Source organism: Equus przewalskii, chromosome 3 (genome assembly GCF_037783145.1).
Source record: "Equus przewalskii isolate Varuska chromosome 3, EquPr2, whole genome shotgun sequence".
In the NCBI taxonomy this organism is placed as follows: Eukaryota; Metazoa; Chordata; class Mammalia; order Perissodactyla; family Equidae; genus Equus; species Equus przewalskii.
The window spans coordinates 79,315,964-79,460,142 of NC_091833.1; the positions used below are offsets into that span (position 1 = coordinate 79,315,964).

Here is a 144,179-nt window from a genome sequence, read left to right on the forward strand (position 1 = left end):
CGAAAAGTCGGACGTAGTCACCTCTATCCCTTGCCTTCTCTCCTCGCCAAGAAATAAACCCCCGGGGCGCGGGAGACAGGCGGCAAGAAGGAAGAGAAAGTGAAGACCGAGAGCGGCCCCGGCGCCCGCCTCCCCAGGCCGCGCTCTGCCGCGGGTGGGCGCTGCACGCCGGGAGCGGCCGCGGGCTCCCCGGAGGCGCCCCGGGCCCCCAGGCGGTCGCCGGCGCTCGGGGTCTGCGCGGGGGGCGGCGGGGCGGCTGCGGCAGCCGCGCGAGCGAAGGCCTGGCCCCGCATGCCGGCCCAGCAGAGAGCAGCAGGAAAGACAACGGAAAGGAGAAGGCCGAGCCGGCGGCGCGGGCGGGCGGGCAAGGGTGGAGGGGCCGCCCAGGCTGCGGCCGGGGCCGGAGCCGGGGCCGGGGCCGGGGCCGGGGGCGGGCGCGCAGCAGAGCGCTCTGGGCGCGGGGCGCGGGCTGCACGCGGCGCGCTCGGGCCGCCCCTCCTCCCGGCGCCGCCGGCCGCGGCCCAGGCTCCCTCGCTCCGCCACTCCCCGCCCTCCGCTCTCCCGCCCGCCCTCCCCGCGTCCCCGCCCTCCCGCCTCCGCCTCCTCCCTCCCGGCCTCCCTCTCTCGGCCAAACTGCCAGCCGGACCCCAGGCCGCCTCCCCGCCGCCGCCGCCGCCGCCGCCGCCGCCGCTGGCCTCCGCGCGAGCGCTCCACCATGGACAGTCCTGTTTTCACCTTATAAAGATGGCGGTGCGGGATCGCTGCAACCTTTAGACTAATGACTGTCCGAAACATCGCCTCCATCTGTAATATGGTGAGTGGCCGCCGCCGCTGCAGGGGTCGCGCCCGAGGCGGGCGAGGCGAAGAAAGGGAAACCCGAGCCGCACACATGCCCGGCGCGGGGCGGGGGCGCGGGCGAGGGGGCGGCTGGCCGTGCGGGCGGGCAGAAGTTCCCGGCCCCCGGCTGGGCGGGCCGGCCGCAGCCCCAGCAGCCGGGGGAGGGTCTCCGTGCTCCCCGCCCCCCGCCCCCGCTCAGCCCCGGACCCCGGGCCGCACAGCTCTGCTCCGCCCTCGGGTGGCGGTGGGAGCGTGTTGGGGGGAGGGGGAGGCCGAACCCGGACGTCCCGGGGGAGGGGGCTGGGAGATAAGCTGGCGCGGGGAGCACCCATCCTGTGCTTGCGGGAGATAAAGCCCTGCCGGATGCTCTGACCGCCCTCATCTCATTTTGAGTTCACTCCTTAAACTGTCTTTAAAATTCACTTTGCAAAGGCAATCGGTGTATCTGGAGAAATTTGAAATGTACTAAAGCTCTAAAAAAGTGCAAAATCGTGGTTACAGAAGTGAACTTCTACCAGGTTTGGGAAAGCAGGGTAATTTGTTTTCGATGCCTCAGTTTCCCCATGTGTGAAAGAGGCACAAGGTTATATGGCAGTCACATTTGGAGACCCGAAGGGCAGGCTGGCTGTGGGCGTGGAGGAGGCTTCCAGGGTTATCCTGCCTGGTCCATTGTAGACCCGGCTGAGGCTGGTGGGCGTGGACACAGCAAGGGGACATCGCTGGGCTCTGATGGGGGACTGGGTCATGACGTGGTGGTCACTTGGGTTTCTCCCATTGCATTCTCTTCCTTTTTAGTTTCTGCAGGAACAGCCTCCAGCCCTTGGGTCCCCAGGGTGCACCCTGCTGGCACCCACACTTATCAGAGCCTTGGGGAGCACAGCTTACCTCCTGGAGTAAGGCACTGCCCTCCTGTGCAGGGTGAGAGCAAATGTGCTTTGCCTTAGCTCTCCAGGGTCAGCCCCTCTATAGCTTCCCTCCTCCCAGCTGGAGTATGTGCTGTGCTCGTTAATGCCAGTTTGGGGGAACCTCCCTTGAAGCTAATAATACAGGCCCCTCCAGGGAATCCGAAGAGGCCTGATTGACAAGCCTGGGGGTAAGGTGATCTTCTGGGTGCCCTTCCCCCACCAGACAGCTTTTTAAATCTTTCCCACATTCTGTTGCAAGATTAACACATGGCAAAGGAGCCTTAAGGAGCCATGTGTTAGCTCAGGGGTGGGAGAGAAGCCCACCGGTGCTGGCTTCAGTTTTCAGCACTATGAGACGTGGCCACTGCTGTGGGGGTTTTCCCAGAGTAGTGATAGCTGCAAAGATATTGGCACAGGACCACTTAGATGTGGTGGGTAGCTCCTGGAGCGTTTCCATTTCCTCTCTTTTCCTTCCTTCTCTAGGCAGAGTGGCGTCTCCTGCCCCTGCCTGTCGAGTGGCATTAATGTTGCTAGGTGCAGTGAAAAGGGGATGCCTTTCCTCTCGGTTTCTCTCTCTGGTGTGACCAACTCCTGAGGGGAACTGGGAAACCACAGCAGCTCTCATTCTTTCTTGCCTGCTGGGGTGGCCTCAGGCTTACAGGGCCGTGAAGCATGGTTCCAGCCCTTGGTGCCAGCCCTTGGTGTCGTTCCTGTCCTCCTTGTGTGTGGTGACACCTCTCTGGATTGAAGCAGGCTGGAAACCTGAGAGCCAGCGTGTCCCAGGAGGAAGTCAGCCTCCAGGTTTTTTTCCCCTGCCCTCAGTGCAGCCGGGGCTTCTCGGTACACCTGGCAGAATGTCACAACCTGTTTCCAGTAAAACTCAGCCAGGGAGGCAGGCTGCAGGGAGCATGTGAGAAGAGCAGGCCAATACTGTGTCTGGAGAGTTGACTCCTCATTTGGAATCTCTAAAAAGGTACCAAATTTAGGATCATCACCCGGGTGAGATGAGGAACTAGTCATTCGTAAGTAGAGAGTTTTGTGTTGCTATTGGGACCACTGTGTCTTGAGCAAGTGATGAAGGGTTTGGGCTCTAAAGTCAGACTTCCTGGGTTCAAGTCCTGGTTCTAGCATATACTAGCTTTTTGTCCTTGAACAGGTTTCTCTCTTCCCTTATCTATGAAAGGGAGATGATAATAGTTCCCACCTCCTAGGACTGCTATATTAAATGAGTTATTGAGCCTAGTACTTAGCAAGTACTCAGTGAGTGTTAGCTGTTATCAACATCATCTTTCTCATTATTATGTCACTTTCAGTTGTTTAAAGGACAATGGAGGTTATACCTTCTTGGATCTGACGGAAGCAGCCACTGATATAAACAACCCACATGTTCCATTATGCAAACCATGCCCAAGGGCAGTATACAAAGGGTGGGATGGGAAGTCTTAACCCCGCCCCTTTTAAAAGCAGCTCAGGTCATCCCTGTCCCTCCCAGTCTCACTTCCCAAGTGAAAAGGCTTGGTAATGAGGAGACAGCAGTCTTTTCACCTGATCATACGTAAGTTTTCATTGGACGTCTCTTTAGACTCTTCGCTCGATGATGAATTGTTTCCAGGTAGGTCTTCTGCAGGTCTCTCCTTACTGTTTAGCATCTCTCTGAGGCTCTGATTGATCCTTCCCACTCCTAACTCCATTTGATCCCAACTGGTTCGAGTAGTTGTAAGAGCAAGTGGTGATTGCATGTTTTTTTTAAGCAGGTCAACTGGCATATTTTAAACAGGCTGATGTGAGTCCAGAAAGGGTCTTACAAGATATCGTTCTTATAGGTAAGACTTGAACAAACCAAGACCTAGCATTGAAAAGTGGATTTGTTTCTTCTACCAGACAAGAAAGGACCCAACAGAGCAGAAATGAAACTTGTAGCAAATCCTTCATGTGATTGAGAACTAAACACTTTCTCTTTCCTTCACACTTCTTGTGCTGGTTTTACATATAGAGGGTCTTGGAAAATAAATACTCAATCCCCTCACTTGTCTCCTTCCCCACTGAAGTTTTATCGCCCATTGAAAGTTTAATGCTAGTTCCCATTTGTTTTAATTTTACTTCCATGTAAATTTCTGCCATAGTGAATCTTGATCAACTCGCCCAGGGCATGTCACCTTAGCCATACATCATGTCTAGTTCAGAGATAGTAAAGCTTGTTTGGCTGGTGTGTTGTAATTTTTAAAATGCACTTGCTACCAAGCACGAGGAAATGTACCTTGTTGATAATCTTCTGATTTTTGTCCAGAACAATGGATTAAACTTCCTGCATATTTTTATGGCCCTACAAATGGAAGGGTTCTTTTTGGGTAAGTTTTCTGTTTAAAGAGCTTGAGGAATTTTCTAAAGAGGAAGCATCTGTTAGGAGAAACCAAGTGTACCCTCTAGAAATGTGACTTGTAGCAATGCAAATTGTTCTAAATTATCTAATCTTAAGTTCATTTGTTAATAGTGCTGTAAGATGTACCACAGAGGAAATGCCGTGTGTCAAATAGATTACATTTTAGTTCCCATAAATGGCCATCTGTTGAGGACCTGTTATGTTAGTGTTGGCACATTCTATGTGCAGGTGCTTCATAAATGAATGAGGTGGGTCCATATCCCCAAGGAGCTCAGTGGTTTCTTATCTTGTGGGCATAACATTGGTAAAGATGAAACAATTTCAATACAGTGTGCAGTGTGCTGTCTACACGGAAACAGGTTGAACAGAATTGCAGGTACAGTGGGAAGATGGATGAACGCAGCAGGACATTAATATAATTTGTGTTTGACCGAAGGGTGGCTATTTTTTATTTTATATGAGACTATGATTATAGTCAGTGTAACTTAGAACTGGAATCTGTACCATTGGGCGTCTCTCCAGTTAAGCATGAGTCTAATGGTACCTTTTTGATAAATTGTTGTATTTCTTGGGACCTTAGTTTTTCTCAACTTGTAAAACCGATATATATTTTTTGGTCGTAGAAAGCTTCTTAGTAGTATTTCTTAGAGTATTTATAAAAATCTATACCTGTTAATTGGGTAGCAAGGATTTGATTACCTATCTTATTTCCAACTGTGCCTAACGTACATTTTAGTATCCACTGAACAACCCCAGGTATCACCAGACAGCATTGTGAGTGCTGGCTTTGAATCCTTTTCAATAAATGAGGTCACCTTGATATGAAGGGAAGAAAAGTTAGTAAACATTTGAAACAAAGCTGGAGGATTTTCATATGGATCATTTTATCTTGGTAAGTCAATTACTTACCTGAGGCAAGTATTTTGAGAATAATTGGAAGATTTTTAAAAAAATTATTAGACAATATGCACATCTCATAATTTCGAGGGAGCGATAATTTGCCTCTCCTCTATCACTGTTACTCATGCTTCTCCTTCACAAATAATTGGAGCCTGTGCGTTTAGTTTAGCGTATCAGCTGGGAGAAGTTACAGTCACCTGTGAGGGTCTGCCCTGATCATTGTCCGATTTCAGAAATTGCAGCCTGAGGTGCGGTGGTGGGTTAATGTTTAAAGGAAAATTCTGTTCTTTGGGCCTGTCAGGTCTAATATGTAGGAGTTTGTTTGGGGTCAGGACCTGACAATTAGGTCTGCAGATTCTTCTCTGTTTTTCTTGGAATCCTAGGGGAACACAAAGTTGAATGCTAAAATGTAGTTAGAATTAAAGATTGTAATACCATTTTCTGGATAGCAACTTTACGTGTTCCGGTTCACCCATACAATAAAACGTATTTATTTATTTTTTGCTAATGTGGAGTTTTGGTATGTTTGGGTTGTAATGGAAAGCGATTTTCAGTTTTGATTCTCGTAGCAATTAAGAGAAATTTCTCTGGTTCACATGTCTCTCTTTTTTTCTCCAGCTTGGTCTGTCTGGTTAATTTGAATGGGTTGAGGTTTTATGATGGTGTTGAGTTCTGCAATATCATCAGAAAGATATCTCTTGGCACTTTTATCTCTGGCCTACCCGTGGAGCCAGCCCAAAGTAAACTGACTGGAAGAGTTGTAAAAGATGATGTCTTTTAGTCTAGTTAACTCTTCTGGCCTAAATATTTTTAAGCAACTTCTTATAATAAACTCTCAATTGTGGTGAAACCAAATGCTAGTCTAAGGGTTTGAAAGGTCTTACTGATCTTTTGAGAGAAAAAGACTGCCAGAACGTGAACCGACGAACACTGTCTTGAGACAAATCAATTCTGGATCAGCAACCAAGCCTGGCACTAAAGGCTTTTTGGGAATGTTTCAGTTCCGGGATTGTTGGTTAGAATTTTAGGGATGTCGTAAATCCTCTACGTGGAATTTTACCACAATTCTGAGAATGACTATTTGCTATGGGTGGTTTTAAGAGGGTGGGTGTGGGAAACCCTGTTGGTTTGGGAAGCTTCACTCTTCTGCTTGTAGGGCCAGGCTTCCTCCTGCCCGTCTAATATATTGCCAGATTGCTCTCCAAAACAGCTGTGCCAGTTTGCATTCCAGCCAGCAGCGTCTGGAGTTCTAGTTGCTCCACATGCTCACAGATGCCTGATATTGTTAGACTTGATGTTTTACCAATCAGATGGGTGTGAAATGGTATCTTTGTGGTTTAAAATTTGCACTTTCTTATTTGCTAGTGAGGATGAACATCTTCTTTTTTTTTTTTGCAGGGGAAGAGTCACCCTAAGCTAACATCTGTTGCCAATATCTCCCCCCCCCCCCCCCCCCCCCCCCCCCCCCGCAAAGCCCCAGTACATAGTTGCATATAGTTGTAAGTTCTTCTGGTTCTTCTGTGTGAGCTGCCACCGCAACATGGCTACTGACAAGCGAGTGAGGTGGTTTTGTGCCCAGGAACTGAACCTGGGCCACCAAAGCAGAGTGTGCTGAACTTTATCTAGGCCATCAGGGCTGGCTCCTGAACATCTTTTCATGTGTTTATTGTGCTGGGTTTTTATTCAGGGGCTCTGGAGCCATTTTCCAGGGCTTGAAAGTCAGGATTGCAGTGGTTTTGTCTGGAAATAGAGAAAAGGACAATGAAGGGGAAAATCAGGGAGACCAAAGAAAAAGTCAAGAAAGATGAGGATGGAATGGAAGATATAGGATGAAGAAATGATAAGGTGAAACAAATCAAGACTTGGGGCAAAAAGATTATAGACTGGAATCGGGAAGATATCTTGAGTGTTGAGAGTAAATTTAGGATGTATTACTGTGCTAGGCAGGCAACTTGCATTGTTCCAGCTTTGCTTAATTGAACTTGGCTTTGGTGAAAATCATGTCTGGGGCCTCTTCCAGTGAGAACAGCAACAAGGCTGGACTTGTGGAGTTTTCCTGTTTACCCAGTTGCTTTTTGAAGTTCTTGTAGAAAGGCAATGTGAAATTATGTTGTTCTTCCTAAAATACATTCCTTTGTCCTTCGGGTTAGATACAGTATGCAGGAAACCAGTTTTTGTCAGGATCTGCTTGAATGTACTTGTAGAATTTCTATCTCAAATATTTAGAAAACATTCCCAGCACTTTAATTTTCAGAGTAGGACGAATGTCACCTTATTGAACACAGACATGTATGGTTTTAAAAATGTAACTTAAAAAATATGTTATACTTTAGTGGTTTTTCAGTGTACCAAAGAATTGTGCCCACATGTGCATTCTCTTATTAAAAATTCAGATTCTGAGGTTCTGCCCCCAGAAATTTTGATTAAGTAGGTTTAAGGTGGGGCCCTGGAATCTGCATTTTAATAAGTACTCCTTCCTCCTTCCCACTCCCTCCTCATTGTGTTACAGGTGACCTGAGGACCACACTTTGAGAAATATTGCTTTCCTTGGGTAATAACCTTGGCCTCCTAAAAAAATATTGCTTACAGAAATTATCTGCCCTATGAAAGTTTTTTAAAATCTATGTAAAATTATTTAAGGTAGTAATTTAACTTCAAGAGCTATAGATCATTGCCATTCTGTAGATGTGTTTCTTGATGTTAAGTAGCTAGTTTTTTATTACTTTATTCTCCCAGAACAGGGATTGCCAACCCTGGCTATATATCATATCACCTGTGAAGCTTTTAAAAGAAATTTAAAAAAATAATTAAATCTGGGGGCTGGCCCAGTGGCTCAGTGGTTAAATGCGCACATTCCTCTTTGGCAGCCCCGGGTTTGCTGGTTCGGATCTCGGGTATGGACATGGCACCGCTTGGCACACCATGCTGTGGTAGGCGTCCCACATATAAAGTGCAGGAAGATGGGCACGGATGTTAGCTCAGGGCCAGTCTTCCTCAGCAAAAAGAGGAGGATTGGCAGCAGATGTTAGCTCAGGGCTGATCTTCCTCAAAAAAAAATAAATAATAAAACATTAATATCCAAAAAAGTTTGGAAGGAAGAATGTAATTTAGTATATGCTATATACCCAAATGCTTACCCTTCAGATTTAACAGATAATTAAAATTTAGTCATATTTGGTTAAGATCTCTTTTTAGACATAATACCTTAAAAAACCACTAACCACCCCTGTCTTTTTCCTCTCCCCTCCTCCCAGAATCAGCCATTTTCCTGAAGTTGGTATGGTGTTTACGTGCATATTTATATCCATAAGTAGTATATCACTGTTTCTGTGTGTGTACAAATATGTAGCCTTTTGCAACTATCTTTTTTTACTCAACAATTATACCTGAGAATATCTTGACACATAGAGACCTAGTTGACTTATTCTAACTGTTCTTGAACAGAATTTTTTGACTTAACCATTGTTTACCTATTCATTCCCTTATTTAGGGACAATTAGGTAGTTTCCAGTTGGGAAATTGTGTTGCAGTGAATGCTCTTGTTCCTGTTGTCTTTGCACACGTGCCTCCATTTCTCCGGGAGCTACTCCTGGAACCTGAAGTGCTGATCTTAGGCTGTGCCTGTTTGCAGCTTTACTAGGTATTGTCAGATTGCTCTCCAAAGTGGTTGCATGAATTGGAGCTTTTTTGATATGCAGCTTCTAAGGCCCCAGTCTCAGAGTTTCTGACTGTGCGGCGGGGTGGGTATAGGTAGGTCTGGAGTGGGTTTTGTGCACCTGCAATTTTTTTTTTTTTTTTAATTCCTGCAGCTGATTCCGATGAGCATCCAAGGTTGAGAAACCACCGTGTTAGACTGGCAACTCGGTGAGGGCAGGTGCTATAGTTACCTCATCCTCTGTTGATTTCCCAGCATTCAGCACAGTGCCTGGCACACATTTGCTGGATGCTCAGTAGATGATTATGAGATAAATGAATGAAGAGATGTAGCTTGGTAGAATGGAAGAATTGCCTTGCAGGAAAGCAGTGCCCCTCACATTTTCATGTCCACAGGAATTATCTGGGGATCTGGCAGATTCTGATTCCCATAGGTCTGGAGTGGGGCTGAGATTTTGCATTTTTAGCAACCTCTTAGGTGACCAGATGCTCCTGGTTTGGGGAGCGCACTTAGAGGAGCAAGGCCCTAGGGGAAAAAGGAAAACAATTTCTTTCTTCCATACAGCTCGAAAGCAGTGGGGTTTGGGATTTGGAATCCTGCGTGGTAAATCTCAGCCTGGTTCCTCATCTCTTTGCAACACAGGAAGGCAGACGACGAAATACCTTCCTCACAGCTTTTTTTGGGAGAATCAAAGGACATCCTGCCTACGGGAAGCATTTTGTGAGCTGTGATGCTCTCATGCATGTTACTTTTCATAGTTATTTTCACACTTTTAGTGAATTAATATTTTCCTTCAGTTTGCTCAAAGCACAGAGCTTTTGGTATTACAAGATGCAGTGGAATTCTGCTTTCATTTTGACCTGCTCTCTGCATTTCGTGGGCGTCTTGGGAGGAGTGGGATTGGGGAAGGAGGTTGGGCAAGAGTGAGGCAGAATTCCCTTCATGCTGTGGTTCTGACTGCAGGTGCTGGGGAAGTGGGGGGTCCCTTCTCACTGTTTCTGTCGTGTGGGGAGGAACAGGGCTAGAGAGAGGCCCACAACTCACTCCCAATCAGCTTTGCATTAGAGCTGGTGGCAGGTTAGCGGGGAGCCTCCAATTTATTTCCCAAGTCAGACACTTCTTAAAGTGAGAGGGGGATTCTCAAAATAATTATTCAGCATTAATTGATCCACTATAGGTGCAGTTGGAGCTATTCAGCGTAAACTGGGCTTGTAGTCAACTGAAGGTTAAGCCAGCACAGGAGGCTGCCATTTAAATGCAAGGTTTCAGGATGCTTTAGTAACTGGGGTCCTGCCTCATTCTCTGAGAGAGGCAGTGTGGTGTGAAGAGGGGAGGGCAGATAAAACTAAAATAAGTAAAAATAAAGTGACATTCAAAACGAGTGTGTATTGTATGCTGGGGGGTGGGGGGGTTGGATATCTGTTTTTCCCAAGCTTTTCTTCCTCTAGAGAAAAACCATGGAATGGATCCAGTTCCTTAGACCAGTGATCTCAAATATCAGTTTGTTGTCCTTTATGATTTTCATTATATCTGTGAACCACCTGAACTTATTTATTTAGTAGCTTTTTTAAGATCTGTTCACCTTCTTTTAACTTGGCCTCATTCCGTGCTAAGATGTCTGTGAAGTAATGGGTTTGATGAGCTAGTTATATGCTTTTCTTTGTTGTGAGTGCTGTTGAGTGAGTTCCGACTCCTGGTGACCCTGTGTACAGCAGAGCGGAACCCTGCCCCGTCTTTCTGCGCCATCCTCTCCCCTTCTGGGCTGTATCAGACAATGCTCTGCTGCTATTCGGGCGATTTTCATGCCATTTTTTTCTGGAGGTGGGTGGCCAGGTCCCTCTCCCTTCCTAGTCAGTCTAGTCTGCAGGCTGCACTGAAACCTGTCTCCCATGGGTGACCCTTCTGGTATTGGAAATACTGGAGCAGAGCTTTCAGCATCACGGCAACATGCAGCCCACCACAGTATGACAGCTGACAGATGGGTGGTGTGGTTCCCTGACTGGGAAGCAAACCCAGGCCATGGAGGTGAGAGCACCAAATCTTAACCACTAGACCACCAGGGCTGGCTCTGTGCTTTTCTAATATATTTCAAAAACATAGTAGCTAACGTTAAAAATGTTCATCCTTGTGCTGCCTAAGATTATTGCGCCTCCTTCCAGGATTCACGGCACGTAGTTTGGGAGACGTGGTCTCAGATAAGAGATTTCTTATGGTGGTTCAAATAACTGGCTACTGGTTTGCAGATTACGGGTTGGTGAGCTTCCCTGGGAGGTGGGTAGCCTGTGGATGTGATCTGGTTGGAGTGTCCACTCTGCTGTTGGTTGGGTGTGAGAGCTTGACATTATCGACCTTCTCAGAGACTCTGCTTCTCATCCATAACGTGGGTGACAAGAGAACTTACCTTCCCGAGGCCGTGTGTGGCTTCCCTGGGATCATTTTATTTGTAGTGCTTAGCCCAGTGCCTGGCCATTTTATTACTGTTTTCTTCTAGTGTGCCTGTTTTTCCCAGTAGCAAAGGAGTCCAAACGATGTAGTGGAAAGAGCCCTGAGCTAGGGATCCGAGGTCCCGGGTTCCAGTCCTGACCCTGCCACTTTGTAGCTCTCGTGACATTGGGCAGGTGACTTCGGCCTCTCTGGGTGTCTAAGATGTTAAGAACCATTCCTGTGGTGAGTGCTCAGGAGATGAGCAAGCACGTTGTAATCTAGCTGTGGCTTCCAATTAGAGCCAGGACCAGGGAGGTGACATGCATGGAGCAGACAAAAGGAGAAAGAAGCTGTGATTTCCCACCGAGATGACATTGAAAGACGCAGTGCTGATGATGCTAGGCTGTGCTTTCATAATCATCAGTCGGAATACAGCAATTTTCCTTTTCCTGATAATGAGGGCGCCTCATGTGGTAAAAGAATTTTAGTCATCTAATAAGCATGCAACATACCCTTTTGTTTTATTGGTTTACACAGTTAGGTATTCCTAACTGAGAAATACACCAAGTAGCTAAGTTCAGTTTCTTTTCTTTTTTTAAAAAAAATTTTTAAGTAAAGTTTTTGAAAAGGTAATGTGAGTTCACATGGTAGAAATTTCAAATAGTACAAAAGGATGTATGTTGAAAATATACCCACCATCCAATTCTTGTCAATATTTGCAGTTTCTTTTGCTCCCATTCAGAGGTATCTTTGCATATACAAGCGAACATGTTTATATTTCTCCCCTAGTTTTTAAAAACACAAATAGTACATATACTAATCTGTCCTGATCTGCCCCTTGCTTTTTGTCTCTTGGAGGTTGGTCTGTGCTAGTATCTGAAGAGCATCCTCCTCCTTTTTTTATGGCTGCAGAGTATTCAGTTGCTTGAATGTATTGAATTCACTTAACCAGGCCCCCACTGTTGGGTGTGAAGGTAGTTTTTCAGTCCTTGGTTTTTACAAACAAGGCTGCAGGAAACAATTTTGTCCATACGTCATTTTGCATGTGTGGGAGTATATCTGGCCACTGACTTCCTAGAAATGGATTTGCATTTGTAACTTTAATGGGTTTTGCCTAATTGCCCTCCACCCACAATATATGCAACTCTTGTTGCCCACAGCCTTGCCAAAGCAGTATGCTATCCAAAAACCTTTTGATCTTTGCCAGTCAGGGGAAAAATGGTGTCTTAGTATATTTTTAGTTTGCATTTCTCTTATTAGGAGTGAGCTGGAGCAGCTATTCACACATTTAAGAAAACAAGCTCAATTTCATTTAACTGTTTTGCTGTTGGCACTTATGTTCAAAGTCTGTAGGGAAGAACCAGTTTTATTTTTATTTTCAATCTGTCGCAGACAGATATTTTTGTAAAATCAATAAAAAAGAATTATTAGCAAAATGGAATAAAAACCCCAAAGATACATAAAATGCAAACTCCAATTTTTTATTACCAAATGACAGAAAATTACTCTATCCATTCGTTATGCACGTTTACGGTTTCTGAACCAAGCTCGTGGCAGTGTTAACACTTTGAGTAATATTGTTCTAAAGACCTCCTTGCTCCAGCTCTCTTCTCCCATTGCCATCCAGTTTGGGGATGGGAGAAGACAGCACAGACTTTTATACTTTATACATTACAATCAGTATATTACAGGATGTTTTCGTTACATTAGAATAAAATATCTCTGGTGGTGCGATACAGTCACGTGCTGCATGATGTTTCGGTCAACGACGGGCCCTGTGTATCTTGGGGGCCATAAGATTAGTACCATAGAGCCTAGGCGTGTAGTAGGCTATACCGTTCAGGTTTGTGTAAGTACACTCTTAAGATGTTTGCACAGTGATGAAATTACCTATGGACACATTTCTCAAAACGGACCTCTGTTGTTAAGCGGCGCACAACTGTACTGATTCTGAAAGGCTTGCTTCCGAAGGGCAGGGATGCCACACAAACCCACGCAGGCAGTTCTCCCACGCTGTTAGGAGGGGATACTGGTGTCCTGGATTTCTACTGATGAAGACGACCTCAAGCTTGAACTAGAGAGAGGGGATGAGGGGAATGCTTGAAATCGCCCTATTAGTCAAATTTGCAGAGTTGGTCTTTTTGACCTGAGGCTTTGCCAGGATCCCGTGCTCCCCGTGCTGCTTTTCAGAGAAGTGATGGGAGGGGTACTTTTGGGCAAAGTAGGAGCTTAAGAGATCTCATAATCGAGGAGGCATTTGGTGGCTTTGCAAAACATTGGATTGGGAATGATGTTCCTCTAGCTCACTGAGTTTACTGACTGTGGGTGAATATTTCCTCCTTCTCCACTGTCAGCCAGAAGACAGACACAGGCCCAGTATTCTTTGTTCTGCTTTTGAGTTGAAATTTTATCTTCGTGTGAGGACTTTGTTATACTGTCTCTAGACGTGGGGAGAGTTGTTTTACGAGCCACAGTCTCTCACTGTTCTTTACACCCATTAGATATCCCAGGGTCGTCTTTCTTCAGTAGCAGACATTGTTACTTCTATGTTATGATCATTAAATGAAGTCCTGTTGAGGTTTTTTCCAGTTATTTCTTCCTACCCAATATCATACCAGGCATGGAAATGACATGCTCTCATGGTGCAGAATGCAAGTGCCCTTCAACTGCCTTCCTTGGGTGGCTGGCACTGTGGAAGCCTGGAGAGGCCTGGGAGGTGGGTGAGCACTCTTGGACCGGCAGTTGGGGTTGTAGTGTAATAGTATTAAAATCGTGAGTTCACAGCTGACCTCTGCCTCATAGAACCCTTGACCTTGGCAAGTTTCCTAATCTCCGTTCACCTCATTTCTCTCACCTATAAAATGGGGGTAGAAAGTCCCCGTTAGTGATTTACCCTGGAGGGAGAGTTTTGCTCATCGTTGCTCTGTGGGCCTGGGTGACCTGTCTGCTGTCTAAGCAGCGCTGGCATCCACAACCACTCTGAGTATTGTGCGCCCAGTGGTTGGGTAACTTGTGACAGCCAGCAGCCAACGAAGGCATGCTCAGAAACAGTCCTGGCTCCCTGCCCAGTCCCTATGTCTACAGCGAAGGAATTTCTAAAAGTATGAATGAAAAGCTCATCTCCTCTGACTTGTGGTCAGGAGCTCAGACTCTGGAACAGAATGGCCTGGGTTTGAGTTGTGGCTCTGCCTTTACTGGCTGAGTGAGTTTGGGCAGCTTCCCTCCATGTCTTCATAAGGAGAATGGGGATAATGAGTATAATCTGCCTTGGATTAGTGGACAAGATTAAATGAGTATATAGACGTAAAGTTCTCTGAACAACAAGTGGCACACACCGCTTACCCTGCCCATGCTTCCCAAGTTAGTCAGTCAGCAAATTTAAGTGCCTTTTATATGCCAGATGCTCTGCTAGGTCCTGGCAGACCAATCAGATGTAATCCCTGTCTTTATAGAGTTCATGGTCTAGGGGAGGCATTGGCAAACTTTTTAAGTAAAGGGCTAGATTGTAAATATTTTAGGCTTTGTGGACTGTGACAAGTACTCCATGCTGGTATTGTCTTGTGAAAGTAGCTACAATAAGTGAATGATTGTGGCTGTATTGCAATAAAACTTTATTTATGAAAACAGTTGGTGGGCCGGATTTGGCCCGTAGACTGTCATTCGCCAACCTGTAGTTCAGTGTTCAGAAAACATGTTTAATAATCACAAATAAGTGTGTTATTGCAAATTGTGATAGATTTTATAAAGCTGCATACAGGATTCTGTGGGAGGGAAGGGTCAGGAAAGGTAGCTTTGAAGAAGTGACGTTGAAGCCAGACGGTGAGGAGGCGGGAACCAGAGGAGCCGAGGGGGAAGAGGAACAGAGAACTGGCTACACTAGTTCTGAGTCAGGAGGCTCAGAATTGCAATCTGCATTTCTGTCTTTTGGAGGTGTAAGAGAGATTTTGCAGCTGTCTTTGGATGAAAAGTATTGGTAATTTTTTTCCTGATGTATAATTTATGACCATTCGCCTGTGTCCCTTCCCCTGCCGTAATCGCAACACTGAGAGATGAGCTGTGTTAATATATTAACACATATCGTTTTGCATACTTCTGGTGGGCTCTCTCTCTGTTCCCTTGTTTTTGTTATATTATTGTCAGTATCCAAAACTTTAGAAGTCAAGGGAGTAAGATTATACGTCATTCCCTTATTAGGTGTAAAATGGTTTACTCCTTAGAGCTCATTTTTGCTTTTCAATGCTGTTTTTCTGCCTTTGTAAACAATATTATTTTCTTTTCCTATTTGGCTAAGTAAAGATTCACAACCCTTGAAACCATTTTGGAAAAAATCTCTTTTCCTCATGACTACATCTCAAGTTTCTCCTGACTTCCAACTTCAATTTTACATTTTCTTTAAGTAGGTGGAGCATTCTGTGGAGATTTTACAGGAAAGGGTATGTGTGTTCCTCAGTCTAGAATATTTCAGGGGCCCCTCACAGGTATTCGTTCACCTGTACAACTCTGTGACTCCTTCAGTCTCTTCAGTTCTTGAATTCCTGCAATTCTGAGATTCTGAGGGGACTCTGCATCCTTGAGAGTCACTATTGTGTAGTGGCTGGGAGCACACACTCTAGAGCCAGCTCATGTGAGTTCAAACCCAGTTCCACTACTTAGTAGCTGTGTCAACTTGGATAAAGTTATTTACCTTCTCTGTGTCTCAGTTGTCTCATCTTTAAAATGGGGACAATAATGGTATCCACCTCGTGGGGTTATTATGAGGGTGAAAATGAGTAAAATACACATCAAGTATTAGAGCAGGGACTGGACACAGTAATTGCTATTTATGTGTTATCTATTATTATGATTACTACCGATGATGTCTGGGGAACCACTGGCCTTAATTCCTCCTTAACCATCCTTGAGTTCTGGCAAGCGGCTCCTGACTCATCCTGAGATCTTGGGCTGCATCTCTTCATTTTGCTTCACTCTCTCTGTAAGGCTGTAGGGATGACCGTTTGTCATCAGAAGTCTAGCAATACTAGTCCTTTTGAAAACTAGCCCTTTATGTCCTTTTGTACTTTGAAAACACTTGATAAGTAAGATAGCCTTTTGAACACAGACCTAAAAATGTGGTTTTAGTAACAACATTCACCTCTGCTGTCATATATTTTAATTCCTGGTTTATAATTAATGACTGATTGTCTGGGTACTTAGAAATCCTTACATGTTATTTTTGGCCTTTCCTGTGTCCCTTCTCTACTTTGTATAAACTTGAAAGAGAGGCTGCCTGTCCTAGGATGCAGAAAAATGGGCCGCCTTGGGGTGATCTTGGGCAGGTAAGTGTACTTCTCCGCGCCTTGGTGTTTTCATCTGTGAAATGGTCCAGCTGATCTCCAAGGACCCTTCCTGGTCTCTGGGTTTTTTGTTTAGGCTCCCCCATATTATTGTAATGTTCTCATTGGTTTTTATAGACTTTGCAATGCCATCGTTCTGATTATATCATCCCCCTGAGCCAAGATCTGTCTCCTTCTCACTCTTCAAAGGAAGAAATTCTAACATGTTTTCCTTATAAATTGCTTTTAAAATTGCTTTAAAAAGAAATGCCTTTCTATTCCCATCTTATGCATTTATGATGCATCCTTGCCGACTTGTTGTTGTTTGTTTTGTGTTTTTGTAGCACCCCCTCGGCAGTCACAGGATTGCTCTCGAAAGTGCTTTGGAGAGCTAGCATTACAGTCTTCTTGTTGGAACTTGTCCCAGCCCAGATTCTACTTTTAATAAAGTGGTGCATTGTTTTTCAAAGGTTACCAAATTTTTTACTGATGGCAATAAGAACTCTATGTTTCCTATACCTCCAGACCCTGTGATTTGCCGCCATAGGTAACTTTTGTTCAGCATCTGGTCATGGAACGATTATTTTCAGTCCCTCCCTTTCGCCCTTTGTGTCACTGTGCTGGGCCTAGCAGTCAAAGCGCAGGCTCTCGGGATTGTAATGCACCTTGCAGTTGACAGCGTGCAGGTCCTGTTCCCTGTTTTGCTTGATTCTTTGCCACCCTGAGCGATAGGCAGGCTGGATGTCGGCAACCCCACCTCTCAGCCAGGAAACTAAGGCCAGGAGAGGGGAAGGGACCAGAATCAAAGGGAGGTCATACTGGGGGGAAAAAAAATGGCCAATACAGCGCTGAGGTGTGTACTGTGGGCCTTTGATAACTGGTCTACAGGATGTTAGTTTGCTAACTTTTTATTAAACTTTTAATGACAAAAATAATATATACTCATAGTAAAAAATTCTAACAGTTGAGAAGAGAAAATGAAAAGCCCCTCAGTGACCTCCTTATCTTCCAGCCCTACTCCTAGACATTGGTGACTAGTGTCAATAATTTCTCATTCTGAAAGGGGTCTCCATTAAAATGTAGGCATTGAATGCGGGCCTGGTCTGCTCTGTTCACCTTGTGTCCCTCAGATGTAAGTAGTGCTGGGCACAAAGCAGGGCTCAGTGGCTGTTGATTGAATGAATGACGGTTCCAATATTGTCCTGCACATTGGTACTCTCTAACATGTGTTTCCTTCTCACTGTATCTTGGACAAGTGTTCATAGCAGTAGCTATAGAGCAACTTTACTTTTTTAAATAGCTACATGGTATTCCATCATATGGATTCCTGTAATTATTTAACCAGTTCAAGTTATTTCTGCTTTTTTCTGTTACAAACTTTGTTGTGAGGACCATCTGAGACATTGACTGCTAGATGTTCCCTCATATCCTTCCATTTCTAGTTTTAGCTGATGCTGGCTGCTCAGGTAAATACCACATTTGCCAAGCTTCTTTGCAGCTAGGTATAGAGGCCATAGAGATGCTGTGAGTGGGGAGTAGAGGTTATGTGTTCTGTGGGTGTATCAGTTTCCTGTTGCTGTTGTAAAAAATTGCCACAAGCTTAGTGGCTTAAAATGATGCAAATTTGTTCTCTTTGAGCCCTGGAGTGTCAGTAGTCCTAAAATCCAGGTGTCGGCAGGGCTGCGCAGCTTTCCAGGGGCTCGGGGAGAGAATGTGTTTCCTTGCCTTTTCCAGTTTCTAGCAGCTGCCTGTATTCCTTGGCTCACGGCCCCTTCTTTCATTCAAAGCCAGCAGTGTAGCATCTTCAAATCTCTCTGAACTCTGCTTCTGTCGTCCCATCTCCTCACTGACTCTGATACTCTTGCCTCCCTCTCATGAGGACCCGTGTGATGACACTGGGCCCACCCAGATATTACAGGATAATCTTTCCAAGTCAAGATCCTTAAGTTAATCATACCTGTAAAGTCCCTTTCACCACGTAAGGTGACATATTCATAAGTTTCAGGAATTAGGGTGTGGACATCTTTGAGGGGCCCCTTCTGTCACAAGGACTTCCTGAGTGTAGGGGTGGTCAGTGATGAGTTCCTGGAGAAGGCCGCTAGGGTACAGCCAGGGGAAGCAGTGGGGGAGGAGCGTTCAGGTGATGGGTGGGAGGGAACTTGAGGTATTTGGGGACTAGAACAAAGGCCATTGTGAAGGCCAAGTGTAGGAGGGAATGAGTGGCCAGGGGTGATGTTGGAGACAGTACTGGAAACCACTGGAGGATTTAAAGCAAATTCATATTTAGAAAGAACACTTTTGCTGCTGTGTTGACAGTGAGGTTAGAGGTGGGGTAGGTGGATGTTGGAGGCCACTTAGGAGGCTGTTGTAATTCAGATGTGAGATGCTGGTGGCCTGGCCTCCCTGGTGGTAGGAGATGAAAGAGAAGCAAATGGACTTGAGAGATTTACGGAGACTGGATCCATAGGATGCTGTGATGGATGGGTGTGGAGCGCAGAGGGGGATGTTGGGCGTGAGACGAGAGGAGGGTGGCAGTCCTTTACTAAGTGGGGAAACATTAGGAAAAGATTGGATTTGAGGGGAAGGGAAAGTCTAGTTTTGAGCAGATTGATTTTGAGGGCCTATGAGACAAGCAGGTGGGAATGTAGGCCCTCATCCAGGCTGAGTGAGCTCAGAAGTGAGGTTTCTGGGATGAAGGTAAAGAGTTGGCAATGGTTGGCACATAGCTGCTGATTGAAGCCATGTGAATGGTTATTGCCTGGAGCCAACAGAGAGGGAGGAGTGCCCCGAGAAAGCTAACAGCTAGAAGCGCCCCCTGGAGTTGGCAGTGTTGGGGCTCATCAGGGATGAAGTGGAGTAGAATCCAGAAGGGTCTGTTTTGGGGAGAGATTGGAGGTGAAGAAGTCGAGACAAATCTTAAAGGATATTATGGAAAACTTCAAACGGATCGTGTTAGTTTCCTATTGCTGCTGTAATAAATTACCATTAATTTAGTAGCTTAAACAATACAAATTTATTATCTTACAGTTCTGGAGGTCAGAAATCAGAAATGGGTCTCCCTGGGCTGAAATGAAGGCGGCGCAGGGCTGCGTTCTCCCTGGAGGCTCTAGCGGAGAGTCTGTTTTGCCTTTTAAGTTTCTACAGGCTGCCCGTGTTCGTTGGCTCCTGGCCCCTTCCTCCATCTTCAAAGTTAGCAAAGGCGAGTTGAGTCCTTCCCGCATTGCATCACTCTGATCTATGGTTCTGCTTCTATCTCCCGCTCTTAAGGATGCTGGTGATTACATTGGGCCCAACTGGATAATCCAAGGCAACCCCCCTATTTTAAGGTCAGCTGATTAGCAAATTCAGTCTATCTACAACCTGAGTTTCCCTTTGCCATGTAAGGTGATATAGTCACAAGTTCTGGGGATTAAGGACCTGGACATCTTTGGGAGACTGTTATTCTGCCTGTACATTACACATATAGTCATGTACCATATAACAACGTTTCAGTCAATGATGGACCGCATATACAATGGTGGTCTCATAAGATTGGTACCATAGAGTCTAGGTGTGTAGTAGGCTGCATCATCTAGGTTTGTATAAGTACACTCTGTGATCACACAGCAATGAAATTGCCTAACAGTGCATTTCTCAGACCATATCCCCATCATTAAGCGACACATGAGCATATGTAAAAATATAAACAGAATAGTATAATGAGCCCCACATACCCCTCATTCAGCTTCAACTACACAATTTTGTCCCCAGCCCCCACTTCTCCCCTCTAGATTATTTGAAACAAATCTTAGAAATTATCAGATTCATTTGTAAGTATTTCAGAATAGGCAGTTGTTTAAAGAAGCTTAGCTGTGAAGAGAAGATGATAAACAGGCTGATAACTGGGGAGACGTGTGGGAGAGTGTGTATGTATGTATTTTTTTTTTAAGATTTTTTTATTTTTTTCCTTTTTCTCTCCAAAGCCCCCCGGTACATAGTTGTATATTCTTCATTGTGGGTTCCTCTAGTTGTGGCATGTGGGACGCTGCCTCAGCATGGTTTGATGAGCAGTGCCATGTCCGCGCCCAGGATTCGAACTAACGAAACACTGGGCCGCCTGCAGCAGAGCACGCGAACTTAACCACTCGGCCATGGGGCCAGCCCCTATTATGTATTTTTAATATGAGAGACACTTAAGCCTGTTAAATTCTGATGGGAAGGATATAGCAGTGGAGGGGACACTGGCCTTGGACCAGAGAGAGATCTCCATCTTTAGCCCAGGGAGGCACATAGGTTTGAAGGTTTGGGAGTGCAAAATTAAGGGAGTCCCTCTCTGCTAGTTTAATTTTTCTTTTCTCTGTTGAGTGGGAAAAGCAAGAGGGGCAAAGATGTTGAAATTTTGAGGAGCTTGGGGAAAGTTGGAAATTGTCACTGTGGCGTGCAGAATGAATGCAGTACAGAATTGTTGTTGGAATGTGGGACGTGTTGAAGGCCACTTGAAGTTGGTGAATTGTAGTGAATCCAGTCAGCTTGGTTGTGACTTTTTTCCCACCAGCATTTCACATCTGTCTGGATGTATGTTCAGAGAAGGTGAATAATTTGGTTCCTACTGGGTTAGTTTTTTGCCATGCGGCATGACAAAAGGACAGGGTAAAGGGTGTTTATAAGAGCAATTGGAGTCATGATCCATAGACTCTAAACTGAATAAGAAGGTAGAGGAGTGAGAGGTTCCTGCGAGGTTTAAGTGTAGCTGTGATGCTTAAGAAGCAGCAGGCAGAGCCGAGCCTGGGTGGATTGTAGGGTCTTGACCAGATCCAGCATATATCTTTGGGAGTGAATAGCTGAAGTGGGGTGGAATATAACAAAGTGGAGTGGAATAAAAAACAGTTGGAAAAGAGGACATCGAGTTGCTGAGAGGGCAGGGTGGGAGAAGGCTCCTCCACATGGGTATTGAAACCACCCAGGATGATGGCAGGAGATGGGGTATAAAGGTAGCCCTTCTGTGAATGGGGGGTCAGCCAAGACGAGGAGAAAGGAAGGGGTATGTACAGCGCTAGGAGGCACGGGCTCAGAATGGCAGGTGTTTTGTCAAGAGGGTGAAGGGGCGGTGGTCTGGAAGCAGCACTGAGGACCAGGGACTGGCTGACCTCCCCTCCTGACCCTCGCAGACCCTGTGTGTATGCAGGTGTTATGCAAGAGAACGAGCAAGCTTGACCTGAAGGCTGGCGAGGAAGCATTGATCTCAAGGAAGCCAGATCTCACAGAAGACACTGTTAGCTCACTTTCTTCTTTCTCCGTGCTGCATTGTCGGTGCTCCCCTCATACTGCCTCCAGGGTCCCTGTGTCCAGGGTGTTTCTCTTAATCACTGCTGCCTGGGTCGCTGTCCTTAGTATGAATCCACCCCCCGCCCTATCCCCGCCAACTCCCCCTCCAATGGGAAAATATTAAGACAGGTAGAAAAAAGCAGACTCAATGCAAGAATACCCAAATAGCAAAAATCATGGATTAACTTGCATATATGGCTACCTCATAAAGAAAGATTTAATGAGATCTGTCTCCATGTGCTATACTTTTATATCTGACATTCCTCCTGGGCACTAAGCCATATATTCTAATGTTGCTTCAGAAATGGCTATGAGTATATTTAATACACATTATTTATGTTGATTTATGATTAAGATGTAGCTTTATTGAAAAATTTTAGTGATTTTTGTCTATATCTTAAAATACTGCTATAGTATAAGTATTATTTAAAAAATTCAGCCTTGTACACAAGGGTCGCATTATTGTGAAGGCAATGAACCCCTCCCCGACCCCCCCCAAAGATAACGAAACTGTTGTACACACAGACGACCAATGAACTCAGTCCCAGGTGATGGGTAAAGGAATTTCGATTGGTGGAACAGGGTAATGGCTTATATTATATTGTGATAAGGGGATGGAACGTGCTGTTTCTTCTGTGGTTCTGTTTGCTTAGAATTGGGTTATTTTGCATTTAATGTTTGCTCATTGACACAAGACCATTTTGACTGGTTCTCAGCCTACTTTTTGGCCATTTCTTCCTGAGACAAATGCTAATTATAGGAGTCCAGAATAAGTAGCAGCAGCAGATTTATTTTTTATAAAACGTAACGGGTTCTTTTTCTTTTTAAAATACCTGTCTCCCAAATCTTTGAGATTCCGTGAGCTGTGAGTCTTCCACAACGGCCTGAGATCACGAGATGGTTGTAGAATGATGGTGGAGCTGCGGGTACACGTGGGGCCGGATCCTACCCACCCCAAAACTGCTTACCTTGTCGGACTGAACTTTGGGCACTTTTCCTAATCCCAGCAGACTCGGCCAGGCCTTGGGGAGGAATGGTAATCAGTGTGCTGTTGCCTGTGAGCACTTGGCCCTTAGCGGGGCTCAGTAAATGGTTTTGTTTGACTGACTGCTCCGCATAGCATTTGGTTAAGACCTTGGGCTCCTGAGTCTGACTCCTGGGTCCGAGTCCCACCTCTGCCACTTACTGACTGTGGTCCTTGGGCAGATTCTTAACCCTTCTGAGCCTTCAACTCCTGTCTGTTAAATGGGGATTATAACAGTACTTACCTTATAGGACAGCTGTGAGAATAAATAGCATGGTCCCTGGCACATAGTAGGAGTACCCAGTAACTGTTACTGTTATTACCACGTTGGAGTGTTAAACTTGGGTTCGTGTGGCTTACTCATTTGATGCCTTTGAGAATTGTTAGGTTTTAGATTGTATTTCTTTGTTATTCACAGTATCCCTTGGACATTGCACTTTCTCAGTAAAGCTGTGGCTGTCTACCCTCTGCCCCTCCCCCATGCCTCTCCTCCAGCCCCTACTCGCTAGAGTCCTCACTCTCATTTCCTACTCTGTTTTTCTCCACCACACTTGTCACCTTCTGTCCTTGCTGTTTCTTTCAGGCTGTCTTCGTCCACTGACGTGTGAACTCCGCAAGAGCAGGGATTCACGTCTGTTTTGTCTACTGTTCTATCGTCAGAGCATAGAACAGTGCCTGGCACATAGTGGGCACACAATAAATCTTTATCAGAATTAAGAAAGTGACTTGGAAAGTGGTGATTGATTCTGTACGCCACCAAGTGTTCTAAACGCTGTTGCAACTGTCTGAACTTAAAATGTTTTATTCAGGAGTTCTTGGTGCTGGTTTGCTCATTTGCCTATCTCAAACCTCCTTTCCTGAGGGGAGGTGATTGAACCCAGATAGAACAGGTTTGAGGGGATGAGTAAGTTGGCTGAGGAGAGGAATAAGGCTGACACTGTTCACTCATCTGCTGGTTTGGTTCTGACGCCTGCTCGTCCAGCACAACCATCACCAAACACCTTGGCGATCAGGGGAGTTGCTTGTCACTATAGTGGACTTTTTCAAGTTATCATTCCACTTTCTTGTCTCTGTTACACGCAACAAAATTTGTGTGTGTGTTTTTTTTTTTTTCTCTTTTAGGGCACCAATGCCTCTGCTCTGGAAAAAGACATTGGTCCAGAGCAGTTTCCGATCAATGAACACTACTTTGGATTGGTCAACGTAAGTATTTCAAAATGTATTACTTTTATCCAATGTGTTAGAATGCTTGAAGCACCTCCGCTGCCGTTTTCATCATTTCCAATTTTTAAAGAATTGTTCATGCTCCTGAGTTACTGGAAGTGGCAGATGTTGGGGAGGGGCAAGTGTAGGCCAGTTTCTGAAAGTCTGAGTTGTCCCAGATAAAAGGATACAATGACTGCATTATTGGGTCAGGCTCTCATTTTTTAGCCCCGTGCTTTAAGGGATTTCCTTTGCACACAGAACTTTCAGTGGTTGTATTAGCCTTTGTGGCCAGATCTGCTTTTGTAAGTTCTCCCTTGGTCATCTCGCTGAGCTCCTCAGGCAGTCTTTGTTTCAGTATGCATCAGTGCACCCGGAGTTCTGAAAGTGTTACCAGCTCATCACCAGGACCTGTTTAATGGTATAACTCGGTGCTGGGACCTGAAGCAGGAGCAGGGTGTCAGGGAAATACTGAGACCAGTTTATCTCAGAGTTCCTTGGCCTCATTTCACCTGTGCTTAGCAATGGCTCGCTTGTATACGGCCAGACTTAGGGCTCTGCATCCTGGATAAGTTGATATGAGCAAGGAGTAAGGCAGTGTTCCTCACCGGCCTCCTGAGCTTTCCTTCCTTACCTGATCTTCTCTCTCTGGGCTGGAGGTTGTTTTTGTCTTTTGTTTTTTTGGTCAGGAAGATTGGTCCTAAACCAACATCTGTTGTCAGTCTTCCTCTTTTTGCTTGAAGAAGATTGTCCCTGAGCTAACACCTGTGCCGGTCTTCCTTGAGTTTGTAATGGGATGCTGCCACAGTGTGGCTTGATGAGCGATGTGTAGGTCCACGCCTAGGATCCCAACCCATGAATCCTGGACTGCTGAAGCAGAGCATGCAAACCTAACCACTGTGCCACCCGGTGGCCTCTGGAGTGGAGGTTTTAAGTGACTTCAAATGTTAACTCACAGGCACCTGGTTTTCTGGAACAACTGAGTATAGTCCGTCAGTGCCCAGGTATGATAGGTGGTAATTTCCACTGGAGAAGCTGGAAAAATTCTCTGTGAGTGAATGCCATCTGTGGTATTGGAAAGAACACTGGATTCCACGTAATCAGACCTAAGTCTGAGTTCTGCCTGTGCTGTTCACTAGCTGTGTGACCTCCTGACCTCTCTGAGCCTCCATTTCCTCCTCTGTAAAATGGAGATCATAAGGGTTTCTTTCTCTTGGGTTACAGTGAGGAATCAGTGAGAGCTCCTATTTGAAGACCCTGGTACGAGGCTGAGGTACATGGTGGACACTCAGTGAATGTCAGTTACTTTTCTTTCCCAGGAATTGCCCACTGGATCAGGGCCAAGTGTTAATGAAGGGTGGCTGGGTAAAGTGAGACGTTGAGTAAAAGAGAAAAGAATGGAAGAAGGAAGGCCAGAGTACTGGATTGTGGAGCATTGTGTTGATGAGATTCTGACTTCTAATTTCAATACAATTTTTTTTAGCCATTGTGCACAGGCCTCTGCTTAAGCTTGATGAAGACAGTTATTCAAGTCATGGAAATTCTGCCCTGGCTAGGAAAAATACAAATGCAGACCATGGAGGAAAAGAATTAGGCCATTTCCTAGTTTGTAGAAGGATTATGAGATGTAAATTTATTAATAGCTTCATTTATGTTTACTTTGAATGATAATTCATGAAAGCTCCAGCTTCTCTGTAAAAGGTTTGTCTCCTATTACATAATTGTGTCAAAGTAGATGAAAATATGTAAAAATAGGAAATGTTCTATCTTAGCATACGTGGAAATGTCATGTTAAGGATGGCAGAGCATCTGTCTCGCTCTTGGATGCAGGACACACCAGCCAACAGCCAATCCTGAGAGGATGTACATGTTCTATTTTAATCCTACATGGCGTTTTGTAATCTTTGCTGTTAATCTTGTTATTTCCTTAGATTCTTTTCCTTTTCCTTTTACTGTGTAAGAAAAATTCTAAAGTGATAGTCTCAGCTGTGTTTTTCCACGGAGTAGGTTTTATAGTCAGTTGAAAACCAGCGAGATGATGATGTTTGCCCTCTTTACTCAAATCTGAGTACTCATGGTTTCTGAGAGGTACGAAATATTACTGTTGGGCCCTGATCTGATTGTAGGAGACCAGGAACTGCGTGGTCTTGTGTTGGGACAATTGCCACGCTGGCAGAAACAAGATTGAGGGTAATTTAGGAGTTAGGAGGCTGGTGGGATGACCTCAGGCGGTGCCTCTTGCCTCCATTGCTCTGGAGTCAGCGAGGAGATGTGGTCTGAAGCCAGTGGGCAGGGGCACTAGAATCCTGAAAGAGAAAAATGAAAACAAGGCCCCATTCAGTTATGGCTGTTTCTGCTGAGCATGGGATTCCTAGTTCCTGGATTTCTTTCTGATTTGGATTTTTATTTTTCCTGTCCTAGGAGTTCTGATGTGTTGCAATGTGGTGTCTTTTATTTCGCCAGCTGATTTTCTGGGCCTCCATATTATGTCAATTTCTTTCTTCTCTCTCTTTTTTAAGCACCAGAAGGCCTCAATAGGTTTTTTTTGTCAAGGCAGAGTGCTTATTATCATTTTAGAGACTTTATGGGTTAGAGGGGCCCCCAGCTCAGGTAAACTTGTCTTCATTTCCCTGTTGATCGATAGTCACTGGTGTTTAGAGTGGTGTGCTAGTTTTCTGACGTGTGCTAGTTTCTGATTGATAGAGTGGAATTGGGGCCGGTTCCTGGAGAATGGCCTTCTCCCTCTCCCCACCCGTTCCAGAGGTGGCGTGTCCCCGGACCGTGATTTGAACCATCCCTGTTGTCCTTTGGCAGTTCGGAAACACTTGCTACTGTAACTCCGTGCTTCAGGCCTTGTACTTCTGCCGGCCGTTCCGGGAGAATGTGTTGGCATATAAAGCCCAGCAAAAAAAGAAGGAAAACTTGTTGACGTGCCTGGCAGACCTTTTCCACAGCATTGCCACGCAGAAGAAGAAGGTTGGCGTGATCCCACCAAAGAAGTTCATTTCGAGGCTGAGGAAAGAGAATGGTGAGTAGGGTGGAGATAATGTGTATAAGGGTCTGAAATAAGGAGAATTGAGAGTTCTGTTTATCCTCAAAATGAATCTTTTTTTTTTTTTTGAAAGGAAAATAGTATGGCCAACTACTGAAATAACATTTTCTTTTAAAAGAAAAGATATTTCTCTTTTTCCACCCAGTGTGCATAAAACAAAACTGGATTACAAATATGCTTAAAAATTCAGATTTATCATACCATTTTGGAATGATCTTTTTGTTTGCTCCACATTAGGAGGAGTATTTTTCTGGGTGGGATCATTGTAAGAGGAAAATTGCCCAAGACAGCCTTCTGAGCAGGACACTGATAGGAATAACTAGGTTGATGCAATAATTGAATAAAATAGTGCTATCTTATAAACAGGTCATAAGTGATTAAAGTAAATGCATGTTATCTAATCAGAGCATCTGCTGTTTTAAAAATAATACCTCTGATTTTTATTTGCCTAAGACAATTAAAGGATATTAAATTGATATCTTCATATGTTAAAAATGTCCTGCTGTCACCTGATTTTTTTCTGGTGTTTTGATCTTTTTGGGGGAAGTGATGGCAGAGACTAGGTTATTCCAGAAGTTCTGCATTGGTAATTTTTATGACTACAGAAATATTTGATATGGCACCTTGTGTTCCCCTGGATTGCAGACTTGCAGTTAATCAGATGTTTGTTTTATAAAGTCTCGTTTAATTTGATTGCTGTCTTTTAACGTGGTTGTAGTTTATACATACCAGAATAAAAACCCTCTGAGAAGAACGCAGAGCACTCCCAAGTCTCGTTGTGAACGTGATTAATAATGAAGTTTCACTGTTGCATTCGTGTCTTGACTGTCTGTCCTCATGGCAGGGAACAGCAACAGGCTCTGGAATCACGTGTATTTGGTTTCAGAACACTATCAGATAGATACGTTCTCACATAGATCTCCCATCTCCTTTATGTGTTCCATTCCAGCTGTTTTGAGGCTGGTCCAGGGTTTCATATGATCTTTGGGAAGAGACCCAGTTGCTCTGGATAAATTACAAAATGAATAATTGATCATCGGTGGTCACTATTAAATATTGATATTTTATCAGGGAACTTATCAAGTAATTTCTGTTATTTTTCTCTTTTTTTTTTGTGGAACAAATAAAAAATTTTGGTAGCTTTTTATTAGCCATGATGACTTTAGGGAGATATGGCAAATTTAGTCCTTGATGGGTGGTAGGAAATAGAAATGAACAAAAATTCTTTTAAAACTTACCTACTGAAGATGAATATTTTCCATACCTGCCCACTCTTTCAATATAAAAATTGAAGTGTGGCATGTAAAATTAAGCATTTTCATTTGCTTTTCAGGAATCAGAGATTGAAATAATGACCTTCTCCTTTCCAGATCTCTTTGATAACTACATGCAGCAGGATGCTCACGAATTTTTAAATTATTTGCTAAACACTATTGCGGACATCCTGCAGGAAGAGAAGAAACAGGAAAAACAAAACGGAAAATTAAAAAATGGCAACATGAACGAAACTGCGGAGAATAATAAGCCAGAACTCACCTGGGTCCATGAGATATTTCAGGGAACGCTCACCAATGAAACTCGGTGCTTGAACTGTGAAACTGTAAGCATTCGGAGGGCGTTCGTGGAACGTGCTTGTGCATGTTTGTACAGGCTGTGTTGTGAGGGAGTGCGCTGTGGTGTTACGGCACCTAGCAGTTGTCCAGATCTGCAGACAATTCTATTTGTGTATACGAACCTTTCATTTAAACTTTCGGAAGCATGTTTCCATCCAAGATGTCTCAGCTGGCTAAAGTAGAGTGATGAGGGCAAATCTCAAAAGCTGGAGTGCTTTGCACCATGGGCACACGTAGAGTCCACAAGTAGACCGTTGAGCTGGACCTCCACCAGTCATCTTGAAAAGATTTTGGTCACAAGGAGATCATGTGCAACTTAGAACAGACCATCACCCCAACTTCAAGGGAATCAGCTGTGGTAGGGTGAACTTGAAGTCAGGAGACAGGTTTGATGTCTGATGCTACAGCAGTTAGCTGGGTGTTTGGGCAAGTCCTTTACAGCGCTGTTGTGAGGGTTGGGCAAGCCTGTGTGTTTGGATGAGTTCAGCAAGTGAAGGTAGACATGTTAGTTCACTTTGAAGGCATGTTCTCCAGAGCACGATTCAGGACGTCACATGTGCTTGGTATGTTTGATTTAACTCTATGAGGGGCCTCATAAAGTGGTGCTTAAAAGCCCTGTTCTTTACCCAGGCTGCTGGGTTTGTATGCTGACTCACTCAGTCAGGAGCTGTGGGACCTTGTGCAGATTATCCAGCCTCTCTGTCCTCATGCTCCTCATCTGTAAATTGGCGATGATCAGAGCGCCTCTCTCATAGCGTCCTAGGAGGATTAAATGAGTTAACACCTGGAAAGCACTTGGAACCATACTTGGCACACAGCGAGTAAGCAATAACTGTCACCTCTTATTATTTATTATAACTGCTAACAACATAGAAGGTCTATGGGTTCATCAGGGGTCTCCGAGTTTCTTGACAGTGTGTGAAAAATTTTGTTGGGGTTGTGCATTTTTCTGGGGAGAGAGACGGTAGCTTTCATCAGGTTCTGCAAAGGGAGGGGGACCCAGAAATGGTTAAGAAATGTGGATTTAAGTGGGAGGTTTTTGTTTTTTTGGCAGTCTTTGTCCTTTTAAACAATTTTTGGATCAAAATTCTCGTTTCTTTCGTTGTAGAAACAATTAGAGAACATAACTAAGCTAAAAGAGACTAAAAGTTACCAATAATCTCCCTACCCAGAGATGATAAATTTGTAACATTTTCTAAAACTTGTGATTATGTTGGCTCAGCGATAACCACTTGAACATTTTGAAACATATCCTGCCCAAACGTTTTCTACGCATACTTATCTATCTAGAGATCTCTCCTCCCTCCCTTTCTCCTTCTGTCCCTTTATATATATATATATATATATATATATATTTTTTTTTTTTTTAGAAGATTGGCACCTGAGCTAACATCTTTTACCAATCTTCTTTTTTTTGTCCTCCTCCTTCTTCTTCTCCCCAAAGCCCCCCAGTATGTAGTTATATATTCTAGTTGTGATCCTTCTGGTTGTGCTGTGTGGGATGCTGCCTCAGCATGGTTTGATGAGCGACGCTAGGTCCACGTCCAGGATCTGAACCAGAGAAACCCTGGGTCGCTGAAGTGGAGCCTATGAACTTAACCACTCGACCACAGGGCTGGCCCCTCCCTTTATATTTTACATTCCAGGAAAATTCAAGTGAATGCAGAAGTAGAGAGAATAGTATAATAAATCCCATATGTGTATTACTTGGGATCAATGACTGTTAACACATTGGCCCATCTTGATCATTTCTGATTCCATGCCCTCTCCCCACCTCACCAAACTAGTCTATTTTTAAGCAAACCCCAGATAACATCATTTCATTTGTTGTTTCTTCAGTACCTTGTTATATATCTGTAAGTGGTAAGACATCTTTTTTTTTTGAAAACATAAGTACAATACCATTGGTAAATAAAAACATAAATACAATACCATTATCAGACCTAAAAATAATTCCTTTGAATCATTATTCACTTTGTGTTCAGGTTTCTCTGATTACGTCATATATTTTTTAGCAGTTAGTTAATTCAAACTGGGATCCAAACATGGTCCGTACATTGCATTTGGTCAGTCTCTGCCTTCATCTACAGGCTACCATCTGTCTCGTTTTTTCCTTGCAATTTAGTTGTTGAAGAAATTAGGTTGTTTGTCTTGTAGAATTTCCCACATTTCTGGAAACATCCTCTCGTGGTTACCGCGTATAGTAAACGACAGTGTGTTTCTACCATCCTACATCCTACTCTTTGTTTTTCTCTAACCCACCTATTTTATATTCCTTTTTCACTCTTGCCTTCTTTTGTATCAACAAAATCTTTCTTTTCTTTCTTTTTTTTTGTACCTTTATACTGTTACTTTCTAATCCTTTCAGAGGTTGCTCTAGAGACTACAATGGGCATCCTTGACTTAATTCATTTTTTACCACTTTCCTGACAATGCCAGAACCTGTAGGACACTCTCTCTTCGGTTCCTTCTTTTGTGTTAGTGTTTTCTGATGAACTCATATGAGTTTTAAAATTTTACGTGTTTTAACCCATTGCAGTTTTTTAATTCTTTTTGATACTGCATTTATTTTTAGAATAACTGTGTACTTTCAAACATCAAAATTAGGACTATATTGTAAATATTATAATTTGCAGATTTGCGGTCTTTCTTTTTCTCTCTCTTTTTTAATTAATTTATTTCTTCCGTTTTTTTTCTTTTGTGAGGAAGATTGTCACTGAGCTAACATCTGTTGCCAATCTTCCTCTTTTGGCTTGAGGAAGATTGTTGCTGAGCTAACATCTGTGCCAATCTTTCTCTTTTTTGTATGTGGGGTGCTGCCACAGCATGACTTGGTGATTGGTGTGTAGGTCTGCACTGGTGATCCAAACCTGTGACTCCTGGGGCACTGAAGCGGAGCGTGTAAACTTAACCACTATGCCACCAGACCGGCCCCCCCTTTCTCTCTTTTAATAAGGGAATATTTTGTGACACCCTCCTCACCTTTTCTCTTGCATCTGTTCCATCACCAAGTCCTGTCTGTTGTCTCTCTCTTTAATCCATTTACCTGTCTAGGTCCCCACTGCTCCCACCCAGCTCAGGTCGCCTGTCAGCTCTTGATTGACAGTCTCACCTACGCTATTGCAAGAACTTCCTTCTGGATTGTCTTCTTTTCCTCTTGCCCTCCTCCATGTTACTCTCTTGCTAAAAAGTATGGTAGTAGCCTCCAATTTCTTTCTTTTCTTTGGAAGAGATTGTATAAGTTTTGATCTATCTATTCTTTGAATGTTTGGTAGAACTTGCCACCAATCTTTGTATCCCTAAAATATATAGTTCATTTTGGCATGTTTTTGGTCTTTGTATAATGGAATCATACAGTAGGTATTCTTTTATGTTCTCTTTTGCTAAAGATCCCTTGTGAGAGTCACTTGTGTAACAAGTGCCTGATGCTTTACTTTGTTCGTTTTCATTGCTGTATAGTATTCCATTGCATGAATATACCACAAATCACTAATCCGTTGTACTGTTGGATATTTGATTGTTTCCAGTTTTGGGCAACTATGAACAATGATGCTGTGAACATTTTAATACATATAATCTAGTGTACATAAATCTGGTTTCTGTAGGATATATACATACAAGTAGGTTTGTTAGGCCATATGGTATGCTATCATTAACTTCATTGGAAAATATCAAATTCTCAAAGTGATTATACCATTTTACACACCCTCTGTATGAACATTCTCATGTCTCCACGTTCTTGTCTATACCCACTGTTCTCAGATGTCTTCACTTCAGGTAATACAGTGGCTGTATGGATGAGTATTTTATTCAATAAATATGGGGTTTTTTTCCCCACATTCACTACGTAAAGATATACACAGTGAGAGCCTTGCCTTTCTACATGGAAGACAGATATTAGTAACGAAATGAATAGTTTTGTAATTATGACAGCAAAATGCTGGGAAGGAGAAGTACAGAGTACTCTGTGAGCTTATGATACCCGAACCAGAACAGTGGGGCATCCCATTTTGACATTTAGCCGAGAAATTTGCTCTAAACGGTACAGCTGGTCTAATCCTTTTGGTTATCTTTGAAATTAACACGCTTACCCAGTCTATCTTGCGGTACTCTGTGTGGGTTTTCAGGAGGGCTCAGAGGATAGGCTCAGTCACATTTGTAGTTCCTTTTTTGTCTGTGAAGAAGTCAGTGGATCCTAACAAATGCCGGTATTGCATCCTCAGGTATTTGTATTGCAGAAGCTGTTCGCTAGTCTGTTATTTCCTGGAGGGTTACCATGGGTGGGAAGCCTGTGCCTAAAGATTCCTGCAAAGCTGCTGGATGATACAATAGAGTTTGTTATAGTGGGATTCCAACTGTTTATACTTGGTGTGTGGAAGTGAATGAGAGTGTGTGGATGTGTCTTTATGGAGAATGGTGCAGTCTGAAAAACCTACTTTTTTTAATCCTCTGAGGCAGGAATGTTTTTCTCTGGAGTTACTTGGATAATCACCTCCATTTCCTTAGATCCTTTGGCTGGACAGGGTCCTAGGAGTCATCTAATCCTTTCCCTACAGTGCCCAAGTCCCTTCTGTGATGTCCTAGCCAGCTGGTCACCAGCATCTGCTGGACCCCGTCCAGAGATGGGGAACTCAATCTCCCGAGGTGATGCATTCCATTTTTAGAAAGCTCTAATTGTTAGAAAGCCCTCTACTTTCTAAGAAAATAAATAGCCTGCAGCCTTTTTTTTGTTACAGTAAAATATTGGGGGCTTAGTGTAAACAAAGACCTCATGTTAAAGGTTTTTTTTACAGGATGAGAAATATGGGACCCCCTTTGAGTAACGTCCTCTGCCCAGGGCAAGAAGCCTTTAGATAGTGCTTCCCTCGGAATTGCCAAGACTTACCTTTATGAGATCTCACAGTGGGGTTAAACTGCACTAGATCCTGAGCGGCAAATTAGCCCCTGGGGGAGCCTTGCCATTGTAGACGCCTCAGCTGCCAGTTCCTCCAATTGTGCAAAACTCTTTGTGGCAGCCTTCATGCTTTCAGAAAACAATGATTTTTTTTCTGGGTCTCAGCCTTTGTAAGTATTGTTTGTGATCGCAGCGCAAATGTCAACTGAGGGATTTACGGAGACAAACAGTTTCATTCTGCAACAGACGTGGAGAGACTATTTTAAGGGTAATTCAGGGCTGACTTTCCCAGATAACCTTCATCAAGGCACTTTAGAATTGAGGCGTCAAGATTTTCCAGTCTAGTCTCAGCGCTCCTTGCTTGTTCTTTGCTTAGTTCATAAGATTTGCTGGGCCATTTGGAGCTTAATTTTGTTGTTGTTGTTGGTTTTCCCCCTTTCCATCTAAACTGAGTTTTTACTCTGCAAACCTGTGGTTTTCAGTGCTTCTCAATGGCTCTAAGACACCTTTGTCTCTGTTTGATTGTCTACAGAATTGATTTGTTAAGTGTCAGTTGTATGGCTCCTTGCTTTGTCTGCAGAGGTTAAAATTGGTTCAGCAGAGCTTCTGAGCCCTTCACAGGAGAGGAGTTGGGATGGGGGGGTGTGACCAGTTGGGATCACCCGCTCAGCAGGGGGAGACTCTGAGTCCCGGGCATTCAGGTGGGCTGCAGTTGCCACTCTGCTCAGCCCCGCATTTTGGCACTGCTCTAAGTCAGCACATTTTCAGTTCCTGGCTGAGCAGCGTGGAGCTACCACCTGGTCACTGTTTCTACTAAGCCTGGGAAAGAAGTGTGGGGATTTAGAAGCATGTTTGAATAGGATTTTAATTACTGAAGACTTAGCAAAGCTCATGATTTATCTGTATGCCCCATATATCAATGTTCTATTAATAGATTTTTAATTAATTGCTTTAAAAAGAAGAGCAAGTAGAATCTCTTCTACCTTTTTAAACTGGGGTTTTCGGGAGACTCCATGGCCAGAACTGGGGGAGAAGAGAGGAGAAGATATAGCCTGTTCTTGCTGAGAGTATTGGGAGTCTTAGTGATATATACGTTTCCTTGGAGACAAGCTGTATTTTCACTTAGAACAGAATGAGGTCCTGTGTGGGGGAAGAAAATGGTTTTATTTTCTGGCAGCTTTCTGGGAAGAGAGAAAGAAAAGAAGAAAAAAAAATTGCTTGATCATTCATTGCTTTTGACTGTGTCAGTCTGAGGCAGGGGGAGAGAAAAATCCACATGGAAGGGTCTGATGTGTGTTTTGATATCCCCGGCAGGGTGGATGCACCCCAGCAGTGCTTTCTCACACTCTTAATTCTGAAAGCAATGTGTGTTGGGAATTGAGAAAGCTACAGTAGCTTTCTTCAGTTAGTTAATTAGATCAACTAATTGTTTCGCTGAAACAATTAAGTAGAAAAGAAGATTTGCATCCAACAGGACACAATGTTTCTTTGTTTTTGCCCCTTCAAGTATAAGAGCTTGGGTAGAACCCGATCCTAGCTATCTAAATTATGCATCGTTTCAGTTGACTATAATCCTTTTGTTTTCTCCCAGAGAAGGGATGTTTAAGTATACAAAAAAAGTTTTGCTGGGGCCAGCCCAGTGGTTAGTAGGAAATTCACCTGCTTCGCTTTAGTGGCCCGGGGTTCACAGGTTTGGATCCTAGAGTGGACCTACACAGTACTCATCAAGCTGTGCTGTGGCAGCATCCCACATACAAAATAGAGGAAGATTGGCACGGATGTTAGCTCAGGGCCAATCTTCCTCACCAAAAAAAAAAAAAAAAAAAAAAAAAACCCACACATTTTACTAATTAAAAAATATAATACCTGTGGATTGTTTTTTAAAAAATCAGACACAGAAATGTATAAAAAGAAAATCATTCATAAATTCTGACACCCAGATGCCACTATTGGCATTTAGCCGTCTTTCCATTTGTTTAGTCTTCTCTTCAGTTATTTATTCATTCATTTAGTAAATATTTATTGGATACCTACTCAATGCTGGACATTATTTTAGGTACTAGGAACATAGCAGTTAAAACAGAAAAAGATAGGGACTCCCCCATGGCTGAGTGGTTAAGTTTGCGTGCACCACTTTGGCAGCCCAGGGTTTTGCAGGTTCAGATCCTGGGCCGGACCTAGCACTGCTCATCAAACCATGCTGAGGCAGCATCCCACACAGCACAACCAGATGGGCCTACAGCTAGAATATACAACTATGTACTGGGGGGCTTTGGGGAGAAGAAGAAGAAGAAGAAGAAGAAGAAGAAGAAGAAGAAGAAGAAAAAGGTTTGGCAAGAGTTGTTAACTCAGGTGCCAATCTTTAAAAAAAACCCAACAAAACAGAAAAGATAATCCCTGCCCTTTTATTTACTAATATATACATTTAAAGCTATAAAGTTCCCTTTAAGCACTGCTTTAGCTGCATTCCACAAATTATGATATGTTTTCTTTTTCATTAGTTCAAAGTATTTTCTAATTTTTCTTGTAATTTTTTTCTTTTGATCCATATGTTACTTAGAAGTATGCTGTTTAATTTTCAAATATTTGGGATTTTCCAAGTAGATATCTTAATATTACTGACTTTGAATTTTGTTGTGATTAGGGGATGTATTCTGTATGATTTCAATCTTTCTGAATTTATTGTGACATATTTTGTGTCCTAACACATACATGGTCTAACCTGGTAAATGTATTTGAAAACAGGGTCTCTCAACCTTGGAACTATTAACATTTAGGATCAGATAATTCTTTGTTGCGGGGTGCTACTCTCTGCAGTATAGGATGTTTAGTGGCATCCTTGACTTCTACCTGTTAGATGCCAGTAGCATACCCCAAGATGTGAGAAAGAAAAATGTCACCAGACATTGCCAGATGTCCTTGGAAGGCAAAATTTCCCTTGCTGAGAACCTCTGAGTTGAAAAGAAGGTATATTTTGCAGTTGTTGGGTGCAGTATTCTGTAATTGTCAGAAGGTCATGGTGGTTGATATAGTTAGTCAGATCTTCTGTGTCTTTGATTTTTTTCCATTGTTTTTTAATCAGTTGCCAAGAAAGGGATGTTAAAATATCCAACTGTGTAGAATTGTCTTATTTCCCTCTAATTCTGTCAGTTTTTGCTCCGTGAGTTTTTCACTTTTAAAAACTAGCTTTGGAGAGGTATAATTTATATACCATGAAATTCATCCATTCAGTGATTTTTTTTTTTTTTTTTTTTGTAATTTGCTGAGTTGTGCAACTATCATCATAACCTAGTTTTAAGACATTTCCATCACACTAGTAGGATACCTTGGATCCAGCAGTTAATCCCTGGTACAAGCCCTGGGCCACTATTAATCTACTTTCTGTCTTTAGATATTTGCCTTTTCTGGACATTTCATATAAATCGGATCATGGAACATGTGGTCTTTTGTGTCTGATTTCTTTCACTTACATACTGTTTTTGGTGTTCGTTTGTGTTGTAGTATGTATCAGTAGTTCATTCTTTTTTATTGGTGAATAGTGTTCTAGCTTCATCTGTTTTGGGGGCTCTGTTATGATGGCCTTCCATATTTTTTATTGTTATGTTTTTCTGGTACATTGACCCAATTATTAGGAAATACACTTTTTATGTCTCATAATTCCATCTTAAAATCTATTTTATCTGATATTAATATAGCTCACTACATACTTACGTTAACTCCTTGCACGGTATATCTTTTTCCATCCATTTGCTTTCAACATATCTGTGTCTTTATATTTAAAGTTTAGCTATTGTGGACAGCATATAGCTGGTCTTGCTTTTTTAAAAATTCATTCTGCAATTTGTCTTATTTGAAGTATTTATTCCATTAATGTTTAATGTACTTATTGATATGGTTAGGTTTGGGGCTCTCATTTTGTTTTCTGTTTATTCCCTTTTCAGTTTTTTGTTCCTCTGTTCCTCCTTTTCTGCTTTTTGTTTGGATTGTGTGTGTGTGTGTATATATATATATTTATTAATTTACAATTCCATTTCAATTTTCCTCTTAGTGTATCTTTGTGTGTCTGTTGTTTTTTCGTGGTTGATCTAGAGATTACAATATGCATTCTTTACTTTCACAGTCTACTAACAGTTAATGATGGCACTATTTCACATTACATAGAGGAAGCTTATACCTGCTTAGGTGACTGTTCCTCCCCCCACACCTTACTTTGTCCTTTAAGCTATAGTTGTTATATGTATTACATTTATGTATATTATACACCCCACAGGACAGTGTCATGATTACCATTCTTGATGCTCTTCATTCTTTCTTGAAGATCTCCATTTCCATCAGGTATCATCTCCCTTTGGCTTGAAGAACTTCCTTTAACCTTTCTTGCAGTGCCAGTCCGTTAATAATGAATTGTCTTTATTTTGCCTTCCTTCCCGAAAGATAAATTTATGGCATATAAGAATTCCATGTTGATACTTTTTTTCTTTTAGCACATTAAAGGTGTTCCACTGTCTTCTGGCCTTGCTAGTTTTTGAAGACAGGTCAGCTTCCAACTGAATCATTCTGTTGTATTGAATGTGTCATTTTTCTCTATAAATTAGGATCTGATTTTTACCTATGGCTTTAAAAAAAATTATTTTATTGAGGTCATAATGGTTTATAACATTTTGTAATTTTGGGTTTACATTATTGTATATCAGTTTCTGTATAGACTACATCATGCTCATCACCAGTAGTCTAGGTTTCATCCATTGCCATACGTATGCGCCCCTTTACCCCTTTTGCCCACCCCACCACCCCCTTCCCTCTGGTAACCACTAATCTGTCCTCTCTATCCATGTGTTTATCTGTCTTCCACATATGAGTGAAATCATATGGTAGTTTTCTCTGTTGGGCTTATTTCACTTAACATCATACCCTCAGAGTCCATCCATGTTGTTGCAAATGGGACGATTTTGTCTTTTTTTATAGCTGAGTAGTATTCCATTGTATGTATATACCACATCATCTTTATCCAATCATCAGTTGATGGGCACTTGGGTTGCTTCTACATCTTGGCTATTGTGAATAATGCTGCAGTGAACATAGGGCTGCATAAATCTCTTTGTATTTTTGATTTCATGTTCTTCAGATAAATACCCAGTAGTGGGATAGCAAGATCATATGGTATTTCTATTTTTAGTTTTTTGAGAAATCTCTGTACTCTTTTTCATAGTGGCTGCACCAGTTTGCATTCCTGCCAGCAGTGTATTTCTCCACATCCTCTCCCACATTTGTTATTTTTTTGTCTTGTTCTTTATAGCCATTCTGACAGGTGTAAGATGATATCTCATTGTAGTTTTGATTTGCATTTCCCTAATAATTAGTGATGTTGAACATTTTTCATGTGTCTGTTGGCTATCTGTATATCTTCTTTGGAAAAATGTCCATATCCTTTGCCCATTTTTTGATTGGCTTTTTTGTTTTTTTGTTGTTGAGTTATATGTATTCTTTATATATTTTGGAAATTAACCCCTTGTCAGATATGTGATTTGCAAATGTTTACTCTCAGTTGGTGGGTTGTCTTTTCATATTGTTCGTGGTTTCCTTTGCCTTGCAGAACCATTTTAGTCTGATACAGTCCCATTTGTTAATTTTTTCCTTTCTTTCCCTTCCTTGACTAGACATGGTATTTGGAAAGATGCTGCTAAGACCAGTATCAAAGAATGTACTGCCTATAGTTTCTTCTAGGAGTTTTATGGTTTCAGGTCTTACATTCGAGTCTTTAATTCATTTTGAGTTAATTTTTGTGTATGGTGTAAGATAACAGTCTATGTTCATTCTTTTGCATGTGGCTGTCCAGTTTTCCCAACACCATTTATTGAAGAGACTTTCTTTTCTCCATTGTATGTTCTTGGCTCCTTTGTTGAAGATTAGTTGTCTGTAGATGTGTGGTTTTATTTCTGGGCTTTCAATTCTGTTCCGTGGATGTGTGTGTCCACAGAACACCGTTTTTGTGCCAGTACCATGCTGTTGTGATTACTGTAGCTTTGTAGTATATTTTGAAGTCAGGGATTGTGATGCCTCCAGTTTCACTGTTTTTTCTCAGGATTGCTTTAGCTATTTAGGGTCTTTTGTTGATAAATTTTAGGATTCTTCTGTTTCTGTGAAGAATGTCATTGGGATTCTGATTGGGATTGCATTGAATCTGTAGATTGCTTTAGGTAATATGGACGTTTTAATTATGTTTATTCTTGCAATCCATGAGCATAGAATATCTTTCCATTTTTTTTATGTCTTCTTCGATTTCTTTCAAAAATGTTGTATAGTTTTTGTTGTGTAGGTCTTTCACCTCCTTGGTTAAATTTATTCCTGGATATTTTATTTTTTTTGTTGCAATTGTAAATGGGATTTTTTTGTTTTTTGAAGATTGGCTCTGAGCTAACATCTGTTGTCAGTCTTTTTTTTTTTTAATTTCTTCTCCCCAAAGCCCTCCGGTACAGAGTTGTATATTCTAGTTGTAGGTCCTTCTGGGTCTGCCATGTGCGATGCCACCTCAGCATGGCTTGATGACTGGTGCTAGGTCCGCACCCAGGATCCGAACTGGTGAAACCCTGGGCTGCTGAAGTGGAGCATGTGAACTTAACCACTCAGCCACAGGGCCTGCCCAGGATTGTATTCTTGACTTCTCTTTCTGCTAGTTCATTATTAGTGTATAGAAAAGCAACTCATTTTTTTTTGGTAAGGAAGATTTGCCCTGAGCTAACATCCATTGCCAAGTTTCCTCTTTTTGCTTGAGGAAGATTTGCCCTGAGCTAACATCTGTGCCAATCTTCCTCTAATTTGTTTGGGCTGCTGCCACAGCATGGCTTGATGAGCGGTGTGTAGGTGTGTGCCCAGGATCCGAACCTCTGAACTCTGGGCTGCTGAAGCAGAGCATGCAGACTCAACCACTGTGCCACTGGGCCGGCCCCAAGCAATTGACTTTTGTAGGTTGATTTTGTACCCTGAAACTTTGCTATAGGTATCGATTATTTCTAATAATTTTCTGGTGGATTTAGGGTTTTCTGTATATAGAATCATGTCATTTTCAAACAGCGAGAGTTTTACTTCTTCCTTTTCAGTTTGGATGCCTTCTATTTCTTTTTCTTGCCTAATTGCTCTGACCAAAACCTCCAGTACTATGTTGGATAGGAAAGGTCAGATTGGGCACCACTGTGTTGTTCCTGTTCTCAGAGGGATGGCTTTCTGTTAAGTATGATGTTGGCTGTGAGTTTGTCATATATGGTCTGTATTATGTTGAGGTACTTTCCTTCTATTCCCATTTTATTGAGGGTTTTTATCATAAATACATGTTGGATCTTGTCAAATGCTTTTTGTGCCTCTATTGAGAGGATCATGTGATTTTTATTCCTCATTTTGTTAATGTGGTGTATCACATTGATTGATTTGCAAATGTTGAACCACCCCTGTATCCCTCGTATAAATCCCACTTGATCATAATGTATGATCCTTTTAATGTATTGCTGTATTTGATTTGGCAATATTTTGTTGAGGATTTTTGTATCTATGTTCCTTAGCAATATTGGCCTGTAATTTTCCTTCTTTGGTTTATCCTTGTCTGGCTTTGGGATCAGAGCGATGTTGGCCTCATAGAATGAATTAGGAAGCATTCTATCTTATTGAGTTTTTTGGAATAGTTTGAGAAGGATAAGTTATTAACTCTTCTTTGAATGTTTGGTAGAATTCTCCAAAGAAGCCATCTGGTCCTGGACTTTCTGTCTCTTTGCTTGTGATTGGTCTATTCAGATTCCCTGTTTCTTCTTGATTCAGTTTTTGGAGGTTGTATGAACCTAAGAAGGTATCCATTTCTTCTAGGTTATCCAATTTGTTGGCATATAGTTTTTCATAGTTTTCTCTTATAATCCTTTGTATTTCTGTGATATCCATTGTAATTGCTCCTCTATCATTTTTAATTTTATTTATTTGCACCTTCTCTCTTCTTTTCTTAGTGAGTCAGTCTAAGGGTTTGTCATTTTTGTTTAACTTCTCAAAGAACCAGCTCTTAGTTTCATTGATCCTGTTTTTTTTAAAATCTCTTATTTATTTTTGCTCTGATTTTAATTATTTACCTCCTTCTGCTGACTTTCGGCTTTGTTTGTTCTTCTTTTTATAATTCTGTTAGGTGTAGTTTAAGATTGTTTATTTGAGACTTTTCTTGTTTGTTGGGATAGTCCTGTATTGCTGTAAGTTTCCCTCTTAGTACCACTTTTGCTACATCTCATGTGAGTTGGTATGTTGTGTTTTCTTTTTCATTGTCTCCAGGTATTTTTTGATTTCTCATTTGATTTCTTCATTGATCCAATGATTGTTCAGTAGCATGTTGTTTAATCTCCACATATTTGTGCCTTTCCCTGCTTTTTTCTTTTAGGTGATTTCTAGTTTCATAGCATTGTGGTTGGAAAAGACACTTGATATGATTTCAGTCTTCTTAAATTTATTGAGGCTTGCCTTGTTTCCCAACATATGGTCTATCTTTGAGAATGTTCTATGTGCACTTGAGAAGAACGTGTATTCTGTTTTTGGATAGAATACTCTCTCTATATAATCTGTTAAGGTCATCTGGTCTAATGTTTCGTTTAAGGCCACTGTTTCCTTGTTGACTTTCTGTCTGGATGATTGACCCATTGAAGGAAGTGAGGTGTTGAGGTCTCCTACTATTATTGTGTTGTTGTCGGTTTCCCTTTAGGTCTGTTAATAGTTGATGTGTATACTTTGGCACTCCATGGTAGGTGCATATACATTCAGAAGTGTTATGTCCTGTTGGTGGAATGTCCCTTTTATCATTGTATACTACCCCTCCTTGTTGCTCATTGTCTGTTTTTATCTTTTTTGTCTTGTTTTATCTCATTGTCTTTTTTATCTTGAAGTCTTCTTTGTTTTATGGCAACACCTGCTTTCTTTTGTTTGCTCTTTGCTTGGAGTATTGTCTTCCATCCCTTCACTCTGAGCCTGTTTGTCTTTAGACCTGAGGTATGTTTTCTGGAGGTAGCATATTGTTGGGTCTTGTTTTTTAGTCCATCTAGCTGCTCTGTGTCTTTTGGTTGGATAATTCAATACATTTGTATTTAGAGTGATTATTGATATATGAGGACTTAATACTGCCATTTTATCTCTTGTTTTCCCGTTGTTCTATCTGTCCATTGTTTCTTTTCCCTTGTATTTCTGACTGCCATTTCAGTTTGGTGGTTTTCTGTGATGGTTTTCTCTTTATTTATAGTTTGTGGCTCAGCCTGATTTTTTGTTTATTGGTTACCACAAGGTTTGTATAAAGGGTCGCATAGATGAGGGGCCAGCCCTGTGGCCTAGTGGTTAAGTTGAGTGTGCTGTGCTTCAGCGGCCTGGGTTCAGTTCCCAGGTGCAGATGTACACCACTCAGCAGTGGCTGTGCTGTGGTGGTGACCCACATACAGAATAGAGCAAGACTGGCACAGATGTTAGCTTGGGGCAAATCTTCCTCAGCAAAAGATAAAAATTGAAAAAAGATCTCATAGATGAGATAATCCATTTTCTGATAGCCTCATTTTTACATTAGCCTAAGCAAGTTCCATCCCTTTCCTCATCCCCTTCTGGGTTATTGCTGTGACAAATTATTCTTTTTTTTGTTATGAGTTTGTGAGTAAATTAAAGTTTTTACAATTATTTTTAATGCTTTCCTTCCCTTTATCTTTTATGTTATAATTGTTTGCTAACCTGTTCTGATAGAGAGCTGCAATTTTCTGATTTTGTCTATCTACTTATCTCTTTGCTCAAAGGTTTGTAGTCCTTTGCCTTTTTGTTTCAGGCCCAAGGGCTTCCTTCATCATTTCTTGTAAGGGAGGTCTAGTGGCAGTGAACTCTGTCAGCTTTGTTTATCTGGGAAAGCTTTTATTTCTCCATCATATCTGAAGGGTCGTTTTGCTGGATAGAGTATTCTTGGCTGAGAGTTTTTCTCTTACAATGTTTTGGATGTATCATTCTATTCTCTCTTATCCTGTAAGGTTTCTCCTGAGAAATTTGCTGAAAGCCTGATAGGAGTTCCTTTGTAGGTTATTTTCTTCTTCCTTTCTGCCCTTAATATTTTTCCTTTGTCATTGAATTTTGCCAATTTTACTATTATATGCCTTGAAGAAGGTCTTTTTGCATTGATGTAATTAGGGGTTTTATTGGCTTCATGTATTTCTAAGTCCACTTCTTTCCCCAGGTTTGGGAAGTTCTCAGCTATTATTTCTTTGAGCAAGCTCTCTACTCCTTTCTCCCTCTGGAAAACCTATAATCCTTAGGTTGCTTTTCCTAATTGAGTTGGATATTTCTTGAAGTTACCTGAATTTATAGTTTTCTGGAGGAGTGTTGAAATGCCAGTGTCTTAGTCATTACTGAAGCCAGTCTTTTGAACTTTCATTTTAGTAAGGAAGAGGTAGACAATAAACAAATAAAAATAAAACATTATAATGTTAAATAATTGTATCAATTATCTATTGCTTTGTAACCAACCACCCCAAAACTCTGAGACTAAATCAGCTATTACTTATTATTATAATTCATGCAACTTTGGGTTGGCTGAAGGCTGTCTGATCTAGGCTGGACTTGGCTGAACTTGTGTATTTGTATTTCCACTGACTCACTTGTGTGTCTGCAGGTCACAGGGGCATTGCGTTCTTGAGTGGGCTTGGCTGGGCACCTTAGTGAGAACAGCTCTCCTCTATGGGTCTCCTGTCTTCTTCCTGGGAACAGTGGGCTAGCCTGGGCTTCTCCTTCTCATGGTGATGACAGAAGTACAAGAGAGCAATTTCACCAGGGCTTGTTCAAGCCTCTGCTTATAACATGTCTTCAAACTTCCCATTGGCTAAAGCAAGTTACATGGCTTAACTCAGAATCAGGGGTTGGGACGTATGCCTCTTGATGAGAGGATCTGTAAAAGTCATACAGCAAAGAAGCCAGTATAGGCAATGATGAAGATTTGGGGCCATTCATGCATTCTACACAGCAGTAATAAGTGCCATAAAAAACTTACAGCAAGGTGATAGAAGTAGGGCATGTGTGTGTTTAAATGTATACATGCCTTTTTCTTGCAAAGTTGGAATTAACTTATATATAATTGTATAGCCTACCTTTTCATTTACTGTGGTACCCACAGTGCAGTAAAACATTCTCAACTTTTTGACCATTTTAGGCCATTTAAAAATGTTTACCCTTCTTCGATTTGTTGAGTGGTTACTTCTCTTTTTAAATTGAGGTAACATTGGTTTATAACATTATATATAAATTTCAGATGTACATCATTATATTTCGATTTCTCTATAGACTGCATCATGTTCACCACTGAAAGACCAATTACCGTCTGTCACCATACTTCTTAAAGCACCTTATGTGTATCATCTTATTTCATCCTTACAGCAACCTTCTGAAATAGATACTCTTACTGTCCCCACTCTGCAGATGCAGACACTGAGGTACAGAGAGGCTAAGTAACTGACCTAAAGTCATCCACTTTGTAAGTGACAGAGAGAGGATGTGGAGCTGGGCAGCCTGTCTCAACACACATTCTTGTGTGTACTTATAACAGATCGTGTCTACATCTCTGAGTATTTCTTTAGATAATTTCCTAGCAGTGGAGTATTGAATCATGGGGTAGTTCTAACACTTAAAGAAGCATTATTTTCATTTTTCTGCTAATTGAGCACCTCAGAGAAGTTGCTGGGCTAGTTTGTCCCTCCCACTCCAAGACAGTGAAATGCCAGGCTTGCCAGAGCACTGCTGGAATGTAAGCACTTCCTCTGTGTGGCTTCAGTAAGTACAAGACCCAAAACTGGTGTGGTGTGAACTGTGGAGGCCTGAGAAACTGCTGGGGCCAGTGACCCAGGCCTGCTGAGAGCCGTCCCCAGTATGGCGGGCCCGTGTGAGCCCAGGCTCCAGGCCAGCTACAGGTCCAATTGTTATTGCAGACAGCACAGGCCTCTGCAAATGATGACCACTTCCTGGGCTGGAGGACAGCTCTATGTGTGGTCAGCGGGACTCTCCAGTTCATCACCCATTAGGCTTCTTGGCTCCACAGACAGTTTGGATGATGAGGCACCAGAGAAAGGGAGTGATTTCAAGGAACTGGTAGAAGGTGCAAACAACTTAATGAAGGAGTGGTCATCTGATTAGTAGGTTTTCTAAGTCTCTTGCCCATTTGCCGTTTCTGTCATTCTGCCGCTCTGGGCTATATGATGTTTGTCTGATACTTTCTACTTTGAAACGATGGAGGAAGTGAATGGAGAAGGGAGAGAAATGTGGTTGAGTTTGAATTATCAAAAGCTCTTTGTCAAAGCTGACACAGGGAGAAGGTTCAATAGAGAATTTGGGATTTTCTCTAGATTGGGTTGTTTTTGAGGTAACTCTGGTTGCCAGTGAGTACAGTCAGTCCTCCTTATCTGCTGGTTCCCCTTAAGCAGGGTCAACCAACCGCAGATAGAAAAGTCTGTACTGAACATATACAGACTTTTTTTTCTTGTCATTATTCCCTAAATGATACAGTATAACAACTATTTACATAGCAATTACATTGTATTAGATATTGTAAGTAACCTAGAGATGATTTAAAGTATAGGGGAGGATGTGCCTAGGTTATATGCAAATACGACATCATTCTGTACAATACACTTCAGCATCTGTGGATTTGGGTATCCATGGGGGTCCCGGAACCAGTCCCCGGTGGATACTGAGGAATGACTGTTTACAAAGCCACATACGACTCTGGCGTTATGGTTTTTTGGTTACCGTAGGTGTTCAAAGTTCTGTCTACTCTGTCTATTGTGTGTTTTGTGCCTAATATGTTTTTTTCTTTTCTTGCTTCAGGTTAGTAGCAAAGATGAAGATTTTCTTGACCTTTCTGTGGATGTGGAGCAGAATACATCTATTACCCACTGTCTAAGGTAACCTCATGAATTCTGATTGTGCCTGAGCTTTTGACCAGGCTAGTAAATAAGTGGGGGGGGAAAATCCTGTATTTCTTCAGTAGATAATCTTCATTTCTGGTAAACCAATGTAATCCTATTATTTAGTATTTCTTCTTCCCCAAGAGAGATTAAAAATAAGTATATGTGATCTAGAGACGAGTCCTGCTGAGAAGAGAGAGGATCAAGTGGAAGTCATTAGTCATTACTTTTAAAAAGAAGTTTTTAATCTTTAATACAGATGTGCGCATTTGGCTTTCATAACTCTCTCTCTTTCTCCATCACGTGTGTACGCACAACCACATGGTTAAGTTAATAAATGCTGCAGATGCCTACCATTACTTTCCTTTTCTAAGCTAATCTATTATTTTCAAAACTATGCACTTTTGAGCTGAGAACCAACGAGGGAGTTGCCTCTTCCTCCATCTTTCTGCATTCTATGGAGATTATTTATGGAAAGAAATTCCTCCTCATTAGGGCTGAGAGAAGGCAAGGAGCCCAGAGTATAAGAGCAACACCTGCCCAGGATTACTTGGTATTTGTGTATTGACTTGCACATTGATGATGTGCCTGAAGTTGATATAAAGACATGATTCCCTTTCCCCTCCTCACACCCTTCCCCGTCCTCCTTTCAACAAGAGGTTGTGAGTGCTTGTAATTATCCCAGCCCTGTCTGGACACTGGGGATAGAGGAGTGAGTATCAGACAGGGTCCCTGCTCTCGCACCATTTATGTCCTAGTGGGCATCCACAGACAGTGATCAGTGCTTTGAAGGGAGTTAAACAGGCCTAGAGAGTGCCTGGTAGTGTGGATGCCAGTGTAGACCAAGTGTTCAGGGCAGGCCTCCCCATTCTTAGGATGCCATAGCTCAGGGATGTTTTATAGTGCTAGGACAAGGCGCTGTTGATTTTTATCAGTTTTAGAAGACTAGATTGAAGGGACTTCCTGTGATGGATGGCTGTCATCTTTCAGGGCAAAGGCACCAAACTTCATCGTGGAAGAGCTTCGGGGTTCGTCGGGGTGTGACGGATTGTGTGTGTGCGTGTAGGGGGCGCTGGTTGCTTTCCCAGTTCCCAGGAGTCCGAGGTCCCCTCCGCCTTCTGCCCTGATAGTAACCTAGTTACCTCAGCACGTCCTGTTGGTTTGGCATTTCAGTCTTGTCTCCAAATGCCTTAGGTCCAGGTGTCTAAGACAAGCTTGTTATCTCTTTGTTTGCAAAGTGTTTTCTAGGCCAGGATGGCCTCTTTTTCTTCGGAATGGTTGTTTATGGCATGGGTTCCTCATATTCCTGTGAAAAGAAGCCGTTTTTGATTTCCCCAAGGTTTTGTGATCACAGAGAATGAATGAGAGGAAGGATATTACTTGCTCATCCCTCTTTTTTGAGAAGGGGAGTTGGGGAGAATTTGGAGGTAGGGAAGTTGTCTGCTTCCCCTGCCTTCTGAGAAATTCCTGGGCTGTTCAAAAGGTCAGATCGCAGTGGCCGGAGCTTTGAGACCAACCAGATAAAGGGCGAACTGGCTAGTTATAATTTCCACCTTTGGGAAACTTCATTATAAAGAAATGTAACCCAGAGTTGGGTTTCCATTTGTTTTTCTGGAGAAATGTGTTTATTGGTCATGCATACCTGATGAAGGCAGGCTAGATGCATTTGGAGGTGTTAAAGCTGGGATGGGCGAGTGATGAAGTAACCCTGGAATGCCTTTTAAGTAACATTGGATTTTCATCTGATTGGACTGTCCAGGCTGATAATCCTGAAGTGCCTGCCCCACCCCCTTTTTACATCATCCTTAAACTAGACTTTAACTGACTTACCGATACCTGGCCTCATGTATGCCTAAGCTCTCACCTCCCCAGCATGAATAAAGAGAAGCCTGCCAAGGGTTGCCATTCAGGTGTCTGTGATGGGAGTGGCAGCTTTCCAACACATCGCAAAAGAAACACGTGCAGGAGAAAGGCCCAGGGAATAAATGAGCCACCTGATCCATTAGCTTTTTCTGTCTGAGACAAAAGAGAAGGAATGATCAAAGGAATGATCTTTATTGGCCCATTTCATGGTTTAATTTGATTTGTAGTCTTGAAGTTTTATTTTTAAAATTAGAATTGAGTTTTCTTCTTCAGCATCGCTGTCTGCCTGTCTCTTCTGATGTGATATTTTTATCCTTCTTTTATTTTGATAATGAAAAACGTTAAAAATCAAGCTAAGACCGTGGGATTTAAATGCCAGATCTCTGCCGCCTCCTTCCAGAAGGGCTTATGTGATCGATTACAGTGTGTTTTCACTGACCTTTTGTCCCCGAGAAATGATAATACGAATAGTGGTTAAATTCAGGATGTGAGTCTAGAGAAGCCATGAAGTCCATGTTGTCGCTGAGCTATAATTCTAATATTTCAAATCTCAGTGCTGTGTCTGAGGCAAGATGAGCCAGCTGTATCACAGGAGGATACTTAGAGAATTGTTTTTCTTTTGTAAAGTTCAGGGATGGCCTCAGGCAAAACCTTAAAATACCTGTAGTTTATCTTAATTATCCTTCCATGGCCTTTTTGGTATGTTTTGTCTTCCATTTCAGTGCCTTAGTCTCTTGTTGTGGCTCCTTCATAGAAACTTACCTTTCTTCTCAAGTGCTCCATGTTCTGAACCCACTTTCCTCTTCCTCTGCCTTCCTCTCATTAAAAATTCCCATCCTCCTAGTGCTGGGGAGGTTAGCTAGACAACAGGAGGAAAGTGCCTTTTAATTCTTCCAAAGCTCTATTTTTAAAATTACTTTTTTTTTTTCTGCTGAGGAAGATTTGCCCTGAGCTAACATCTGTTGCAAGTCTTCCTCTTTTTTTGCTTGGGGAAGGTTAGCCCTGAGCTGACATCTCTGCCAGTCTTCCTCTATTTTGTATGTGAGTTGCCACCACAGCATGGCTGATGAGTGGTGTAGGTCCACACCTGGGATCTGCACCTGTGAACCAGGGCCGCTGAAGCAGAGCGCACCAAATTTAACCACTACACCATGGCACACCAAATTTAACCGCTATACCATAGGGCTGGCCCCAAAATTACTCTTCTTTTTAAAAACTTTCATTTTCTACTTATTTTGAGAAACTTCTTTTATGTACTAAGTTCATATCCATCCCTGTCTGTTGCCACATGCTTATCTCTCTTCTGCTTCTCTGACCTGTGTTTCGGATTTGGTTATTGATAATAGGTATTTTCTAATGTCTGACACATAAGTTTTTCTTGTAGATTTCTTTTTTCAGTCTTCTTTAATACTCTAGTCAGCGGTTCTTAAACTTTGGTGTGTATCAGAATCACCTGGGGAAGTTGGTAAGAATCGAGGTTCAGGTCACTTTCAACTTCTGTGAGCCTGGGCCTCAGGTTTTAATTTTCCAGGTGGTTTTAATACCACCAGAATTTGAGAACAGCTGCTCTAAGCCTTTGCTACTCAAACAGGGTTCCATGGAGTAGCACCATTGACATCACCTGTGATCTCATTAGTACAGCAGCATCTCAGGTCTCCCCCAAGAATGAATGAATGAATCAGAATCTGAATGTTGATGGGATCTCGTGATTCACATGCATGCTAATATTTGCAAAGCATTGGGTGCACGGCCCTGGCAGCACATTGGAACCACCTGAGAAGCTGTAAGAACAGTAATGCCTGTGTTCTACCTGGAGAGATTCTCATGTAATTTATAGGGCTGGGGGTCATTGAGAATGTTTTTAAGGCTCCCCAGGTGATTCTAATGAGCAGCCAGGTGAACCACTGCTGTAGATTCTGCAAAAAAGCCTCCCAACTGGTGTGCCCTGGAAAATGGGGTACAGGTGTCTATTGATCCCTCGGCTCCTGGGAGGCTGGGCAGAGCCTGGAGCTGTCAGAGCCCCATGGCCAGCCATAAGAGCAGCCTCATTGGTTTACCCCAGCTCCCTTCTCTATAGGATCATTTTGTCTGTGGGTCATGACATGAAAATTATCAAGAAGCATTGCTTGAGAATTTTTTTTAAATCAATTTTTGAACTCTTGTGTTGAGTGGAAAAGTTAAGATTTTAATTAAAAATGTATCAAATATAGAGATTAACTTGGACATGATAGCCGTCTTTACAATACATCCAGGAACATAGTTTTTCTCCTTTTTTTCAAGTTTTCTCATATACATTTCCGTGAGGTTTTATAGTTTTCTTTCCTTAAAGAGGCATTTATTTCATATTAGATTTGTTCCCAAAGTGTATTTCTGTGTGTGTGTGTGTGTGTGTGTGAGGAAGATTGGCCCTGAGCTAACATCTGTGCCAATCTTCCTCTATTTTGTATGTGGGACACCGCCACAGCATGGCTTGATGAGCAGTGTGTAGGTCCATGCCCAGGATCCAAACCCATAAACCCTGGGCTGCTGAAGTGGAGTGTGCAAACTTAACCACTACACCACTGGGCCGGCCCTCAAAGTGTATTTCTAAACAGTGTTTTATTGTCACTATGACTCTCTTTAAAGAAATAGAAAGCATTTGTGCTTCCCACCAGCCTCCCCCGTGCTTTGGTAATTTATCCCGAGTGTCGGAAAGATCTCTCTACTGTCTCTCTCCTCTTTGACTTTCTCCTTGGAAGGTTTCGACCTTTGTTGTCTGCTTTTGTTCCAACAACTGTGCAGCATCAGCTGACAGACCTGCTCTGCCTCAGAGTTTCCTGCCAGGGTTGTCCCCTTTTCCTAGCCTCATTTTCCAATTCTCAACTCACAGGTGCCCTAAACGCATTAGCCTGTCTCTCACAACCGCGAGCTCCAGCCAGCTGGTGCTGAGCAGGATGGTGGCTGTTTGTAAATCAGGTCTAAATTAGGTACTAAGTTCTGCTGTGTTTCTACCTACCTGGGTCTGCAAATACTTCAAAAAACTTTTTTTGAAAAATGAGAGTGAGTAGAAAGTGTTTAATTCCTTATTCGTTGCTGTGTCTGCCTTAGTTATTCTGCTTCTTTAGTTGATAAAGAGGTTTGTCTGTGGTAGACATTCCAAGGATGTAAATCTCTACCGTGGCCCATACGCACCTCCCCTTCACCGTGATTCCTCCATTCCACCCCAATAAATCCTGTGCAGGCCAAGAAAAGATTTCACATCAGTTATCCATTGAAGAGTCAGCAAGTATTCATTCAGCGAAGTTTGAGTCTATATAATGCACCAAGCACTTGAAATCTGAGGCATGAGGATTATTGCCTTCTAAATTGTTTCCTTGCCTTTCGACCCCCTCCTGTCCTTCCTCTCCAATGCTGCCAGAAGTGGCGTTTCTTAAAAGCACTGATTATGTCTCTTCCTTGTTGCGTCTGGTTAGTGAGACTGCTCAGCCACATGGTGCACGCCAGCTTCTGAGAAGCGTGCTCCGTCCCTTGCCTCCATGCCTCTGTGCTGTGGCATTCCCTCCACCTGGTACACTTTCCCTCTTGAGAACCTGACTTGGACATCATCCCTTGGGGAAATGTCCTGAATTACCCCAGTTCAACTTCATTTCTTCTTCCTCTGTGCTTTCCCCTGGCCTTTGTACACCTGCTTCTGTCTTCGTTTGGTCACCCAACACACACTATGAAATGCCATGATGTGTTGGGCCTGTTCTCAGTGCTGAGCTTTAGCAGTGAGAGAGACAGGGTCACTGCCCACAGAGAGGGGAGGCAAGTTGTCAAATGACTAGGAGGATGGTTTTAGATAGTGCTAAGTGCTCAGAAGAAAACAAGACAGCAACGGGATGGGGCAGAGTAGGTTGGAGAGAGTGGCCAGGGAAGTCCTCTCCAAAGAGGGAACATTTAGGCTGAGCTCTGAACAATCAGCGGAACCAGCCATGGAAGCATGTGGAAAGGAGCTATCAGGGCAGAGAAAACAGCACCTGCAAATGCCCTGGGGCAGGGAGAGCCTGGCTCTCTGGGGCTACAGGAGAAACCTGGCTGGTGTGGCTAGAGCAGAGTGAAGGAGATGGGGTCAGAAGAGAATTCAGAGGTATGGGGGTGGACGGCCTATCGGCCATGGCAATGAATTTGGATTTTATTCCAAAGTGCACTGAGGAACCATTGGTGGGTTTTAGGCAGGGGACTCAATTGTGTGAACTGATTTACATTTAACCTGCACTGAACACTAAATGTTGTCAGTGGCTCATTTGCATGTGTCTGTTAGACTGTGAGCTGTGTGAGGGCAGGTACTCTGCGAATCCCCAGCACGGAGCCCAGAGTACTCTCAGTAATTGTTTGAGATTTAATGAATGGACAATTTATATTTTATTTTGATAAGCTCTGTTCAAGTGGTAGAGTCATTAACACCGTCAAAATAACATTTTCTATTTAATAAAATCTGATCATTCCGATGCCGGGACATTCCCTATGAATAAGGAAATGTCACAGACCTTTTCGAGACTCCAGGGTATTCTTATATTCTGGATGTTCCCTTCAGCCTTTGAAGCAGTACGACAGGAATGCTAAGTGGAATCTCAGTGACTGGAAAAGAAGGAAAAGCCATGACATTTAAAAAATGAAAACCCTAAGTAGTACAGTAACACCTCACCCAAGGCGAATGCAGATAGAACATCACAGTGGCATTTGTTCTCAAAAGGAGCAGGCTCAAGTTCTTACCTTCCGGGGTGCGGGGAGGTGGGGAGCGGGGCAGCGCTGGTGGTTGGTAGGAAGTAGTCGTCTCCTGATAATTTGGGACTTCCTTAGTTCAAGATAAGGGCAGTTGTGTGTGGTTTAAATTTCACTGTCTTAACGTTTATGCTCTTTGAAAATGGAGACCACCTGATTCACGCTATTTTTCATTAACTGACAATAATGTCACGTCGCGTTTTTGTGATTTTTTTGGACTCAACTTATAGTGTAATGGTGGGCTTTTACTATAGTTACTATTTTTCTATGATAATTTTTAATCTCCAGTGTACAGCTGTTCTCTGTTAAACTCTGATTTTTCCTGGCTCAGTTGCAAACCCTAGTTCAGATCTAGCTGTGTCCATTAAGTAAAGCTGTGCTTGAAAATCTCTCATGGTGGGCTTGTCACCCGGTCCTGTGGATGTGCGCTGATGGCATCGGAGCACTGGCTCGTAAGAAAGCTCTTTTGCCATTACTTCTTTCTGCACATTCACTTAAAAATTACCCTACAGGTAATAAAGGACTTAGAACATGGTATACCAAGTGCCTTTTGGACTTGTTTTTAAGTTGAAAATATTTTCCTCTGCAGAGACTTCAGCAACACGGAAACACTGTGTAGTGAACAGAAGTATTATTGTGAAACGTGCTGCAGCAAACAGGAGGCCCAGAAGAGGTATGTGAAGTGTCGCGCGGGAGGGTGGCCGTGTGCCTTGAGAAGGAACCAGACTGTGGCGTCTGACAGATCTGATTTTCAATCCCAGTTCCACGGGCTCCTAGCCGGGTAGCCTTGGGGAGTCAGTCACCTTCCTCACTGGAAAAACTGGGATAGGGACGCCATCCTCAGAGGCTGTGCACTCATCTGATCGTTTGCTCATTTGTTTATCTGTTCGTTCATTCATTCATTCAACGAATATTTATCGAGTGCTACTATGTATGTGCCAGGTACTCTGCTGGGTAAACAAGTGGTGATCAGTATAATCTCTGTCCTTTTGGGAATAAGGGCAAGTTATAAAAAGAACTTAGCATAGTATGTAATGCATAGTGGTCACTCAATAAGATTGATAGTATTGCTTAAGCATTGGAACTTCTTACTTAGAAGACATAGAGGTTAAAAAAATTAATCATTTAGTAAGGAATCATAAAGAAATCAATTAAATATCAGTTATATGGAGAGGCAATAAGGAAATTATCACACTCTGAATTGAACTAGGACCCAAGGTTACCCATCTTTTTACCAGCACAAGCCACTTTCAACTCTTGGACAGTCTGAGAGAAGCAGTGATTCCCTGTTATCTATCCCCAGAAGCCAAGAAAGTTGACATTTTGATTATCCTGTGCAGCCTTCCTGTGGGTTGGCTTTGCCCGGCGCACGGCTGTGGCATGGTCAGGGTAACTCACGGTTCTCATTACTGCTGTCTAAAACCCTCGGGTCTAGAGCCGAGGCTGAAATCATTTCTCTGCCCAGCGTCCCAGCCCTTTGCCCCCAGACATGCACGTTTTTCCTTGCTGCATCCAAACTTATGAAAGGTTAGTCGTGTGGCAGACGGGATGGAGGTGGGACGCAGTTACCTTTCGTTAGTGGTCAGGGGAGCTCACTTGCCTCTGCTCCCATCGCATACTCTGAATCTGCCTAAGGTGGGGCCCAGGTCTTCCTGTGTGACATGAGGTGTTTTCTGTTCTAGGCTGGAGGTTTTGTTTTTTGGGATTTTTTTTCCCCCTGGAGGTTTTAGACCTTAAAATGGCGCATGTTCCTGTAAAATACACGGTTCCCTATAAATCTTATCTTCCTGCTGATGTGGTTATTTTGCTTATTTTTACGAACAGGGTTTTACCTCAATAGATTCCTGCAAAATATTGTCTTAAAATTTGTCCCTTTCAAATAACATGCATTTAAAATAGGTGCACACTGAACAGCATTTACACTAATTCAGGGCATTCACAGAATGGGGGTCCTGGAGGGCAACCAGAAGATCCTCTGTTCTGGCAGAATTATCTACGTAAACTGTTGTCTTTGTGACTTTTGACTGAGGAGTATTAATGGTCATCTAGTGAAAAAAGCTTCCTGTGTCTATGTAAGTTTGGGAAATGCTGCATCAAACAAAAGAGAACAGTTCTTTTACTCTGGGATTTCTCAGAACCTTCCACATGTGAAAGAGCAGGGAGGAGCTTGAGAATAGAAAGTAGCCATGTCCAAACTTGGCCATGGAAACGCCCCACCTATTAACATCTCCAGTGCTGTAATAGCCCAGCTTGGGAAGTGTAGCCCTAAGCCAGCCCCTGTGTTTTGTAAATGAGGAAACTGAGAGCTGGAAAAGGGAAGTGACTTGCTCAAGAGCACAAGAGCAAGGAGTGAGAGGGGCCCAGCATGCTTGGCTTCCTGGTGGCCGGTGGTGTGCAGCGTCTGCCCATCCGTACCAGTCCTCAGAACCTGCAAGTCCAGCCCATGCCCTTCTGCTTGTCCTCTCCCCAACCTCCTTTTCTCAAAAGCTATTACCCCTCGTCTCCATTATCTCTGGGTGGGGGGTGGGCGGGGTGATTGTTCAAATATTGTTCCTTCCTGGGAGGCAGAGGGCAGTGACAGAGAGCAATCACACATTATATTTTTATTGGTACAAAATTCTGGAATGTCTGCTTTGACCAAACAGAAACTAGCTGTCATGCTCTTCTCTCACTACCTATGCCCCAGTTAGCCAAGAATGTAGGATGAAAGTCAGTGCTACGTAAGCGAGCATGCTTTTATTCTTGCAAGTAGTTTGGTTATTTGCTGATTTGAAGCTTGTTAGCCCCCTCCTGCTCTTTATTTGTGTAGGCAGCAGTGTATTCCGTTTCCCTAACACGTGCTGGGTACAACTGATTTTTATTTCGTGGTTTCTTAGGATGAGAGTCAAAAAGCTGCCCATGATTTTGGCCCTGCACCTAAAGCGGTTCAAGTACATGGAGCAGCTGCACAGGTACACCAAGCTGTCCTACCGAGTGGTCTTCCCCCTGGAACTCCGGCTCTTCAACACCTCCAGCGATGCGGTGAACCTGGACCGCATGTACGACCTGGTCGCGGTGGTGGTTCACTGCGGCAGGTACGGGCAGGCGGCGAAGCGGGTGCCCATGACAAGTGTGAGGTTTTCCCTGTGCTGAAATGGGCCGAGTGGCTCCCTTCCTGGGCTGTGAGACTCCGTAATAATGGTACTTTGGGGAATCTTCCAAGCTCTTGTTTATTTATCATCTCAAAATTATTCCAAACACCCCTACGTACACATAGAAAATAAAATAAAATCATTTATTTTAATTATTTATTAAAATAATAAATCTGTGTTGGATATAAGTGGTGCTTAGGAAGAGTTTGAAATAAGATGGAGAAATAAATATTTATGTATGATTGTAATTTTCAGAAAGCCAGGTGACATGTATAGTATGATCTCAAAAGTATTTTAAGATGTAGGAATAAAGGCTGGAAGCAGTAGGTCAAATTTAATAATTTTTTGGCATCTTCACTGATTAAATATGTACTCTTAAAAAATATTCTTTATGCAGTTTTCAGTCTTTCCCCAACATTCTGTAATAAGTACGTAATCAGAAGACAGAGGGTAAGAGAAAGAAGTCCCTCAGATGTGGAGAAGCAAAGCATTTTGCTGACAGTCCTTTGAGCAAATATTTTCTATTCTATTATTTGGTCTCTGCATGGAAAGGTCTATTGGAAATTCCTGTTCGTTATCCTCTGCTCGAGTGGGATGGGGTATGTCCTGTCCCTGAGACAGCACCGATTCCCCTGCCCTCGTGGGTACTGGGTTGGGGCCTGTCGCAGAGCAGGCGTCTTCCTCTCCCTCTGCCTGGACCGGCTTGTGGTGAACAGACCATTACCAGGAGGACGCGTGGTTCCACGTGGAGGAAAGGACTCATTCATTTTTTGCCCTGTCCTGGGGTGGATGGTGTCAGAAACTGTAACTTCACGTCGTCAGCCACCTGTGTTTTGTCTTGTGCATATTAACTTTGTCACCAGCTGTTTTCTTACATTCTCAGGAAGTTATATTTATCGGCCAGTATAAGCCAGCTTTGTGTTTTTTCCCTGAAGGATAGTCTATCAGTTATTCTTTTAAAGAACACAGGGGTCCAGCGATCCGGAAACTAGCTGTGAACACTGGGTAGGAGCCCACGGCAGGGGTCAGGAGGAGGTGTGGGGGCAGGCAGAGCCTGGCACCTGGAGGGCGTCGTGGCCGAGGTGGGTGGGAGGGGGTGTAGACAGGGGATGGGGAAGCAGAAGTGCTCAGATGTGTAGGGTGTGCTCGGGTTTCAGTATGGATCTCTAATCCCTGGGAGCACTGTGAGGCAAGGCGGAGACCCGTTTAGGGGAGCTGGGGGATGAGTAGGGGGTTGGGTTCTGGACTCGTCAGTTTCTGTAATAGGGGCACGGGGTCAGAGCAGCCCAGTCAGTGAGGGCGAGTTGGTGCTGGGTCACGCATGTTACTAACTAGCATTCCTTAAATTCCTCCCACTAGAGACTGGATTGTTCTCATACACAGAGCGGGGCTGGGCTGGCCTACGGGCTGGGATAAGGTATCTTCGGCTGTGGGCACTGGGAAGCTCTGAGGTCGGGAAGCCGAGCCCATCCCCTCCATGGCCTGGCCCACATTTGCTGAGGATGCACAGCCTCCTTCGTTGATTTCTCCTGCAAGTATTTTTTGAACCCTTGTTTCCTGGGTTCTGTGGCAGGATCTGAAAGTACGGCAGTGAACGAGACACAGGAGCCCTGCCCCCCGTGAATCTAGGATCTAGTGGGAAAGATAATTAACAAGTAAACACACCAGCCTGCCACCGCCAACAACAAACCAACCACTGCAAAATAATTTATGGTTTTGATTAGTGCTGAGGAAGGAATGGGCGATGAGAGAGCAATGGGAGGTATGTCTTCAGGGAAGGTGATGGGCAAAGACTTATCTGCCCAGGTGATACTTGAGCTGAGGCCTAAGGGGTAAAATGGGCCAAACATGTGAAGAGTAGGGGAGGATTGTTTCAGGTGGAGTCATGGCAAGTGTGGAGGCCCCAGACGCGAAGGGGTGGAGTGTGTGAAAAGAGGAGACCTATGGGCTGGAGCTCAGAGGGAGGGGAAAGAAGGGTTGGCTGGGGTTGGAGAAAGGCAAGGACACATCATGTGGGTCATCTCGCATTTAAAGCAAACAAAAAAGGGGAAATTTGGCTTTTCAGCTTTAATGGTGCATTGAAAAAAAACCAAAACAAAACTCGAGATCTAGGATTAAAAATCTCCTCACTTGTGCAAATATAACTACATGGTAACAGCGGTTCAGTTGCTCTTTCTCCTTTTTTCCATACTGTTTTTATTTTTCTACTTGTTATTATATGTTATGGTTTAACATCTTTCTGAAATGAAATCAGATCATGTCACTCCTCACAATCCCTCAGGGTCTGGCTGGCTCACGCACAGCAAAGTCCAAAATCTTAACCATGATAATATGCCATTCCCCGCCAGTCTGGCACCCCCCTCCCCCTGCCCCCTGGCTGACTGGGCTCTGGCTTCCTTGCTGTTCCATGGACATACCAAGAGCTACCCCCCCTCCCCTAAGACCTTTGTGCTTGCTACTACCTATTCCTGAAACTCCCATCATAGTCACATGGCTTATCAGGCCCCCCTCCCACCCTCCCTTCTTTCAGGGAAATTTCCTTCTGCTCAAATCTCATGTTATCAGAGAGGTCGTCTTTCACCCCTTCGTGTCAAATAGTACCTTCCCTGTGTCACTCACTATCCCCTTACTCTGCTTTATTCTTCTTCATGGCCCTTACCACCACTTGGATTATACTTATATTTTAGTTTGTTTATTGCCTATCAAACCCTCACCCCAAGGAAGTGGGGCCTTTGTTTGGTTCACTGCTTTTTTGCCTGACCAGTCAGAATAGGGTCTGACACATCACAGGTATACAGTAATTACTTGTTAATATTAGTTGAATTTGAATGTCTGTTTTCCCTCCTGGGTTGTGAGTCCTTAGAAGACAGATGTTTTATTCATCGTTGCATTCCGTTGTACCCAGCACAGCTGGCACCTGGCTGTCCTCCGTAAATTGTGGGCAAACAATTGTGGACGCAGACATGACCTATAGCAAGTTCTCTGTCCTGATCATAGAGTTTTTTCTAGGAAATCACTGCTTAGAAAGAGTTACCTAGAGTTTTGTAAAGAAATAAGTGTGGAGCCAGCCCTGATGGCCTAGTGGGTAAAGTTCCACACTCTCACCGCTTCGGCCATCTGGGTTCGTTTCCCCATCTCGGGACCATACCACCTGCCTGTTGGTTGCCACGCTGTGGCGGCAGCTCACAAAAAAGCACTGGAAGAGCTTACCGCTAGGATACACAACCATGCACTGGGGTTTTGAGGGGCAAAAAAAGAAGTAAGTGTTCACGTGGTAACTTGCTTTTGTCTGCTCTTTTCCAGTGGTCCAAATCGTGGGCATTATATTACTATTGTGAAAAGTCATGGCTTCTGGCTTCTGTTTGATGATGACATTGTAGAGGTGGGTATGCAGATGATCCTACACTAGGGGTAGGGCAGAGACAGAATTTGGGGGGATGTGTATGTGTGGACATTTTCTAAACTAGGCCTGTTTTCCCATAATCTGACTTGGAAACAACTTAGATTTCTTTCAGAACTAAACCCTGCCGCTCCCCATTCTCAATAGGAAAGGAAAAGGGATGTGAGCATGGACTTATTAATGCTGTGTTCTCGTTAAGTTAACTGACCAGCCACACACGTGGGATCTCTATGCCACCATAAATTATATGTAACTCCTGTTTTCTACTGTGATGAAAGCCCTCTCTGATACAGACCAAATAATAAACTTTGAAGTTCTATCAAAATTATTTCATTATACCAAATTCTTCTTGTATTGATTATTATTTAAAAATGTTTTTTTCCAGTCTCTTGGACCTGGAAATCTTTATATTACATTAAAGTATTCCATGTATTGATTTTGTTGTAAAGGAACGCTAGCTGGAGAGAATTCCACACGCAAAGACACGGTCTATTTTAGCCCACGAGGGTAACACTGAAGGGAGTGAACTCTGATGGCCTGAGAGAATTAAGGTTATTCCCAAGACCCCCCCGTTTACCGTTTGGAAGACAGAAGTCCTGGCTTCTTCAAAGAGTGCCCACGTATGGTTGCTGATAAATTAGAGGGTGGCTTTCTTCCCCAGCGATGTGGAATTCATGTAGTAATCTCCCTCTTTCAAGTCTGTGGAATTCTCTGTTTGCTGTTGAAATTCCCAGTTGTGATTTTATAACAGTGTGTCTTACATTTTCTCGTGCATTACATTAGTTTTTCTTTCCTTCTCCCAGTAATCATGTTGAACAATTGTATTGTTTTATTTCTCTTTTATTGCAGAAAATAGATGCCCAAGCTATTGAAGAATTCTATGGCCTGACATCAGATATATCAAAAAATTCAGAATCTGGATATATTTTATTCTATCAGTCAAGAGAATAACTTAAAGAACCGTGGGACTAACTCAAGTGGGGGAAAATATTCAAAGCACTATTCTCTGGTTTCTCTGCAGACTTTCTTCTTCCCCAGCAGCCCGCCAGTGGTATTACCCTGAGTCTCAGTGGTCTGGCTGTGTTAGACACTCTCCCCTTGTTTTTTTACATACAGCACTACTTGTGGTCTTATTTTAGTCTGAGTAGAGTTAACTGCAATCAGATTGTAGTAAGATTTATATTAATAACAGTTGCTAATTTTAGGATTGGGTAAATGCTGTGCCACTGGCTGAATTAGAATGACATTTCCTCCGAATGTCTACAGTCTATTTGGGGTCTTTGCTAAACTTCCTAAATGGCTCCCGGGGTCTCCTTTCAATGCATTCCTTTAAGTTGCCCCTGGAAACGTTGCGACCCACTTTTAGCTTCTCTGCCTCTCTTCTGACCGAAGGACAGAAAAATTGGATGGATCTTCCCCTTTTAGGGCTGCAATTATAGCTTTAAGTTTGTGCAAGTGAAAATGTTTAAACGTGAGTAACCTCGATGCTAAAATCATCCTCCCAGTGGAACAGGGTGAAGAAAAGCTGTTCATGGTGGCCAGCATCTGCCCGGGGGCTGTGCTTGCGTTGCTGTTAGAATTCCAGGGGCTCAGAAGGTGTGGAGCTCAGGGCAGGCAAAGCCAAGAGGAGGAGGCTTTTGTGGACAGTGAAAAGTTACCTTTCTTACCTTTCTACCAAAACCAAGTTTCAGGAAAATAACTCTATGCTGTTTGTTTTTAGTGATACTTTTTTTCTGTCAGGTTGTGTGAGTTGTATCTATCCTTTATCTGGCACTGCTAAGCTTTCCAGGGTATCTTTGCAATCCTGCTGGTGTTTCGCAGTCTGTGGTCCCAGGACTGCAACACCACGGTGACGCCTGCAGCACAGCTCTCCTTAGCCAGTCAGTACCAGCAGCATTGTTTTTCAGGAAGAACAAAGGCACTGTACCTTTACTACCATCAGCCACGTTGTACAACTGTTCACTTTTTAACATTTCAGCCTGTTTACTGAGGCACTGGCAAGTCCCAGGACGAATATGGAACCTTTCCTAGAAGGAATACTGGAGTTAGCTGGGTGTGAAGGTGGGTCAAAGGAAGTGTCAGTGGGCAGGTGGAGGAATGAACAAAATGGCAGCGTTTCTTTGGCTCAGACTCCTAGGATGCTTGACAAGACGGAGTTTTTTGGAAGAACCTCATCTCACCATAGTTACTTTTACTTTTTTCACTTTTGTTATATATGTATTTATTAGATCATTGAATATTGGTACCTTTTATTAAAAGGGTCAATTTGATGTTTTGCCATTGAGCTGGTTTTTGGTTTCCTACAAATACTATGAGTCTAGCTCTTGGCTTCCTTTGGGAGGTCAGTTGATTTCCATACACTATAATATACTGTGAACATGTTATTTTGTTACCTAGTAAATCAGCGAATGAACATGCAAACATTTGGCATAATGTGAACTAAAACTGAAATTGAAAACGTTAATGGCCATTTTGCAACAATTAAGAGCATAGCACTTTATCTAGATGAAAACTGGATTTCTTATCTTTGAAATATCTTGAACTGTTTATTGCTCAGAACTTAAATAAGCATGCCAACGCTCATTCGTTCATGCTTGAAGTGAAATGTTTTACTTTTCACTGGAGAAGACAAAAACAGGGTGATCTTCACGTTATTGTTTTATACAAGTGACGAAAATATACCTTGCCTTGTTTAGAGGCGAATTCATATTTATAAATACTTTGTCTTTTTTTCCTCCATGAAACATATGCAGTAATCACTTACCTGGAAAGTGAGTTTTTATTCTGTTTAAGGAGAGACACTTTCCAACTGAGGGTGATTGATATAGGGAACTGTTTGTACTATATATAACCCATATATTTAACTGCAGGTTGCAAAGTTTAAAAAAATGATGGTTGATCTCTAATATATTTGGAAATTAAAAAAACTATTAAAATTATCTTTGAAGTGACTCTTGAAGCTAATTTATTAGGAAAAAAAGTTTCAATTGGAAGCCTGTAGAATTAATATCTAAATGCTAAATCATAAATTCAGGACATTTTCTTTTTCCTTTGGATGCACAAAGAAAGAGTTTTTCCCACTAACTTAACTGAAATAATTCTTTTTAATAGAAAGGGTCAGTTAAAATTCAGTATTCATGGATAGATTTTTGGAATAAAAAAATAAGTATGAAAGATAATGCAAAGACATTAAAGTGTCATGCAGGAAAAGAAGATGGGGAAAAGACCAAAACATACTCACCCACCAACCCTCCATCAGTTTTTCAAACTTCAGAGTTATCTGGTCGTTTCTTCCCTCTTCCTCTTCAATAAATGAAACAAACACTAGGCAGCTACATTTCCCCCCCCCAATCATTTCACTTTATGTAAAGACAGTAGCAAACACTTTTTAATTTTTCATCCCTCCTTCATCGTGTAAAGCAGAGAATGGCTGGGATGTGTGAGACCCTTCTGAGGTCAGTGATAGCACAAGAGCGCAGCAATATTCCCTCAAACGGCCAGGGTTTTTGCGTGTCGTTTTCTGGCAGGAGTGAGTAGGCCTGCTGTATTTCTTTTAACTGCTGGGTGTTTTAAAATAAGTTAAGTGTTTTACACTTAAAAAAGAGAAGAAATGTTTGCTTTATTGGTTACTTACTAGTTTAGCATCTTGATTATGGTACAGTATGCTAAAAAGTCATTTGTTTAAAAGTAAATTTCGGTAAAATGCTGATATCAGTCCTGTTGTGTTGATGCCTTTTCCTTTCTGAGGCACCACAAAGTGGACTGGTTTGAAGAGAGCCAAGGAACAAACGAGAAGGTGTTGGCTTGAATAGGAAGCCAGTCATGTTTGGTTTTATGGCTTCATATATTTTGGATTTCAGATGAAATGGGGGAAAAAAAATGACAGAAATGGTCCCTATGCGTTTATTTTCATGGGTACCCTTAATTTCATGGGCATGCCTAACAATGAACTGTGTTCTAACTGGAGCTTAGGGCTTATTTTAGATATTGGAGTGTAGCTTTATTACAGATGGGTTTTATCTTTAAACATTGCATTCTGATCAACTTTGTATATTCATATGTATTGAAATGTTGTGCACTAAATGTTTTGCCCTCGTTTGCTATTATATGGTCAAGGCATTTATCAGCACTATTGTGATTAACTCATGTAAATGGCATGGGTCGGGGAAAATTATTTCCTACTTTTCTGCCTATTAAATTTCTGTTTTCCAGTATTACATTAATTTATTTTTGGCTTCCATTTTTGTATAAGCAAAATAGTTACTGTATTTGTGTGGCATTCATTTGACTGTGTTGCTAAAAAGAAAATTTAGTTTTTATTTGAAATAATTTGTACCTTAATTTTTTTTAATGTAACCAATTCAAGCACTTTAAGCAATAATGTCAATCTTGTGAAATTTCAATCAGTTTAACACCCTGCCTCTAAAATTGTTTGCAAAAAAGTAAATAAATAAAATAGGAATTCTCTTCCTAGGGAATTATATCCGAGTAATGTTACACACATGGACTTAAAATCCTTTTTATAAAATGGGAGTCATTGGCAAGTCTCATGTCCAGGTAATCGTTCCATACTTAGTTTTGAAGCGGTGGAATGTAAGGGACATTCTGGTCATTGTTAACATGCAAAGACAGTACTACTGTCAAGGTTGACAAAGTCAGTGTTCTGGAGGTAACTTGCCACTTTTTGAGTGAAAAAGATCAACAGGATTAATCCAGAAACCTATATCTGGGGAATAGCAAATTGAGAGTATCAGTGAAAAAAAAATTAGGGGTAGGTAACTTAGGCATCACAATGAGTTGCTTAGCTGGGACTTGGCATATAAAATCTCTTTTACCAGTTATGAAATAAAAGATCCATTTCCAAAATGAGGAAGTGGCTTCCAGTGCTGCGATCCCGTCGGCATCTGGTTTCTAAGTAGGAGTAGGAGTACGGTCCTGGCCCTGGGGTACGGACAGCCATCCCCAGGCTGCTGGGTGGTTTCTGAGCTGTGAGGACTCCCAACAGGGGGCCAGGTGCAGGTGCATGTCCTGTGGTCTCAGAGTGTGGCCTCCCAGGGCTGACACTCAACTTGCTGTTAACATGCCTAAGGGTTTTTTTTTCCCCACCCAGTCACTTCGGGGGGTCCGTGTGTGGGCACAAGATTGTCATCTGAATACTTTTGTCTGGGCCCAATTATGGGAATAAAATCCCACAGCCCAAGAGTCAGGCAGTGTGCCTTTAGGTCTCCCAGTTTCCCTCCATCTTCTCTGGGGGCACTTCTGTTGACCCTGACTTAGCTGGAACAGAGGCTCCTTGGGAAAGTCGCTTATATCCCCCCTGAAGGCTGTAGGAGGGGAAGACCTCAGGAAACGGTTTCTTTTCTAGGCCTCATTTTGTCCATCTGTCAAGTGGAGTTTATAGGAGAGGTCTGTCACCACCAGCAGCACACAATTTCTGGAATGAGAAATGTTCTCCATTTCTCCAAATGTCCGTCCCTCTCTGTTCATTGATACTTAACACCTTCAACAGAGAAGGAAGCCTTCCATTTCCATTACCTCGTATTTATAGGAAGATAAAAATATTTGCTAAGTAATTTTTTTTTTCCTGAGGGAGGATTTTGATTGTGGGGATGGTGCTAAAGACAGACCACTGAGACTTGTCCTAGAGATGCCGCAGGTGGAGAGATTTGGCACCTGTTATATGCTAGGGATTGTGGTAGTGGTTAGGGATAAACAGGTGAAGCAGAGAGGGTCCCTCTTCTAGTTTCTTGCCTCAGAAGAATAGTCTGTGGAAAAGAAATTTGTTGGATTGTGGGAAGAACGTGTGTGGAGGGAATTCATCACCATCATAGAGTTTGATGTTCGGCCTGGGTCTTACCGAGCAGATGGCTCTGCTTCCGGTGGGCACTGTGAGATAAAGCAGGCCGCTTCCTTTTTGTCTTGGATCCACTTCTTGAAGCCCTCTTTCCTGCCCTCCCGCTCTTCCGTGTTGCCGTAGCCTGCCTTTTAGCTCCTTGTAGGGAGGACAGAAATTTTTTAAATGAAGTGTAAATCCATTACGTTGCAGCAATGGACTCGAGCATTTGCCTCTTAATTCTCATGTCAAAAGAGCCAGAATATTGAAAGTCTTAACTGTGGATTTTATGAATCAAATATCTAAACAATCTCTTTACATTATTATCCAATAATCAGAGACTATCCAAACTTACCAAAATCAATCAGGGCATGAGAGCTCTTAAGCTATGTGACTGATAATTTTATTGGCTTAGCAACCTGTGTTCCCTTTTTTGTGTTCCCTTATGTTTTAATAGTGCTTTGAACAAAGCACGTTAGTAGCTTACAAACAAATGAATAATTACTTCGTTTTGGTTATGAGACACCAGAGTCAGAAACAACATTAGATTTTGTAAAAACGATTCCTAATTTTGTGCTCGTTTCCCACATGATGATTCATAATAAAGTATTTATTAACAATCTCGGAGGCGTCATCTTCCTGTTGTAAGTTACGTGGATGCGTTTTTATACGGGTGGTCTTAGGTGTGTGGGATTCCACAGAAACTCCTCTTGGGAAGGTTGGACACTTGAGCTGTGGGTTGAAATGCTACTTTGTTCTTACCTCCTCTTAGTCATAGGGGGTTTTCAGAAGAAAACTGAGACTTCGAGTTGACTTGGCTGGAAACAAAATAATTTGGTAGTTGGAGCCACCATTTCTATATATTTAACTAAGTCCTCCTCCTGTGGTCCCACTCAACTGCATTTGTATTTTGGAGCCTCTCCTAGTTGACCTTGCCTGAGAGAACATTCTGTGCTGAGACAACTGAAAATAAACACCAGAAAAATTTTAAGAGTGAGCCCTCATACCTCGTGCAGCAGCTGAGTCTCTTTACTCAAGAGCTTTTCTCCAGGTTGAGAATTGCCTGTTTCCCATGCTGTAGGATAGATTTTTTTTTTTGATGAGGAAGATTGGCACTGAGCTAACATCTGTGCCAATCCTCCCCCTTCTTTTTCCTCCCCCAAGCCCCAGGGCACAGTTGTATGTCCTAGTTGTGAGTCATTCTAGTTCTATATGGGATGCCACCACAGCATGGCTTAATGAGTGGTGCGTAGGTCTGCGCCCAGGATCTGAACCAGCAAACTCCAGGCTGCCAAAGCAGAGTGCACAAGCTTAACCACTACGCCACTGAGCTGGCCCCAGAAAATATTTTTTAATGGATTATGAAACCTGTGTGAAGAAGAGACTCATTCTATTGGCCTCCCCCACATTCCCACTCCCAGAATGAGTGTTTGAAACCTCTTTGAAAAGAAGTTGCTTCTGCATATTTTCCTATCACTGCACCCCAAAGCCCAGAGAACAAAACCTAAGTATAAATTGCCTAGGTGTGTTGTAGTTGCCAACTTGGGTGTTTGAGGCTTCAGCAGAAGTAGAGGTGAAGGCTGTAGAATGGAGAGGAGCCCTGTTGCTAGATGTTCATTGATTGACCTGGTGTTTTAAACTATGTCGTCTGAGCCTGTGAAGGTTTATGAAGAACAAGCTCACTGCAGAATCTGCCCTCAGATGGGAATTTTTACAGAATGTAGAAGGATAAGGGGTATAACTTGGAGCGGGAAGAAGTTAAGACCCTTCTAACATCACTGCTTAGCCTCCAGCCTTGGGTCTTGTTGCAGCATCTGCCCCATCCGTGCATGTGCCCTGCAGGGTTAGATGGGACCCCAGTGAACCCCACAATCCCCCCAGCCTTTTGCTGATTGATGTACAACCTACAGATTCGATGCCCTTTCTGTTGTTGCCCTGGCCTTGATCTCTGATAGGAGAATTTTAGATTCAATAGTAGTGTGAAAAAGCCCTGCTGGACTTGGGCTCAAGTCCAGGTTCTAGTGCAGGCCAGTCTAGCTGATGTCATCATCATAGCACGTGGGGAAAGCAAAGGACCAGGAGGCGTAAGATCTGAGTTCAAGTCCCGACTGTGACTGTGGTTCTAGGATGTTAGAGGTCTGTCACCTGAATCGGATGGCGGACATAATGTTGAGGTTAGGATGCTGAGTGGTATTTGGCAAAGGGGCCCTTCTGCACAGGTCCTCAAGGGAGATAAAGACACAATTGCCAAAACAATGGAAAGCACAGACTAGCTAGTTACTTAAATAATTAAGAAGTTCTGGGGTACTATGTTATGCTGTTTCGTTTTATCTAATCCCCACAACATCTTCCAGGCATAAAAGACAAGACTAAGAGAGATGAGAAAAAGAAAAGTGGTACCTCACAGCCAGGAACTAGCCTGAGACAGCTAGGACAGCTGGGCCATGGTATTTTCGGGTTGGACATAAACCGTCTCACAGAACACCAACCTCAGACGAGGTCATGCTGTGACCATGTTCAAGTGAGATAATAAACAAGACAACTTCATAATTTTATCTAAGCACAGACAAGAACAAGGTCGTTGCAAACCACAAAACACCAAACATCCCTCTCCCACCAAATCTGTCACTGCTGCTGCTTGACCAGTGACAGCGTTAGCTTTGCTCTCATCTGTCCTAGATGAGATTAATTAAGGTACACAGTTAAAGAAGTATCCCCACTTACTGACAGCACCCCATCCAGAAGGAAACCCTGTTCCTTAAACCCCCCTCCAAATTACCAAAGCAAAGCTCCAACCCTGTAAGTTCTTTCTGACACCTTCTTCCTGAGAAGCCCACGCTTCCCCAAGGCGTGTGGTCTCTCGCTGCTGTGAGCATTAATCACAGTTTGTTCAACCACACTTGTGTTCCTGGTGGTCTGGCTGGAGAGCATGGGCAGCAGAGTGTGCTAGATTGCGAGATAAGCCACTTCCTGGGCTCAACCTTTATCTGCTGTTCTCATGGCTAGAAGGAAAAAGAGCCACACACATTCAAGGTTGTCGGTAGTGTCCCGAAGTCTAATTGCTCTGCAGGAGCTCCTGCCTAGGGGGGATGGTGGTGTTGGGCTGGATGCCAAGGGAGGCTTCTCACAAGTAACTTTGCATAAATCTAGACCTCGGGTTTTCCTAACCTATAAAATGATGTCAGAGCACAATTGTGATGTGTAGAAACTTCTGGAAAACATGATAGGCATATAAGGTGATTATGAGCAGGATTTGTTCATTATTTATAGACTCCTGGCACCTCCACACCTACCCTTAGAGTCTCTCAGCCTCAGGTGCATCTGTCTCTAGAGCCCTGAGTTAGGTGTCAGAACCCGGATTTGAGGCAGTCTCAAACCAGCAAGATGGGGCCTGAGCTCCATCTGCAGGGAAGGTACAAAATCTATCTCAGGAACCCCAATTTTATCCAACAGAGAAGGTCCCAGTTCTGCCCGGGTCTTGTTATGTATGCCAGAGAGCTTTTTCGTATGGTAGGGTTGGGTTGGGGTCAGGGGCAGTGAGGCAGGAAGGCGGGTGTCCACGGAGATGTTAGAGGACATAGTGCAGGGTCTAGCGCCCTCTAGTGGGAGTGGCCTGAAAATACCCCGATTTTTCTCAAAGAAACTGTTGTATCCGTCTTGCCTTTATTTTATATACATTTTTTTTTTTTGTCCACGGGTTTTTGTTAAACAAACCCCAAACCTGACAACAGTTATCTTGAATCCAAACCAAGGCTTAAGTTAAACGGGTCCTCACCTTTCTGCAAGATGGGGCAATGGAACGAGGGATTGTCAGGGTCAAAGGAAAGGAAAATGACCTTGAAGACAGAGAGAATCCTGTTCACCTCTGAAGCTTTGTGTCTAGAAGAGGTGGTTGAGTGAAAACCAATGCGTGTTCTCAGGCAAGGGGTGGAGTGGAGGAGCCTAGGACAGGAGAACCGAGGACTGTTGACTGCTGTTCCTGTTTAGCTTGTTAATATTACAAAGGAGGAAGAAAAGAAAGAATAGGAAGGGAGGAAAGAAAAATGGTATCTTTGAGAAACTGATGTAAGGGTTTAAATCAAAGATCTAAGAGCCACCTTCTTATTTTGGGAGCGAGAGGGAGAGCACCCCCCAGCAAGCCAGCTAAGGAGATAAAGCATCATTTTAATCCTTACAGTCTTCCCCGAGGGCAAATAAACTGTTTGATTTTAGCTATTTATCTTTTGGCTAAAATTCTTTGCAAGCTATAGACTTCTGTGCACAAAGACTGTAAGACCTCCCCAAGAGTGGTATGGGGTAAGCACTCATTTATTGTTTTAGAATTTCTAATCTAGAATTTCATCTATTGTTTTAGAAAATTCTTTTGCACTTTGGAGCAGTCCTACATTATTTTTGCTCAAGGCATTTATTTGTAATCATGTCTGCTGACCCCAAACTATAGGATATATAATAGAACTTTAGGCTCAGGATTTTTCTCTTCTCCACTTTGATATATGGATATTAGACGTGAAGTCTTGGACAGAAAGTCTATAGTGACATCTGAGAACAGGAACTCTGAATAAGTGACTGATAGGAATGTGAGAATTCAATAAAGACAATTTGCAAAGTGGAGCTGAAGGGAACAGAGAGAAAGAACGCGTTATTCTTCAGCCTGGCTGGTTAGCGTGTGACTTCTGCTGCACTAAGACTTAGATGAAGTGGACTGATAGAATCTATTTTAAAATAGATTTCAGGGCAGGCAGATAGATTTTATTTTTAAAAACTTTATCATGGGAAATTTTAAACATGTACAAAAGTAGAATAGAGGATAGAATACTGAACTTCCATGAACCCACGACTCAGCTTCAACAGTTAACTCTGGCCAATCTTGTTTCCAACTGGTAGGATTTGTAGATGGACCTGGAAAGTTACCAAACTAACAAGTCTCTAACTCTTCGGAATCTCTAAACCCATAAAGGATAAATATATGAGTTGTTAGTATGATTCAAATCTGGGGATTATCCACTTATTCTGTCACTCCTCTAACTTGAAATGTTTCTGCATAAATGTGGAGACATTTTTGTGATATAGATTTGTGGTTGAAGTAGGCTTAACTTGTATAATGGTGAAATAATGTGAAATATAAGGAAACTGAAGCTCCAGTGTTTGAGGGTGATCACATTTGGAAAATTATATGAAAATAATTGCATATTTTAACTAATATAGAATATGGTCTTACGTATATTTATGCAAATGTCAAACATTCTATGGCTCACAGCTGTCTCACATGCTTTCTCTTCTAGGTTTTCACCTTTCCATCTACTCCTTACTTCTGGAATTTTCCCAAAGAAGTGGGGCCAGACTCAATGTTTCCATTTGTTTCTACTCTTTCCTGTTGGTATTTTTCCTTATAGCATGTCATTAGCAGATTTCACTAATTGATGATTAAATCAAAGAATGCCAGAGACAGGTGGAAGTTCCTGGACAAAAGGGCAAGCTTTCCAAAGTTGAGATAAGCAACTGGAAGCCCTGATCTTGGCAAGACTCGCCTGCATTGCTTTCCAAGTTGGTATTAGCTAGAGTTAGGAGGGAGGGACTGGCGGAGGTGGCCCCGGTGGTGAAGCAGGGTCTCTATTCTATGTGGTGGACCCTTGCAGCAGGAGAGCCATGCAAGCTCCATTTTGGCTCCCTGAATCTCCCTCTTCACCTGGTGCCTGCAGTCAGGAGTCCACAGCTTAGGGGTCTGGGCAGAGAAAGAGAAAGAGGCGGTCTTAGCAATCAGGGGTGCCACAGAACCCGGAGGCTCTTATGAATAGAACCTCGCTCTCCGTACCTCATTGTCCAAATGATCTAGGGCTGAGGTTTTCAAACTTTTCATTTAGTAGCACAGCCTCTTTGAAAAATAAAATCTTACGTAGAACTTCTCCATGTTTGCATATAGTATTTTATATGACACTTTATTGGTATCCATTCCTTTTATTAGTTACTTTTATAAGTTAATGGGAACAATGAGTCTACTTGATCAACATGAAATTTTGAAAGTTTCAGTCTTTTACTGGTCCCAGGAGCCAGTTTATATCTGAATTTTGTTTTGCTCCCTTAGGACTAAGAAAATCCAAATTCACACAGACATATGGTTGCAAATACTGTTTTATTTGTTTTGTGTCTATTGTTGTTTTTAAACAGCTGTCTTGCAATATCCAGTATTCTTTTCAATAAAGAAAGATAGTGGGGAACTTTTATTTTTGAAATCTTCAAAAAAATAAGTTAACCTCTTAAGTTGTCTTAGTTGGGGGTCTCCAATGAGTTTAAATTTGATTTATAACACACTTGAGAATGTGTGTTGATTATTCAACCAAGTTATATTTAAAAAGTGAAATCCTAGGGGTCGGCCCGGTGGCGCAGCGGTTAAGTTCGCATGTTCCGCTTCTCGGCGGCCCGGGGTTTGCTGGTTCGGATCCCGGGTGCGGACATGGCACTGCTTGGCAGCCATGCTGTGGTAGGCGTCCCACGTATAAACTAGAGGAAGATGGGCACGGATGTTAGCTCAGAGCCAGGCTTCCTCAGCAAAAAGAGGAGGACTGGCAGTAGTTAGCTGAGGGCTAATCTTCCTCCAAAAAAAAAAAAAAAAAAAAAGTGAAATCCTAATGAAAACATTTGTGGAACCCCTGAAGCAGGGTTCTGTGGAACACAGTTTGAAAACCACCGGTCGGGTGTTAAAAAGGTAAGGCTTTTTTTATTTCCTCACCCAAACATCTTTCAGCCTTTAATGCTGCCCATTCATGGCTTTTTCCTCCTTTAGAGATGGCCTTGAGCTGATTTTTCTCCAGCTCTAGTGAGATATAATAGATGTATGACATTGGGCATGTTTAGGATATAGAACATAATAATTTGATATATGCATATATGGTGAAATGATTATCACAATAAGGTTAGTTAACACATCTGTCACCTCACATATTTACAATGTTTTGGGCTTTTTTGTGGTGAGAATTTTTAAGATTTACTCTCTAAGCAACTTTCAAATAGCGTTGAGCTAGTTTTAACTCAGAGGGAAGGGAAAGGAGGGTAAGGTAGACAGCCTGGTCTGCCTGGGCCCCTAGGTCCCATCTCCCTTCCTTCCTCTCTGCTCCCTCCCCTGACGTAAGGAGGGTGAGTTCACTCCCAAGTAAAATCATCAAGTAGGTGGACTTAATTCTCATGTCTTCTTCAGTCGTTCCATCAAGACTTCCCCATTGAGTATCCCATGACTTTGACCCTGCTTTCTGCGAGGTTTTTGCTGTCTATACTGGTAAACGAATCCAGCTGATATGTTTTCTGGTCCTCTTTTGCAAGTATTACCTATTTTTATCACATTTTGTCACATTGAGCAGTACCTATGTGCGAGAGACTGAGCTGAGCATTTTACACCAGTTACCTCCTTGGGTTCTCACAACGACTCGGTGAGCTAAGTCTTGTATTATCATTCTTAACTAGAGATGAGAAAACTGGGTCTGGGGCTCCTGAAGCTTGTTGAGAATCTTTGGAGCTCTTTGTTCTGGTACCTGGTTCGCATTCCAGGTACAAAACATGAGGTGGTTTAGAACCGAGCTTTTGTTCATCTGAAGAATAGATCTTGCGCCAAATAGCACAGCAGTTAAGAGCACACAGGCTTTGAAACCAAATTAACGTAAATTAGAATATAGGCTCTGCCATGTTCTTGGTCAGTCTCAGTTTCCCTACCTGTGAAATGGGCATGGTAATAATAGTACCCACATCTAAGAGCTGTTGGGAGGGCTCAATGAGATGAAGTATGTCAGGCACATAACACAGCACTTGCCACTGTGTTCAGTGCGTTCAATACATTCGATGCCGGAACTTAAGTGTTTAGAAAGTATTAGCTACAATTTTGTCACTGTTAATTTATTAGTATGCCTGGACTACCTGAAAACAATGGTAACAGTCAAATCTTCCCCTGAAGCACATATTTAAAACGGGAATAAGAGAAATTGCCTAGATTAATGCAAGAAAAGAAGTGAGAGTATGCCGACACCATTCAGCTTAATTCTTTTATTCTTTGAATGTTAGGATCACCTCTCTGAGAGACACTGGCTCATGTTCAGGCTCTACTGTGGCCTGGTTCTAAAGTTGGCTGTTTAATATCTTCTTTCTTTTAGGGCAACACAGTCCATAGATGAGGTCTCAGGCACGGGTGGGTGCTGTTTTGGCCATCCAGTGACAGAAAGTAGGAAGAGCTGAGATCAAGTCATCCTTCTTGCACTTTGAACAAACTTCTCCTGTAAGTGGCTTTGGGAGAATTTTGCCCCCGGGAGCCATTCAGGCTGCTGGTGTCTAATCAAGTCAGCGTTTTCTCCACAAGTGCTGTTTCAGCACTTGCTAAAGGACAGAGGGCTTGCTGGTTGCAGGCCTTCCTGGAGCGCGCAAACCCTGGGGCTCACTGAGGGGCGGTCTGTGCTTGCAGTGGCCCAGACTCTCAGACACTGCAGTCTCTCTTGGGCCTAAAGGGACGGTCAGTGGGGCCCTCAGTGAAGGCTTCTCACTTCCTGTCCATCCGCTGAAGATTAGCCCAGCAAACCAACTGGTCCCCATTGGTAGCAATGTGGCAATTCCTGAGCCATTTAGGGATCTCCTACTGGCTCTTTTATTCAGAAACACCCTTGCTTTCCCTAGGTCGAATCAGACAACATGTTGATTTTTTCTTTTTAAAAACACTTTGTAGGGAGGCAGCTGGTGCTGTAGTGGTTAAGTTCACGTACCCCACTTAGGCAGCCCAGAGTTTGCCGGTTTGGATCCTGAACGTAGACCTACACACCGCTCATCAAGCCATGCTGTGGTGGCATCCCACATACAAGAACTAGAAGGACTTACAACTAGGATATATGGCTGTATACTGGGGCTTTGGGGAGGGAAAAAAGAGAGAGAGGAAGATTGGCGACAGATGTTAGCTCAGGGCCAATCTTCCTCACCAAAAGGCATTAAAAAAAAAAAAGGTGACTCTACACTGGGTAAAACCTTAAAGAATCAGAATGCTTAAGCCCTGGAATGTTGCAGTTAATTAAAAAAAAACAAAAGAGCTCACTTTGTATATTTTTGAATAAAATTATTAAATGCTCATTGTTCACAATTTGGAAACCATAGTAAAAAAAGAAAAATCTTCACAGTGTTTTTGCCACTTATTTTTTGTATGTTTGACTTACATACATATTTTTTGAAAATTAGTGACACGCTAATTGTGACTATAATTAAAAACTCAAAAATATTTGGTTAAATAGAGCAAAAACTGAGAGTTCTCCTTTGCTTTTCTCCAACTCCATTTCCTTCCCCAGAGGTAACTACTAATGGAAGTTTCTAGAGGACTTCCAGACATTTTCTTGCATTAACACACATAGACATACACATAGATATATAAACATGTACTTGTGTATGTAGTTTTGGTTTTTTTTTTTTTTTTGAGGAAGATTAGCCCTGAGCTAACTGCTGCCAATCCTCCTTTTTTTTGCTGAGGAAGACTGGCCCTGAGCTAACATCCGTGCCCATCTTCCTCTACTTTATATATGGGACGCCTACCACAGCATGGCATGCCAAGTGGTGCCATATCTGCACCCGGGATCCAAACTGGCGAACCCCAGGCCGCCAAAGCGGAATATGCACACTTAACCGCTGTGCCACGGAGCTGGCCCCTGATTTTTTTAAACATAAATGTTATTAAATGTTATTCTGCAACTTGCTTTCTTTTTCCAACTTAATAGTCTTGAAGATTTTTCTACAGCAGAGCTACTTCATTTTTAAAAAAATCATTGCAAGTATTTCCATAATATGGATGTACTCTAACTTATTTAAAGAACTTTTAGGTTCTTTTTTTGCTATTAAAAGCAGTCTTGCAGCGACTATCTTTATCAACATACCTTTGTGCAAGCAGCATTTTAAACTGAAAACTTTTCCCCTAGGGCAGGAAGGATTCACACTAGGAGCCTCAGAAGGGTTAGCTGTGTCCAGGTGCAAATGTTGCATTAGTCCAAGGAAACTACTTGGGGAAGTTAGAGGGACTCATTAAGTCCTTTGGACAAGAGCTGACACTGAACTTGAGAACTGCTTGCTTCTAGGAATGCCAAAAGAGATTTTTACGTTTCACGTTTGTTTAACATATGCAGACACTGGAACCATCATCCAATGACAATAATTGGAGACATAATTTTATGATTGCTGGAGGATGGTGTAATGGCCTTGATGTCTCTCCTCATCTGGTGCTGGGAACGCTTTCAAGTATCCTAGAGCCAAAAGAGGCTTGAACATTGATAATGTGTGTTTTTCCCTTGTTATGCTTTCACCAAGGTCTAGAATTTCTAACTGGTCCAATTCGGAAACTTATCTTCTGGCTGAAATGTTTTTCCTTGATTTGGGGCTGTTTTGTAACTGTTGCCAAAGGCACATGATTTTAATTGTGAATGCCGCAAAATGTATTCTTATTCTGCTATTCTTGAGATATAATTTAGAAATCTGGAAGTTGAAGGGTAAGACTTAGAATCCATTCATGGCACAGCAGCCTGACGGATTTCTTTTACCTTTTTATTTTGAAAAATTGAAACTACAGAAAAGTTGCAAGAATAGAATAATAAGCCCCTGTATCCCCTTTACCTAGATTTACTGACTGTACTATTTTGCCATATCTGCTTTATCTCTTTACATATGTATATCTTGTTATTACTGTTACTGTTTTTATTGTTGTTTTTGCTGATCCACTTGAGAGTATGCTGGCGACATCAGGGCCCTTCAGTCTGTATCCTCTAAGAACAAGGGCATTCTCTTTCATAATAGCTACAGGACAATGTCAAATTCAGGAAATCTGACAATGACACAATCTATTATTTAATATATGGTCCATATTTAAATGTTGCCAATTGTCACCAGAGTGTCCTTTATAAAATTTTTGTTTTCCAGGATCCAATTCCCAACAGACATTTGGGAGTGTCACGTCTTTAGCTCTTTTTTGCGTCTCAGACTTTCTTTGCCTTTCATAACATTAGAATTTTTGCAGTGCAGGCTAGTCATTGATAGAACACTCCTGCATTTGGGTTTATCTGAGCTCTTCTTACATGTAAAGGCAGGTGATTCATTTTTAGTAGGTTCCTTTTCAGAGCATCACATCAGGGGCTGGAGGTCACCCATGTAAGTCAGATCTCATGGAATTAACCTTCCCACGCCCTGGCAGCAAGGCCGGGCACACCCTGCTCCCCACTTCTCTCGAGCGTGTCTCCTACCGTTCTCCTTCCTCTCACTGCGCTCTGGCCACACTGGGCTTCCTCCACTTCCTAGAACCGGTCACCCCTGTCCCTGGAAAGCTCTTGCCCACTCTGGTCTACTTGCGATGGGCCGGTCAGCACGTTGCAGGAGTTCAGCTATGCAGACAGAGTAAGGAATTGCCACTGCCTCAAAATGGAAGTCACTGCAATGTGATTTTGGTTAAAAAGCTGTTTACCTCCCTAAGGCCACCTGTCTTTTCATTTTCTTTGCCTCATTCTTTTAATGCTGGATTACTCAAAAGGCAGGATACACCATACCTGGTACTTGGTACCCTCTAAAGCACAACCCCTCTCCCATGTGATAAGTTTAGGTTTTATTTTTTAAAGAGTTTTGCAATAAGAGGCAGCATTTAAAAAAATGAACTTTAATTTTAGAATAATTTAGATTTACAGAAAAGTTGCAAGGGTATTTCAGAGAGTTCCTGTATAACCTCCTATCCCTTTTGCCCTAATGTGAACATTTTACGTTACTTTGGTACATGGGTCAGAACGAAGAAACCAAGATTGGTACATTATTATTAACTAAACTCCAGGCTCTATTCAGATTTCCCCAGTTTTTCCATTACTGTTGTCTTCCTGTCCCAGGATCCAATCCTGGACACTCCATCACATTTGGTTGTGATGTCTCCTTAGTCTACTCTGGTCTGGGACAGTTTTGCATTTTTTTCCTTGTTTTTCATTCAACAAACTTTTATTTTTATTTTTTTAAGATGTGCAATGTGATGATGTAATATACGTCACATCGTGAATTGATTACTGCATCATTACTACCATGTTTTTCATGATCTTGACGGTTTTGAGGGGGACTGATCAGATATTTTACAGAACGGCTTTCAGCTGCAGTTTGCCTGATGCTTTCCTCGTGATTAGATTGGGGTTGTGAATCTTGGGAAAGAGGTGAGGTGCCTTCCTAGTCGCCCAGTCGGCGGGTGAGTGCTATAAATACAACTTATCCCTGTCGCCACTAACCTTGGTTCCTTGGTTAAGGGGTGTCTGCAGCCTCTGCCACTGTAAACTTACTATTTTTCCCATTCCAAATTCCTCTCTTTGCAAACAAGTCTCCGATTCCAGCCCACACTTGGGGGTGGGGGAGGGGGAGGCAGCTTTGAAACTTTTAGTACACATAGTGGTTTTGTGATTTAGAGTTTAATATTGTTTTTCTATTCACTCACTTCTGGGGGCAGAGGGGCTATATTCTTAATCAGATCCTGCTTCAATACCACTGTAATACTAATTGCAGATGCCTTAATACGACATGGCATTTCCTTGCTGGTTCATAGCTAGAACTAGCAAGGATTTGCTAGGAGGTGTATGTTGAAAATATTTTGATTTTTATAAAGAAACCCCTATATTCACTTACACATTTAATAAGTAGCTATTTATTGAGGACATACTATGTGCCAGGCAGTGCTAGGGATTCATGGACACATTTCTCCATCCCACGGTTTGGCGTGGAAGAATAAATGTAATCGCAACCACTTACTGAGTACCTACTATGAGCTGAACACAGGGCTGGATGCTCTATATTTGTCATTAAATCCTTTTGACAGTCCTGCAAATAAGTGATTACTATGCCAAGTTAATTATATCTTAAAAATTAATTTATTTTTAATCAAGAAACTCAAATATCACCAAAAGATTTACAGTGAAATATAGGAGTTCATTACCCATAATCCAGTAACCCCAGAAGTAACCACCCTCAACTGTTCTAGCCGTTTCTCCTGGTGTTTACCTCTGTGTTTGTAAATAATATGCTTAAATTACTCAAATTAAAAAAAATGTGTTTAAGATAAAATAAAACACAGATACAGCACCACACAAAGCCAATGACTAGGTTAATAGGGTATTATAAGCCGAACCATCCAAGACGAGAAATAGGACTTTTCGAGACCGACCCCCCGAAGCCCCTCCATGTGCCCCGGCCTAATCACCACCCCTCCCTCCCAGAGGTAACTACTCTGCTGATTTTTATTGCCATCACTTTCTTGTGTTTTTAAAAATAGTTTATTACCCGGGGTGCATCCTTGGACACTATGCTTTGTTCAGTCTTGATCATTAAAAGAAGTGTTATGTCAGCGCTGGCCAGGTTGCGTAGTGGTTAAGTTCCTGTGCTCCTGTGTCAGCAGCCTGGGGTTCGCAGGGTCAGATTCTGGGCACAGACCTAGCACTGCTTCTCAAGCCATGCTGAGGTGGGTCCCACGTAAAATAGAGGAAGATGGGCACAGATGTTAGTTCAGGGCTAATCTTCCTCACACATACACACACACACACAAAACCCCACAGGGGCCAGCCCACTGGTGCAGTGGTTAAGTTTGCGTGCTCCGCTTCAGTGGCCCACGTATGTCGGTTCTCAGGCATGGGACCCACACTGCTCATCGAGCCATGCTGTGGCAGGTGTCCCACATATAAAGTCGAGGAAGATGGGCATGGATGTTAGCTCAGGGCCAGTCTTCCTCAGCAAAAAAGAGGAGAATTGGCAGTGGATGTTAGCTTAGGGCTAATCTTCCTCCAAAAAAAAAAAAAAGACAAAAATTGGTATGTCTTTTAAGTCTCTTTTAATCTACACATTTATTCTCCTACTCTTAATTTTTCCAACAAAATCCGCAATCTTGGTTTTCTCGGTTTTAATTTTGGAGGGTGTCCTTTATGTGACCTTGCCCCAATGCCTGGAGTCCCTTATATTCTGGCTAGATACGCAAATAGGGACTGCCAGCCCTAAGAAACATTTTTACACCTATCATTTTCTAAAGAAAGACATTAAATACAGTCAAATGATCATTTTGAAAGGCAGGAAGATGAAGACTGAATACAAGTATGGGTGCTTGGGAGAGACTGGCAGGCTTTTACCCAACATTTTTGTCTTTAGCAGAAAAAATAACCACTATTACATATATAGTTGTAAAATAAAGAAGACTTTAAAAATTGCATACCAATTAGGAGTAGTGCTCTGATGTCCGCCTGAGTTCAAATCCTGGTCTCTCTACTTCTTACTGACTGTGACCTTGAGCAGGTAGTTAGCTGCTTGTTGCCTCAATATTCCCTTCTGCAACATGGGCGTGATAATTGTCATAGGGTTGTTGTGAGGATCACGTGAGATAATACATGTAGCGTGCTTTTAAGAGTGGTTGGCAGCACAAAGTAAACGCTCAATATTTTAGGCTGTTATTATTATTCTTTGCCATGGGGAATGGATCAGTTGAAAATGATCAACTTAAGTGTGATGCACATGGCCAGAATTTTCCACTCATCTATTTGCTTTTCCTGCTGGTACATTTCCAGCTCTCCTTCATGTGATCAGGAATAAAATTAATGCATCCACAGCTGTTCGTTAATCTCTGGCTATTTTCTGACTCTTTGGCAAATAGATTATCAACCTTTAAACTAAAGAATTAATCCTAGCTTGAAGGAATTTGTGTATATCTCCAAGGCCACGCACAATGAAACAAATCCTTGTTTCCTCTGTTTAGACATAAACTGTGGGATGTGTCTACTGAAACCTCTGCTCTCTTCCACGGCATTTTGGGAAGAACAAAAAGACTATAGTAATTAATGTTTAGCAACAAAGAGAAAACTAGTGTATTTCTATGCACATCCTTAACACCCAGAAATCTCTCTACATCTATTTCCTGCCATTGTATTTTCTAATCTAGGTGGTCATTCCCTTGTAGTGGGTTGAACTGTATCTCCCAAAAGACTTGTCCACGTCCTAAACCTCTGGTATCTGTGAATGGGAACTTATTTAGAAATAGGGTCTTAGCAGGTGTAATTAAGTTAAGCGTCTTAAGATGAGATCATCCTGGATGTAAGGTGAGCCTTAAATCCAATGACGAGTCCCTATAAGAAACAGAAAAGGAGAGACAGACACAGGGGAAAGCCAGTGAAGACTGAGGTAGAGACTGGAGTGATGTGTCTGCAAGGCAGGGAGCACCAAGGATTGCCAGCAACCTCCAGAAACCAGGAGAAGGGCCCGTGGGATGGATTCTCTCTCAGAGCCTCAAGAAAGAGCCAACCCCGCCAACGTCTTGACTCTGGCCTCTGGCACTGTGAGAGAACACACTTCTGTTGTTTGAACCTGCCGCGTTTGTGGTAATTTGTCATGGCAGCCCTGGGAAACTAATGTAACCCTCATGATCTGAAAGGACATTCTGAAGGTTTTTTTATCAGAAACTGAAGAAATTAGAAGTAGACCTAGACATTCTACTTCAGCCAGTACAAAGAACACCTCCTCCTCACACACACAGCTTTTATTTATTCTAAACGAAACGTACTTGGGAAAAGGGCAAGTTCTGGTTGACTACCGTGTCCCACACCAGTGTCCACGGTTTTAAGGAACCCAGACATTCAAACTACATTGCACATAAACTACTCATTCTTAGATGACTCTGAAGGCATCCTCAGAGACCCGGGCGTTACCCGTGATGTTCCCGTCACCCTCACCCTTGTGTCCAGTTAGTCACCCAGTGCTATAAATGTTGCCTCTTAAATATCTCATGAGTTTATCCTCTTCTTTCTATCCCCTCTGTCACTCTCCGGTCCAGGCCACCATTCGCTGTCACCTTGACTGCTGGGGCAGCCCAGTCTTGTAACCACGTCAGTCTGATTATGTTGTCTCCTGCCCAGAAGGCTTCCATGGGGCCTCCAGGGCTCTTTGGACAAAGATCAAACTCCTTGAAAGAAGAGACTTTGTTTTCTTCTCTCCTTATTTCAATGCCTAAAATGGTGCATGGCACACAGTAGGTGCTCAATGCACATCCATGGAATGAATGACATGAACCCACACTCCTCTGCATCATCTAGCTGAGGATCCAGTCTAGTCCCCAAATGTCCTGGCTGTGTGACTTCGGGAAAAACCATTGAAATTCTCAGGCTTCATCCAAGGTCCTGCCCCTCCTTGTTCACTGTGGCTCAGCCACACTGGGCCCTCCGGTCTTTGCTGCATGTGATGAGTTTCTTCCTTCCTCAAGGGTTTTTCCAGGCAGTTCCTTTCTCCTTCTCGTCCCTCTTCTCTTTGTTAGCATCTACACACCAAATGCCGCTTCCTCAGTGAGACTTCCCAGTGAGGCGACATCTCCCTAGTCTAGGCTCTCATAGGACTTTATACATTTCCTTCACCTCGCATGTGACTCTGTAACTATGTGTTTATTAGGTGATTACTTGTTCACCATCTGCCTCCCCCACTAGGCTTCAAGTTCCGTGAGAAGAGGGACTGACTGGACCTTGTTCACCACTCTATCCCCTGAGCCAGGCACAGGGCCTGGTACATAACAGTTGCTCAGTAAAGGTTGTGGAATGAATGAATTGCCCTGTGGTGTCTCAGCACGGTTGTTATGACCGTCAACGTGCACAGCATGTTTCTGGCTTTCGGGTTCATGATATATGAGCATTCACAGTAACGTTCACTGGGATCCAACATGGGTAGAAGATTCTATCGGATTCGAGCTCTCCTGTGGGCACATTGTTGGGGTGTGGTGGGAGGTTGGAGAGGAGGGGGAGGCAGAGATGGTGCATAGCAGGCAGGATGTAAGGGGAGAGGTGCAGAAAGCAGCAAGCAAAGTGCAGCTTTTGCTCCGTCCCTGCCCTTCACACTTGGCGGTCCTGGGCAGACAAACTGCCAGTCGCAGTAGGAGGAGGAACGACAGAATGGAGGACGTGGGAGGAGGGCAGGCGAGTCCACGCCATGCTTGACAGACCACAGGCTAGAGAGTCATGGAGCCTCTTTTTGGGGAAACGCTTCTCTAACTCTATCCTTCCTGGTTCCCCTGAGAAATGAAACAAAACTTAGCAGTGCTTAAAGGTTTCGTTTTCTCCCTGATTCAGCTATTATGATGTTGTAGGATATCACCAGGCCAGGAAACCAGAAGGTAGGGTAAGAACTAACACTTTTGGGAGCCTTCAGTGGACCAGGTACTGTGCTAGGCAGTTTCACATTTTCATTTGTTTGTCAGTCTGTCCTTTCTTTCCTTCCTTCCTCCCTCTCTCTCTTTCCCTCTCTCTCTCTCTTTCGTTCTCTCTCTCTCCTTCCTTCTGTCCACTTATTCATTCATTCATTCCCAATCATTGTCTTAAATGCTGGGAATATATTGGTGATTAAGACATGCATGGTCCCTGCTGTCATGGGGCTTGCGCTTTAGTTTCTACATTTTTAACCCTGCAACTGTCCACTGCAATGTATATTGTCCCTATTTTATGGGTGTGGAAATCGGCTCTAGTAGGTTAGGGGGATTTACCCAAGGAAATGGCAGAGCGGGATTCAATCTTTAGTCCACATCCCTCTCATAGGCTATTTCTAATCCCTTCCCTCTCAGGAAGCATGTGCAGCCCTTGGGAGAGTCATAATCTCCACTCAGGGCCCTGCTGTAGAGGAGGCAGTGGGAATAGGTTGGCAGCAGGAGGGGACACTGGTAGGAGGCCTCTGGTCCCATATGGCAGATGCTGTTGGTGACCCATCTTTATCCCCTTCATCTTCACCATCCAGGCGCGTGTCAGAAGTGTCCTACTGCAGGCCCCGGGCATTCTCCACACGAAGGCTTGCTCTCAGCCTGGGTATGAGGTGAACTGAACAGGCCAGGGACTTAATGCCCCAGAGAGGGTCCCTCAGCCAGTGACAGATGTGGGTAGAGGGTAACTATCCCTCAGGTGGCGTGTTTCACACTATCTCCCAGAGCTCCTCAGCAGGGGGAGCCTAGGATGCCCACAGGGATAACAATTTGTGGGCTTCCTTCCCTTTCTTCTCTCATTTCTCTATGTTCCTCCACAAGCCCAGCTGGGCTAGGATGGCAGGATATCGTGCCAAGAGACCAACCAACCCCCAAGAGAAGCGTGCTTAAGTAGGCAGAGGAACAAAGGCTGCGTGCTTGCCAAAGGGCTGTCCTTGGTATGACCAACGTTCCCAGGAAGAGTAGCTCACATGAAGGATCTATGTGTCCCTGTAAGACGCGATGTTCTTCATGTGGGATAAGGGAGGTCCGGGCTGGCCAGACCCAGATCGTTAGAAATCCTCGTAGCTGGGCTGCCTTCCCACAAAGGAGCCAGCAGGACACATGGTTGCAGTGGGCCTGGGGGTTTCCACTGCGCAAGCAAAGCCCAGGCCCTACACTCCACTTCCTGGGATTGCCTCTAAAATTGACTACTTGTCTTCAAATCCATGTCTCAGGGTCTGCTCCTGAGGGACTCTGTAAGAAAGGCAGTGACGTTTTATACCCTGGCAGGGTTCTAGTACTGACCTTCCTTTTTAATAACCATAGAACATTGGGAAAGTCATTAAAGCGAGGTTCAGTTTTCTAGCCTAGAAATGGAGAATAATGATATCTTTCATGTCTCCCTCTTGGGGGAAATGTGGGGCAAGGATCAAATGAGAAATGTCTTGGTAAATTACAGAGTCTGAAGAAACTTGGCGTGGTATCGGTATAATTAGAAATTACCCATGGTGTTGAAATGAAACAGTCAAAGTGTGTGTGGGTCCCAAGCTCAAAGGCCGCCTTGGGCTGGGGCCCTGGGAATGTGTCCACGTCATCGGACCCTCAGAAGCAGTTTCAGTTTTGTAGCTTCCCTCTCTGGGTTGAGCACATCCTGGCAATTGATGAAGGACTGACACGAATGAAGGTCTCGGAGAGAGGATCCTGACCCCATGGGTCCTGCACTAAGTGACAGGACGAGAGGGCAGCCCTCTGTGGTGGTGAAAAATGAGACTGCAGCCAGAAACGCTTTTTCTCTACATTAAAATGAAATTCGTGAAAATATTCTCCAATGGAGAACCCTGGAGTTCTCAGCAGGGGCCCCTCAAGAGTCTGGATGCTTTGCTTAGCCTTCTTCCCATGGCTGCCATTAGAGAATCACTGAGGATGTTTTGCTGGTGGTGGGTGGATGGTGCTTTGCTGGCACCTTGGACCACACCACCCAACTTTCCCGTGACAGCCCTATGTGAGAAGTATTTTACAACTTCCGCATGTTGTAGACTGGCTCTGGGAGAGGCCAACAATGTGCCCAGGATGGTGTGGTCAACTAGTGGCAGAGGGCAGATTTCAGCCAGGCGGTCTGGTGCCAGAGCCAGGTCCCATAGACTATCTCACCACACTGCCTCCCTGGGGAAGAAGAGCCACTGAAGCCACAAGACTAGCGTTCAAGACCCAGCTCTGCTGTTCATATACTCTTGCCTCAATTTTCTCATCTTTAAAGTGGAGCTTAATGAATGCTCTCTCTAAGAGTAGCTGGGAGGATTAAACGAAATAATGCACAGGCAAGGGCTTTAAAAACTGCAAAATATTATACAAAGGCTGTAGTTTTGATAAGTATTACATAGAAGGCAGAGAGAAGAGAACCAGTGTGCTGACTTTGAGTGATGGGCATAACAGATGTGGCAGAGACCCGCTGGAGGCTCACCACACCCGTGCCCTCCTCTTCCTGGGGAGAGAGTGGGACTGCATTTCTCAGACTCCTTTGCAGCTGGTAGGGACTGAGTCTGGCCAGAGGAGTGTAAGTGCTGTTCACCGCTTCCAGCCTACCCCTAAAACCTCCTGTGTGCTCCTCTTGGCTCCGCCTCCTTCCCTCGTCTGCTGGCCAGATGCAGAGCATCTAGTGGCAACCCCAAGGCTCAGCCAGAAGACGGTGGCCCCCCTAGACTGTCTGCTCAACAGCCAATTGAGCTTTGCATGAGCAAGAAATAAAATTGTCTCACGTTAAGTCACTAAGATTAGTGTTATTTGTTACAATAGCAAGTGTATCGTAATGGAGAAGATGACGAGAGCTGCCTCACTGTCTTCCCTTTTATTTTACTTTTTTGCTCAGACCACATAGAAATCACACCCTGGAATTTAAGGGTATGTGAGTTGGGTAAAGAATACTTTGTTCAAGTTAACCAAAGATGGAATTTTTGTTCCATATTGTTTTCATTAACAAACAAGCCAACAAATAATTTGCTGTCCCTTTAACTTCATTTTCTAACAAAATGAAAAACAGGATTTAAAGAATTGCAGTTCTTTGAAACTTTGGGGATACATACGCTGGTATTAATCCTATTCCCAAATCTCATTATCCCATGGAGAATCCCTGACAAAATTTACAAGAGCTTGAGCTCTACTTGAAAGACAAAAAACGCAATCATCTCCTCAGAATGGAGGTTTCTCCTGGGGGGGGTGTGATTTGTGGAATATGGTTTAAGTCAAGCTTTCACAGCAGGGGTCTTTCATATGAAAGAGGATTACTCTCTTGGCTGAGCCCCCTTGAAAGGTCACCGTGATCAGCAGCCAAGGACGGCATATCCATTTAATTTAATTTATTTATTTATGTCGAGGAAGATTAGCCCTGAGCTAACATCGGTTGCCAATCCTCCTCTTTTTGCTGAGGAAGACTGGCCCTGAACTAACATCCATGCCCATCTTCCTCTACTTTATATGTGGAATGCCTACCACAGCATGGCTTGCCAAGCGGTGCCATGTCCACACCCGGGATCTGAACCAACAAACCCCAGGCCGCCGAAGCGTAACGTGCGAACTTAACTGCTGCGCCACCGGGCCAGCCCCCGAATATCCATTTTAGAAAATGGGCCCAAGCTTGGAGTTAAAGGAGAGTACAAGAGGAAAGCTGCTCACTCCAGGAGAACGGGGGTGTATGTATTGGTTTTGGGCACAAAAGGCCAAAACTGAGCGTCAGGAGCTCCAGCTGTCAAAATCGCTGCAGCAGCCTCTGCAAAACCAGAAGGGGTTTGTAGCAGCATGAAATTTCAGTAGCTGCCACGTGTCAGGAGTCCTCTGAAGATCTGCAGCATTGTGGTGATTGTAATGGCTGAATGTTTGCATCTCCCCAAATTCATATATGGAAGCCCTAACCCCCAGCATGATGGTGTCAGGAGATGGGGCCTTTGGGAGGTGATTAGGTTCAGATGAGGTCATGAGGGTGAGCCCCCATCACGGGATTAGTGTCCTATAAGAAGAGGTTAGGGGCCAGAGCCTCCTCTCTCTCCATCACGTGAGGACACAGCGAGAAGGCAGCCGTCTGCAAGCCAGCAAGAGGGCCCTCACCACAACGCAGCCATGCACCCACCCTGATCTGGGACTTCCCAGCCTCCAGAACTGTGAGACATAGATGTCTGATGTTTAAGCCCCGCAGTCTGTGGTGTTTTGCTGTAGCAGCCTGACTCATTAAGACTGTGGTTACTTCGTACTTCACTTTAAAAAGAGTTTCTTGGTTTAGAATGCAGGAGCGGGGTTCTTTCCCTTGACCTGGTGATCCTTTGATGGATCCATATGTTAGAACCCTATGGGAATCATTCCTTTTCTGGAATCTGAGAACCTAGGAAATCTACCCTATTAGGCATTTTGTTATTCTCCTAATTGCGATCACTCAAATCAGAAGTCCTCTCCAAATTTATAAACATATGGCACAGAGGTACTTGACACAAACAGTTCTATAGTCTTTCCAAGCTCTCAGCAGCCCCAGTTCCCGGAAGCAGACCTTCCTGGAGATAGAGCTCTGGATAGAGCCCTAGCACAGCTGGATCTAGGGTTCAAAGAATGTCACCGGCATCCAACCTCTCTCCCCTCTTTCCTTATATCCTGGTCTCTCCTTTTCTCTCTTACCCTTTCAGCTCTATTCCCTCAACTTCAGCTCTCTTCTCAGTGCCCACCTGGTTCAAAGATGGCTGTAGTTCTGGATCTTCCAGTGTCTGAGGTTCAAGCTCATCGGGAAAGAGCACTTGCTTCTATCCTATTGTTTCCATAACAGGTCTCACTGTGTTTCCCAGCTCTGATTAAAACACGTGTTGATACCTTGGGCCAATCACTGTGGGAGAGGAGCTTGAACGGCTGCTTGGCTGAGGTGGGGTGTTCCCTCCCTGGTGCTTTGGGCAGTGATGGAGTCGGGGAAGGTTAGGGGTGGTGTGCATCTGAACTAAGTGGTACAAGAATAGAGGAGGATGGATTCCCAAAAGAAAATGAGAACAGGGCCTGTTAATGGAAGTAGATTGCATCGATACTGGATGACCCCAAACCCACAAATGTACATCACTGGTCCTGCCTGAACCCGTGCTCTACATTCAGATAACAAAAGAAGTCTTCAATACCCTAAATAGTAAAAGGAGACCTCAATTTTCCCAACATTTTTGCTGAGGGTTACATAAGAAATGTTATCTAGAGCGTAAATCCGAGTGTTTTGGGGGGGGGGCACAAAGTTTTAGAAAGGGGTGTTTCTGGGAATGTATGGGTACACTGTCAGCCTTGAACAACAAAGGGTAGAAAGGAAGACTGTTCATTATAGAAGCTGTAATGTCAGTATTTATCCTCTGAGCATTGTCCTCAGCACTTTACAGGTGCTTCTGTGTCTAATAGAGAAAATGCAGACATTAAAAATTAGAATGTTAGATCACCAGCTCTGCCCTGGATGTGGCAGGGACCTCACTGTGGCTCGGGGAACATGGCTGACTCCTTGCTGACCCAGTAACCTGCCATTCTGCTCCCGTGTGGCCATTGCCTTCACTCTTTTTGAGCTTATAAAGACACTGTGTTTTCTTAAGATTTGGAAGCCTAAGTACATCACTTGTGTTTCTTTTTCTTACCAAGTTAGATTGAGTGGGTAAGCTTTTCCTAAAATTGGTCTTTCTGCCTTTAAATTTAAGCTCTATTTCATTCCCACTAGAATGTAAGCTCCATGAAGGCAGGAATTTTTTTCTATTTTCTTCTTTGCTGTATCTCTGGTATGTAGAACAGTGCCCACCACAAAACTGGAAACCTCCACAAATCCTCTAAGCCTCCCAAACCTTTCTGGGTTTGAATCTACTTGGAGGTCACCTGGAAGGCTGTCACTCTTTGAGGACACTGGAAAGACTCTCTAGAGATGATAATCACAGAGAAGGAGAGTAGACACCACTAGCAGGACCCCAGCCTATAATCTTATCTGGAGCGGCCATTTTGAGGAAATGGACCAGGACTGTCCCGGCATGTACCCATACCTCTCTAACAGTGATTCCAAAGACTGTGGACTCCCAAGCAATTGGGAGTGCTTAGAACCTAAATGGTAGATGCAGCGTACGGTCCTGTTCTGGAACTCTGAATGACAGGTCCTTTAAGTCCCCTAGAAAATACTAGGTTAACAGGGTCCAAGGAACTGTAGGTAAGCTTCAGAATAGCAGCTTTGTTTCCAATAGAGCAAGTTCAGCTGAGTATTCTCCAGGTCATACGGCCACTTGACGTTCCCGCTCGTGCAATCAGTTACAGGGGGCCCACCCCTCACTGACATCACTGGGAGGACTTGCGATTAATCAAGTAGGTTGAAAAGACATGTTTACCTCAGTCCACCACCCTACCCCCATCACCGACATCTAGTAAAGGGACAACTAAGGGCAAAAGCACTGGAGGACACCAACCGAACAGTGAATATGCTCCTTCCTGGTTCCCTTTACCCAGTGGGTTCTGAGAACACATTCAGACAGGGAAAAGAGGCTTTAGATCCCTCTCTATCCTAGGCAGGAAATCAGAGGATTTCTCTCTGGTAAAACCAATTGGCCCAAGAGCAAAGAATTAGTGGTATCTAGTCCAATCACATAAAGAATTAGTGATATCCCACCAGAGAAGCCCACCAGTCCACAAGCCCAGGCACACAGGGTTTCCATTATTTCTCACTCTGTTCTCAAACTAATTTATGAGGACTCATAAAGATAAGGTGGAGACGTAAAATCGTGTCAGCAAAGAGGCTGTGCACAAAATGTAAACTCGCACTTGCTAAGAGTGGGCCACTAATTTGCCTCATTCTTTCAATGGCCAATTCCAAAAGGGAAAAGCTATATGCTTTGCAATATCCACAAGATAAAGCCAACCAGTTGCTCCCAACTCTCTTCTCTCTTACTATAGTCCTAGTGACGATTGCCATGGAATCTTCATCTGTACTCCAGTTTTGTACATTTAGTGTCTGTCTTTGGGAGCATCTCAACAAAATTCCAGTAACTTCTGGTTCTGTTTGAACTGAAGTCGCCCTGATGTGTCTGTCGCTCCCATGCCCAGCACACACATTTCCGACTTCTTAAGAGCTAATGAAGATACCTCTTGGGATAATTCTGTCAAGGGTATTGGCTTCTAACCCACCAATCCATTAGGTTCCTAAAGAAGATTAACATGACGATGGAGATTAATTTAAAAACAAGAAAGAAAAATATTTCATCGTAAGGGTTGACTCTAAGGCTTTGACACCCGGTGGGGGAGTACTGGCTTAGATGTCTGTGTCTCCACGGTGGTTGCCGTGAAGGAGCAAGGGTTATTTTCACCCTCTAGGCATCATGCTTTGGAACTTCAGAGTGCCCTCAATGAAGCAATCATGCGATCAAAGTCAAGTCAGGGCATATCATGTGCTCTGCAAATTTACTATGTGGAAGCATAAAGCATACCTTTTCTTCTGAAAGCCTGCAAGGATACCCTTCAGATATTCCCAAAACTTCTGAACAGTACAATATGGGTACAGTCATCTTTTCTTGCCCCAAAATGTCCCAGCAAAACAGAAACTTATCCCTTTATTAAATATGGATAAGATAAGGAATCCTGTGTACAAATAATGTATTTTTAGTTTAGCTATTATATTGCACTTGCTTGCAACATATATTAGATATCTATTACATGCCTGGGGCTGAACTACGTGTTGTGATACAAGAAGACCCTGCCCTCCTCAAGGGGTCATTGTCTAGTGGGGAAATAGACACATACAGAAACTTCGGTCGATACATTGTGATCAGTATTTTAATAGGTTTGTACAAAGCTGTGGAAGTACATGAAGGATCAATGAGTTCTTTCCCACAGGTCTGGGATGGGGATGAGGCAGGAGGATGTTAGGGAGGACTTTGTGAAGCCATGCTTATCTTTTCACTTTTATGTAATAAAAGCAACAGAATAGCCAGAATAGCCAAAACAGTTTAATTCAATGTCTATTGAGTGCTGGGCAGTGGATATAAAGAAAAATAATGTGCACTTCTGGCCTCGAGAAAAGTCTTACTTCTTTCACGTCTGAAATCTATTTGGTTTCCTATAAACGGCATTCACCAGGAAAATACATACTTCATATGTGTTGATAAGTATCCAGACGCTTGATCTAAAGATCAAAGAGGAAATGATTTGCCCAGTCTGGGAAGGGAGGATGTGACTCCAAACACTCAAGCAGTCATTGATGAAGAGTCATTGGGCTTATTCTGTGAAGCTTAGGAAGGCAGGGCTGGGGCCAACAGACGGAAATTACACGAAGGCAGATGTGAGCCATTTCAAGGAAGGCTTATTTTTCTCACATCTAAAACTCTCTAAACCTGGAATAAGCTGTCTTTGGGGGCTGTGAGTGCCTTGTTCCCACCAAGTAAAGCAAACATGATAAAATGATATTCAGGCATTATAAATGACTGGGCCAGACTCATTCATCCAACAATGATCTACCATGTGCTCAGCATTCTGTCGGGATCGAGGCATTGAACAATGAGGAGGCCATAGATCTTGCCCTCAAGGAAACAGACAGGTGTACAGACAAGTACATACAATATGATTCACGGCAGTAAAATTAACATGCTGGAGGGGATTATGGAAGGCTTCACAGAGGAAGTTACTTCTCAGCCGAGATCCAAAGGACAACAATACGGCCAGGCCAAGGTAGTGGCAGCGAAAAAGGGGGAGTGTGGGAGATTTCTTCTAAGTCTAATAGTCCATGTAAATGTATTGGCCAAAAAAAGAAAAAAAAAAATCTATGCTTCCCTTTTTACCAAAGCAAGTAATAAATAAGACCATGTTTATTAGGCATCCTTTAAAAATTGTGAGTAGCCTGATCATGTGGCCCAGTAACCACAATGGGAATTAGAAACTCACAGAGGGTTAGATGTGCCCTTTCACTCTCCCTGCCACCCAGTTACACTGCTATTGCCAACACCGTCTGCTCCCACAAACCTCTCCTCTTCCCTGAACCCTTGGGTGGGAGTGGCAGGGCTGGTGGCATGGGTGACAGGAGGGGAGCTGTGAGAGGTGTCCAGTGCTGACTTACACCTTCTCTGCAGTGTCCAGTTTTAAGGCGGTGAAATTTTGTCTTCTCCAATAGAGAGTTGATAGTGACTGCTTGGCCTTTATTCTGCTGTAATTAAGAATCTACTTATGCTCAATAGGCTCAGACACTGCAGGGACCAAATGACAGAGTGCCCAGGCCTGGCGATTATAGACATGACAACCCACCAATAAAACAACCAATGAAGCACTGACTGAGCACCAGTTGAGTGTAGCCCACTCAGTGTCCACATCAAGGCACCTGGTGTATGGGTGAGTGCCAAGTTGAAAGGCATAGATGGAAAGTGCCATGAGGAATTCAGCAAAGGGGGAGATTAATGTGTTCTCTATTAGACAAGACTTCAGTGAGAAAGGGAGATTTAAATATCGAAGGATGAGAGGTCCAGAGGAAAAGGCCATTCCAAGTGAGAGGATGACACAGACCAACACTCAGAGGTGAGACTGAGCTGAGCCTGGGGAGAGTCATGGTGAAAAGCTCGGGCTTAGGAATCTCACCTGGCTCTGAGTCTTGGTGTACTATTTGCTGGCTGCATAACTTTAGCTCTTTAATCATTCTGGGACACAGTTTTAAAATTTAAAATGTGGAGGTAAAATAGTAACTAACTCATTATGTTGTTTTGAAGAAAAGGATGACATGATAAACAAATATTTTAGCCCCATACCTGGCACATAGTAAAAAATCAATGGTGACTATTACTAATGATAAAGATGATGATGATGATGATGATAGCGAAGTAAAGAGGAGCGATCAATATTAGGAGACCACTCAAGTACACTGGGGTTGATTTTTGACCAACCTCTGTGGACCAGCATGCAATTACCAACAAAAAGTGAAAATAAAGCTTTCATGCTTGGAATGGAGCAAATGCAGAGACTATTTAGAGTCTAAATGCAACGCTGCAGGTATTCAGACTCGCACACACCCAGGGACAGTGGTCGGACCTCCTTGTTCTGAGACCCTCAGCTCGAGGCTTATGTACTGTGCCGCCATGTCAACAATAATCCTTTTCTGGTTCCAGTTCACAACACGTGATGTTGTTTAATCAAAAAGATCCTCTTTCAGAAATTCTTGGCTATTCCTTCCCCTAGACTTCAAATCTCAGTGTAAGCTGATGTCAGATATTGTAAAGTGCATTTAAAAGGTGCCAAGAGAGCAAGAATTGAGTTTATAACCAATATCCTGGAGCAGATTTACTGTGAAGGCAGTAGGATAGTGTTTTTCTTGGAAGCATTTGAGGAAGATACATAAATACTAAAGCCAGATAAGGACACTATAAGAATAGAAAACTACAGGTCAATATCCTTGATGTATGCAGATGTGAAAATTCTCAGCAAAATATTAGCAAACCAAATTTAACAGCACATTAAAAGGATCATATATGATCAAGTGGGATTTACCCCTGGGATGCAAGGATGGTTCAACATATTCAAATGAATAAATGATATATACAACGTTAATAGAATCAAAGATAAAAATCAAATGATCATCTCAATAGAAGCAGAAAAATATTTGGTAAAATACAACATACTTTTATGGTAAAAACTCTCAACAAATTGGGTATAGAAGAATGTACCTCAACATAATAAAGACCATATATGACAAGCCCACAGCTAATATACTCAATGATGACAGGTTGAAAACCTTTCCTCAAAGATCAGGAACAAGACAAGGGTGCCCGCTCTCACCACTCCTATTCAACATACTATGGAAGTCCTAGCAAGAGAAATTAAGCAAGAAAAGGAAATAAAAGGCATCCAAATCAGAAAGGAAGAAGTAAAACTGTCTCCATCTACAGATGACATGGTATTATAACTAGAAAATCCTAAAGACTCCACCAAAAAACCGTTGGAACTAATCAATGAATTCAGTCAAGTTGCTGGATACAAAATCAACATACAGAAATCAGTTGCATTTCTGTAGACTAACAACAAAACATCTGAAAAATAAATAAAGGAAATAATCCCATTCACAATAGCATCAAAAACAATAAAATACTTTAGAATAAATTTAAGCAGAGGGGCAAAAGATCTGTAACCTAAAAACAATAAGACTTTGATGAAAGAAAGTGAAGACAGCACAAACAAATGGAAAGGTATTCTGTGTTCATCAACTAGAAAAATTAATATTGTTAGAATGTCCCTACTGTTCAAAGCCATCTATAGATTCAATGCCATTCCTATAAAGATTCCTATGGCATTTTTCACAGATATAGAAAAAACAATCCTAAAATTCATATGGAATGACAAAATACCCTGAATAGCCCAAACAATCCTGAGAAAGAACAAAGCTGGGGGCATCATGCTTCCTGATTTCAAACTAAATTACAAAGCTATCATAATCAAAACAGTTTGGTACTAGGGTAAAAATACACATAGACCAATGGAACAGAATAGAGAGTCTAGAAATAAACCCTCACATATATGGTCAACTAATATTTGACAAGGGATCCAAGAATACTCAATGAGGAAAGGATATTCTTTTCAATAAATGGTGCTGGGGAAACTGGATATTCACATGTATAAGAATGAAATTGGACTCCTATCTCACACCATTCACAAAAATTAACTCAAAGTAGATTGAAGACAAACAGAAGGCATGAAACGGTAAAACTCCTAGAAGAAAACAGGGGAAAAAGGCCCTTGACATTGGTCTTGGCAATGATTTTTTTTGTATATGACACCAAAAGCACAAGCAACAAAAGCGAAAATAAATAAGTGGGACTACATCAAGCTAAAAAGCTTCTGCACAGTAAAAGAACCAAGAAAATGAAAAGGCAACCTACCAAATGGGAGAAAATATTTGCAAACAATCTGATATGGCGTTACTATCCAAAATATATAAGGAACTCATACAACTCAATTACAAAAAAACTGAATGGTCCAATTTAAAAATGAGTGGAGGAACTGAATAGACATTTTTCCAAAGAAGACATACAAATGACCAACAGGTACGTGAAAAGATGCTCAACATCACTAATCATCAGAGAAGTGCAAATCAAAACCACAATGAGATATCACCTCACACCTGTTAGGATGGCTATTATCAAAAAGACAAGAGGTAAGTGCTGGAGAGGATGTGGAGAAAAGGGAACCCTTGTGCACTGTTGGTGGGAATGTAAATTGGTGCGGCCACTGTGGAAAGAGTATGGAGGTACCTCAGAAAATTAAAAACAGAACTACCATATGATTCAGCAATCCCATTTCTGGATATATATCCAAAGGAAATGAAATCAGGATTGTGAGTATCTGTATTCCCATGTTTGTTGCAGCCTTAGTCACAATAGCCAAGATATGGAAACAACGTAAGTGTCTGTCAATGGATAAATGGATAAAGAAGATGTGATTTATATACATATATATATATGTATATGAATTTTATTCATCCATAAGAAAGAAGGAAATCTTGCCATTTGCAATGATGTGGATGAATCTTGAGGGCATTATGCCAAGTGAAATAAGTCAAACAGAGAAAGACAAATACTGTATGATATCCTTTATATGTGGAATCTAAAAAATCTAGACTCATAGAAGCACAGAGTAAAACGGTGGTTGCCAAGGCCTGGGAGGTGGGGGAAATGGGGACATGTTGGGCAAAGGGTACAAACTTTCAGTTATAAGGTGAATAAGTTCTGGGGATCTAATGTACAGCATGGTGACTACAGTTAACAATACTGTATTATATACTTGAAAGGTGCTAAGAGAGTAGACCTTAAATGTTCTCACTACAAAAAAGAAACGGTAATAATGTGAAGTAATGGAGGTGTTAACCAACCCTACTGTGTTCATCATTCTGCACAATATGTGCATCAGATCATCGCGTTGTACACCTTAACTGACACAATGTTATATGTCAATTATATCTCAACAAAGCTGGGGAAGAAAGAAATAAAGCACCACATATACAGACGGAGGTTCCCCTGAGACCCTTTCCTAACCCCATTCTCCCTCTTCTCTCCCCAGAGGTGGCTGTTTGCCTGGACTTGGTATGTATCTTTAAAGCACATATATTAAGATTGTTGCTGTTATGTATGTATCCATAAACAAAAAGTTTTGCGTCATACATTTGAAACGTTTTTTAATGGGACAAGAGGGCTTGCGATTTTTTATTCACCATAATATTTTTCAGATTTATCTAGGTGATACACATATATTTCGTTCCTTTCAACCTCAGTATATAGTTCCATTTGGTAAACACGCCACAGTTTATTCTTCCAGTCTCTGGTTGCAGTGAACATTGTAGTAGTATACGTCTTTTTGTTCACAAAAGCGCAAAACTTTCCTTTGTGCTAGGGACTGAATGTTTGTGCCAGTTCCGCCCCTCCCCCATCTCCCCCACCTACTCCCCCCCACCTCCCCCACCTACTCCCCACCCCCCCCCCCCCCCGCCCCCCGCCACCCCGGCGTTCACATGTTGAAGTCTTAACCCCCAGGGGGATGTTATTTGGAAGTGGGGCCTTTGGAAGGTGATTAGGTTTAGATGAGGTCATGAGGTGTCCCCATGATGGATTAGTGCCCTTATAAGAAGCGCAAGATACCATTTCTCTCTCTTCCGTTCTCTCCGCCATGTGAGAATACAACAAGAAGGCGGCCCTCTCTAAACCGGGAAGCAGGCTCTCACCAGACGCTGCATCTGTTGGGAGCTTGATCTTGGACTTCCCAGCCTCCAGGGCTGTGAGAAATTAATGTTTGTCATTTAAACCCCTAGTCTATGATACTTTGTTATAGAAACTCAAATAGACTGAGACTCTCAGAGAAGACTCTGATCACCAGCCAGTGAGGAACTGAGGCCTCCAACTTAACAGTGCCTTGGACTTCCTTCAGGTTCTTAGTAGCAAAAAATAGACTCTGCTCTGGCTGGTGCAGACATGCGTGAAAGGGATCTGTTAGAGGGTTCTGAATCAAACGGAATCTCCAGAAGGAGCAGAGAAGATTTGGAAACTCATAGCGGGGAAAATGCCCGTGGACACTGTCAGATTGCCCCGCTGGAGACCTGCCGCCGATGCCTCCAGCAGAGACAGCGCAGTTCTCACCATGATGCCGGGTGTGATGTTAGTGCTGGGAACTCTGTCTCCTGCCTGGGAAAGGCCGAGGGCACGTAGTCCCCCTTGCCAGAATCAGTTCCACGCTACTCTCTTCCGAATCATAGGTTCATATGGGTGCAACTAAATATGAAGTCTGGGTCATATCCCTGTGCTTAGCAGCAAAGGGAGGCTGGGAAAGAGGAGGCTGGCTTTTGCCAGGGGAGGTGGAGCTAGGGGTGGGAAATTCCTCAAATGGAGGACAGTTTTCAAAGGGTATTTGGTGGCTAAAAAGTATAATAAATGTTCACTGCAATACCCCAAATTAGAATTTCTGTTTGAAGGTATACTTATCTTCAGTCCTATTAGCTGTTACCTTTGCTCTCCGCATGGTTGTATTTTCATCAACCATGTATTAGTTATCTACTGCTGTATAACAAATCGCCCCAAAACTTTGCAGCTTAAAAAAACAAATATCCTTTGTTTCATAGTTTCTATGGGTCAGGAATTTGGGTGTTACTCAGCTGAGGGCCTCTCACCCAGGATCTCTCACGATGGTGCAATCAAGCTGTCAGCTGGGGCTGATGAAGGCTTCACTGGCATCGGGTCTCCTTCTAGGCTCATGCAGGTCACTGATGGCAGGCTGCAGAATGCTCATTTCTAAGCTAATCCACATGGCTGTTGTCAGGTCTCAGACCTTTGCTGGATGTTAATTAGAGATATCAGTTCTTTGCCTCATGGGCCTCTCCACAGGACTGCTCACAGCATAGCTGCTTGCTTCCCCCAGCATGCCAGGTGAGAGAGAGAAAGATTTTAAGGAATTGGTTCATATAACAGTGGAGGCTGGCAAGTCCAAAATCTGCAAGGTGGCTGGCAGGCTGGAGACCCAGGAAAGAGTTGCAGCTTGAATCCACAGACAGTCTGCTGGCAGCTTCCCTCTTCCTCAAGGGAGATCAATCTGTGTTCTACTAAGGCCTTCAACTGATTGAATGAGGCCCACCCACATTATGGTGGGTGATCCCTTTTACTCAAAGCCTACTGATTTAAATGTTAATCTCATCTGAAAAATACCTTCACAGAAAGGTCTGGAACAATGTTTGACTAAATATTTGGGCAGTGTGATCTAGCCAAGTTGGCACATGAAATTCATCATCCTAGTGTGTATGTGTGAGAGAGGGCAAGGAGGAATAGACTGTGGCGGAGGAAGGGGAGGTGCAGTTTCACTGTCACTCCCCTCTCCCCCTGTCTTATTTCCCAACCAGGCTTGTCACTCTCTCACATGTACCTACCAGGACTGGGCAGCCGCTCCGAGGGGCGTGGCTTGAACCCAGGGAACGGCTGCGGAGTTCGGAGGACCGGCAGAGTGTGGCTCAGTCAGGGCACCAAGAGGGCAGCTGGGTAAATGTGTATTTTCTCGTCTTGCTCAGGCCCCACTGTCGCTGCACCTGGAGGATTTCTCACTTCATCCGGGGTCGCACGTGGCTGGGGCCGCTCAGTGACGCAGAGAAGACCAAAGGGAGAATTCAGTATCTTAGAATCCTCTACCTCCCTTTCCACCTCAACAAATGAGCTATAGCCAAACGCCTCCCAAAGTCCATACACAGATCACTTAAATATTTTCCTTTCATCCCTGTAGATGCTTCAAATCTCATTGAACATTCATTTGGGAGAAAAGCAAGACCTAATAGTTGGATTCATTTTTCCACAAAAAGACAACTTTTCCTAGTAGAATAGCCCAGTTCAGTTTTATGTTTCGTCTCCCCTTCTAGTTGAGTCACACTCTCAGTGCGCCTGTTGAATATTGACGCTCAGAAGCCTTCGGGTAATCATGTCTATTTCTTATCCACCGAAAAATGCTGAGAGAGCCTTTCAGCTAGAGCAATTTTGTATGCGGCTTAATTATTATTTTAGAATGTCCTAGAGCCATTTCTTGTTTGAACACCTCCTATCTATCAAGCTCAGGACTACATTGGAGAACACAAAATGTGGTTTGACAGTTCAGTGAAAAATTAGTCGCGTTTTCCTCCCCAGAACTGGGGAAAGTTGTGCTGTTGGTGCGGGAGGGGGGGCGGCATTCTCTGTGCGACGATCCTTTGTGTTACAAAGTTGCTTTGTTCTTTTTTTAACGCACTGGAAAGTTCTTTGAATCGCAAGAGATTTATTTCTGCCGCTCTGCCTTTACTCTATTTCTCTGATTATATAAAACATTTAAATTTAAAGGAATTCTGGAGAAAGTAATTTTTATCTTTCTGTAGATCCTATAATAATGAAGTAGGGTCTTCAAACTTAGCTTTCAATGTCTGTTTTGAAACTAAGGTGGATTTTTTTGGAAAAGTCTAGCCTTCATGACTCCGCCCTAGTCCCATCGAAACCATCTCCCACCCTGCACTCCTGGTCAATTTCCTCTTTAATAAAAGGAGGGCACACACAAGAGGAGACCCCTGGTGTTCTTCTGCCCCACGCCTTTGGGTGTGGTATGAAAGGACTACCTGTGGGTGTGATGCTCGCGGCTGTTACAGCCATCTTGTGACCACGAGGCATCAAGATAAAAAGTCAGCATTTGAATTGGTGAAATAGAAAGGTGGCAAGAGATTGGCTGTAGACAGCAAACCGTTACTGAGACTGTCCACCTCTGAATTTCTCAGTAAGTAAACAATAGGCCCTTAATGATTAAGCCACTCTTTTTGGAGGAGGGGATTTGCAGCCAAAAGCAATCCTAAGTCATACACAAGCCAGGTTCCAGGCACATTAGGGCTCAATATATATTTATTGGATGAATGAATAAGAGAATGAATGAATGAAACTCTTACCTCTGCCACACCTACCTGTGCTCCAGCTGTACCTGACTGCCGGCAGTTCCCAGGTTGGGCCTTGCTCTCGGGCTTCTGCATTTTGCACATTCTATTCTGTGTCTGGAAGAATTTGTTCGTCTGGAGAACTCCAATGCATCATCCTCTGGGACTGAGCTCAAATATCTGCAGCTCTTGACAATCTTATTTGACTTTCCTAAGTAGAGTGAAGAATTTATGCTCCCAGAGCGGCTGTTTTAGTTACTGTGTCCGTGTAACAATCTACCCCAAACTCAGTGGTGAAAATAGCCATTTATTATGTTCTCGAATTCTGTGGGTCTGGAAATTGAACACGGCGCAGCAGGGGCGGCTGGGCTCTGCCTCAGCTGGAAGACCTGAAGGCTGGGCCGGGATCACCTGATAGCTCGTTCACGCACTTGGCTGGTGGTTGACGGGCAGGGCCAAACTTCTGGGAGCAGGAACAGCAGGGGCTCCTTGGGCATCTCCAGCATTGTAACTTCAAGGTAGCTGGGCTTTATACAAGATGGCTCAGGGCTCCAAAGAGAGAGAGAAAACCAGGAGGAAGCTGTATTCTCTAGACTATCTAGCTGAGAAGTCACATAGCATGACTTCTGCCATACTGTATTAGTCAGAGCAGTCATGAGCCCACCCAGGTTGAAGAGGAAATAGACTCCAACTCTTGATGGGGGTTCTGGAAAAGCATGTGGAACTGAAAATATCGCCATGGTCATTTTTGGAAAATCCAATTTGCTGCAGCGCCTTATATACACCTCTGTTATAATATTTACCATCTTGATACAGTTAGTATCTTTCACATCTGTTCCTCTGACTAAAATGTGAGTGCTTCGTCCTGTCTAAGCTGTATCATGTACACGAACGTAATCATTTACGTCGGAAGGTTGTTGATATTACTTAAGCCGGTTACCGCTCGCATGCACTTTAATTAAACCTGTGTTTAAACATTCTTGCTGTTGACGATGTTCACTAAGAATCTTTAATCTGGCCTGTCCATCCCTCTTGTTTAATTCCAGTTGTCATTCTCTGCATGTTTCCTTTGGGTATGTCCTGTTTTTTATTAAACTGTCATTGCCATGTTCTTTCTTTTAATGTGGCTTTTGGAGAGTGACGAGCACTGTCTTTTTCATAGTTTGGAAAAGGGCGGGTGGTAATCTTAACCTTATTGACAAAAGTGTGTAACTCTGTGACCCTGTTTTGACCAATTTGAGAGTAAGAACAAATAGGTTTTCTTCTGTAAGCCCAGAGCTACTGCCAGGCGGAAAGTTCAGGAAGCATGACTGGGGCTCTGGGACGCTGACATTTGGAGGGTAAACTTTATTTTCATAAACACTGTGAGTTTGTGAGTTTGGAATCTGGAGCTGCCTGGGGATCTAGGTTTTGCAGCGAAGGCACTTAGGCTGCTCGGGAAAGGAGAGAGCACACATGGCCTGGGGCGTGTGCAGGAAACATGGGAAGGTCAGGACAGTGTGCAGCCTCGTAGCAGGATTTAGCGCAGTGAGTAGCAACCTTATGCATGGATGGAGAAGAGAGGAGAGAGAGAGAGAAAGACAGAGTGAGAGAGAGAGAGAGAGAGAGATTTGCAGAAGACAGAGAATTTTGTCTGTTTTATTCACTCTTGTACCCCAAGCACTCATTCACTGAATTCACCAACTATTGAAAACCTATTATGAGCCAGGCGCTGTATCAGTGAACAAACAGACTAAGATTCTTGCCATGGCGGAGCTGAAATTCTGACATGGAGTCAGAGTGATGGAGAAAAACACAAATAAAAGGCAATAAAGACGTAGATTATAGTATGTTAGTAAATAACATGTGTTATGAAGCAAGAAAGTATAGAGCAGAGTAAGGGATACGGAAGGCTGCAATTTAAATTGCGATTTTAAATATAGTGGTCAGGCTAGGCTCCGTTGAAATGATGTTTGAGCAAAGACCGGAAGTGAGGGTAGATTGGCACCTAGAACAATGCCTGGCTCAGAAAATATTTGTTAAATGAATAAATAAGCAAACTCTGTCTATCCTTTCACTCAGTTAATGTGTTCTGCAGGTGAGCTTGAGATGGTGTGCGGGAATTTCCTGCCCTTTATTGAGATCTAGAATGCGATTATCCTTCCACAGCAAACGTTCCCGTTGGTAAGGATTTTCATACACCTCAACTCCTAATTGTAAATGAACAACAGATAGTCAACTGAGATTTAGTGATGTGTTTCACAGTCGAGGAAAAGCGGCCTTATTGAATTTACTGAAATGTGCATTTATACAGTATTACTATTTCCAACTGATGCTTTCTCAAGGTATGTAACAGCAACTTGCAGAATATATGTTTGTTTATTGAACTGAATATTGCATATGTTCAGCAACAGTGGTGGGGGGAGGGTGGTGAAGATTTGCAGAACTGGGGTAGAAAAGCCAAGTTTCTCTAGCTTCACAATTTTGCCTGGGACTGGCCCTGTGGGAGAGTTTTAATAATGAACATTCTTCATGGCTCTAAAATTACTTAATTTCACGGTGATTTTACGACTCCCATTTTAAGACTTGAGGCACAATGAAAGCAGATCGTTTGTTTGAGCTCCTCCAGAGTGAAAACAGGAAAGCCAATAAAAAGTTTGATGCTGCCAGAAGCCTAAGCTCTCATGCCAAATGCTAGATCTGAATGGACTGTGTTTAGAGGACTTGGAGTTAAGTAATTCATTCATTTATTTGAAAAATACATTTGAACACTGCGTTTGAGCCTCCTAGACGGCTGCCAAAGATCCTTGTCCATGTTATTTATGTTCTTGTGTAGTAATTCCCTTCTGCCATCACTGGGGCCAATCTGGGTAACCAACAGGACGTTGTGGAAATAACGGGGTGTGACTTATGAGGCTGGGACATAAAACACATTAGAGCTTTCATCTTGCTTTCTTGGGGCACTTGCTGTGGAGGGAACCATCGTGTCCCGAGCAGTCCCCTGGAGAGGCTCAAGTGGTGAGGAACAGAGATCTCTACAGAGATCTCTTGCCAAGAACCAGCAACAATTTGGCAATCATGTGAACGAGCCATTTTGGAAGCGAGTCTTCCAGGCCCAGTCAAGTCTTCAGATGATGGCAGTCTGGACTGGCATCTTGATAGTGACCTCACAGAAAGACTCCAGTCCAGAACCATCCAGGTAAGTTGTTCCCAAATTCTTTACTCACAGAAACTATGAGTTAATAAATGTTTATCGTTGACCCGTTTTTACTCATGACACTTCTGACACCAAATGTATGGGGGTTTCCCACACCAACAACCAATTTTCTGATTCTCTGGATACTAATTGGGTGATCAACAATTCAATTCAATTCTGACACTAACTACCTGGAGTTAGCAAAGACCCCACAGGTTAAGAACTCAGTCCCAGAAGACTACCCCCATTTCAGATGCCAGTCACAAGTTCTGGGCCCCCTGTGCTTCTGACCAGTTGGCTATAAGTCAGAGATTCCTGCGACACCCTCTCAGGTTTGATAACTTGCTAGAGTGGCTCACAGAACTCAGGAAACACTTTACTTATGTTTGCCAGTTTATTTTAAAGAATACGACTCAGGAACAGCCAAATGAAAGAGGGGCACAGGGCAAGGTATGGGGCTGACGGTGGTGTGTGAAGCTTCTGTGTCGTTTTTGGGAGCACCCCGTTCCTAGCACCTTGATGTGTTCACCAGCCCAGAAGCTTTCTGAACTCATTATTTAGGGCTTTTAGTGAAGGTTCCATTACACAGGTATGATCGATTGAATCATTTGCCATTAGCGATTGAACTCAACCTCCAGCGCCTCTCCCCTCCCCAGAGGCCAGGGTAGAGGTTAGGGAGTGAATAGGGGAGTGGGAATGGGGGAATCTGAAATTCCCAACCTTCTAAACATGGCTTGGGCTTTCCAGTGACCAGTCCCCATCCTGAAGCTACCTAGGGATGCCCAGCCTCCAGTCATCTCATTAGCATGTAAAAGACACTCTTAACACTCTGGAGATTCCAAGGGTTTTAGGAGCTACATGGCAGGAACTGGAGACAAAGACCAAATATATATTTCCCAATATACCACAATTGTTTTAAGCCAAACTAAACTCTGAGGTCAAATTTTACTTGGTAATTAAGAACTAATCCAGATGTTGGTACCTGGAAGAGGGGTGCTGCATAATAAAATCCTGAAAATATGGATGCGATTTTGAAATGGGGTAGTGGACAGAAGGACTTTGAGAACAGTGTTATTGAAGGCCTAAAGAATATTGGAAACACCTGAAGTCCAGCTCCACTGACATTTGGTTGTAACTTTATATATATATATATATATATATATATATATATATATATATTTTTTTTTTTTTTTTGCTAAGGAAAATTAGCCCCAAGCTAACATCCGTGCCAAGCTTTCTCCACTTTATATGTGAGCTGCTGCCACAGCATGCCTGAGAAGTGATGTAGGTCTGTGCCTGGGACTCAAACCCATGAACCTAGGCTGCTGAATTGGAGCATGCCAAACTTAACCACTAGGCCACAGAGCTGGCCCTGGTAACTTTACAGTTTAAGAGTAACTTTTCACTGAGCCCCAGATGGCTGCTCCTTTCTCAGTGACCCCTTGTTTGTATGGAAAAAGCATTCTTAGATAATTTCCAGAAACATTTCTAAAACGAATGACTCCTAAACACCAGGACACCTTCATCTTTCTCTTTTTTTATTCATGTATTTAACAAATAACTATTGAGCATCTGCCACATGCCAGGAACTATTTTAGGCAGTGGAGATACCGCTGTGAACAAGACAGATACAGGCCCTGCTCTCGTGGGGCATACATTTCTGTGCGGGGAGATGGAGAATCAATGAACAAAGTAATGGACACGATAATTTCAGGAGGTGGAGTAAGTGCTCTGAAGAAATTAAAGTCTACTATAAGAGTAACCCTGATAAGAGGCTGGACCCCTTTGATCTGTGATGACCCATTCACCTCACAGTGTTACAACTTCTAGATTCCAAGACTTCTGCCTATATCCCACTTTCATCCTACAAAGTCATAATTGCCAAAACTTGGAAATAACCAAGATGACCTTGGCCATAAGTGAGACTTTCGACACTGCAGTCTGGGAATGGGACTCTTGACTTACCTGATCCTTATAGAAGTGATACACACCCAAATGCAGATAGAAAAGTTTGGCCATAGGTCATGAGGTAGATAAATGGGTAGACACCAGGGACAAGTCACCTAAATGATTTTACAAGTAGCCTATTGCATCAAACCTCAAGGCTATTCCAAAGGCAACCTCATTTAAAAAATTAAAATGTATTGAATTTTTTGAAAGGACCTTATTTTTTTTACGGCAGCTTTAGGTTCACAGAAAAAGTGAATGGAAAGTACAGAGATTTCCCATATACCCTCCGCCCCCACACATGCATAGCCTCCCCCATTATCAACATCCCCCACCAGAGTGGTTCCTTTGTTATAATTGATGAACCTACATGGACACATCATAGTCACCCAAAGTTCATAGTTATAAATTCTGTAGGTTTGGACAAATTTATAATGACACATATTCACTATTATAGTATCCTACAGAGGAGTTTTACTGCCCTAAAAATCCTCTGTGTTCTGCCTATTCATCCTCCCACCCACCCCTCTCCCCACAACCCCCTGGCAACCACTGATCTTTCTATTGTCTCCAAAGTGTTGCCTTTTCCAGACTGTCATACAGGTGGAATCATACATTATGTAGCCTTTTTAGATCGGCTTCTTTCATTTAGTCATATGCATTTAAGTTTCCTCCATGTCTTTTCATGTCATGATAGCTCATTTCTTTTTAGTGATGAATAATATCCCATTGTCTGGAGGTACCACAGTTTGCTTATCCACTCACCTACTGAAGGACATCTAGCTTGCTTCCAAGTTTTAGCAATTATGAATAAAGCTGCTGTAAACATCCGTGTGCAGATTTTTGTGTGGACATAAGTTTTCAACTCCTTTGGGTAAACACTAAGGAGCATGATTACTGGATTATATTGTAAGAGTATGTTTAGTTTTCTAAGAAACTGCCAAGATCTCTCCCACAGTGCCTGTACCATTTGCATTCCTATCAGCAAATAATGAGAGTTCCCGTTGCTCCACATCCTCACCAGCATTTGGCCTTGTCAGTGTTCTGGATTTTGGCCATTCTAATATGCGTGTAGTAGTATCTCATTGTTGTTTAATCACATTCACTTTAAAGATTTTATTTTTTCCTTTTTCTCCCCAAAGCCCCCCGGTACATAGTTGTGTATTCTTCGTTGTGGGTTCTTCTAGTTGTGGCATGTGGGACGCTGCCTCAGCGTGGTCTGATGAGCAGTGCCATGTCCGCGCCCAGGATTCGAACCAACGAAACACTGGGCCGCCTGCAGCAGAGCGCGCGAACTTAACCACTCGGCCACCGGGCCAGCCCCTAATCACATTCACTTTAAAAAAAATTTATTTATTTTTTAGCACACCTTAACTTTTTGTTCACTCCTATATGTTTGAGTGCCTATAATGTGTAAGTCACTTGTGTTTAGCTTGATAGGAAGATAAAAACATTCCACAGGGTAAAACAGACATTTAAAAATTTTGGCTGAGTGGTTAAATTCACGTGCACTGTTTTGGCGGCCAGGGTTTTGCCAGTTCGGATCCTGGGCATGGACCTATGTACTGCTCATCAAGCCATGCTGTGGAGGCATCCCACTTAGAAGAACTAGAATGACCTACAACTAGGATATGCAACTATGTGCTGGGGCTTTGGGGAGGAAAAAAAAGAGGAAGATTGGCAATAGGTATTAGTGCAGGGCCAATCTTCCTCACCACAAAAAAAGCATAAAAAAAATAAAAATTTAGGGGCTGGCCCTGTGGCGCAGTGGTTAAGTTCACATGGTCTGCTTCTCGGCAGCCTGGGGTTCGCCGGTTTGGATCCTGGGTGCAGATATGGCACTGCTTGGCAAAAAGCTGTGCTGTGGTAGGCGTCCCACATATAAGGTAGAGGAAGATGGGCATGGATGTTATCTCAGGGCTAATCTTCCTCAAAAAAAATATAATAAAATAAAATAAAAATTTAGCTGGATCTTGAATGTTGTGCACTAGGAAACAGTGGCTATTGTGTGGGTCATCTCACTTAAAAACAGAACACACAGAGGGCTCTGTCACATACCAGGCATGCCCTGCACAGCAGGTGTCCTTCATGCTGGGTGACGGCTGCTTGCTGGGATTAGTACGTGAAGGCATGGATGGACAGTTGCTTTCTCTGCTTGAAACTCTTCCAGTAAACAAGAGTCCTGTCTCCTGCCCCTGTAACTGTTGACAATCTCCAATGTATAAGTTTAAAAAAATACATGCGGAACAGTATGTATAGCAAGTTACCACCTGTATAAAATGGGAGAAAATATTTGTTCATTATTACTACTACAATGTAATAGGCATTTTGCTAGATGCTCAGGACACAGAAGTAAACAAAACAGATGAAATCGATACCCTCAGGAAGCTTTTACACTATTGCTGTAAATAACATTGATTTCTTTTAGGCACAGCTATTTGGAGTATGGTGCTTAGTTTGTAAGAACGAAATAAAGGAAACTTCTTTAAATTGGGCAAACAGGGGGAGATCTTTTAGAATCAATGAAATAAAAGGTAGTGATACTACTTGTATGAGTATACAGGGCTCAAACTAAGTGTATTGATTAAAAACCTTAAGCTCTCTTAATCAACGATAACAACAAGTAACAGGGTTGGAAGAAGGCAATTCAATCGATTTCTCTCAGATTCAAGGAGGAGTTGAACAGCCAGTCCTGAGGACCGAGTGGACTCCAGCTGTGACATTAATGAGACTCAGCTCTCGACTCCCAGTTTCTGTGTCTCTTCATTTACGTTTTTCAGAGAGAAAAATCATTACACTATGGCTCAAAGCAAGACTGGCCTGATGGCTCAGGAGCCGGGTTCCCCCTTTTCCTCATGAAAGAGTAAGGTGCGACCCCATTTCTTCCAGTCATGAAGAAGGCATAAGGTGGGATCTGTTGGACTCCTTCTTTTAACAGCCTGAATCCTTTCACTCCCCACCCTGCTCTTATTTTAACCAAAACAGCCCACAATGGCCCTTCTACCTGTCCATCCTCCTCCTGCTTCCATGCAGAGCCTGAGGCGGTTAAGGGCAGCGCTGGGCCAGGGGGCTCAAGCACTTGCAAACCTCTTTGGTCCTTTTGCCACTTCCTGATACTCACCTGGTTCGACTGGTATAAACTACCAGCACCTCTCTCTCCCAAGGCCTAATATGATATATAACCAACACCACCAAAACATTGTGCAGGGCTTGGAGAGGGCAGAATGGCAAACTGGGCTTTCCTGAATTCTGGGAAGACTATTTTATTTTAGAGAAGTCATATAGCTTAGTGGTTAACAGCTCAGTGGTTAACAGCTCAGATACTGGAGCCAAATAGCAATGGGTTCGAATTCCAGCCCTGCCAATGACTAGCTGTGTAACCCTGGGTGGGTTTCGTGACCCCTGTGTACTTTTGCTTCCTCAGGCATAAGTCTGAGATGGTAATAACCATACGGGTCTCACTGGGTCGTATGGCTGACCTGCTCTTCAGATGCTGGAGCTGGACAGGTCTGGGGCGGCTCCAACACTTGCCAACCACGTGCCCTTGGCAAGTCATTTCCTCTCTCTGTGCTTCAGGTGCCCTCCTCTGCAAACTGGGGATCAGTTATCAAAGAACCTGTCTCAGAGGGTTTTGGGGAAGACTAAATGAGTTAATGTATATGTTATGAGTTGGATTATATACCCCGAATAAGATATGTTGAAGTCCTAACCCCCAGTACCTCAGAAGGTGACCTTATTGGAAACAGGGTCATTGCAGATGTAACTAGTTGAGAGGAAGTCATTAGGGTGGGCCCTAATCTAGTCTGACTGGTGTCCTTATAAAAGGGGGAGTTTGGACACAGACACACACAGTGAAAGGCCGTGTGAAGACGAAGGCAGAGATCGAGGTGATGCATCTACAAGCTACAGCAAGCCAAAGACCGCCAACAAACCGCCAGAAGCTGGGGGAGAGGCATGGAACCCATTGTCTCTCAAAACCCTCAGGAGGAGCCAACCCTGCCAACCCCTTGATCTTGGACTTCCATACTCCAGAACCGTGAGAAAATAAACTTCTGTTGTTTAATCCGCTCAGTCTGTGGTGCTTTGTCAAAGCAGCCCTAGCACACTCATACAGCAGGTGAAGCACTTAGAGCAGGGTTGGGATTACTATCATTAGAAAGCACAGCAGATGAGTTACTACAGGGAACCAGTGGGGAATACAGTAAGTGGTCAGTGAATGTCAATCATTATTATTAGCACGATAGCCTCAGAGGCTCAGAATGACAAAAACGCTCATCGTAGATTCTTCCACAGAAGGAGTCGTCCACCATAAAGGGAAGACTTGGCCTCCTTTTAGGGTGGTTGCTGACTTTATTAATGCAGTTAGGATGAAGCCAAGTCAAGGTCTGCTTGCAGCTCTGCTCACTGTTTAGTGAGAAACCCTCAACCTCAGAGGTCCCTGCAAAGCCTGTGGGGCTACAAGGAAGACAGAAGAGCAGCAGCCCCGGGCTTGAACGCTGGCCCCGTAACTACGTGCCAGGCAACAACAGAACAAATCTCAAAGGCTGCTGCGGAGAGCAGAGTGCAAAACACCCACTCCCTAAAATGGACACTGGCCCGCGCCTGCGTCTTTCCTGGGAAGGAGGGCTTGGGGGCGCTCTTCACCCCTCCTTGCTGCTGTCTAGGTTGCCCTTGACTGTCCTCCATTTTGGTGCTGAGTTTGAAACTGCTGTCTTTTCCTGAGTGCTTACAAGTGACTTGAAATCCCGGAAGCTGTTTCGCTTTTTTGGCTGTTGTCAAGAAGGAGCAATCTGCCCGGTGTGCTCCATGTGTCCTCAGTTAACCGCTGTGATGACAGCCTGCCTCTCCCACAGTGCCCTACAGAAAAGAAGGGCGGATACGTGAAAATTGTCTCTTGGTGTTTGCAGCACTGGGGAAAAAAATATCCGTTTGCTCTCAGCAGGCTTGCTGATATCTTATGAAACCCTCCTGGGTCCTGACGTGCGAGGTCTCTCTGGGAGAGAGCTGGACAGCCTCTTCCATCACACTCCCTTTGGCATTGACCTGACCGCGCGTGCCCTTCCACTCATTGTGTAAGAAGAATAATGATGCGATTATCATGCTTCCTTCTGGAGTTTATCTGAGGAGGGGAGGTGGCATTAAAAGTAAGTTCTTTTGAAACAGGAAGCTCTTTTTGATCAAATTTTATCAGCCCATTATATTCTATTTGGATAAATCATTTCCCCAGAGGGCTCTAGGTGAGCACTGATGTCCGGGCAGCGGGTCCTGAAGATTTTGCAAGGTCTGGAATGAACCGGTTGTTCACTTCTGCACCTTCTGATACAGTAACCGCTAGCTGGGCGTGGCTACCGAGCGCTGGACGCGTGGCCAGTAGGAACTGGGATATGCTCTAAGCTAGAATACACCTCAGATTTCAAAGACTTCATACAGAAAAAGAATGAAAGATCTCATTCATAACTTTTTATTGATTACACCGTGAATTGACAATATCTTTGATAGAGGAGCTAAACATTAAAGCATTATTAAAATTAATTTCACCTGTTTCTTTCTACCTTTCAAAAATTTTCTAGTGCCCACTTTAAAATTACATCTATGACTTAACGCTTGTGGCTCACATTATATTTCTATTGCACAGTGCTTGTCCAAATCATTTGAACACGAGTTTCTTTTTAAAGATTACTTGGGTATTTTTTATAAATTGTTTTCCTATTAAAAGTTTCGTCTTGCCTTCCAGAAATTAATAACCAATACCTCATCCAGATATTTTCTCTCTCCTTGATTGCTTATTATGTATGGTTTAGATGATTTCGTCATTTGTTACCCAATATTGAAATATATATTTGAGTCTCTTTGCCTCTGTGGGTCTCTTTCTTCTACTGTAAAACACAGTGCTGGCTGTGGTGTAATCCCAAAGCCTCCTCTGGCTTTAGGATTTTATGATTCTGTTTTAAAATTTGAGGCCTTATAAGGCGGAGGGAAATCTAGGGTAATCCTAGAGATTCTTGACATGTGAGGCATGATAGAGTTTTCTGAAGATAAAATCTTTTTTCTGACTCTGTTCCTGCTGAGTCGGAAGCCTGGAATCGGAGTCTGTGGAGAGGCCTAGCGGGCAAGGGGGGCGATGCTGCCTCCTAGTGGGCAGAGGGGGGAGCGAGTCTACAGTGGGGTGGCCCTGTGCATTGGCAGCTGCTGCGCTGGTCATAGGTGTGAGGGAGGCCAGTGGTTCAGGTGGCAGACCCAGGGGGTGTGGGGGGATCCCAACAACTCCTGTAGTGGGCCCGCCCGGTCTGCCCCGCTCCCTTGCCAAGGGTCTACCATTCGATGCAGACAGGAGCTGAGGGAACCCTTCTGGTCACAGCACTGGCTCTGAGGGTCTCTGTCGTCTGGATGAGCGAAGCTGCAAGGATGTGAATGCGGAAGCTGCTCCTTCAAGACTCCAACCGTAAAGAGTCAGCAGGCCTTCGAGAAGGGGCCTGAGAAGCCAGGAGAAGCAGACTTTAGAGGTTAGTCCAAATTGGCCTTCTGCCCCTGTCGACCAGGAGTCCTGACCAATACAGTCCATAAAGCATTTCTTGAGAAGAAGATGAGCCAACTTTCTGAGTAAATACATCAATGGATCAGCAATGTAAACAAAGGGGATACGTACCCTATTCCCTCTGTGTGTGGTATATTTAAGAGAAAGGGAATCAGAGAGACACAGGAAGCCACAGCCCTGGTGCCAGACAAAAGTGTGAGGAAGCCCAAGTGAGTTTGTCCATTTCTGTTTCTCCCGTGACAGGACTCTTCTACTCTGTCACCTCCCTGTCCTCCCAAACTCTCACTGCTGCACTGCCCTCTATATCTTTTGACTTCTCACCTCATCTTCCCAACACACAACACACTATACAAACACACACACACGCTCCATTCCTTGGTAGCAAAGAATACAGAGGAACACACTTACCTGTGTTACTTCAAGTAAGGTGGGTATGGCTAGTGTATACATGGAAACAAGGAAAACAGGAATCTCAAGCTTGCTGCCAGGCCTCTTCAGAATCGAGGGAAAGTCACACAACCTCCAGAGAAGAATAAGAACCCAAGACAGCAGAGCATCCCAGAGTCCGGAATGAACTATGGCATGCAGAAGGTCAGTTAGTTTCCACGCTGTCCTGGAGACCAGTTATCTTGTTGCTTGCCCGTATCCTGTCTTCTCCAACTCCCAGAGGCTGGGTTGTGTTGATCTTCAAGTGGTCAACCATTATGGGGCACATCTCCTTTCTGTCTTTGTCTCTAACATACTCTAAACAACTACTTCATTCTCTACTAGGTATATATTTTGACTTCTGCCTCCTCTTGGCTCCTGCTTACTCCATTTTCATAATTTCTGCTGTATCTTGACCCTTCAATGTTTTTTCTAATCCTGCCTGTCTTTTCTCTGTGTTTTTTCTATCTTCCTCTCTTGCTCCCAAGGACTGACTCTCTCCCTATCTCCATTTCACGTTTTTGAGGAAGAGAATATGATGCCTTCATCATCCTCATCTCTGTAGGGCAGAGATTTCTCACCAGGCTATCTCATAGGCTGCTGATCCACCCTAAATTGGCTGCCCTTAGGTTGGATATCCATCCCCAATTCAGTTGGCTGTGGCTCTGGGGGTGGGGTCACCTGGCACAGAACGTAGTCATTTATGCTCATGGACCAGAAGCTTACTGAAGTGGATAACCCTGAGTATGACCATTTATGAGGGGTTGATGGGAGTGGTGAGTTCCTCCTATCCCATACACGTCTGCATACTTCCTCCAACTCCCACCTCCAGCAACGTTTTCCTGCCTATTGTTCATCCTCTTGGCCCCAGATCACATTTGGTAGGTTACCACCTGCCCTACTTGGACAGAGGACCAGTCTTACTTTTCTTTTTAGTTGAGAGTTAAAGATGGGGTAGGGGAGAGCTGGTATAATTTTGCTTCTTTAATCACAAAAGACCTTGAGAAAGAAAGAAGTATGTCACGGCGATATATAACAACACACACATCTTGTGCACCATCAGTGGCAAATGCCGCGTGCTGGGCCTCTGCCCTTAAGAAGAACTTTTTCGGGAATGAGGAGAGGTGGGGTGGGGTGGGAGGCATTTGGAAAGTAACCTCAGGCAACTGTCCTTTTCCCATTACTGCTTCTGGTGCCCCAACTGTCTGCTGGGACAGTGCCAACTCTGGGGCCACACGACTCAGTCAGCCTTTTTATTTAGTCCTTTAGCACCAACCTAAGGCTTTGACCCCTACCTACGCAGTCTCAATGTTCATTCTCTTTAAATAGCTGTCACTGATTGTGTAAAGCGGAATCTTCTCGGCGTGTCTAAGTGCCCCGGTATCTATTGCCTCTGAATGAAATAACTTCAGGTAATTCTGGATCTGGATGATCTAATTTGTGAAATCTGAGGAGAACTGGAATTGGGAAAAAATACCTTACATTTTCTTTCTCCTCGTAGTGTTCTCGTGTTTCAGAAATGTGACAACTACACCCCGCAGCAAGGTGCCAGAGTCTGTCTCCTGCATGTTAATCGTGACCCTTACTCTGCTGTTTAAATGCAAGGCTCTGTTTTCTGGTAAAATCCAGGGTTCTGAGGGCGTAAATTCCTGCTACTCACCAGGCCCTGCTATAGGAACCATAGGTTCATGATGATCAAGATGGACATATTTGTTAAGGCGATTGTAGAACATGTAACAAACAAACTCAAGACTGTGTAATGGTTCAAACATGAAAGAAGTTATTGCTCCCTCACATAAGGTTCACAGTGGGCATTCCTGGTGAGTGGATGTCTCATTCAAGCAGAAATTTGAGATTTTTCATCTTGTGGCTCTGACATCTTCAACATGCGGCTTTCAAGGTCTCCCTGGAGCCTGGAGGACAGAGCAACTATAATTGAGCAACTCATTCTATCTGGAGTGGTGATTTAACCTTGTTAAATAATAAAAAGCAGAACCATGTTAAATAATATTCTTAGGTATCTTTTTTGCATCTGGAATTTAATATTTATACCTCCAATGTTTTACTGTTAAATATTTGTTAAGATGTTCCCTTTCTCGCACATTCTGAGAGTGTCTTTGTAATCCCTGGTTCACTTTTGAGGAAGATAAATTGAATGGGGACTGGAGGATGACTGGATATGGGAGTCAGTGTGTGAGGGCAAACAGGCGTCGACTGGAAGGCTGTTTCCTTCATCTAGGTGCAGTAGGAGGACCAGAACCAACGTGGCAGAGGGCAGGGGCTGGGGCAGGGCTGGGGCTGGGAGACATTTTTGAATCCCAGAGCTTGGTGAGGGAGTAGGAGGGGGTGTGGATGTCTTCATGGCTTCTACCTTGGGAGATTGACCCCATTAAGCATGCTTGAGAAGACTGGAGGCGAAATGGATTAGAGGAGGGTGATGGCGGGTTCTGGTTGGAACATCTAAGGTGGCATGGTAAATAGTTGGAAATATAAATCAAGAAATTGGACAAGTGATCAGGGTTGGACAGAGAGCTCTGAGCAGCATCAACATCTGTGTCACGCAAGGTAGGTGGCAGTGAAAGTCATGGAACTGGGTGAGATTCTACAGAGAAGTGGGCAAAATGCGGGGAGAAAATGAACCCCAAAATTTAGGGTGCAGGCAGAGAAGGGGGAACCAAGCAATGAAACCTACAGGGTGGTTGCAGAGTCTGATAAAACTGAGAGGAGTGTAAGAATACTTAACATTTTACTGAATGCTTGCCATATGTCTGATACTATGCTAAATAATTTCTATGCGTTATATGATTTGATTTTCATAACAACAAAACTGTTACGAAATTGATATTATGCACATTTTACACATGTGGAAATAGAGGCTTAGATAGAGTCAGGAACTTGCCAAAAGTCATACTGTTAGCCTGAGGCAGACCTAGGATTTGGACCGAGATTTCTCTTTCTTCAGAACCTGTGTTCTCACCCAACTCTAGCTTGCTGTGCTGGCATCTTGGAAACCAAGTGAAGACAGAGTTTAAGGAATAGGGGGATGTGTGTTAAGGGCTCTGGAGAGGGAACAGATCTGCTTGTCCAATTCTGTCTTATCAACAATATCAACAAGCCTATGCAAGCCCCTGGCTCAGGCCAGTTAGGTAAAAGGATAAAGACCCCAGTGTGAGAAGATCCTATGAGACTCCTCAGTTTGGGAGGGAACATGAGAGTAGTTCAATCCCTGAAAATTCAGGTGCAAAAGAGACTGGAGGCGGGTGGAAGTCGAGTTAAACTAGAGCCTCTGACAGGTGAAAACTCGAGACCTCGTGGTTTCCAGATCCTACTCCTTGAATGTGTCATAACCGCAGCCAAGTCTTCCAATGACTGCGGATCCAGATTTCTCTGTGCACTAATTTCATAATTCAGAAAGACCATAGAACATCTCCCACTCTCAGCACAAAAGTCCTCAAAGGTGTAAAACATCTACTCTGTTAATGCCCTGAAAGTTGAGTTTTCTGATTTTTCATCTCTAGGCCGGTAATAATTGTTGTTAGCTATTGAGGCTTTGCTTTGTAACAGAAACTAGTTCAAGTGCTGTATATGTACTACCATTAAGAAATAACAATCCTAAACGATGTGTGATTTTTAGGCCCATTTTACAAGCGAGGCCAGTCTCTAGAGCCTGCACGCTTAACGCTGCCTACCCAGGACGGAGGCTATTTGCAGCTGGTGTTCTGTAAGGCCCAGGAACCCGCTCCTGTTTCCCACTTCATGCGCTAATGTTGATCTGGGCATACCTAGGGGAGAATTTGCCGTAACAGTTGTAATCTAAATACATCAGAACATTGAGTTTTGTTCTTAGTTCTTTCATGAACTGTGGACTTGAGCTAATTCACAGACTTCTTTGAATATTAAAGTTCTTAAGATTTAATTTTTAAAGTTATTGTGGAACATACTGTATATGCAAGAGTGCATAAAACATATCTGTACAATGTTAAGGATAACACAACACAAGGATATCCACCCCAGGCCGGGAAATAGTTCATTCCCAAAGCCCAGAGCTTCCTGAGTGGTCCTCCCGATTGCATCCCCTCCATTCCCCCTGAGGTGACCACTCTCCTGAATTCTGTGTTAATTAAGCCTTTGCTTTTCTTTATAGCCTTATCACCTACGATTTTATCCCTAAATAGTGGATATTTTAGTTTTCCATGTTTTTAGACTTAGGTTCCATGTTTTTAAACTTAGGTCTATTCTCACTTGCTTTTCTCACCATTGTGTTCTTGAGATTTATTCACGTCTTTTCGTGTACTGTGGCTCCTTCCCTTTCGCTACCGTATAATGCCACTGTTGGGCAAGACCATTGTTTCTCTATCCATTCCACTATCAGTGGACATCTGGGCTGCTTCCAGGTCTTGCTCTCACTCACAATGGTACTTTCAACCTTCTGGTACCTAGCTCCTGGTGCACAGGTGCATGAGTTTCTCTAAGGATGAAATAGCTGGGTGCAACTCTGCTTTTCAGTCTGTAATCTTTGTGGTTTTCTTTCTTCAGGGATGTTAGGAAAACTGATAGACTGAGGCAGTCCAATGGAGTGGTTTAAGCATGTCTGCTCCGGCATCAGATTGCCTGGGTTTAATTCCTAATGCTACCACTCATTGGCTGTGTGATCTTGGGCAAGTTACTTAACCTCTCTGAGCTACAGTTTCGACATTCATAAAATGTGGCTTACTTCACAAGGTTACTTTAGGGATTATATGAGCTAATGCTTGCTGAAGAAATGGTTAGCGCAGGTTCCAAGCTGAGAAAGGTTGGGGGAACCTGTATTCTCCACTCTTTGTGTTTCCAGGTGGAGGGACTTTATTTAGGGCAACACTTCTCTCCCCAGTTCTCACTCCCTCCTCCCCAGGAGGAGAAGTGAGTTCTTTGAGGTGGAATCTGGGAGAAGAAAGGAGCTCAACACCTCAGTGACTCTCATTTGAAACAAGCCAGGCCACAGAGGGATGTGTTCTGGTCTGTCTCTGCATGTGCTAAGCTAAGGGGGACAAGCTCTGGGCTCAGGGTCTGTGGTTGGGGAGCACTGCCAGTAATTGGTGACCCAGCCCAACTCAGGGATCAGACGTGACACACTCACTTGTCCACAGTCTAAAGCCTCGTTCTCCAGGCACTTCGTCAGTGCTGGGGCTGCGTTCTGGTCTCCAGCTCTCGTCTCATGTCCTACAGCTCCAAACTCCGGAGCAGGAGGGAAGAGGGTATGACCCCCAAGACGCCAGCGTAAGTGCTCCATACGTAATTAGGAGAATGCACATTTCTCTGGGGGCCTCCAAGTTTAAGGCAAAAAGCAAGCTCCCTTGTCTGGCGGGAGTGCAGCTGATCTGTCCAGGCAGGTTCTGAGACCATCTGGAAATAATCACAAATATCCAAATAATCTTCATAGTTCATTTCATGATATGAATAAAATGGTGTTGCCCACAGACAGGCAGCTGACATAAGGATTGAAGCTTCGCCAGCTATCAGTACATCCCCTTTCAGAAGGCTGATGCCTTCCTGACCTGGCAGACAGCTGCAGAGCTCCAGTCCCAAAGGCACAGAGGCGATGTGGCCCTGAGCATCACAGAGGGGTCAAGGTGATATACGTGTGCGTATATGTGTGTGTATTGTATGGATGAATGGAAACAGAAATTAAAGATGGATGCTGGACATTTTGAATGTCTGTTCCTATTGAAAAAGCATTATCGTTCTGAATATTTTACAAATAGCAGGGCTCTCTAGATTTGCATGACTCAAAGCAAGTATGAGAGAGAGAGAATGAGTGAGAAGCAGAAAGAGAAAGACAGGCAGATAGAGACACAGAGAGACATACAGACAGAGAGACAGACTGACAGAGATGGTTAACCAGTAAGACGGACAGACAGACAAAGACGGTGAAAGAAACAATGAGACAGCAACAGAGAGCAGGGGGAAGGACACACACAGACACAGACACACAGACACACACACAGATGCAGAGAGAGAGCACAGAGCAAGAAGAAAGACAGAAATGGCGAGAGCAGGGTGGTGAGTCTTCAAGCTGCTGGATACCTCTAGTCCTGCGTTTATCTCACATTAAATACAATTTCCCCGATGACATTTATCAGACTAATGAATTATTTTCAAAGAGTCCAAAAACTGTTTTTTGGGGGAAACACAGGTGGGGATCTGAGTTCTTAAATGCTGCATAGGCTAAAAGCACTCCTGCTCCCACAGCATTCCCTGGACACTCTCTCCAGCATGTCGTCTCCAGGGTCTGAAGGCAGAAGGATCGTCTCCATTCTAGCCAGGAAGTGCAGCTGCAGACAGATAGCTGCAGACAGACAGATAGCCAGCGCGTGGGCAGATGCTGTCCGTGCTGGTTCTTCGTCCTTGTTTCTGGGCCAGGGACCATGGATCTCTTGCTTGTGGTTCTTGATCACTGTTGTTTCTAAGAGCAATCAGGCATCCTAGACGAGCAGGACCGCACCGTGTGAGAAGCTGTGGGTTTCAGATCTGCTACCAACTGGTTGGTGATGCTGAAGTTCTTTCAGTGATTGTGGCCTCTCTGGCTCCCCTGTTTCCTATTCTGGCCCCACTAAATTGTCTCTTGCCATTTCCTCCTCTCAGACACTGGAGTCTGACTCTGGACCCATGGCTGGGCTATAATTTGCTGCCAGGCCTGGGTGTGCTGCCAGTTTGAGTGTCAGTGTGCTGGACACCCTATCTGCCTTGTCCCTATAGCCCACCTGCTGGGCCTGCATCTCTGGGAGAGACTGAGGACAAAACCTCAGGAGGAGTGTGGCCAGGCTGCATCAGCAGCAGGTTGCATAAGTGAGGCTGTCAAAGATGCTAAAACATTGAAATATTTCCATAGTCACTACCCCGGCCCCCTCAGTGTCCTTTCTCTGCCTCCTGCTGCCCCCAGCTGCCCAGACCCCTCCTGCAGGACCCCCAGGATCCAGCAACAAAAAGGGAAGCACCCCTACAGTCTGGAGCCTCCAAGACCTTGCTCCAGTTCCTACATGAATGGTTCTGATTGCTTGTGCCCTGAGCAGGGCAGGAAAGGCTGGGGTGCTGAGACTTGCCCCAGGTAGGGGAGGCGCCTGGATAGCTGCAGAAGATTGGCACTGCCCAGCTCTGTGGGAGACAGTTGTGAGCAGGCAGGCATGGCCAACACCACTCCTCCAGGCTGCATCCCTCCCTCTGCTTCCCACTGAGTCTCTTAGCCCTGCTCACTCACTGTCCCTCAGGGGAGAGACAGCCTGCTTCTTGGGAACCATCACCTCTGCAAACCAGAGTAATAATTCCTTGTTTCCTATAGCCGCCGTAACAAATAACCATGGACTTAGTGGCTTAAAACAACAGAAATTTATTCTCTTACAGTTACAGAGGTCAGAAGTCTAAAATTGAGGTGCTGGCAGGGTTGTGTTCCTTCCAGAGGCTTCGGGGAAGAATCTGTTTCCTTGCCTTCATCAACTTGTAGAAGCCGCCTGCATCTCCTCCTCCTCACTCTGACCCACTGCCTCCCTCTTATAAGGATGCCTGTGGTTACACTGGGCTCACCTGGCTGATCCAGGATACTCTCCCTACCTCAGGATCCTTCATTTAATCCCACTTGCAAGGGCCCTTTACCATATTCACAGGTCCCAGGGATCAGGATGTGGACACCTTTGAGGGGCCGTTATTCTGCCCACCACTCATCAAGCTGCCCAGTTCCCCAGGCCTGCGGATAACAGGGCGATCCCCATGGGTGGCTGCTATGCATGAGCCCCACGTGCACTAGAGGGAAGGAGACCAGCGTATGAATGGAAATTCACACAGCAGTCTGACAAAAGCTTCTCCCTCCAGATTCATAAAGTGGTTCATAGGAAAAGTTACTCATTTGAAAATATGAAAATGACACATTTTAGCTGTTCATTAAGTATTTTTATTGAATATAATCAAAGTTATATGGACTTGGGGCACTCCTGGGAAATGGCAGCATGTTTGTGGAGTGTGGTTTGTGCGTGAAAGAAGCTCCTTTTACCCCAAGGTTTCCTCTCCCACCCCTCATCAGTTTGTGAGGGCTGCTGTAACAAAATACTACAGATATGGGGGCTTAAATAACACAATTTATTTTCTCACAGTTCTGGAGGCTGGAAGTCCAAGATCAAGGTGTCAGCAGGATTGGTTTCTCCTGAGGCCTCTCTCCTTGGCTTGCAGATGGCTGCCTTCTTGCTGTGTCTTCACACATCTTTCCTCTGTTCATACACCTCTGGTGTCTCTTCCTCTTCTTATAAGGACACTGATCATATTGGATTAGGGCCCCACCCTAATGGCCTCATTTTAACTTAATCACCTCCTTTAAAGACCTCATCTCCAAATATATTACATTCTCAGGTACTGAGGGTTGGGACTTCAACACATGAATTTTGAGGGAACACAATTCAGTCCATAATACCCCTCGCCACCCAAATACCCACCATTGATCCCTCTTAATGGTCCTTTTCAGGAAATTCATCTTTTAACTGGGTTTAGGTGTTAGGTAAACCCAGGGAAGGTTGTCACATTAGGAGCAAGGATTTATGGATCTGATTAATGAATGTAGCCCATATTTCTATAAAAAATCGGAGTGCAATAAAATACTTGTAGCAGTGAAACAAGAAGTAATGTACACTATCTTAACTAACATTTAACAAATATCAATTTTGTGACTTGCGTTGCACATTCTCTGATTTAATTCTCTTAACGACTCCTAGAGACAGGTCTATTGCACAAATGAGGAAACTGAAGCCCAGAGAGATGGTGGGACGCATCCAAAGTCCCACAGCTGGAAAGCGATGACTCCGTCGAACTTCAGAGCCTGCGTTCTCAATCACCCGTGTCGATACTGTCCTCAGCAGTTCAGAGTATTTTCACTTTTTGTCTCCTCACCTGATTCTCCCAACAACTCAGAGGGTTAGGCATTAGTAGTGTACCCACTTCATAGATGAAGAAACTGAGGCACAGGTTATTAAATATTCTTCCTAATGCCATACACAGGAAATAGGTAGTGAAAGTGGGACACGAAGCCAAAACTTACAGCTCCCAAACTCTAATCACTGTTTCTAGAATACTACCAGCACCTGAAGGGTTGTTCCCAAATGAATTACCGTAATGTTTCTGATGCAGGCGTGTCAGTAAGAGGATATCCTGGTTAACAGGATGCTAGAGACCAGATCCCTTATTTATGAGACAGATGCAGAACGCCAGAGTGGCTCTCAAAGCTCTACACTTTTCCTGCTCAAACTGTGGGCTATGGATCAGCAGCATCAGCTTATCAGAACTGCAGAAGATTGGGACTCACCCTAGACCCACTGAATCAGGATCTGCATTTTAACAAGATCCCCAGGAGAGTCTTGTGCACTTGAAAAGCACTTAAAAAAATTATGCTCTGGATTATAGGATCAAAGCTATGGTCATTTAAATTTCTTTTCTAAAGGCTCTTTTCTGTGTTTGTTTGTTTTTTTTTTAGCTGCTATTAAAATTGAACAGTGAAACCTCAATTTCGCTCAGGCCAGTGAAGCTTTATAAGTGGTTCTCAAATTCACTGTATTTTAGAATCACTCAGGACATTTTTTAAAAGCGTGATTGTCAGGACTCATTTCCACAGATTTTGACTTACTCCCTCTGGGGTTGGGCCCAGGAATCTGCGTTTTAACCAAGACCACATGTCCTACCCCCATCCCCATTCCCTCCAGTGTATTTTGATGCTTGTTGTCCATGGATCATGTTTTGGGAATGACATTTTTTAAAATGCTATTTTTGTGTCTGTGGTTGGGGATTTTAGATACAAGTTCCAGAAGCAAGAAAAGGTTAAAAAGGTGAGAGTGGGGTATCTCATGCACAAAAGTCAGGAAAGAAGAGGGTGTGGTGTCTGATGCTGCCATCCTTTCTTCGTATTGACGAGCTGTACTGAAGATTATGATCATTCGTCTCTGAGACCAAACCACCATCTTCAAGGTTAACTGTGTTCAAAGCATTTTACCTTATGCTTCCTGCTGGCTCCCAAATAAAAGAAAAAGTTTTACAATGAAGAGAGGATTTTTAACTCACTCAGCCTAGCGGACTTGTGTCAAATGTCTTCCTGGCCACCTGAATGAGAAAGTACAGCTGGTGATACCATCTTCAGCCACGCTTTTTAGCAGAAAAGGCAATTCCATTTTCAAAAAAATGCACCTCGTGTCAGAAATTTGTTGGTCCAGAGTTAAACACATTCTGTATCGAATTTATGAACTGTAAGTTGTTTCTGTTTCAGAGACATTTTACAGATTTGATCTAAACTTTAGGGTAGCAAAGACTCAGGATCCAGCATACTGTAAATGAAGAAGAAAAAAATCCACCGCCTCCTTTGTGTGTGGTGTGATGTTTATATCGGTCTTCAGATTTTGCAGGGTCTGCCTTGGAGGCCCAGGGGAGAAATTCTGGTAGGGATGCTGATCTTAGAGTCCCCCCCACCATGTTGCTGGTATATTTTCATGTTCCAGGACCCAAAAGGAGGGAGCTGGGGCTGTCATTATGGCCCCTTCTCAGTCTATGTGAACAGATAAAAACAATTATTCTTCCAGTGGCATTCTATCTGGGGCTCCTGAGACCATGCAGGAAAAAGAAATAAAACATTTGATTGGTACTCTGAGTTGAGGCTGATGATAATCGAGGAAGTGGCATTTAGAAGAACCTTATGCAGAGAAAAAAAGTACCAAAATGAAACCAGCTCAGAGGAGATGCTCAGATGAGTAAAATGTCATACCCTGGAAGCTCACCCCTTTAAAGACAAAATTTTCTTTTTTTTTTTTCCTGAGGAAGATTAGCCCTAAGCTAATATCTGTTGCCAATCTTCCTCTTTTTTTGCTTGAGGAAAATTAGCCCTGAGCTAACGTCTGTGCCAATCCTCCTCTACTTTATATGTGAGTTCCTGCCACAGCATGGCTGACAAGTCATTGAGGTCCACGCCTGGAATCTGAACCCACAAACCCGGGCCACTGAAGTGGAGTATGCCAAACTTAACCAGTATGCCTCAGGGTCGGCCCCCAAATTTTCTTTTTAAACCACATTTGACGAAAATCTTTCTAAAACTTTATCACACATTTTCCAAGTTGTTTAAATAGAGAATATGGAACACAATTTAATGTTAGGGCGGGGAAGGCTCATAGAAATGGTCCAGCTCAATCCCTCCATTTTGCAAACGAGGAACCTGAGGCTCAGAAAAGTCGGGGGACTCCCACACGGCCATATAACCCATTCATGGCAGAACCAGGTCTTCAAGAAATATTTGGAAAGTTCTTCCTATCCCATCATGCTGCTACTTTTATTATTTTCTTGTCTAATAGTATTTTTTAAAATAATAAATTATGGCTAGGGAAACGTATACAGACTTTTCCCTCAGGTGCATGTCTAATTTTCTGGGAGGTCAGCACGAGGGCACTAAGGATGAGGGCAAGCTGTCATTCAGACCAAAGTGTTTCCATCTGCTCAAGTTTATTTCTACTTTTCCGCACATTGCTTCTGATAAGACCTCGTGCTTCCTGGAGTGTATCTCAATGTCTACACACTGCCTTTGCTTTCCTTCCGTCTAGAAGGGGTGGCTGCTTCTCTTGCCTCTTTTGTCTGGAGCAGAGGACTGCTTGAGATTTATCTTCCCAGTGGAACATCTTGTTTCTAACAAACAAGAGGCCCAGGGTGAGAAGTACTTGTGTGACAGCTGCATTGCCCACCAGAGAAGCCATTGCCTACACGGCAAATAGTGTCAACACTTCCATTCTATTCCTTATTTATAGAAATCCATTCAGTCTTCCTCTTTCTCATTGGAGAAGATAAGAACTGTTTCCTTGCTTTGCTTTTCCTAACTTCACTCATTTCCAGAATGATGGAAGGGTAGAGAGTGTGCTGTGTGTTGAATTGTCAGAGCTAAACCTTAGATTGTGAGAAAACTCAAGACCCCCAGAACCTTGAAAATGGTACAGCGTTTTCCATTTCCATTTGAGAGGATATAGGGATTTCTTGAAAAATGATTCAAAAATCTCAAATATTGTGATGCTATGGTTATTTTAGAGACTATTCAGGATTCATTGCTGTATCAATGCTATTAATTTCTAATCCCTTATTTCATATGACTTCAAACATAGTCTAGAAAAGATGAAAAATTGCAGAGAATCGTTGCTTCCACCATTTAGCATTTTACATAGGATTTATATATTTACTTTTCTACTGAGGTGCAAAATGGAAGTGCATATTAAAAAACCCGAAATGCACAATTATAAGTGTAGTGCTCAGTACGTTTTTACACATGTATACTCTCATGTAACTACCACTCAGATCAGGAAGTAAAAGTCTACAGCACCTCAGAAAGTTCCCTCATGCCCCTTTCTGTCCATGCCTGGCCCCCCACTAGAGTTTACCACCACTGTATGTTGATTTTTATCACAATCCATTCATTTTGCCTCCTCATGGACTTCATCAGTGGAATCACACAGTGTTTCTCCTTTGTGTCAGTTTCTTTTGCTCCGTATGTCTGTGAGATTCATTCATGTTGTTGCTTGCATCGGTAGATTTTTCTTTTTTAAATTGGGGGTAGCGTTCCATTATATGGCTACATCAGAATTGATCCATTCTCCAGTTGATGGACATCTGGGTTGTTTTCAATATTGGGTCATTATAAATAAAGCTGCTGGAAACACACAGGCGTATGTCTTTTAGTGGGCACAAGCGCTCATTTTTCTTTGGTATATACCCAGGAGTGGAATTGCTGGCTCATAGAGTGAGTGTATGTTTAACTTTAGTGGTTATTGCCAAACACTGTTCTGATGGCTGAGCTCTTGTCAACAATATATAAGAGTTCTAGTCATTCAATACCCTCACCAGTGTTTGGTATCCCAGTCTTTTTAATTTTAGCTATTCTGGTGGGTGTGTAGTGGTAACTCGTGGTTTTAATTTGCATTTCCCTGGTGAATAATAGTGTTGACCAACTTCTCATATGCTTATAGGCCACTTTTTTTTTTAAATGTGAAATGAGTTTCTTTTGCCTATTTTTATTTTGAGCCAATTGTCTTTTTCTTATTGATTTGTAGGAGTTCGTTATATATTCTTGATATGAGTCCTTTGTTGCAGTATTATTATGAATATTTTCCTCCGTTCTATGGCTTGTCTGTTTTCTTTCTTGATAGTGAAAAACGGAAGTTCTTAATTTTATTGAGACCAGATTTATAAAAAAAATTTTTTATTCTTATAGTTGGTGCTTTTTTGTTTGCCATTGAAGAAATCTTTGCCTATGCAAAGGCAAGAAAATATTCTCCTATGTATCTTCTAGAATATTTATCATCTTACCCGTCACATTTTAACTATGATACACCTCAAATGAATTTTTGAGAGTGATATGAGGTGGGGGTCAAGGTTTATTTACACCCCTCACTCCCTATGATTATCCAATGGCTTCAGCACATTTATTGAAAAGGCTATCCTTGTTTACTGTAGTACAGTGGCACTTTTGTGGTTAATCGAGTGACAGCATATATATGGGTCTATTTCTGGATGGAGAAACTCTGTTTTTAGCATAGTCACTATAAATATTCAAGGGCGTGTGGCATCAGAATTGGGACTGGCACCAGAAGCCCTGGCTGCCACGGCTGGTTTTTCAGGGAAAGCTACGACACTTGGGAGTAGAGGACACATGGCTCTGTCTGCGCCCCGTCCAACCCCTCCTGGCTTCTTGTGCCTCATCCTATACAGCTAGCAAGTGGCCGCCTTCCATCTTTAGTCACTGCTGATTACACGGCGGGTGGACGCCTGGCCCAGACCTACAAAGCTGCTGGATGGCCTGCGACCGGTCAGGGTCTCCTTCTTGGTATTTTGACCTGAGATTTACAGAGGCTGCTAATTTGCACTGAAAGATCATATAGGATAAGTATTGTGGCTAAATAAAGGACTGCAAAGCCACGTACCAAGTTAAGCTTGAGAAAGCAGGTGTAGGTTGAGAAAGGTAGCTGAGCGAGAGACCGTGCGAGGGAAAAGAATGCAGGAGAGGCGCAAAGAGGAACGGGGATGAGACTCCAGATGAAAGAGCTCTGCAAGAGACTCTGCGCAACCAAGCTCCCAACCGTCCTTTGAGAAAGAGCAGGGAAGACGAACAGAGGGCATCTGTGCTGTCAAAAACTCTCTCACCCAGAGGCAACACAGAGTGCTTTTTATAGTTTAAAAGAAGTCCCATAAAGCTATATTTTAACAATTTTCTTTTCTCCTTAGATGTCCAAGTAACTCTGAAGTTCATTTTATACAAGATCTCACAGAGGCTGTGTTCAATCAGCCGCAGTATTAGGAAAGTTCCTGTTCTTCTTACAACCCTCCCTTCCTCCCGTCCTGCACGCTGCAGCAAATTGGAGCTGCTTTGCCTGGGTGAGGTTTGGGCCTAATCCCTTCAGTTTCCCATAGGTTGTGTATCTTTGTAAGAAGTTCTATTTTTTTTTTTTGTCCTGAGGAAGATCAGCCCTGAGCTAACGTCTGCCACCAATCCTCCTCTTTTTGCTGAGGAAGACTGGCCCTGAGCTAACATCTCTGCCCATCTTCCTCTACTTTATATGTGGGACACATGCCACAGCATGGCTTGCCAAGTGGTGCATATGTGCACACCCGAGATCTGAACCGATGCACCCCGGGTCACTGAAGCGAAACATGTGAACTTAACTGATGCGCCACTGGGCCGGCCCCAGAAGTTCCATTTTTATTCAAGCGACTTTAGGTATTTCTTGCAACCAAACAAATTCTGATGAGCTCACTTGGAGTTTCTGTTACTTCTATTGCTCTATGTACTGAAGAGGGATGTTAGGTGCCGTAACAGGAACTTGCCACAAAAGCTGAACACAAACAGGAGAGGACATGAAACAGTTGAAGAGCAGCCACGGGCAGCTTCTGCTAGGACTGCTGCTGCCACAGGAATTGCCAAAGGGTGATAAAATAAACAAGAGTGCCGAGAATATATTTTTTCCTACTGAAAATCAGGTATTATTGTCCATTCAGGAGATCACAGTAACGTGCTCCCTAAAACCTGGAGAAATGTCTGCCCTCAGTGTTTATCTAATAAAATCCACATACGATAGTAATGATTGCTGTCTCCAAGAATGAAGCAAGAAGCTGTGTAAATGAGGGCTCAGAGAATTTGGAACAGCTAACACTCCAACCCAAACGTGATTTGTCATTAGAAAAAGTTTGATCAATTGAATTGTGTCCTTTTTGGATAAAGACTAGGTGGACAGAAAAGGGCAGAGCCAGTTTGGACCCTGCAAAGTTGGCGGTGTGTTCCTGACCCTGCCCAGGGGAGAGAGATGCTAATCTGGAGGGTACCAGTTTTCCGGTGCCTTGGGAGGAGCCTCCGGTGGCTCAGGGACCACGACCTGGAAGAACATCTGTCTAAGCATCCACCACCTTCCTTTGATCTGATGCCACAATCCCAAGTCGCCAATGTCTTCCATAGTACAGCCATGCCCTTAATGATGGGCTTACATTCCGAGAAACGTCTCGTTAGGCAATTTCTTCGTTGTGTGGACATCACAAAGTGTACTCACACAAACCTAGACGGTGTAGCGTACTATTCACCTAGGTTCTATGGTACTAATCTTACGGGATTACCATCATATATGTGGTCTGTAGTGGTTGAAATGTCATTATGTGGCACATGACTCTATTTTGTGAGTGGGAAGGCAGTGCCTCAGAGAGGAATAGCAGTACTTTAGCCACCAGAGAAAGATAACTCACTGTAAAGTAATTACATTTGGGATTTGGTTTATATATTTCAATGAGCTTGAATGGCAAAAGTCAGTATTCTTGTTTTTGACCCACTCTGGCATACTCACAAGATTAAGAGCAAGATTCTGGTCTGCTTTTTCCTGCAAGACAACTTTGTGGTTGTCTCTAAGTTATACCATGGAAGCTTATTTTAAAAACCGTCTCACTGTTGCCATAGGAATTGCCTTGTGGGCTGTAATTTATAAAGGCATTTACAAGAACTTTGCAGCAGGCAGTTCAGAACTGCATTTGCATTGGAAGGCACACACATCTTCAGAATTTCCAGCGTTTCGTGGTTTGTTGATAGGGCAGAGGGGAACAGAGATAGAGTGTGAGAAGTAAGTTTGTGTATTCGTTTGCTAGGGCTCTCATAATAAAATACCACAGACTAGGGGGCTTAAACATCAAAAATTTATTTTCTCACAGTTCTAAAGGCTGGAAGTCCAAGATCGAGGTGCCAGCAGGTTTCCTCCGAGACCTCCCTCCTTGGTTTGCAGACGGCTGCCTGTTCGCTGTGTCCTCACATGGTCATTCCTCCGTGCCCTTGCCCCTTCCTCTTCTTGTAGGGACGTCAGTCATGTTGGATTACTGCCTCACCCTAATTGCCTCCTTTTAACTCAATCACCTCTTTAAAGACCCTATCTCCAAATACAGTTATGTTCTGAGTTTCTGGGTTTGGGACTTCAACATATGAATTTTGAGGGGTTACAATTCAGCTCATAACAGGTGGTGAAATCTATCTTGTTTCTATCTGGATGATTCTTTCTGTTGCTTTGGTGAGTAAGAGTAAAGAAGAGTGGCTGGGCATTGGATTGGCTCACCTGGACGGGGCAGGCAAGGTTACCTCACCCATGGTAGAACGTCCCCCCACAGAGACCATTCTTACAGAAAGCATTATGAAAAGACGACTTATAATTATTGTGTTTCGCGGACAGAGGCACAGCCAGTGTAAGATATCATGGTTTTAATCTCAAAACCAAGAGACGATGAACATCAATATCCCAAGCAATGCAGGGGCATTGGTCTGGTCTTGGCGTAGTGGTTGTTGCTGTTCATGGAGAACTTTTCTGCGGGGAAAGGCCAGTGAGCAGCCCCAGAAGAGGAGAATTATTGCTTCCTGTGCTGAGGCCTGGCTTCCCAGAATTCTGGGGATTTTGCCAGAGTCCAGCTGGTTCTCGGACAGGGTCATTGGGACTTCTCGGGGGGCCTATTAAAGGTCCCCTTTTAACCGCTGCGCAACCTGAGCCAACTTGTTCTTTGCCAGTCTCTGCTCCAGATTTATGAATGATAAGAGGAAACAGTTGAGTCCAAACTAGCTAAAACAGAATCTCTGTTGCCCCAGCAATGACTCTAGGGCTTCTGACGATGGACTGTGTTTTTCCAGGCGTGATTTACTTCACCTGTCACTGTCAGCTGCCAGGATCGAGTTGGTGTTAAGAGAGTTGTAAATAAATTGACGTTTGCAAGTAGCCATGGCCTCAGATCAGAGTTAGAATGACCAATGTATTTACTCATCTATTTATTGAGTACCTACTACAGGGTCAGGAACTGTTTAGTGGGGCTTGGGATACATTTCTGATAAAATAGACAAAAATCCCCGCCCCCGTGAAGCTTTCACTCTATTGGGCAGAGAGAGACAACAAATGAAACCATTAAGTGAAATACCTTTTATGCCAGATGGTGATTTACAGTTGGAGACAAATAAGGCAGGGGAGGGGAAGAGGAAGTGTTCCGGGAGGGGGCAGCTTCGCAGTTGTAAAGGGTGGCCAGAGAAGGCTGACTGAGAGAGTGATATTTGAACAGAGCCTTGAAGAAAGCGAGGGAGCAAGCCACACAGCTATTTGGGGGGAGAATGTTCCAGGCAGAGGGAATGGCTGGCGCAATGCCCTGAGGTGCATACAAGAAAAGCAAGGAAGCTAGGGTGGCTGGAGAGGAGGGCAGTGGGACGATAGTAGGAGATACGGTGATCAGGCGGGGGCAGGCAGGCAGATCATGTAGGGTTTTGCAGTCCATTGTAAGGACTGTAACTTTTACCTTGAGAGAAATAAGAAGTGTGTGAGGTTTTTTCCTCTAGCTTTATTGAGGTATAATTGACAGACAAAATTATAAGACACTTAAAGCTCACAATGTGATGATTTGATATACGTATACATTGTGAAAGGATTTCCCCCATCGAGTTAGTTAACACATCTATCAATGTCAACTGGTGTAGCCACTGTGGAAAACAGTATGGAGATTCCTCAAGAAATTAAAAATAGAACTGCCATATTATCCAGCAATCCCACTTCCAGATATATATTCAAAGGAAACAAAATCATTATCTGGAAGAGATACCTGCACTCCCATGTTCATTGCAGCATTATTCACAACAGCCAAGGTGTAAACCACTGGTGAGGGTTTTGGGCAGGAGGGCCACAACCTAACAACTTTTAAAAGGGTTGAGATCAATTCCAAGAGAGGCAAATGTGGAAGGTGGGAGACCAGTGAAGAGGCGACTGCCATAATCCAGCAGGAGATAATGGTGGCTTGGACCGAGTGCAGGCAGTGGATTGGTGAGAAGAGGTTGGGTCCAAGATACGTTTTGAAGGTAGACTCATTGGGATTCACTAACAGTTTGGTTGTGGAGTATGAGAGGAAGAGAGGAGACAAGGTTGACCTCAACATTTTAGGCTCGTGCTAACTAGAAATCTAGTGCTCAAGTGAATGAAAGTATTATCAGGAAGTATTTCTAGTCAAATGGATAGACTTTGGAGTATCAGATATCACACATCGCTCTCTAGACTACTCTATGAGTACTGATGTATATAAAGTGCTGAAATCCTCCAGTCTAGTTTTTCAGTAACTGACAACTTCAACTCTCTCATTCATTCCCACATTCATTCAACCTTATCTCAGATGCCAACCAGGAGCTCCCTATTCCTTGAGATCTAGAAGAGATTTCTTTGAACACCCCCATTCTGTGGTATGTGAAAGTCCAAAGGTCTCTTGGGATTTCCATCAAATACCAGGGAAACTCAGGTTCTTCTGGCCTCTTCTGTATCCTGGACACCAGATGCCGCCCATGCTGCCTTGGTCGTGCCCTCACACCAAACATCCGTGGGTGTTGGGCACTCTACTGATAATTTGCGATTGGACACCTGATTCTTCACTCTTCTCCTTGATCTTTTCTAAGAGTAAAAATAATTTCCCTCACAGTCTTCTGCATAGCAGTTTAGTGGATATGTTTGTGACTTAAGCTTGTTCTCCATCCCAAGATCTTATGTCCTTGGAGCAATCCGAAAGGTTCTAGGCAGAACTTGTTACTTTGATTGTTTTCTAAAGATTCCTCTGGCTGCTGGTTGGAGATCGGACTGAAGGAAGGTGAGAGTGTGTGGAGACGCATGTCCCTCCACTGTCTCTCACTGTGTGGGTGTCTGTACTTCCATGGTGCCACACACTGTTAAAGCTGCCCTGGACTAGTCCTGCTTGTCCTCCAATTACACACTTTAGCCAAGTAGCTATTACAGTTTTTACTTTCCTCTCTTTAACCCTGTTTACCCAGCTATGGGGCTGGATCGGAGAGGGAGCCAAGTACAATCAGCATGGTCTAACCAGCTACTCTCCTCCCCAGTCACTATAGATGTTTTATTGAGCACAGTTGGTTTTATCCAGCATCTTCTTCTCCCAGGATGAGCTCTCCTGAGATGCCTTTAGTCTTCCCGCCAGTCAACATTTGGCAGACCCACCCCACCAATCTGCCAAATGTGCCCACACATATCTGGCTCTCATTTAGACTCCAGCTGGAACCTATGGGTCTTATGAATGTTTCCTCATTACACTTCGACCTCAGTCAATGACATTTATATTGGTCTTGAGTAAAACTACTTTTGCATAGAAAAGATATCCATACTCTGAGATGAATTTGGTCATAGTTAAATAAACTATGTGTGATAACTGGTTTGTTTCTTTTAGTCTCCATACTCAAATCAATATCTGTATTTTTAAAAAATTTATCCGTATTTTAAAAACCTGAAGTTAGAGTCCTGATACACTGACTGCCCTGTGGTTTGTGGACGATATGGAGAGTCTGAAGTGCACTTCTGATTAGAGACCCGGAGAAAGCTTTGTCAGGCTTTCTTGTCGGATATGTGCCCTTTGTTTAAAAAAGTGGGGGGAAAGTGCTGTGGAAGTGACTAAAATAGAAAGCTTTTTCCATGAAAAACATTTTATTACTTATAAGATGTAATAGGGGTAAGAATAATACATGAGTAACAACAAAAACTTGCAAATTGAAAAAAATTTTGTCGTATTTTTACACAATACGATACATAATACTTTATTAATGTGATATCTTGATCATATTTTTCTGGCTCACTTCTCTGCAAATTCATTTATTGGTTCATTAAAACATAATTTTAGCAATTTTATTTTTAATTGATATAATTGAGAGATTCAGTTCCTCTCGGCAAATACAAGATTGCACATAATTTTTGATCATTTTTAATTTTGAGAAGGCTCTTTCTGCTGACACAACTGTTTCTGGAGTTATGAAGATTATTTTACAGTTTGTAACAACACTGGGATACATTTTGATAAATTATTTCAAAATATAAATCTTAGTACATTTAGAGCTGCTGATTCTCACAGAACAGTTTTTCTAAAAAGACTTAACTCTTCATACAAATCTGCTTCTTGTCAGTCTGAATTTAATTTTAAGTATGAATTATGCAATAACATTTTTATGTTTCCTCTGACAGTTCTTGTAACCTGTAGAGGGAGTACAGGAAACTGCAGGTGCCTGTTTATGCTCTTCATTGATGTACCTTTAATACAGGGAAAAATTAATTTTAAAAACTGCCTTCCTCATTAATAATTGCTTCATATGAAAATAGTGCTCTTTCCATCAAATGCGACAATCTTTAAATTTTCATTTTAAGCTTGTGGATATTTGCTTTGCAAGGTTGCATCAGTTTTCAGAATGGGTCCTTCTTCTTTGGAGAATTATAGTAACTCCCTAATTCTTTATTGCAATGTCCAAGTGTATGCTTCTATTTTGTAAGAATTTACTGCACAGTTAACTCATTTCTTTTATGTTTTAACTCAAATATCTTATCAATGTGGCTTTCCCCTATTCCCAAAGCCCTATTGAAAAAAGCCCTTACACTGGCACCCCCTATCTCCTAACGGGGTTTGCCTTGTCTCCCTAACACTTGTCATCATCAGGCATCCTAAATATTTACTTTTTGTTTGTTTGTTGTCTGTCTCCCCCTTCTAGGACATAAGATCTAAGGGAGCGAGGGTTGTGTTTCATTCACTCCATTCTCAGCTAGATTTGGACGTGGCCCAGAGTAAGCACTCAGTAAATACTTGTGCGATGGATGAGGTGGAACTCTCCAAGCTGGGCTCGTCTTGCTAAGGGCACGCTGATTTCTAGGCAGTGTGATATGGGTCAAGCACAAAGAGTTGTACTTTCAGGCTAGGGCAGCAGTTCTTAAAGTGTGCTTTCTGGACCCGTGGGGGTCTGAGAGACCCTTTTTCACTGCGTTAACGTTTGGAGTGATAGTTCAAAAACAATGGTGTGTAAAGCTGCTGCTGATGTAGCACAAATTAAAGCAGTGGCACCAAACTGCACAGTAGTAGCATTGCACCCAATGCCTCATTCACCGCTGCGCACTCATAGAAAAAAGAATTATTATTTATAATTGGCAACAGACGCTGTTTCACTTAAGAATGTTCTTGATGTAAAAACTAACTATATTAAATCTCAACCATTGAGTAAATGACTTTTTAATATTTGGCGTGATGAAATGAGAAGTACGCATAAAACACTTTTGCTGCATAGCAACATATAATGGTTAGTTCAAGGAAAAGCCCTTATGAGACTGAGCTGCAAGCTGAACTAGCTATTTTTCTTAGAGAAAACCATTTTTTAAAAAATGACTGACATAGAAATTACAATTGTTTAAATTTGAATATTTGGCAGACATTTCCTAGAAAATGAATGAAATGAGGCTGTCGTTTCAAGTAAAACAGCCAATAGCATCTGTTGCCAATTATAAACTTTGAGTTTTGAGGAGAAAATTAGGATTTTGGAAAACTTGTATCCACCACAATGAATTTGACCATACTTTCCAATACTTAAAGGCTTTTTGATAAGATTAGTGGTATAATATTGAAATATATATATATATGTATAATGAAATGCGTCAACATTTGAAAGTTCTGCATGACTCACTGAACGAATATTTTCCAAATGACCAATGCATGCTGTTATAAAGCTATGCTTGGAAAAGCATCTATTCAAAGTATTAAAATGGACCAAAGGATTTTAATATTACAGTACAAAAAATTTATTAATCTGGTTTCAGATTCCACACTGCAACTAACCTTTAAGAAACTACCACATGTCAAATTTTGATCTATCAAGGAAGAGTATCCACAATTATCTGAAAAGGCTATTAAAATATTTCTCCCTTTTCCAACAATATATATTTGTGTGGAGATGGATTTTCTTTATATACTTGAACTAAGACAACATAGTGCGACATACTGAATGCAGCAAGCAAATATGAGAATCCAGCTGTCTTTTATTAAGTGTGACATAAAACAGATGTGCAAAAATGTCAAGCAATGACACTTTTCTCACTAATTTGTTTTGGAATATGTAGTTATTTCTTTAAATGGCTTTATTAAGCTATAATTGAAATACAATAAACTCTCATGTTTAAAGTGTACAATTTGATAAATTTTGACATATGAATGCATCTATGAAACCATCATCCCAATCAAGTTAATGAATATGTCCATTGCTCCCAAAAGTTTGCCTGTGCTCCTTTTTAATCCCTTCCTCCCTCCCTTTCCTGCTTCCTTCATTTCTAGGCAACCACTGATCTCTATTTTAGTTTGTATTCTCTATAAATGGAATCATAGAGTATGTACACTTTTTTGTCTGGCTTTTTTCACAGCACTATTATTTTAAGATTCACCTGTGATTTTGCACCTATCAAAAGCTCATTCATTTTCATTGTTGAGTATCCTTCCATTGTATGAATATAGCATAATTTGTTTCTCCACTCACCTATTGCTATGGTCTGAATGTTTGTGTCCTCTGCAGATTCATAAGTTGAAAACCTAAGGCCCAAGTTGACGGTATTGGGAGGTGAGGTCTTCGGGAAATAATTAGGTCATGAGGTTAGAGCCCACATGAATGAGATTAGTGCCATTATAAAAGAGGCCTCAGGGAGCTTGCTTGCCCCCTCCAACGTGTAAGAATACAATGAGAAGTCTGCATCCCATAAGACGGTCCTCACCCAGGCATGCTGGCACCCTGATCTCGGACTTCAGCTTCCAGAGCTGTGAGAAATCAATTTCGATAGTTTATAAGCTACTTAGCCTGTAGTATTTTGTTACAGCAGCAAGAATGGACTAAGACACTTGTTGATGCGCATTTGGATTGTTTTCAGGTTTTGGCTGTTACAAATGAAGCTGTCATGAACATTTGTATATATGTCTTTGTATGGGCACATTCTTTCATTTCTCTTTGATAAATACCTGGGAGAGAAATGTCTGGGTCATATGCAGGACGTATAACATTTTAAGAAACTGCCAAAGAGGTTTACAAAGTTGTACCATTTTACAGTCCCACCAGCAGTGTATGAGAGTTCAAGTTCCTCCACATCCTCAGCTTTGAATGGCTGTTCAATTTTGACCATTCTAAGAGGTATGTGTTATCTCATTGTCGTTTAATTGAATGACTAATAATGTTGAACATATTTTTATTTTCCATTTATATATCTTCTTTGCTGAAGTGTCTGTTCAAATATTTTGCCCATTTTTAATTGGGATGTTTTTCTCATTTTGAGTTTTGAGAGTTTAAAAAAAAATTCTAGATAAAAGTCCTTAATCAGGTATGTCATTTGCAAATATTTTCTCCCAGTCTGTGGCTTGTCTTTTATTTTCTTAACAGTATACCTTTCAGAGAAAAGAAGTCTTAATTTTGAAGAAGACCAATTTATCCAATTTTTTTCCCTTAGTATCATGCTTTAGAGTAATATATAAGAAATATCTGCGTAACTCAAAGTTACAAAAATTTTCTCATATTTTATTCTAGAAGTTTTTCAGTTCAAGATTTTATATTTAGGTCTATGATCCATTTTGAGTTAATTTTTAAGTAAGGTATGCTATGAAATTCATTGTTTTGTGTATGGACATACAATCATTCCAGCACCATTTGTTGAAAAGTCTATCTTTTCTCCACTGACTTGCCCTTAGAACTTTGTTGACAATAAATTGACCACATATGAGTAGGTCTATTTCTGGACTCTTTATTCTGTTCTATTGATCTATTCTCCTGTCTTCATGCCAATATCACACTGTCTCAGTCATTTAGCTTTATGACAAGGCTTAAGATCAGGTAGTCTAAGTCCTTAACTTTCTTCTCCTGTTTCAAAACTGTTTTGGCTATTCCAAGTCTTTTGCATTTCCACATGAATTTTTCAATTAGCTTGTCAATTTCTACAGAAAACTTCCTGAGATTTTGATTGGAGTTGTGTTGAATCTATAGCTTGATTTGCAGAGAATTGATATCTTAACAACATTGAGTCTTCTGATCCAAGAACATAGTATATTCCTCTGTTTGTCTTGGTATTTAATTTTTCTTAGCACTGTTTGGAGTTTTCAGTCTATATGCCTTGCAAATATTTTCTCAGGTTTATCCCAAAATGTTTCACTATTTTTACATTATTTTAAATAGTATTTTTTTGTAAATTGAGGTAACATTGGTTTATAACACTATATAAATTTCCTGTGTACATCATTATATTTCCACTGTACACATTTGTGTGGTGACAGATGGCAACTAGACTTTTAGTGGTGAACATAATGTGGTCTATACAGAAGTTGAAATAGCATTGTTTTTTTAAATATCAATTTTGATTATTTCTAGTGTAAAGAAATATGCTTGGTTTTCGTATGTTGGTCTCATAACCTACAGTCTTCATACGGTCACTTATTCGTATCACTTTAGTAGTTTTTTGTTGATTCCATAGGATTTTCTAGGTAGATCATCAGGTCGTCTGTGAATAAAGATAGGTTTACTTCTTCCTTTCTCCATTTTAAGCCTTCAGTTAATGTTTCTTGCCTGATTGAACTGGCTAAAACCCCAATACAATGTTGAATAGAAGCAGCAAGAATGCAATCCTTACTTTGTTCCCTATCTCGGGGCAAAGCATTCAGTCTTTCACCGTTAAGTATATTGTTCGCTGTAGAGCTTTTACAGATGCTCCTTTTTAGGTTGAGGAAATTTTCTTCTACTCTAAGTTGCTGTGAGGCATTACCAGGAATAAATGTTTGATATCATCAGATGTTTTTTCTGTATCTATTGAGATGATCTCTCTCTCTCTCTCACACATACACATACACACACAAATCTCTTAATATAGCGAATTACGTTGATTAATTTTCAAATGTTAAAACAACCTTACATAACTAGGAAAAGCTCTATTTGGTTATGGATTACTCTTTTGTATATTGTTAGCTTTGACTTGCTAAAATTTTTTGAAGAATTTTTGCATCTAAGTTTAGGAGTGAAATTATTCTGTAGTTTTCTTTCTTGTAAGGTCTTTGTCTGGTTTCGGTATCTGAGCAATACTAGCCTCAAAGAATGAATTTTCTCAAAGTGTTTGTTTAGTTTGTATTATTTCTTACTTAACTGTTTGATAAAATTACCCAGGAAGGCTATCTGGGCTGGAGTTTTCCCTGTGGGAAAGTTCAACTATGAAATCAATTTATTTAATAGAAACAGGGCTATTTAGGTTGCCTATTTCTTCTTAAGTGAGCTTTAGTAGTTTGTGTCTCTTAAGGAATTAGTCCATTTCATCTTACTTGTTGAACTTACTGGCATAAAGTTGTTCACAATATTCTCTTACACAGAATACTAATAATGATGTCATCCTTCTCATTCTTGATCCTGATAATTTGTGTCTTCTCTCTTTTTTCCTTAAGTCTGGCTTAAAGGTTTGTTAATTTTTTTGATCCTCTCAAAAATCAGTTTTTTGTTTTCATTTTATTTGTTGTTTTGCTGTTTTCTAGTTCACTGATTTTTATTACAGCTTGAAAGTATTTTATTTAAGCATGAAACATGCCAATAATCACCTTTATCCCCCAACATTTTAAAGTATACAATTCGGGGCCAGCCTGGTGGTGCAGCAGTTAAGTTCACATGTTCTGCTTCAGCAGCCCGGGGTTCACTGGTTTGGATCCCAGGTGGGGACCTACACATGGCTTGTCAAGTCATGCTGTGGCAGGCGTCCCACATATAAAGTAGAGGAAGGTGGGCATGGATGTTAGCTAAGGGCCAGTCTTCCTCAAAAGAAGAATTAATTAATTAAAAAAATAATAAAGTATACAATTCAGTTGTTTTTGGTATATTCACAACGTTGTACAACCATTACGACTGTCTATTTTCTTGAATATTTCCCTCACCCCCAAAAGAAACCTTTTGCCAATAAACAGTCAATCCCCATTTCTCCCTTCCTCCAGTCTCTGGCAACTATTAATCTACTTTCTGTCATTATAAGTTTGCCTATTCTTGACATTTCATATAAATGGAACCACACAATATTTGACCTTTTGTGTACGATTTCTTTTACTTATCATAATGTTTTCAAGGCTCATCTATGTTGTAGCATGTATTAGAAATTCATTTCTTTTTGTGACCAAATAATACAACATTGTATAAATATACCACATTTCCTTTATCCATTCATTAACTGGTGAAAATTTGAGTTGTTTCCACCTTTTGGCTATTGTGAATAACGCTTCTATGGACATTAGTGTACGAGTCTTCCGTAGACATAAGTTTTAAATTCACTTTGGTATACACCCAGGAGTGGAACTACTGTGCCATACAAACTCTATGTTTAACCCTTTGAGGAACTGCCAAACTATTTTCCATGGTTGGCTGTTTATCCTTTTGTTTTTGAGTTGCAAGTGTTCTTTATGTATTCTGAATCCTAGACCCTCATCAGATATACGATTTGCAAGTATTTTCTACCATTCTGTAGATTATCTTTCCACTTTATTGATGGTATCCCTTGATGCATGAAAGTTTAAAATTTTGATGAAGTCCAATTTATCCATCTTTCCTTTTTGTTCCTCATGCTTTTAGTGTTGTTTCTAGGAATCCATTGCCAAATCCAAGGTCATGAATATTTACCCCTATGTTTTTCCATTGATTTAGATTTTCTTTAATTTCTTTCAACAGTGTTTTGGAGTTTATAGTGTACAAGGATTTCACCTCCTTTGTTAAATTTAGTCCTAAGTATTTTCTTTAATTTTTATTTTTATTGCAGTGACATTGAATTATAACATTGTATAACTTTCAGATGTACGTCATAATATATTTCAAATTCTGTGTAGATTACATCATATTCACCACCCAAAAACTAATTATAATCGATCACCACACATGTGTGCCTAATCACCTCTTTCACCCTCCTCCCTCCGTCCTTCCCCTCTGGTAACCACCAATCCAATCTCTGTTGCCATGTGTTTGTTTGTCTTTATTTTTATCTTCTACTTATAAGTGAGATCATATGGTATTTGACTTTCTCCCTCTGACTTATTTCGCTTTGCATAATACCCTCAAGGTCCATCCATGTTGGCACAAAATGGTCGGATTTCATCATTTCTTATAGCTGAGTAGTACTCCATTGTGTATAAATACCACATCTTCTTTATCCATTCATCCCTTGATGGGCACCTAGGTTGCTTCCAGGTCTTGGCTATTGTGAATAATGCTGCAATGAACATAGGGATGCTTGTATCTTTATGCATTTGTGTTTCCAAGTTCTTTGTTTAAACACCCAGCAGTGGAATAGCTGGAGCAAATGGTAGATCTATTGTTAATTTTCTGAGGATACTCCATACTGTTTTCCATAGTGGCTGCACCAGTTTGCACTCCCACCAGCAGTGTATGGGGGTTCCTTTCTCTCCATATCCTCTCCAACACTTGTTGTTTCCTGTCTTGTTAATTATAGTAATTCTGATTGGAGTGAGGTGATATCTCATTGTAGTTTTGATTTGCGTTTCCCTGATAGTTAATGATGTTGAACATGTTTTCACTTGCCTGTTGGCCATCTGCGTATCTTCTTTGGAGAAATCTCTGTTCAGATCTTTTGCCCATTTTTTAATTGGGTTATTGTTTTTTTTTGTTGAGACTTATGAGTTCTTTGTATATTTTGGGTACTAACCCCTTATCTGGTATATGGTTTGCAAATATCTTCTCTCAATTGTTAGGTTGTCTTTTCATTTTGTTGATGGTTTCCTTTGCTGTGCAGAAGCTTTTTAGTTTGATGTAGTCCCATTTGTTCATTTTTTCTTTTGTTTTCCTTGCCTGGTCAGACATGGTACTTGAAAATATGCTGCTAAGACTGGTGTCAAACAGCATACTGCCTATGTTTTCTTTTAGAAGTTTCATGGTTTCAGGTCTTACATTCAAGTTCTAAGTATTTTATTCTTTTTGATGCTATTATAAATGGAAATGTTTTCTTCATTTCATTTTCAGATTGTTCTTTGCTATTGCAGGGGAGGAAGACACTTCCTCTACACACTCTGGGTTCTTCTGGCTGGAGGATGAATTAAATTCACATGAGACAGAATAACAGGAGAAAATTAAACAAAGCTTTATAACATGTATACATGGGAGAGGCTCAGGCAAACTAAGCAACTTGCCAAAATGGCTGAAGCCACCACCTTAAATATCATCTTCAGCTAAAGGCAAAGGAGGATGTTGGGGGTGGAGGGGGTGTCAATCATGGGAGTTTACTAGACAAGTACAGTAAACAAGGGTCATGTTCTTATGCAGACTTGAGTCCTTGCCTTCTGCATTGATAAGAGTTTCTAGAGATAAGGTCATCCGTCCTTCCTGGTACAGAGAGGGAGACACCTTTACAGACAGAGATTTCCTTTACAGTGTAAATGTCTCTTAACCAGGGGTAAGTAAACTCTACTTTTCAGAATTTCTTTCCTGTCTGCAGTTTTTTAAAAGTAACCAGCCCCAAATAATCCTCATGCCAAAGAGACATATCTTGGGGTGGCCAATTCCAGTTCCCCACACTATTATGTAGAAATACAGCTTATTTTTGTATGCTAATCTTGTATTCTGCAACTTTGATGAATTCATTTATTAGCTCTAATAGTTTTTTTGTTGATTTTGTTTTTAGGATTTTCTATATACAAGGTCAAGTCATCTGCAGAGAGAGAGAATTTTACTTCTCCCTTTGAGTTTACATGCTTATTACTTCTTTATCTTCTCTAATTTCTCTGACTAGAATTCCAGTAGAATGTTGAATAGAGAAGGCAAAAATGGGTATCCTTGTCTTGTTCCTGATCTTATGGGGGAAACTTTCAGTCTTTCACCTTTGAGTATGATGCTAGCTATGGGTCTTCATAGATCCCCTAAATCATATTGGTGAATTCCCTCTGTACTTATTTTGTTGAGTGTTTTTATCATGATAGGAGATTGGACTGTGTCAAATGCCTTTTCTACATCACTTGAGATGATCATGTGGTTATTTTCCTTCATTTTACTAATGTTGTGTTACATTAATTTATTTTCATATGTTAAATCACCTATACATTCTTGTGATAAATCTTACTTGGTCATGGTGTATTATTCTTTTTATATGCTGCTCCTTGATTTGGTTTGCTAATATTTTGGTGAGGATTTTTTCTTTTTCTTTTTCTTTCTTTCTTTTTTTTTTTTTTTTGCTGAGGAAGATTTGCCCTGAGCTAACATCTGTGCCAATTTGCCTCTATTTTATTTAGGAGTGCTGCCACAGCATGGCTTGATGAGTGGTGTGTAAGACCTTGCCTGGGATCTGAACCTGCAAACCTCAGGCTGCCAAAGCAGAGTGCATGAACTTATCCACTATGCCACCAGGCCAGCTCCATCATTGGTATTTTTTAAAGGCGTTGGTCCGTAGGTTTTTTTCCTTGTGACATATTTGTCTAGTTTGGTATCAAGGTAATACTGGCCTCATAAAATGAGTTAGGAAGTATTTCCTCCTCCTCCTCTATTTTTCTGAGGATTTTAAGAAGGATTTGTGTTAATTCTTCTTTAAATCTTTGATAAAATTCACCAGCGAAGACATCTGGTCCTGAATTTTCCTTGATGGAAGTTTTTTACTGACTGATTCAATCTTCTTACTAGTTATTGGCCCATTCAGATTTCTATTTCTATTTGAGTCCATTTGGGTAGCTTGTGTGTTTCTAAGAATTTGTCTATTTCACATAGGTCATCTAATTTTTTGGTGTATAATTGTTTAGAGTATTCTCTTATAATCCTTTTTATTTCTGTAAGGTCATTAGTAATATCCCCACTTTTATTCCTGATTTTGGTAATTTGAATGTTCTCTTGGGATTTTCTTAGTCAATCTAGCTAAAAGTTTATAAATTTTGTTGATATTTTCAAAAAAGCAGCTGTGGATTTCATTAATCTTCCCCATTGTTTTTCTATTTCGCTTATCTCAGTTTTAATCTCTATTGCTGGCTTCCTTCTTCTTGCTCTGGGTTTAGTTTGCGCCTCTTTTTCTAGTTCTTTAAGGTAGAAAGTTATGTTAGAGATTTGAGATATTTCTCTTCTTTTTAACATACATGTTTACAGTTATCAATTTCACTCTAAACACTGTTTTTACCACATCCCATACGTTCTGGTATATTGTGTTTTGCTTTTCATTCATCTTGAAGTATTTTCTAATTTCCCTTGTGTTTTCTCCTTTGTTTAAGGATGTGTTGTTTAATTTCCACGTATTAGGGGGTAGTCCATATGTCCTTCCATTATTGATTTCGAATTTCATTCCATTGTGATTGGAGAAGATCCTTTGTATGAGATCAGTCTTTCCAGGTTTATTGAGACTTGTTTTGTGACCTAACATCTAGTCTCTCCTAGAGAATAGGAAAGAGAGGTATATAGTGACGTGGGAACCTGTGAAGGAGGTTTGACTTGGCTGGGAGGTCAGAAAAGGGTTCCCTGTGAAAGGAACGATTACACTGGGAGCTGAGAGATGGTGAAGGGTGAACTTGTGAAGCCCGGAAGAAACAGGAATTAACAGCAGGTTATTTTCACTAGTCTGCCTGGCCTCTCAGACCTGACTTGCTCGTCTTTTGCTCTTCTTCCTCCTTCCCCTCCCGTTTCTCCTCATTTTCTTCCTTTCCTCTTTCTTCTCCCTCTCTCTTTTCCTCCTCCTTCTCTTTTGGTCTTTATTTATTAGGAATAAATATTGAAGATTTTCTCAGTTAGATGAACAAACATCAGAGCATTTGTGTATGGGATGTTTATAAGAAATTGTAAAATTATAAAGGAGAAAGCCTGTGCTTGTTTGTGTGAGCTGATCAATTTTAGGGAGAGGGTAAGTTTTCAGGGTTTTGATGACTTGATTTATTGTTGGAGGTGGAGGAGTGGCAGCAGGGTGAGAGAAAAGGAAGGAGTTGGGATCAATGAGATCATAAACTAAGCCACTTCTGGAAAGAAAATTTAATTTCATTGACTGAATCACTGACCCACCAAAATAACCCAATTTACTACATAGTTGTGTTTTGACCACACTTGGACTATTTACCTTAATGGAGAATATGAAGATGCATGGTGTTAATGTCCCAACAAGAGAAAATATATTTCTATGTTAGACTTTCTTCTTTTCCATGGAGGACCTCTCAGAATTCTGCAGCACAAAGGAATCTATCTCCACCGGAACCATGTTTCTAGAGTTAGACTCGCCTTGGCACAGCATGAATGTTAGCTGGAAACTACAGAGGTGCAACCTAGAATGGTAAGCCCTTTGGCTTCTTAGTTCTGCAATTAAACATCAGGCTCTTGGTTTGACTGGGATATGTGACTTTTCTAAATGAAGCAGAGCTCTGGCTTAACTGTAAACCTAATTTATCTTTCTTATCAATGAAGAAACAGGCAGAAACAAGGTCAAAGCAAGAGACCGCCTCGACTGGGATTGTTAAAAGCTATTGTTTCGTAATTACTGTGACTAAGACAACAAACTCTATTGCAGTTGACAGCCACATTAGATCAGTGCAGCTGAATTTCTGTAGGTTTTCCTGCATGTCCCCAATGAAAGTACAGCATGGTTGCACAGAGCAAGCAAAAGAGGATAACAGACTATTATAACTCCAGAAGAGCTATTGCGATATATTCTGCCAATGTGAAAAAGGATGCACTTCATTTAGGCTTGTTTTGAAACGTAACAAAACCTCACCAAATTGCAGAAAGACTCTATTCCCTATCTAAGATAATGAGAAGTGAAGGACAATTGAAAAGAAATGTACTTTGTATTTTAACCAGGCTAGCCTAGACTAGTCTAGACTACTGCATTGCTAACCTAGTTGGGGACCAAGATACAGATATTCTTCTTTGTCCTCTCCTCTTTCATGGCACATATTATACAGTGGCTTCTCAGGAAGTGTTTCTTAAGTTGCATTGAGTTGAGGTAGTTTCAATTATCCAAAAGTTCTCTTTTTTCACTACAGAAGAGAATGTCTCACTCAATGATATATTCATTCTTGAAATCCATTTTATTGTGGCTGTCCATCTGCATTAGAATAGTCACAAGCTGGCCAGCCTCTGGACACGGATACAGGTGCTCCTGAAAGACTTTATGTCTTCCATTTGATTGGCTACAGATTCACAGACTCATGAGTGTATTAGTGGAGGCAGGTATGAATATATTGTCTACAAAAATGTTCTGAGCCAATTTTCCTAGCTCTCCTATCATAGGCAAATTTTCTTTTACAAGATCACAGAAGTTTTAAAAGGC

General features: G+C 42.6%; 1 protein-coding gene across 1 annotated transcript; it reads left to right on the forward strand.

The window, feature by feature from the left end:
• The first annotated feature begins 436 nt into the window (after positions 1-436).
• Positions 437-66,027, forward strand: USP46 (ubiquitin specific peptidase 46). Its single transcript, XM_008516310.2, has 9 exons — positions 437-814; positions 23,864-23,944; positions 26,759-26,972; positions 28,367-28,596; positions 46,356-46,432; positions 53,631-53,714; positions 55,918-56,115; positions 59,476-59,554; positions 60,422-66,027. Exons 1-9 carry the CDS (start codon positions 779-781, stop codon positions 60,521-60,523), a joined length of 1,101 nt encoding a protein of 366 aa, XP_008514532.2. The 5' UTR covers positions 437-778; the 3' UTR covers positions 60,524-66,027.
• Positions 66,028-144,179: the final 78,152 nt, after the last annotated feature.

Bases quoted from the DNA above. Each gene is read 5' to 3' on its own strand.
- USP46 (XM_008516310.2), top strand. From the start codon at position 779: ATGACTGTCCGAAACATCGCCTCCATCTGTAATATG. The intron at 56,116-59,475 runs GTACGGGCAGGC...GCTCTTTTCCAG, and splicing joins GTGGTGGTTCACTGCGGCAG to TGGTCCAAATCGTGGGCATT. The intron at 59,555-60,421 runs GTGGGTATGCAG...CTTTTATTGCAG, and splicing joins TTGATGATGACATTGTAGAG to AAAATAGATGCCCAAGCTAT.